Source organism: Coffea eugenioides, chromosome 1, assembly GCF_003713205.1.
Source record: "Coffea eugenioides isolate CCC68of chromosome 1, Ceug_1.0, whole genome shotgun sequence".
Classification (NCBI taxonomy): Eukaryota; Viridiplantae; Streptophyta; class Magnoliopsida; order Gentianales; family Rubiaceae; genus Coffea; species Coffea eugenioides.
This window is the reverse complement of record NC_040035.1, coordinates 53,115,815-53,237,238: the sequence shown is the minus strand read 5'-3', so window position 1 is coordinate 53,237,238 and position 121,424 is coordinate 53,115,815. Positions and strand designations below refer to the sequence as shown.

The window sequence follows — 121,424 nt, the reverse complement described above, 5'->3', positions numbered from 1 at the left end:
AACAGTTCAGTGGTCAAAATTTTGGATAAATAATCCAAAATATTCTCATGATATTGTGAAGTTCATTTTATTTTCTTATAAAATTCTCAAAAAAAAATTGGAACATATAAAACATCACAAATTCACTTTCAACCTTTAATTCTATTATTCTAAATCTTCCATATTTACACATGCTAAATCAGTACCATTATGTACATGAACACTATGACCATTAGTTCTAAATTCTAAAATCTCAATCTACATGAAAAAAAACAATCAGCAATATAAATTTCGAAAGTGTTTCACCAACTACATTAATATAACACAATATCACTCAAATGTTGGAATGCTAACACTAGTCTTGTCCTTCTTAAACCTTTTGCTAGTATCTTCTTCTATTTATCTCTAAATCCTCCAAACAAAACTAAAATTAATTTATAATATGTTTAAAATTGTATTTATGAAATAATTGGTTATTTCATAAGTGAACCTTGTTTTTGTTTCTTTTTAATGTCTAATTTATGAAATGCATTCATATGTGTAAGATTAGGACCGGATTGTTTAATTATATGACAAATGAGTGTATTTGGATAGTAGATTATCTAGGATAACTTTTTGAAAAAAAATATCGTGACATCTTTTTGATATGATGCATGTGAGATAAAGAAGTGATTAAAAAATATATTAATGATGCAAGCAAATAAATTTTGACAGATAATATACTATCAAAAAAAATGTTAAGCTTATTATGGTCATTTTATTAGGCTAAGGGAGGTAAGTGTGATATTGAAAACTTTAAGAATATTGTGTGAAATGATTAAAAATGTCCAGGGAGGTTTCTGAAATTACCTCAAAGTTATAATAACAAACTTTTGATTGGATGTTTGGATTGTGTATCGAAACTCTTTTTCATGAATATATTTCTCAATCATCTTTTTGCCTCACACAGTATCAAATTATTACGATATATTTTTCTACAAAAACTCTTAAAAATAACAATTCAAATAAAAACTCTAAAAAATAATAATCCAAAACTCTTATAATAATAATCCAAACAGGTCAGCATAACCTTAAATTGGAAATCCTAAGATATCCGCGAAATCGTAAATTCCTCGTGTTATTTTTCTACCCTAACAACCAAAGCCCAAACTTGATGGCAACGCAGATTGCAGAGTTTCGATAAATGGGCTGCTGTCAAAATTGCCGAGCCAATCAAACTAGAGTTAAGAATCCAATAAAACATCTTTAGAGTGGTTTCTTGAGTGAAAAAAACATATGCGGAAGTATCTGAAGGTGACGTGAAGGTGGTGGTGACATTCACGATCAGTTTTGTAGAATTTTGCAGAGGCAACTTCGTTCTTTTTTTGGTTTTCATATTTCTTCATTTTCCCTTCATATTGGATATCTATTTATCAAGCCACGCACACATCCTTTTTTTTTTTTTTCAAACCACCAAATGCCGCACCATTATCCATTGTAATCCACTCGAAAAAAAAAAGCCCAAAACCAATTTAGATAGTTCGGATGTGTACAAAACCTAGAACAACAGGGGAGAGGAGTTGAGTGGCGCTGGTGCCGGATCCAGAGAAGTCGTCGAAGGTGGGGTTTGACTTTGAGGAACTTGCCGCAGCATCCCAAGGGAGTCGCTCATGGCTTCTTGCATTTGGAGCTGGTAGGCGACGCCGTGGTCCGACTCAACGGTTTCCGCCGCCGCGAGTTCACGGCATTGATCGGTGACGGCGAGTAGTGTTGTGCGATCGTCATCAACTTCCGTAGTTGTTTTGGCGCCAAGATTGAACTCTGTGACGTCAGGTAACCGCCGGATTGTTTGGTAAAATAATTGCTACACAAAAGTTCGCCTTTAATTGAGCCAGGGACTGAATAAAAGTTCGCCTTTTACTTCAGCTTTTCACAGATTTACATCTTTTTTTTTTCTACCCCTTTTGGTTGGTAGTAACTGCTTTACTTCCACTCTTTACGTCTTTATTATTAGGCATGTCATTCTGGTCGGAAAATTATTGGTTTAAATAGGGTCTAATTTTATAAAACTCGAATCCAAACTCAAGCCATTACCATGGGAGCTGCTGAAGAAAACTTTTTCCTCCATGCAATAGAATCGATCGTGAGCCCTCCTGCTAATTATGGACAAAATCTAGGCTAGTGAAATACCACAGGAGGTCGACCAAAAAAAACCCGCAACATCAAAAGAGGCATTTGTGTGTGTTCCTAAAAAGATCGAACTCTTTACTCTACTATATATTGATCTGTGCCATAGATAATGATCCCTTGACATGTACAAGCTAGCAAATATCGGAAGTCCAGTAATAAGTTGTACATCGGCCATAAACAGTCTTCTAAACGCAGGTCTACCGCGCCTAAGTTAATATATAATCCGGTCCTCATCCCAGAGTGGACAATTACAAGTGGCTTTGTTTTCCTTCCACTCCGATCCACATGTATAACAAAACTGATGTCCGCATCTACACAGACGACACAGAGAAAAGATCAGATTAAACAAGTGGGAACCAGCATCATCTTAGTGTCAACATCTTAGTGTCAAAAAAAGATTAGCAAGAAACATCAGGAGGCTTGGAATAAGTACTTACCTCGTTCTTGGTTTCACAGAAGCAAGGAAATCAAGGACAATTACTCAACTGTGGCCTTTGAGTTGGAAAGCAGAAATTGGTGAAAAAGGGGAGCAGAATATCTCAGTCTAAGGTTAAAAATTGGCAGGATGTAAGGTTTTATGTGTAGACCACAAGAGATAAAAAGATAGATGTGGAAATATGACTGAGCACTATCATTAGATGAGAAACTAAATATTAACAGCCAATGACACGGTCTCTCCAATCTAAAACTGCCTCTGTGATTCTCCATCTTATTAAAGTACGTTGAGTCAATCATTTTGCCATAAGCAACAATCTGCTGGAATAGACTTCGACTGAGATTGACTAAGTCATATGGCACCTGTAGTTAGTATGAATTGTTATTATATCTGATCTGGCCTGCTGTCTGTTATACTCTACTTGGCCGTGGGGGATGTCTATGTAATGCAATGACAACAGAGAAGCAGGTCGGTGGCCAGTTATAGCTTAGAAACAAAATCTCTTATCATTTCAATTTGAGTTATTTCCGACACATAAACTATTACCTCGAGAGCAACATTAGAGGCAATTACTAAGAAGTATACAAACAGACAAAAGTACCTGCAAATTATGTGGTAGCAACCTACATCAAGTTCAATCATATGGCTGCACTTGATGCACTGTTGCCATGAGTTCCTCTTGGCAAGTGAACTTAGCATTTCATCCTCTATACACGAGTAAGGGTGCAGCTCTTTGTAGTCAGAACAGGTCATCTCATTATGCCAAGGCACCTTGCAATTGATGCAAAAAGGGCCATGACACTTGAAGCATATCCTATATCCGTTTTCAGTATTTTTGTTTCTGCTTTTAGAATAATTCAGAACCTCTGTTTTTGACATCAGATTTGAGCACCGTGGGTAGGGACAATAAATTCTATCCAGAACTGGAATCTTAGCTTCCTTCACCCGTTGATTCAAGACCTCAACTAATTCAGGGCTTAATACATTTATGCACTTATCAATCTTAATGTCGGAATGACAACCATCTTGAGGACATTTAGGCAAAGTTCCCTCACGCAACTTCACCTCGATATGCCTTTTCGCACAAGAGGAACAGCATCTATGAGTGCAATTATGAACTGAAAGCATGTTGACCACATCAGTATCCTCCATACAAATTTCACAAGTTTCTTTCGAAATTTCTTCTGGACAACTGACTTGGGGAGATTTAGCTTTCCTTGCAAGGTTATCCGCTCGCCTACCAAACTCAGCATCATCTTTCCTGACAAGAGAGGGGCTGCATTCTTCAAATTGTGCTCGTAGGGATTTCACCCTTCCGATTGTTGGTATCATCCGTAACTCCTCTGCAGTCTCCATATTCAACCCCTCTTCAGCGTTCTCATCATCTATCAACTGCAGATGGGGAAAAATTTGTCAGTTTTTACTTAAATTACTTGCTTACCATCTAGTGGAGCGAAATGTTAAAACTCATGCAAATCTGGCATGAGAAGGAAATCGATTTAACCAAAGAAATAGAGCAAAAGATTTAAGATAAGGACTGGAGACTTTCCACAAATACCAACTCAAAAAGTATTTTTTCCCCCCCTCTATTCTCCTTGAATGGGTTCCACAGCAGTGACCACTCAAATTCTACTGCAACAAGGTTTCATAAATTGCCTTTCACCCGTACAAAGATTCTTCTGCGTCGCAAAACTCTTCAATGTATATGAAGACGAGTAATGCTCTACATGTTTTATATAACACCACACCTCTTATATGACACCCCACTTGGTATAAGCGTTCTACTCCATCAAGAACTTCAATAACAGCCAATACCCTTCGATTGGATTACCAATTCTCATTTCAATTTGATCTGTAAAGTTCTAAACATTGCAGGACTTACCCCTAGTAATAATTCTCGAGACATTTGGCTCAACAAGAATTGCAATAATATCCCCCCACCCCAACTCGACTGGCCTGGCCTCCTTATATTCGGTAACAACATTATTGTACGCGTACAAGATACAAACCCCTTCAATACGAGAAATTATTAGCATCCTATGTATTTCAAGGAAAAGGTACAGGGCTCCCAAATTTTTGTGGGATTGTCTGAAAATTCGGGGCTAATGTACACTAATATGAAACTAAAAATTTGTTTGCTATGATTAAACTAAGAAAACCTAAAGCTTTCAACTTTATAACCTCCAAAATTGTCGGATTACATACAAACAAAAAGAAAAAGTAAAACAAAATTGTCAACCTGCAATTTTTACTGGAAAAAAATGACTCACATAATTGTAAAGCTTGCGACTCTTGCAGAAAAACCTCAGCCTCCTAATCCCAAGTTGTTTAGCACTAGTTAATCCTTCAATCAAAGCCTCAAGTCTCGCTTCTAACCGACACGTGTCTCCTCTGCTCTTCATGGCCTTGCTCGACTCGAAGATCACATGTTTCATCGAATCACAGATTACAACTCCAATTCCAATTCCCACCCCACCCATTTCCGAGTCATTAGCCTTCTCTTCCCTCACCAAACCCTTGAAATACACTGAATAAATCTCATTTTCATCAACCGAGGAAGACGACGATGACGAGGAGGAGCAGCCCTCGACATAAGCGTAGTCGACGTTATTTAGGACTTCAGCGTTCTCCATGTAACGGAATTTGGCGCCAGTACAATGATTTTGCGTTTTTTTTTTCCTTTGGTTTCTTGTTTTGTCCTCCCTAACTTGCACTGCTGTTTCTGAGACCTGATGAAGGAAGAGCTTGCCGGTTGGCGAAGAAATATGGCACAGAAGGGGCGTGGAGTGAATCTTAGTACAATGAATGATCTTCAATAAAGGTATCAGAAAAACGAAAAAAAAAGGAGAACTTTGATAAAGTAGGTGCTTTTTAGGCTTAAACGTATTGAAAAATATGTGAAGAAAGTTGCCTTGACTTCCTCAACACGTTATCTTATTAATCTACTCAAACCCAAAAAAAAAAAAAACCTCAGGATTATATTTTTTGTTTGTGTAGATTACATGCTACGCCATGTGTCATGCATTAATGGCCTATTATGGCTTAGGTTAAGCTTTTTCCAAGAACGATTACTTCAAAGTGATTCTGAAATTGCTGCTTGAAAATATTATACATTTTCAAGAAGCAACTGTTTAGCAGAAAATGATGTACTGAAAAAAAAGAAGATGAGAAGTATTTCCAAGACAGGTATCATTCCTCGGTGTAGAGGCAGGGGTATTTTGTTGTACAGCCTAATTTCTTGGTCATTCCCAGCGCTTCAACGATATAGTTTTGGAGAAGACCCTACAGCTTTTAGTAAATGAATTTTATCAAAATGGAACGTCGTGACCAGCAATTAGAAGGTGATAAAACAAGACCATTATGAAACGACAATAAACCAAACAAAATTCAACCATATGTACAATAATTTTGTCATTTCCTGCGACCATGCACCTAGATGGCTAGGTCACGATACATTCCTACAGATGTTCCTCCTCCCCTCACCCCAAAAAAAAGGATCACAATTGATTGTGATGCTACTCACAAACTCATTAAATGAACTCAAAGAGTACGTGGATGGGTGCGGGTGACGGTGATAGTAGCTGATTGTTCAGTAATAATCATCTGAATCGGATTCATAATAATCCTCATCTTCAGAATCTTCATCAAACTCTTCATCTGAATCATAAATGATATGAACATTATCCCAAAGTGGACAAGAGCATGTTGCTTTCTTCTCCTTCCACTCAGCTCCACAAGTGTAACAGAATTCATACCCACACCTGAAGAAAACCATGTATGTCAATCATACTGCTGAAATCAGGTTAAGAAAATTTACACCACATACAAGAACACGTGCCATCGACAATTTCAGCTCAGGTTTCCACAGAAAGAATTTTAGGACAGAAGCAACACAAATTATGGACGTTACCAGTCAACTCTAATGCTTGACATGGTAGAACCGTTCCAATAATCAGGCGGACCACAAAGTATCCACCGGTCTTGTTTCATGATCATCCTCAGATATCCACAATAATTAACTTACTCAACATGATTATGACTATAATAATGAAACCAAGTCTTCGAGTGTAACAACATATGACTAAGTTAGAAAATTTAAGTAACTATATCGCTACTGCTAAACACCCAAAGAAGTATAATCCTTTTTGTTTAAGTGTATATTCAATATTTTGTTTATCACTTGGTCATCAGCTAAGTGGAGCTGGAAGATAAATTAGTACCTGCAAGTCATGTGGTAGCAACCCGCAGCAAGTTCAATCATGTGGTTGCATTTTACACACTGACGCCACATATTTCTTTGTGCCAGAGTCTTTAACTTGAGGTCTTCTCCAGGAGGATTAGGATATCTCTTCTTGTAAGCAAAGCAAGTCATGTTATTATGCCAAGGAACTTTACAGTCGATACAGAAAAGGCCATTACATTTTATACATTTTCTGGATCCAGATCTTCCTACATCAATGGCAGAACTTCTAGAATATTCTGAAACCTCGCCTTTCGACATCAAAGCTGAGCATTTTGGATAAGGGCAATACACTTTCTCCGTAACAGGAATTGAAGCTTCCTTCTTGCGTTGCTTCATAATCTCAACTAGCTTAGGGGTCAAAAATTTGCTGCAACTATCAACTTTTAGTTCACAATCACAGCCTTCATGAGGACATTTAGGTACCATCCCGTGAAGCATCTTGACCTCCACATGCTGTTTCATGCAAGAGTAGCAAAATCGATGCATACAACCATCAACAGAGAAAATTTCGTCAATACTCATTTCCTCAAAACATATGATACACGTCTCATATAAACTCCCCTCAGCACTAGTGTCTGTAGACCTATTAACCTGAGAAACTATTGCTTCTCTTGCAAGCTTAAACGCAAACTTTACATCATTTCGAGCCACTAAAGATGGGATGCAGTAAGTAAATTTTTCTCGGAGCTGAGTCACTTGATCAACTAATGCCTCAATTTTCCGCTGCTTTGGATTCCATCGACCAGTAACCTGCATCCCAAAGAAAGTATCAGAACTGCCAATCTTGAGTTGTCTATCAAGCTGATTGCTGGTTGAACACAATAGAAACCAGCTAGGAAAATAATAAGAACCTAATAATTTTTCTACAATTTGGCTTCACAAAGCTCCAACACTTGCATAAACATTTGATCAAAATAAAGCACGAAGATAACCTCAAGAGTTAGGTCAAAATAAGCATTTTGCAGAGTCACCTAAAAACACGATGGTACAGATATGGCATGCCCATATTGCTTCGCTAACACAAACTTCCATGGTCAGGCCAACCATATTCAAACCTCAAAATACCAATGCATGCCTGCTCATTCTCACAAGCTAATAACCTCCAGCAAAAGTTTCTGGAGCTAAACGTTTTTTGTCCTTAAGTTTAAATTTCCCTTCTTCCTGCAAGTAATATAGCCACACCCAGATGACTCAAAAACATTTGACCATCTAACCTACTTCAATATCCACTATCAGCCATCACTCCCCTTCCTGCTATTGTCCTGTTTCCCACACGAGACCAGGACCATCAAATAACTCATATGCCTTACCTGCAAATCACCTTGCTCTCGCCCTCCCGTCCTTTCATCGCCACTAGACAAATTTATGCTCATGGCTTAAAGAAGAAAAGACACAGCTTTTCTCTATTGGGTTGAAAATAGTTGGTGTGGATAACAAATTCGTATCTAACCGAACTGAGCCTTAGTTACAGAGCAATTAGAAATCATCCAAATGAGGTACTGATCATGCACTACTAAAAAATGTGGCTATGCAACTATCAAAATCAAATACACATTCAAAACACAAATAAAAAAGATGCACAAATACGAACTAAGAACTTACAAATTGATATATCGGAAAATAGTCGCAATAAAAGACAATCCTTGGCAATTCCAACGTCAGTGCAGCATTCAGTCCTTCAATCAACGCCATAAACTCAGCAATCCGCCGATTGATTCCATTCGCACACAACGGTTTTCTCACTTCAAACAACAATTCGTCTCTCGAATCACAAATTGCCACTCCAATCCCACTGAAAACCCCACTCTTATAGCGACCAACATTATCCTTCACCTTAACCGTAACTTCACTCTCCACCAAACCCTTAAAGTAAACCCTTAAAATCTCGCTTCCCACACTCTTCGAACTTCCTTCTCCAAAAGGTCGCTCGAAATTACCCCCAATTTCCTCCCACTCATCCTCCGGCATGTTATCAATCTCCTCGGCCAATTTCTGATCGTGAATCCGACGGTGGAGATCGTCTCTTATTTTCTTAAACTCAGCTTCGGAGAGTAACCGGTCTTTTATTTCTTGCTCGAATTTTAAGAGCTCGACCGATTGGAGGTCAGGGACATTATCTTTTGAACCGTCCGGTTTAGCCAAATCTCGCGCGGGAGATCGTGGCGACGCGGCTGAGGTGGAGGGCACGAAGGAGGTGGAGGGCACGAAGGAGATGGAGGCGTTGATTGCTTCCTGGAGTTGGAGACGGAAGGCGAGGTCCATGTCGGATTCTAGGTCTTTCGCCGCCGCGATTTCGCGGCGTTGCTCGGTGGCCATAGCTCGGAGGTTGTCATCGGGACTGTCCAGGTTTATTCGTGACGACATCGTTCGCGCGGTGGGAAAAAATCGGATTGTTGGGTTGTCTTATTTAATGGGATTTCTGAAGGTTGACGTGGGCTTCAATCGACTTTGACCGAAGTGTAATGGTGGGCTCCTCAAAAACTGAAAGATGTTTGACATATATCAAAGTGTATAAAAGAAATTTGATTTTTCTCGCATAAAATAGAAAATTTAAATTGAAAAATTTTGGGATGAATTACTCCAAAATATTAATTGAAAGTTGGTTCATATATAAGCTTGCAAGTTTATTCATGCACAAGTTACTTGGTTTACTTCAACATCGTGCTAGTTGATAAAAAATAATGCCAAAATAATCCAAATCCTAATTGCAAAGGAAAATCGTTTAAAACATTCTTTATATTTTATAAAATGACTTTTTTCGTCCCTCATATTTAAAAATATAATTTCATATTTCTTACAAATTCACATCAGTCAAATTTGGTTTATACCTAGGTTTGCGATTAATTTTTTGTCGGAATCTACCATGTGCCTTCCATGTGATCACGTTTTAGGAGTAAAATTGTCAAATCAAATTTTGCATAATCTAATCCATAGTCCCTCATATTTCACAAAATGAATTGTGTCGTCCCTCATATTTCATAAAATGAATTTTTCATCCGTCATTGATCATGTATACGAATAATTCTTTATTTTTAAACCGATTTATATATATCTATTTGATTTCACTTGAACAGTACGAATATCATGTAATATATCTCTATTTGATTTCAACTAAACAGGCTAATTGTAGTTTACATATGCTATTTAATAGATATATACATGGGTTTAAAACTAACAATTTTGTTTTAAACCCGTGTATATATCTATTTGATTTCACTATATGAATTTATTCAATATTTGTGGCCTTTTCTCATTTGATAATAATTTATTTATTAAGTTGTATAATAAAACCATCTAATTAAATGGATCATAACTTGAATTCTATAGTCATGCTAACAAATTCGTAGTTTTTATTTGAAATTTCTATTCGACACCTTTAAGACCAACAGTTGAATTACTTGTATTTTAATTGTTTTAAAATTTGAAAGTACCAGTCATTTATTTCTTTTTTGTCATTCTTTTCCTTTGTTTATTTTTTCTGTCCAAATTTAATTTGATATAAACACTTGATAATGTTTATGATTAAATGTCTTATTTGCTTTCAATTTTTGAGTAAAAGGAAATAAACATGAGTGAGAAACTAATTTTTTTTAAATTCACGTATATATCTGTTTGATTTTACCTGAACAGTACTTTTAGGTGAAATTAAATAGAAATATATTATTAAACAGTATGAATAGCATATAATATATTTTTATATTTAATTTCACCTAAAAGTACTGTTCAGGTGAAATCAAACAGATATATACATGGATTTTTTTTTAAAAAAAAGCTATTTGTACACATGATCAATGAGGGATGAAAAAAATCATTTTATAAAAAATGAGGGACTAAAAAAATTCATTTTGTGAAATATAAAGGACTATGAATCATATTATGTAAAATTTGATTTGATAATTTTACCCTTTAAAAATAATCAAGTGCATGAGATATGGTGGATTCTGGCAAAAAACTAATTGAAAACCTAGGTAGGGATTAAATTTAACTGATGTGAATTTGTGAGGAACATAAAATTATAATTTTAAAAGTAAAAGATGAAAAAAATTATTTTATAAAATATGAGAGACGTTTTAAACGATTTTCCCTTAGACACGAGAGATTTTTCAATCTTTAGAAATCAATAATTGAGACTGGCCCGTTAACTTTTATACCTTAGGCTCCGTTTGATAATACTGAATCTGAATTCTGAATACTGAAATAATTAATTTGCTGAATTTTAAGCATTGAAAAGAGATATATGAATGTTTGAATCTTAATGCTGAATCTATTTATACTGTTTGATAAATATTCATAATTTAATGCTTAATAAACTAGATTGTACAATTTTACCCTTCTATCTTTTAATCCAAAAAGGAAATAAAACCTATGATTTAATTAACTTAAAATTGTTAGGTATGAAAATGACAATGATTGTGAAGAGCAATGCATACAATGACAATGTTTCTTTATGTGGGAAAAGGGTATGGTTTCATCGTTTTGAGAATGGGAAAACGAGCTTTTAATACTCTAAAAGCACGTTCAATTACATTTCTCAATCTTGCATGTGCTTGGTTAAAATGTTTTTCTTTTAATTTTGGACGAGAAGCATTTTGAAAATCAGACAACCAATATCTAATATTTTGATATGGTGTCATAAAGCCACGTGTGTGTGGATAAGCTGCATCACATAAATAATATTTATCTGTACAAAAAAAAAATCAAAATATAAATGTTTGTGGATGAAAATTACTGCAAAAAAATACTATTGTTAAAAAAAAATTTTGAATAGAGAATATCAGGTTGTTTTTTTTAATTAGATAAGGATTTTGAATAGGAAATATTAGGTTGTTTAATTAGATAAGGATTTTGAATGTAATTAACAAACAGGGATATATTTGGTAGGTAAGATAAAGTAGTTGAAATAAATCTCTTGGTTCTTATCAAATTAAGCATTCAGCTACGATTCTTGTGCTGAAAAAAATACAAACAAATTCAGCACCACTTAATAAGTTCAACAGGTGAATTTTTATTTATCAAACACCCACAACATCTGAATGTTTGAATGAATTCAGTTTCAGCACTTTTTTATGTTATCAAGCAGGCACTTAGTGTTGTTGGCTGGTCACAGGTACAATAGAAATGTCCGGCAAATCAACGGTAGCCTAGCCACAAATAATGTAAAAACGATTGGGTTGGACAGGACAAATCTAATGTAACATGGATCGAATAAAAGCTAAAAGATAAATGGCCCACAAACCTTGTTCCTTTCCCAAAAATTTATAGCCCAAGTCTTTTTTGTTTTTTTGGGACGATATTCTTTGCCTAAGTTAATCGCCCAAGATAAGAAAAGGATTTCATGTCACTTGGTCCTAGTCTTGTTGAGAATTGTTTAGAGTGACTTCCAGTTTAAAAAAAAAAAAATTTGTTTGGAGTGCAAGCTTGGAAATCATGGACCAAGTAACAAACAACCGAGATTGAGATCCTTGAAAGTGTTGCTTAATGTCTCTAAAACTGGTAGCCCACAAAGCGTGGAGATTTGCATAGTTGTAGATGAGAAAAGGTCAAGATAGGTACTATGAGATTTTAAGTCAAAGCCCAACATCTGCTCGCTTGAAAGCAAGAGTGAGATCCTAAAATTGATGGGCTTAAAAATAAAAGATAATGTGCATCTGTCCACAGGCCCAAAAGATTATAAAAAGCTCTCTTTGGTGGGCTTGCGAGGTACTAACGTGCCATTTTTTTAAAAAAAAAAAATTCCACAAAATTTGAACCTAAAACCCCCTATTTTGCTGCGCGACAAAACCTCCCTGAGCTAACGCGCCTTTAGGTGCATATCATTGCAATTCTGACTCAGAAAATAGAAGTTCCTCCCACCCCCCAACCCCCCTTCCCTCAAAGAAAACTGCAAAGTCCAAACTGTACAAAGACGAAAGGGAAAGGGGAGGAATTCAAAAGGAAAATATTTTTGATATAGAAATAAAGTGCCAAAGAATGAAACAGCTTGAATGGACTGACTCTGCCAGAATACTACTGTTTAGTTCATCTTTTTCTCCATTGTGAGCAACGTGATTAGCCCCTTTGTGGTCACAGAGTAACATGATATTTGTTTCCATCACTTTCCAACAATTCAATTTTGGAGAAACTCTTCGGATACCTACAACAAAAACAGCTTACGTCTTAATTAAGCAACACTCAGAAACTCTTCTTTTTTTTAGGAAATTTTTTTTCTCTAGATGGTCTGCTCGGTATAAAAAAAATGTGTCCGAGTTCTATGTATTAGCGTAGACCATGGATCAACTGACAACCATAATAAAACTGATCGATCAGTCTGGAGCTTGCATTCCTCAAAGACAATTCTAGATTGAAATTATGAGTATGGGGCAAACGTTATTATGGACAAAGAAATTAATTGCATTAATCTTTAATATAGGTGCTTCCAGATGTGGTAGGCTGCTGCAAAGGGAAAGAATGGAATGAACTTGGTGGTAAATAATCAAAGTGGAGAAAGAAATTCTTTGAAAGAGATTGAAGAGATTGCTGGACAGGGAATCAGCTGAAATCCAAAAAAATACACATCAAATTTGTTTTTTTGGAAAAAAGGAGAACTACGAGACCAAATACAAGCCAACTTTCTGAACGTTCAATTCACATGGAGATCAGGGTTTGAATAATATAAAAGAAAAGAAATATTAACTGCTATTCAGAAGACAAAGTAACGTGCGTCCTGTGTCTCATATTCCACTAAAGAAAGATCCCTGCAACATCGACTCTATATCCTTTTCCAATTGAGCACAACACAAGGGTTCCTCTTCTAATTAAGCAAAAAAAAGATCTCCCCACGGAAAGAAAAAAAGCAATATTTGATAATTACCAGAGATGATGGAATTGGTTTTTATGGTAGATAACAGACGCACCCCAGATCCAACGTCTAAGAAAACAAAAAAGTTAAGTGGGAAACACAAGACTCAAAATCATACTACAGATGATCTTCTTGTTCTGAACCGTTTGGTGGCTGCCCTTCCATGTACATTTTACACCTTCTTGATTGCAATTTCTGCCCTATGCAAAAACAAATGAGAGACACTTCACCGCGTATTTCATTGATGATCAGCGGATCCGTATCTATAGTCACACAAAAAGATCATGCAACGCGTTTATGCAATCAATCACTTCTCTGCAGCAACTTTTGAGATTGCCCTTAAAAAATGGAGGCCTCATATCCCTGAACTCGTGCACAACCAAGATCGCGTCGAAGTTTAGCTGCTTTAATTAATCTTCCCAAGCTAGACACTAAAAACGGTATTTCTCATCCTGCTGGCTGTTGCCAAAACTTTTAGTCTAATGATCACTGGCCATACATACAGAGTCGAGATTTTCATGGACACGCAGTTCAACAATCTCGTTATTTTTATATACGGTTCGGTTGATGGATGCCTATTGGGGATTGAGGTGTTAGCGTACGTATTTTAGAAAAAATGCAAAGGGTGCATTAGTTATGACTCTGTGTGTGTTAACAGCATAGGTTAGATGTGATTTATGTATGTAAACAGATGCTCATATCTCATTAAAAATTGACACCCGTAAAGCATTATTTGTTTCGCAACATTTTGTTACCCTAAGTAGATTAAACTTTGATTTATTTTTTTTAGTGTCCGTCCAATGAGCACCCCTTAATATATACATATTTCAAGTGTTAGACTTTTAGAAAGGTAAGATTAATTAGAAAAAGCGTATAAATGCAAGATACAGTAATAATTATAAATATGTGTCTATAGATGATAAATCAGGTGAAATTTATGTGTATTATTAACGTAAGTATATGATAGAAAAACTCTTTTTTTTTTTCTAATTTTTGGTTACGACAAAATGTGACGGAAAAAAAATATGATACGGGAAAGGGAAAGAAAGAAAGGAATGTCGGCTTCATTCCGCAATGTGGGGTGCAATGAGAATAGAGTTACGCAGGAAGGAGCAGATGATCAAAGACTACTGCGCAACAACATGCAGCGATCGTCGATCATATTCATACGCACAGAAGAATTATATAAATCCAAAAGGTGTTTCCACCGTCTATATATGTTGCAATCAAAAGGACGAGGAGAAATGGTGACTAGAGCATGGAAGATCAAAAAGATTAGATTTGGACCCACAATTTATTGTCAATTAGGAAACTTTCTTGAGAATTAAGCATTATGAATAGAAAACAAAAATGCCTTCATTCCCAGCACTTCAATTATTGTGCGTTATTTGTTCGGGGAGAGTTCCCATTCAGATTTTTTCTTCTTTGCGTTTTCCTTTTTTTTGTTTTTGTCAATTTATCTTTTCGGTTGCGCACGAGTTGCACAAAGTACAAAAGGGCAAGCGATAAATCATAAAATAAACTATGGGATCCATTAGTGTCTCTTATGGTAAAGCATCTTTCTTTCCACATCTGAATAGGACCCAAAATTGGGAAAATAATGACCATAAAGAAAAATTAATGCTACTATATACACAAACTAGAATTCCACGCGTGCAACAAATCATAAGCGTTGGACCAGATGATGGGTATTGTAACCAAGTCGATATTCAACAACGCTGGGGGAAAATTGCAGATTGGATGGTCTACAAATAAGAATTAAAGAACCCTAAAGGAAATGGTTACAAATATATGATTTTTTTTATTAATGAAAAGTAGAAAATGCTAACGTGCATAAAAAAGTCCCAATCCCCAATTCTTCGATTTCCCTGATCTAATTTCCCCAAATCTCTAATTAAATCCATTAATTATTAAACTTCAATCCAGCACTAGCAATGCATAGATTATGATGTTACAATTGCAAAAATAAAGAAGCCCTCATTTATAAAGTTTATGAAGTAAAATCTCTAATTAGAGATTTGGAAAAATTGAGAGACAGATATCTAAATTAAGAATTGGATATTGGGGCTTGTGAAGCTTTTTATTTACTCCATATTCCCTTTGGTTTTAAGGGTGCACATGTGGTGCATGTGACCAGCCCCTTTAGGGTTCTTCAATTTTCCACTAGAATTCACATATTGGCTGTATTTTATGCATGCATGAGATTAAATTGACAAGTGGTGACACACACACACACATATATATATATATGAGATCAAATTGGCCACGACTCCAAGAATAAATAAATGACTAAAAACAGTTGTTTTTAACGTTGGACATGTTGCTGTACAGATGATCGACGTCCCCAAAAGACTTTCTCTAGTTTTTTTTTAAAAAAAAAATCCTACATTAACTTTATTTTGTAGACATGAGGGACTAAACCGATAAGCAATGGCATATAAATGATCGACTTGTTCGGAATCCCAAAGATAATAGACTAAAATGTCTGTTTTTAAATCTCCAAAGCATCAAGACGTACATTAGATTAAATACCAAAAGAGCAATTATTTCCAAGAATCTCCGGGTAAATTTATAGTACGTAGGTAGGATAATACGAAGTGGGCATTGGCGTTGAACTAAGGCCTAGTGAGTCACATGTTGTGCATCAAGCAGGCTTTGAAAATCTTATGCCACTCCTGCGTATATGTTTGATAAGTGTACTAATCCAAGACAATGACGACACCCAAGACCAACCTGCTTACGTGCATTAGATCTGAAACTCTGCCAAATTGGTACTTGCAAGCTATCGTTCGTTCGTTCGTTCATGCTAATGCTGATTGCGAACAAGACTTCCTCTCTACCTACAGGGACAGCAACAGCAAAGTCTTCACTAATACTAGCTCGTTTGTGGATGTGAATCACATGCAGATGAAAATATTGATTGGAAATAGAAAGAATGACCACCGACAACTAAACAAACTTGTTTTTAGCGTCTTCTTGTTGGAAGAATAACAGACTAGTGATCGATCTTCTTCAGAAGATGTCAAAATGTTCGTATTGGCATGCAGAACAAGTTGACACTAAGAAGATTGCTAAAGTTTGAATGATACAGGGCGTTGGAAAACTAGCTAAGAATATTAATTAAGACCCTTATCTGGTTTGTTGGAATTTGGAGAGAAAATTAGATAAGGGAGAGATCCTCATAGATGATAAGGTAAAATCATCTTTTACGTACGTGATTTACGTTTACTATCGAAGAAATAGATTATTATGCCAAAAAAATAAAAAAAAAAGAATGCAAGCAAGAAAATTTTGAATCTAAATTAATAATAATAATTTGGTGGACCAAACTTTTTAGAAAAATATGCTCGTGTTTTCATGGATTTGCTAGCGTGCGTTGAACGTAGCCGCATAGCATACGCCCATGTATGATTTCTAGAAGTAATGAACGTATAATATAGGATGGATGGATGGTTTTGAAATATTTGCCCCCCATAAATCAATCAACAGAAGTAGGTGATCTAGACATCCCATCCACAAGAAACAATCTTCTAATACGACATAGAATTCAGTTAAAGAGTCCAACCAAGAAATGGCGCAAACCAGACATGTCATGTACGTACCAGAAACTAATCTATTCTTCGGGGTCCATTTTGATCATATAATCACAAGAAAAATTTTCCCTCGATCACCCTTTTTTTCTTGTATGACCGATTCATACAAGAAAGAGAGGCTTCGTTTCTGTCTATCATTTCGATTTTCAAATCAGAAACAATGCCGAACGTGGACTGGACGACTCGGGCAGCCGTAAAGGTACTAAGAATTTTGGAGTACCTTCAGCTAAAATCATGAATCTCCATACACATTTGACTTTCACTTGCTCAAAATTACCGGATAGTGTCCAAAGAAACTATTCAACAATGCATTTATCTTATGGTACTTTTAATGGATTTATCATATATACTAGGTGAAGTTTCACATTCCCCAAAAAGAATTTTTTTTTTCTCTTTTCTGATAGTACATCCATGCACAATCAAGTGCTAGTATTTTTTTTGGGGGGGGGGGGGAAATCAAGATATGCTCGTGTAGAAAAAATTAATAATAGTGAGGCGGACAATGTTGATGGATAATCTGTATAATTATCCTATAATGACTTATGGTGATGGGGCAGATCCTGATCAATTTGGTTGTGACCCGAGCAGAAATCACCCAATTTTTTTTGTTATAAAAAGAAAATTTATATCCAAGGATCATCTAGGAATTTTAACACCATGCAAAACTAATGCCTAGTTTGGGCGTTTTGGGAGAGAAAAAGAAGGATGCGATTTTACTTTGCTTGGAAGTGAAGAGAAGTAGAAGGAAAGGATTTTATTTTACATTAGTATCCTTGAATTTAGAACTCAAAATTGGTGTATATTAAAAAAGTTGCTAAAATCCCTTTCTTTTTCGGCACTTTTCGCCCATAATTGAACAGAAGATTTATTATTATTATTATTATTTTTTGACTTGTGAAGGGACGTCAGATCCCTCCCTTTCCTGATTCCTCCCCTTTATTTTGTCACTAACAAAACTCCCAAATGAAACAATGCACCCACTTTCCTTCTAACTCTTTCGTTTTCTCTCCAAATAAGCTCTCCCAAACTGTTGGATTTTTTTTTTTTAAAAAAAAAAGGAAAAAAAAGCGATTGGACCTTCATTACGGTTGACTTGGCATCCATATGTGCACCCACGATTGGCTCTTCCAACTAAACAGCTACCATACAAGTCAAAAGACAAATGTTTTGCTCCGTCTCGCAGTGTAGAAAATAAATCGCATGTTGGGTGAGACTTAGGATGGTACGGCCCACACAAGATGGAAATGGGCAAATACTACTACTCTTTTTTTGTTGGGGACCTCATCGAATCAATTGCCGACAAGTATTCCTACTACTTGAGAGATATATATTTACGTGGGGATCACATGACGTTTTCCCCGTCTGTAATTTGGGAAGATTAACATAATTTTGTTGGCTGGTAATTACGCGTTTTGAGAGGAAACATGAGCAATAATTATTCTCAGAAAAAGCCCTCAGCAGAGGCACGTGCCGTCTCGATTGCAGCAAGTTTTTTGGAGTAGCACAGCACTACTGTTGTTGTTGTTGTTACCTTGGACATGCTTCTGTCTTGTCTCTCTCTCTTCTTAATCACATTTGTTGTCTAACAACATAATGCTTCCGAAATCTCATCTGATTGACCCAGCAGAAAAGTTGGGGACGTATTCTTTTCTTGAGAAACAATTATCATCAGGGCAATTTGGCTTTACCCTATGAATTATAAAGCCAAAGTCATAAAAGAATAATAATAATAAAAGCTCTACTACGTGGGAATAACGATTCGGCTAAATAACTGAATTAAAGATCAGAGTAATCGCATTGTCTTTAAAGAACTCGCTGACATCAGCATGATGTCATAATTATTTCGGGGAGATTCTACCGTGTCCAATTGGTAAACTCACGTTAATATTCGTTGTTACATTACGAAACACAAGCTTATGAGCCTTAGAATCGAGGGAATAGTTCACTAGAAGGGCTATAGAATTTATAGTTCACTAAAAGGGATTTAGTTTAATTAATTCACCAAAAGTCATTACTGGAGCCTGTAAGATTGACCAATTGGTAACAATCTCCCCATTCTTTGGCTCAGAAGTCAGCGCGTACTTGGTCAATTAGAACAATAAATAAATGTTAGTTCAAAGAAACACAAATAATTGTGTGCAGTGCAGTTGATAATAACCAAAAAAAAAAAAGAAAAGGAAAAAAGTTACAGTACGACGGACCATGAGAAGTTCTATTTGCAATTTAATTAATGCTTTTGTATAATACTGCTTGATCTCCCATGTAAAACGATGCAACAAGAAGTCCATAACGCACATGACGCATCATTGTCTCGTAGAATTCCTCCCTTGGAAAAATTCAAGAGAAGGTGACATAGAAGAAAACGTCTATCTAATACAACGTCGGCTGTCGGAAAATCTATCAATTACCACCATCAGCTCTTCTGTTAAGATAAAGCTTACCGCGTTAATTAACGACAAAGACTCCATCGGAAATTCTTGGAAGCGCATGCAGACACATAGTTTAAGCTGCTGATCAATAGCAGCAAGTAGTCAAAGCCTTGTTTGAAAGGGAATATATACGGAGTTGATTGATGCCATGATGGTAGTGTAAATATTAGGTGACCATAAAGTAGTTGGATTGGAATGGAATGGACATTATTAATTAATGGGAAAACGACATATCTCTATAATATCCCATGGTGATCACCACACATCTTAGTATTATTATGTAACATGCATTCATGACGATTATTATAACATGCATCATGACGACGACCATGGCTGAAGAAGACCCGTCAACTAAATTTGCTCAATTCGTCATAATCAATACAACCTAACTAATCAAATCGGCTTTTAGCCTTTGATTTTAGTTCATACGAGCTATAGCTAGTATATAGGTATATCTTACATGTCTCTCTTTTTTTTTTTTTTTTTTTGTTTTCTGCTGCAATTGAGATACAGCATAGTTTTATTGGTACAATTTGAATGTCTCACGCTCCTCGTCGCCGGTAATGGCATAATTAACCTAGAGAGTTAGGAAAATTGATTAAAAATCAAATCGGGAATCCTTCGGTTGGAACTTGGAATTAAAAGCCATCAAGTCCAGAGAGCCGGATGATCCCACGGGTGGCTTTCATCCAAGAGATTGAGATTAGCCTGGAAAGCTGCGAGTTGGCTGCTAGAATTGATGAAGTTGTTGTCAAAGCTCTGTTGCTGAGGTGACGAAGCCTGCGGAGATTGTGCCATTTCCATGCAAATGAGAGCCATGAGGTTGGCTTGTTGGCATTGCATGTTGACCAGCTCAGCCTGTGTCTTGGCCAATTGTGCTTGGAGATCGCTCACTTGCTTCTGCAGCTGGCAAATGGCCCCCGCACTTCCATATACAGGATCTCTCAGCCTGGCGTTTGCTTCATAAACCATGCTGCTCACTGCATCGGCCCTCTGGGACTCCGGCAGCTCCTGAAAATTGTTAATTATATAGACTTGATCAATCAATATTCATGATTGGTGCTCGCTCTTCATTAATCAATTATGCACAGAACTAATGAATTGAGAAAGGTCATGAGGCAGGTTGGTTTTCCTTGTCGTCAAACACTTTGAAAGTGCTTCAAAAGTACAAACTCGTTACGCGAGTTTCTTCTTCCAGTTCCAGCTGAAAAGAGATTTTCTTTTTCTCACTGAGCTGTACAGCCGTAAACCATCACCTCCCGAACAGTTGAATGTCCAGTGGCTGATGTTCAAAAAAAATGTTCTTTTTGCACCAATGTGAGAAAGAAAAAGAGAAAAAGTTGTGGGGTGCAGGGCCAGGGTTAGTTGTGGAAACCGACGGGCAAGTCAAAAGTGGGAGTTGGGACTTTTAATTAAAAGTCCACTATGTGAACTACCCTTCATGTAGTATTTCAATTTACAGTTTGAAAAAAACAGCTCAACGCCATGCATCTAATTAGGCATTCCCTACCATGATGACGCTAATACGTGCAAATGTCTGCCTTGCGTACACACTATTCTAGATACAGGAACTACTTCTGGATGTAGTAGTGTCCCTAATTTCAACAACGGACCGAGATTAATGTTGTCGGTCCATTCTGGTTCTTGAACCTTTAACATAAGACCTCAAACATATCTAGAAAGATGATTTTCCAAGATTAATGTAGTGTCCCTAATTTCAACAACGGACCGAGATTAATGTTGTCGGTCCATTCTGGTTCTTGAACCTTTAACATAAGACCTCAAACATATCTAGAAAGATGATTTTCCAAGCACAATTAACGTAGAAATTGACCAAATATCGGGACCATGCTTATTCAGTGCCGGATGACCCTTAATTACCTACCTGTAAAAACTTGATTATGTTGCTGGCTCCGAAGACACGGTGAGCGGTGGTGAACTTGATGGGATCGTTGGGAGGAAAATATGGTGCCAGGACACACTTCTCGGCACACCTCCGCCGGAGGATCTTGCATGCAGCGCAGGGGCTGACCACCACGGCCGGAGGAGGAGGCGTGGGAGGAGAGGAGGGAGAAGAAGGAGAAACGGAGCGAGAAGATTTTGAAGTAATAGTTGTAGCGGTTGTTGTGTCACTATACCCCATTTTTTTCCGACGGTGCGGAGCAGCAGTATCAGTGTGTGAGGTGTGTGTTTGTAAGAAGGAAGAGAGTGAGGAAGTGGGAAGGGATTCGGGGGTGCCTTCAGCAAGTTGGATGACATGGAAATATTTATAGAGCTGGTTAGGCCCGACCCGAGAAAGGGGGAGCGGGGCCATGATGTAATACCTTGAATATCTGATGTCAAGTGGTTAAAAAAATTTGGGGAAATCATGCGGGATACGGCTGTTGCCCGTTTTCGCCTAGTCAGCTATGTTTGGCGTACTTTTTTGGCTTCGTTACGTGGGAACTTTGAACCCTTTATCCAAGTCGAAAACCTGGCTGGGTTCAGGAGATTTAGACGGAACATGTAGCCTTCTTAACATTAATTAACAAACGATCGCAAATTATATTGGAGTGGAAATGTTTTGATAAATTGTCCAACCCTGTCATCTACGCAAAAGAGGAAATTATGGGATGCAACTCTAATATTGTTTTTACAAATGCATGTGCATAAGAACATGATTGATTGATTATGGTACAGCATAAGAGTGGATAAGGAATTACAAAACACTCATTTACAAATGCATAATCACAAAACACTTTAACCCATTTATAAGAAAACAAAGAATTTTATAAAAGAAAATTCCTAATCAGCAATAAACCAGTTTACTCCTTTTCTACTCTATGGTATTCACCAATTTGCTAGTATTTATTTCCTCTTCCGATCCTCCTTGGACCGATTGCAAGCTGTAAGGCCTGGTGCAACCCAATGAGTACAAACAATTTCACAACGATGCACAAAGATATATCAAATTTAAGCACAATAAAGAAAACTTAATTAAAGAGAAAAGATGAGAAATGCAAACCAAATATCAATCCAATAGCCTCTTCAATAGATGGCGATGCTAACCAAGACGTACAAGTGAAGGCTCACTCCTTCCTCACCCCAAACACACTTTGGTTGAGCCAAGGAGTTTTACAACTATTCTAGTTAACCCTCAACAACCTACACTTGAAAGATCACTCACCCAAATAAGAACTATTTTATACAAATGAGGCAACCTTCACCAAGGTTTTACCACTCCAAGTGATAGGTTCACCTTCACCAAGGTTTTACTCCTCCTAGAGAGTAACCTTCACTTCAGCAACCTCACAACCCAACTTTTCCAACCCCTTATACAACCAACAAAGAATCTTTCTATTCAAAAATCTCACTTGTAAGCTTGTATTTTGTGTTGGCAAAAGTCTTCTGTCTTCTTGTGCTTTGGGGTGTTTATAGAAGGTGAGAAATGGCTTCAAAAGGCTCTCTAACGGTCAAATATTAAATGCTGTCAAAACTAGCCGTTGGCCTGTCGGACGTCCGAACCACCTGTCGGACGTCCGAACCCTGCGTCCAAACCACCTGTCGGAACGTCGACTCTGCGTCCGAACGTCGTCAGAGAGTCATCAAATCTTTGCGAAATTTCTCGGACGTCCGATGCGATCGATGTGCGTCCGATGCGTGCGTCCGATCCTTCCGGACGTCCGATGCTTCCTCACGAGCGTCCGACAGAGTTTCCTTCTTGATGTTCTTCATCCTTTCGGACGTCCGATAGCTTCCTTTCGGACGTCCCACATGAGTGCCTGTTTTTGCTTCTTCTTTTGTGCCACAAGAATCTGTTCTAACAAATTGCTCACATAAAAAATTAGCCCAAATCTACATTTTGTTTGTTAATCATCAAACCAAGGATTGATCGACCAAGGTCAACAATCTCCCCCTTTTTGATGATGACAAACAAAATGAAGATTTCTTTGATCAAATAAGTTCAAATAAAACTCCCCCTTAAAAAATGCCAACATACAAAGAAATTTCAATAAATCCTACTCCCCCTTTTGACATCAATCAAAAAGCAAACTCCCCCTTTATTTTCCAAATCAAGACCATATAGAATGACAAAACTTTCATGATACCAATTGTAATTTTTTTATAGGGTTCTTGGGAGTTAGTACCACATGATCTAGCAATCCACATGGATTTCATACCTTTTCTCATATTTTTCTTTACATAGCAATCATTTTGCATATGTCCAAATTGGCAACAAAAGTGACACATGATAGAAGTATTTTGCACATAGGTGGATTTAATGCAACTAATTTTCTTACTTCTTATCATAGCAAACTTATTTGTACCTTGAAAAGATTTGCTTTCTTTTGTTTGAGAAAACGTTTGTTTTTCATTTTGGAGAAACTCGTTCAAGTCATTAATTCTTTTCTTTAACACATTTTGTTCCTCCAACATTTTTTCATAAAACTTTGTTTTCTCTTCCAACTTCCTTTTCAAATTATTTTTGCAATCAAAAACACTTTTTTGATTTTTTAAATCATCATTTTCCATTCTCAAACATTTGTTTTCTTGAAAAAGTTTGGAGTTTTCTTCCAACAAATCATTTATTTTTGTTTTCAAATCTTTATTTTTAGCATAAGATTTTCTCAAACTTTTATGCATTTTAATCATAAGAATTTTCACATCATCATCTTCATTATCTTCATCACAAGAAGAGTGATAAGAACTTACCTCATCTTCTCCAACGGCCATTAGTGCCATTTGGGCCAATTCTTCTTTTTCTCTTTTTGAATTGCATTCATCCCATGTAATTTTGCAATCTCCTCTTGAACATCTCTTGTTGAAGATCTTCTTGAAACTTTTGATGTGAGGAGTTATATCATTGTCCACTTCCATGATTTCATTACCCATGAAGGATGGGTTATCCCCCACTTGAGATGCTTTAAAAGCTATGCCTCTCTTATACATTCTTGCATTTTCTTCCTCTTGCACTTTGAATTTCAGCTTTAATTCATAAGAGGTTAGGGTATCCACAAGAGATTCAATGGATATAGAATTTAAATCCTTTGCCTCTTCTATAGCATTTATTTTGTTTTCCCATTCTTTTGGCAAGGCATTCAAAATCTTTCTATTTTTCTCACCCAAAGAATATTCTTTTCCAAGCAATTTAAGATCTTCAATAATGTCACAAAATCTACTACACATCTTATCAACATTTTCAAGAGGATGCATTTTGAAAAATTCATATTGAGAAACAAGCAAAGATTTCTTTTGTTCTTTAATATCTTGGTTACCTTCATGAAATACACACAATTTATCCCAAATATCTTTAGCTGATTTACAACCTTTAATCCTACTAGATTCATTTACATCTAATGCATTGTACAATATACACATGGCCTTGGCATTCAAAGAAAGGTATCTCTTGTCTTTTTCATTCAATTCTTGTCTAGTCTTTAATCTACTCAAATTGGCGGTAGAGTCAACTATTCTAGCTTCATAAGGACCATCTTCTACCACATACCATAATTCAATATAAACGGATTGTAAGAAAATCATCATTCTTTGTTTCCACATGCTAAAATGAGAACCATTAAACATAGGTGGTCTATCAATAGATTGTCCTTCTAAAAAAGAAACTTTTATGGTTGCCATGATCTTTACTCAAAGCGGTTAAGCTTGATCAAAAGAGACCAAGCTCTGATACCAATTGTAAGGCCTGGTGCAACCCAATGAGTACAAACAATTTCACAACGATGCACAAAGATATATCAAATTTAAGCACAATAAAGAAAACTTAATTAAAGAGAAAAGATGAGAAATGCAAACCAAATATCAATCCAATAGCCTCTTCAATAGATGGCGATGCTAACCAAGACGTACAAGTGAAGGCTCACTCCTTCCTCACCCCAAACACACTTTGGTTGAGCCAAGGAGTTTTACAACTATTCTAGTTAACCCTCAACAACCTACACTTGAAAGATCACTCACCCAAATAAGAACTATTTTATACAAATGAGGCAACCTTCACCAAGGTTTTACCACTCCAAGTGATAGGTTCACCTTCACCAAGGTTTTACTCCACCTAGAGAGTAACCTTCACTTGAGCAACCTCACAACCCAACTTTCCCAACCCCTTATACAACCAACAAAGAATCTTTCTACTCAAAAATCTCACTTGTAAGCTTGTATTTTGTGTTGGCAAAAGTCTCTTGTCTTCTTGTGCTTTGGGGTATTTATAGAAGGTGAGAAATGGCTTCAAAAGGCTCTCTAACGGTCAAATATTAAATGCTGTCAAAACTAGCCGTTGGCCTGTCGGACGTCCGAACCACCTGTCGGACGTCCGAACCCTGCGTCCAAACCACCTGTCGGACGTCCGAACTCTGCGTCCGAACGTCGTCAGAGAGTCATCAAATCTTTGCGAAATTTCTCGGACGTCCGATGCGATCGATGTGCGTCCGATGCGTGCGTCCGATCCTTCCGGACGTCCGATGCTTCCTCACGAGCGTCCGACAGAGTTTCCTTCTTGATGTTCTTCATCCTTTCGGACGTCCGATAGCTTCCTTTCGGACGTCCCACATGAGTGCCCTGTTTTTGCTTCTTCTTTTGTGCCACAAGAATCTGTTCTAACAAATTGCTCACATAAAAACATTAGCCCAAATCTACATTTTAGTTTGTTAATCATCAAAACCAAGGATTGATCGACCAAGGTCAACACAAGCCTAACTAATTTTCCAACAAAATTTCCCCTTCGTCACTGTCAAAATATCTTCCCCTTTCTTTCTTCTCATGAAAAAATGTGTAGAGATTGGTAAATAATCAATTTTTCTATGCCAAAAAGATAAAACTCATGTCAAGCACTTAAACCATATTAATTTGATATAGACAGCATGAATTACACAAATAAATTGTTTTGCCGAAAACCCAAATGTGAAATTACTTTTTTCAATTTGCTTCTAATGTCATGGTAATCTTTCTTTTCCTCTTTTTTATTTTCTTTCTTGAGCACAAGCAACATATAACATAATTGCCAACATTTTCTAAGATTATATATGGGTGTGGGATACATGGGTAGATCATAATAGGGGTTTTAATGAGTTAGATTGGGTTTAAAATGACAAATATGATTTTGATTATTTTGAGTATCAGAATAGATTGCTGATGGCACCGCAGAAAAGGGAGGATGATACAAGGGCAACTTGGCATGAAAGAATGTTGCTCAATAATCTTTCCTCCTTGCCTTGGGGACGAAGAGCATTGGTGTTCCAAGTATTGGTGAACTATTGAAGAGATGAAAGAAACTTTATTAAAATTTGAAAGAGGCCATTATAGGATATTCAAATGAAAAATTGGCCTATTGAGTCTACTTTATTACATAAACCATCAACAAAAGGGAGGTGACTGTAATTTTTCTAACCTTAGAGGGGCTGTCTGCTATTGTCAGAAATTTCAAGGGAGGTTTTTGAAATTATCCCTAATTTTTTGTCACTTGCTAAATTATACGATTAGCATTGGAATTAACATACATGTGTTTATTTATGGTCCAACACACTCTGAATCAAAGGGATTAAGCCCTTGTTTGTCTCAGTAACTACACCCTTCTCGCGCTGAATTGTACCTTGAGCTATCATGATTCTCGAGTAGCTAGGGAGATCAATAGCGTTACTATTCCTAATTATTCTTCATTATCACCATCACTAACTCACTGTGTTTTCCTTATTATTGTGCCATCTTCTCATTATGATTGCTGTTTCGCAACTGAAACATTCTATTATATGGGGAGCCGGAGCATGCAACTCTGTAGATGAGGAAATGGGAATATCTTCAGTCAGCATTTTATCCAAGTATGGAACAAACACACAGGGGAAGGTTTACCATTTTGTACAAAATGTTTGTCATGGACCCTAATTTTCTAATTAGAGTGGGAACGTTCTGCACACCACCATAGTTTATCATTATCAGTTAGTAGTCTTCAAAATCTTAACACGTTTTTTTTTTTCCCTTCACCAGTGATTCGGTGCTAGCAAACATATTTTAAGAGGAATGATGGAGAATGGAAATCATGTATCACAATGCATTATTCATTCAGTGGCTTTATCACATTGGGAGAGGCAAAAATTCAATGGTATGATCTGGAGGCTAGCTTTCGTACGTTTGTTTCCTAATTTTTCAATGCCCTCAACTCAATCCTACAGGAAAATTAAAATTAAACAATAATTTTCGCTGGTCAAGCCTTTGTATCCGAAAATAGAACATACAAAAAATGAAGAACAGAAAGGAATAGGGTCTATGGAGCCAACCGTAAATGGAAAAGAGGTCGAGATTTCAACACTGTAAAACCAAATTTCTGACGCGTACTTGGACGGCAGGTGCATGATAAATTGGAAAATATACCGACTTCCAATTCGACCCCTAGACCTAAAGAAAAGTCTCCTATATACCCAATCAAATTTGTCGAGACTCAGATTCTAGAAATTTTAATTAAACCTCCAATTTCCGATGATGACAAAAGAATTAGCTCCAGATTCCCTGGACACGAGTAAGATTGTCTTAGTCAGTCAGTCCAAGGAGCAACAAAAATTGAAAGTCAAGATGACTATTCATCAGTATTGATGTTAATGTTACTTACTTACTTAAACAGAAGTCCTGCTCCTGCACAGAAATATCATCCACGGCCTACTTCTTCTCGCCCTACAAACTCATCTAAATTAACGACCACTGCTTCAATAGCAGCAGTGTAGAAGCAGGACTTCACAAGTAGTTCGGTGTAGGGAAAGGCATGAAAGGGGACACATGTGCAAATGAGAAAATGTGAAAAAGGGGCACAATTTTTTTTCTTTTTTTTGGTCATCTATTGGGGTGGCTTTAAATCTTGATTTAGTTTAAAGGTCATCTCATGGGATGCCACCACCGCCGAGACAGGAGCACTCTTCCTAATCCCCTAACCACCATTTCACTACGTGTCTATTATTGGATAATGACAAGAGTAGACAAAAGTTGATCGTGGGGCAACGGTTGGTTGTAATGGTCAGCCCGTTTAGCACATGACAGTACAAAACGTAAATTTCTCTTCGACTTAAACTGGTCTTCAACTTTACAACGAATAAATTCATGATTAATACTAACCCTTTTTCTTTTTTCTTAGTTTACTTAACGAGTGCCCATTGAACAAAGAGAACTCATTACGTGGGTTAATTTTTTTTATCCAAAAATGCAGTTAATTTTGAAAAAATGCTTAAATATAAGGGATGCAATAGTTATAATTATTTATATTCATGTAATAAGTTGAGTGCAGTCTAAGTATCTTAAGTAAATACTTGTTGAAAAAATCTCTTTTTTTTTAATACGAATATCAGTTGGAATCTTCTGTGCTACTATTCGGTGCTGAATTCAGTGCTAGTCTCACTTATCACATGAGAGCAAATAAACTGCACATGACAAGTTAAATAAATAGGACACTCGACATAAATATAAAAGTAGCACTGAGAATCCCATGTGTGGGAATACGGTGGAATGACTGAAGACGGAGTATATCTAATTGACATCACAATAAACCTACACAAAGGGTAGGAAGTGGGAACAACAACACAGGATTAATGACCATTTGCTGCTAGATTATGATCCCCCCCCCCCCCCTATCTTAAAAGAAGAAAAAAAAAGCCCTGAAAGCCTTGCTTCTCCCAATGGTACTTTTTTCTTCCTCTGGTTTAATACCCCATGTATACTACTTAAGTTGAATAATTGCATTTCAGAAAAGAGTTGTCCCATCCCAAGTTCATCGATTACTACTATAGCACAAAGTAATATTGGGGACTAATACTACCCTTATCTTGCTTTTGACTGTTGGTGAAAGTGAAGGTACATACTTTGTTGGACTAGAGTTTTATCTTTATTGTTGATATATGCTGTTTTGCATCTCTAGTGATATAGTAGCTAAAGTTAAGGTCGCTGTTTCCATCTACTCTTCATAAGCGAAATTTTTTTTGTATTTTGATTGTAACAAAAATTTGCGTTTGCATGACTTCACTTGGAATGATAGATATTGAAATCTAATCTCTTGAGTTGAAAATAAGTACAATACGGAACTAACCTCATCCAACCGGCATGAATTTCTGGCTCTTGGACTAGGGAGAAAGGAGAAAATGAGAGGGATGGCAGCCAAGAGGGAAAATGGGTGCTGCTTGTCTAATCGATGCTTGAAAACCATGCTCAGCATACGCGTACTCAAGAGCTGTATTAGTCTTTCAGTAGCATTATCCTAAGATTTCTAATAGTCGTATACGTCCAAAGAGATCCCACCAATTTCCCACTTTTTTTTTTTTACAGTGACTATGACAAATAAATAGTTGCATAAAGTTTTTTCCACCGCATAGAAAAATGTAGTAAAAGGTTAGTATTAAACTCATCGGTGGAAGTTGTTAGACACTTTGGACCTGTTGCATTCCGTCTCCCACCGCTGAAAAGTTATCACCTCTCTCCCTTGCAACTATTCTTTTGCGTGTGGACCTCAGAGTGCAAAAAAAGCAAAGAAGAAAAAAGGGCAAATCCGCATTAAGTCTTAGATTTTTACTTGATTAGTTGTACGTGCTTTGCTTTAGTATGTATACTTAAAATTCCAGCGTAGACTAACCGCAGATTACAAACGGATGCAGCCTCGAAACCCAAAAGCGTGTGGCCCGTTCATCAAATGAGGAGGAAAGATGGCAAAGAAAGAAAGAAAGAGATGCACTTTTCCATCATACATGTCTGGCTTCCAGGTCTTTTGGGCAAGTTAAATTGATTTCTTGCACGAATGACTCCCACCAAGTCATACTAGTAAATTGATCCTTGAAGGACCCGACTGGGGAGGAGAATGTGGTTGTCATTTCCAATTAATTATTACTGAATATTGATAGCTATGCACAATCTTATTATTTTTTTTTAGCAACTGAAAGAGAAAAAATTAATGTGAAAGATAAGAACCATAAACAAACGAGTAAATCTTATATACACTGACAATTTATACGCTATCATGGTTGAATGCACGACATATGTATAAAATTTGAATTTCAATTTCAAATTCGAATCATATGTCACACATCCAACGGTGAAAGTGTCAGTCAATGTATACAAGATTAATTCTAAACAAATTGGTCTCTTATAATCTACAGAACATTCATGCTTGGCGGTTTATAAGCAAATGTGCAGGAGCTGACGTTTCTAAGGATCGGCATTCGATCTCTTACCACTGGAAAACAAATCCTCATGCGCTGTAGGATACACTACCCAGGAGTATGACATGACCAAATCATTTTCAAATTAAATAGAGGTAGGAGAAGAAAGGAACGGGATTATTAATTAAGCAAGCAAAGCATGTCACAGGATGGCTACAATTAGTGGTTGGTCAATTTGATAATTTGACTTCTCAACATGAACTTTTAGAATTCACATTGTCCTGTTGCAATCAATTTGAGTACACATCCACGGCCATGGTTATCAATTCCCATCCCTGCATTTATTATGCATGCTGTACCTCAATCTGATCTGCCAGCTTCTGGGCTCGATCATCCTTATCATCTACACATTCTTCATTTATGCATCTCTCTCTCTACACAGGAGAATCATAAAGAATGGTAAGCCAGCATGCAACTTTTGATCGGTCTTCTTGACCATATTAAGTGCTTCTACCAGACTTGATCGTAGGCCTAACGAACAATCTTCGCATGCAATAGAAGAATCTGCATTTCGTGCACGACAAAGACCAAGACCAAACATCCTTGACCAACCATAACCTATGATCATTTAGCCTAAGTTGTATACCTAATTAATGTAGATGCCCATTAAGTTGGCTGCCAGGCTGACTGACTGAAAGAAAAATAAAATAAGACGAAAACTCTGGGCGCGTTTGATTGATGGCTATGCTGGGCAGGAATAGGTGTATCAAAGTTAATGATGCCTATACCTGTCGTTTATTAGACTACTGTAGGAATTTTTTTTTGATGGGAATGAAAGTTTTAGATTTTGCCATCTGCCGTTTCCTACTTATCCTTCGGGTTTCAAATTGATTAGCTTTTTATTAGAATGAAATCCATTCCACTTCTGGACCAAACATGCAAGGAAAAACGATCAAAACCTATATTTACAGTGGTGTTTATGATTTTGATTCCGATTCCGATTCCAATTCTACAATACAAAACAAATGGTTCCTCAGATACTGTACGCATAACGTGCTTAATTAGTTTCTTGCTGAACACATAGGCTTTTTTCTTTTCTTTTTTTTTTTCTGGTGCTTCTTGAAGACTTGGCTGATGATATAGTTGTCAAGTTTCTAGAGCTTCTAATTACCATGGAATATCAGACCCTAATTCCAATTCTGTGCTGCTAGCCGAGAAACAGGCCCACACGGGTTTCAGTTTGAGAGAAGTGAATTAAGGAGTCATTACTCAAGGGAATTTGGCATGGAGACCGCCAGAAAAAGACAGTCTTAACAGCTAAGTGTAGTGTAAATTGCAGACTGATCCCAAAAATCCGAAGTCCAAATTTTTTATATGTATCTTGCCGTTCCTTACTTATATTTACCGTTACTATCTAGACTTCTGGCAAGAAAAGGCCATTCAAAATCCTTTGACACGGTGTTATTTATTTGAGTCATTAAAGTGGAGCTTGATTAGTTAGTATCAACTGAAATGGGGCCATTTATTTCTTGATTCCAAACTATCTTAGATTCTTTCTTTTTCTTTCCTTTTTTTTTTTTTTTTGGGGGTGGAACTATCTTAAATTCTTAAGTAAAAGGGAAAAGGTAATGAAGTAAGATTGACAATGTTGGTCATTTTTTGTATGACGACCGCGCAATGCTCTGGCCCAGCTTATACAACATCCTTCATGGCCTACTCTTTTAAGTTTTTAGTTATCATCCTCAATTATCTCGAGAAGCTTCGGGTTGTACTAGATTCTGTTGACTACTTAATATTTTATTTTTGGGAAAAATAGAAAAATTCCATTGGTTCAGATTGAGAACATATCTGACTACATACTTGTCCTATTTCATTTTCGTCACTCACAAATTACTTTAATGTGTCACTTTTAAATATTTTTTTAACATTTCGAGGGTCTTCACAGTTCTTAAAATATCTATTCGTGCTTATTTATCTTTTTAAAGTAAGCTATAAACATATGCAATTTTTTTTCCAAATAAAAAAAAAAGAAAAGAAGAGAGACATGAATACTTCAGAATATCTATTACAATGAAAAACAACAAAAAATTCAACTTACTTTAGTCAAATAGAAACAACGCCCACAAAAGCATGCCATTTACCAAAAAATCAAAATGCCCATAAAAGCACTATAGAAACACAAGCATTCATATAATAGCTGCTTTTGGTATTTCAGGTGCTAGTATTGCTGCTGCTTGAAATGGAACGGGAGAAATTGATCAAGATTGTGTTCACATCTTCCTTTTGGTTGCAGAGTCTATTGCACAAAATTGTGTCTCTATTCTATTCATCGTATGATGGATTTGTTATGCCAATGTTTGTTTACGTTTACATTAACCTGAAGGGATAAACAGACCAACGTGTCTATACTCTATAGTAAAGGAAAGCTTGAGTACCATAGAAACACACAGCTTTCCACTGATGGTTACCCTGAGTTTTGGCACCACTACAAATACGCAAGAATTCTAGATAGTTTTGTCTGGAAAAATTTCATCTTATGTGTTTTTCATTCTGTGGGAGAAAACCCACAAACATATAGCTCATAAAATGTTGTTCTGCTTCACGGACCCCAAAAAATATATATATATATATATTTGGCAATTTTTGATTGGGTGGCGCTTTTTCCGAATGTGGTAGGATTTGAAATTTGTCGTTGAGTGGATCTATGTAGAAGTAAATGCCACCGTACAAGTACATTTGATTCGACGAATTTGGATTAAAAACAATAGTGAAGAAAATTACTTGCCTCAAAAAGCTTTTTTGAAAATTATGTTGCAACTTTATGCAGTTGAAAGGGGAAAGCCATATAGATTGAGTGACAAGAGAGGAGGAATATAAGTAAGAGGTTTCGGATTCAAAACCCTTCACTTACGCTGCTGCAAGAGGAGGGAAAGATAAGAAAAAAAATAAAAAAAGGCTATGTGCAGTTGATGGTGTCTGTCGGAATCTTGAAACATACTAGTAAATTAACAAACGGGGCTTGTATACCCGGTCAGTCACGGCCAAGAACTTTCAACCCATCCGAGACCGAGTTAAAACTAATTGCAAAAGCAATTTATTCTTGAGCGTGCATAAGAAATCCAGCTACCATTCTCACCACATTCTATATACATTCTACCTTAGTCCCGATTGGTTATTAAAATTTACTACCAGTATGAAACAATGAATTTGGAAATACTAGTAGTTAATTTAATGGGAAGACATTATTGTCAATCGGTTTGAAACAAGGCATCATCGAGTCACTATCTTCCTCCATCTTCTAAGACTAACTCAGTCTTTACTTTTAAGTCTCTCGAAAGTCTAGATACGCTAGTTGAGTTAGGTTCGGCTTGACCTGCATTACACAGAACAACAGCTTCAGCCCATGTTTGTTTAAAAGTCATCTCTCTTGCAACAAGAATCCGTCTTAGTTTTTCTCAGAAAAGATAATCATCACAGGGACTGCTAACACCACTGACGAATCGACTTCTGAGTCACAGGAAAGACATTCTTAATCTGCACCTGCAAATTATGATTTTCACGTGTAATAATCAATTAAGACGACCAAGGACCTGGAAACCAGAAGGAAAGAGACATGAGGGTATGATGTCGAAGATGATTTTTTTCCAGCAGAGTCACTGGTTTCTTCACACTTGGAAATCGACCTAAATTAGGTGACTGTATCCGCAAATACTGGAGCATGAAGATGATACGTCACGGCAAACGGTAGAGAGATAGAGAGAGAGAGAGAGAGGATCACTCCTTCCATCAAGAAGACAAGAAATTCTACTAAATCGGCATTAGTCACTGGTTAACCTTTCAAGCAACAGTATAGAAGACAAAAGAGTCAAGAGCTAGTGGTCTATATCAAGGCTTGGAAGTCTTTATTTCTATTACTTAAAAAATTTTACAGTAGACTTGACTGGATTTGGAAGTTTGACATGCCAATATATTGATATGTGTCAAGTTTACTGCAGGAATAGAAGGATCTACTCGTCGCAGTAACTGTTGCAGGAATACAAGGATTATGATTAAGAATTTGAAAGCCCATTCATTCCCGCAAGTAGATTAACAGAATCTACCCGTTTCAAACCATCTTTGCAGTTAAAAGACTCCAAAAATAAATAAATTTGTAAAAAGGTCCCAAGCAACATGATACATGCAAACAAAGAGGCACCAGCAAGTGCTGCCAATTAATTCATTGAACATCTACTGCAACCAACAATAAGCACGAATTGGAACTATGTCATATTGATACTGCTGCTAATTAGAGTCACCAACAAAAACAGAATATGAAACCTATTTCAGTGAAGTCATAATAAGCATATAAAGGACATCCATGCAAATGAATAGGATAACATGAAGACAAAATTGGCATTAATCAGGATCAATGGAATCAGGTCATGTACCCCAAATACCAACATAAACAGCTCCACTTTTGCATTTTGGCTTCTGCTCGTCTAAGCATTGCTGAGTTGGAAGAGCCAGCTTCAATGGCGTTTGACCTCCAAACTGCACAATTATCCCATCAGGCCCCTCCAAATCTATTACGTTGAGAACATCTTCAACTAACTGTCAGTGGTTCAAAATAGGGACGATCACTCTTTATCATAATCTATAGATACTGTTTCAGGATTGGAATTCATCATGATTGTTTCATAGCCTGCATCCTGAAATTGATCAACAAAATACCATTAATATGTGTACACATAAGAACAAAAGGTAACTTGAAGATTAGTACTTGCAGGTAGAATTAATACTAAAACAAATTAACAAAAAGCAATAAAAACTCAGAATTCTAAGATTATGATTGTCTTCTGCTCTGTAATCTTTTCACTTCTTATTTTACTGGGGATGCATAAGCTCTATGCTTTCTTCTCCATTGGTAGATTAGTACTTCTTAAGGTGATTAAGATGGGCGGCAAAAAATATGAGCTTCTTTTTTGTCCATTTACAGCTATGATGCTAGTACAATAGATTTGGAGGGTAAATGATATATGACTGCAGTAGTTATCAAATTCAATCCCTTGATCAATCTGATTTGGTCCACCACCTAAAATCAGAACCTTTTTTCTTTGGGTAGGAGCTGATTCACAATCAAAGTCATAAGATGAGTACATGTAAGGAGTATGAGCCTCAAATTCGGCAGCACATGTATCAACTCGCTTATGTGCTGGTTTAACACCCAATGATAACCGCTTTAACCAAACTTCTTTCTCTGTGATTTTTGTAGCAAAAGCTATCTCTTTATCAGTGAAACCTCTCTTTTTCACTTCATAGAGGTCATCTTTAGTCAAGTCAGACAATTTCTGAGACAGAAGGTATTGTTCCACATCTATAAGCTCCTTCAGCTGGGTCAAGAACCACTTGTCAATGTAACTCAGCTCACGGATGTCATTCACCTTCATTCCCCTCTTCATTGCCACACAAATGGTGTGGATGCAGTCCGGACTAGGGACTCTAAGGCTGTACCTCAAGCAATCCCAATCCCAATCCAATTCCTTGATTTGTGCACAACCCCAACCCCACCCAGAGTAGCCACACTCAAGTGAGCAAACAACCTTCTAAAAGGATTCTTGGAACGTCTGACCAACAGCCATTGATCCACCAACAGACTTCATTTGGGTTGTCAGAATAGGCTCTGAGCCTGGGAACTTCTCAATTGCAAAACAGCGTATCTGCATGTTCAACACCATTTTCCAGGAAAAAGAAAAATGTCTAATCCATAACAAGACATGAAAAAAGTCTAAGACAGTAATCTGGTTATAACTAGACCAAAGAGCATGCCAACCTGCAGATGGTGAAAATAGTAAAGGCAACATGCAGAATGCTATCTTGATTCAGAGAAAATGCCAAGGATTAAGTCCCAGGTTGACAGTTATAAAATTTATAATATAGGAGGTATTAATAGGCTGCTAGACATTCTAACCATATAAGAGTAAACTTTTAATGAATTGGCATACTCAAGGTAAATGCTGACTGCAATATGCTTCTGATACCTGGGCCCTTATCCATCTCCTTTTTCTAAGTCATACTAATTCTTTTCCTTTTGTTGGTAGGATTGAGGAAGTGGAGGAAGACATGACACTCTAAAGTGGAGGAAGACATGACACTCTTAAAGTGGAGGAATAGATGGCTTGTTTCCTGATGGTATCTGCTGCAGCAACACAGAACACTTCAAAGGGAGGATAATGGTAGATCAAAATTTTCAAAAAAAAAAAAACACTCATAAAGCCCTTGAATTTCATAGCCTGCATAAAGTAATTCAGAGAGGCTTTCAGATGCACCCTCTAGATCACAACTAAAGGTGACTATTAGCTAGCTAGGATTAATAGATGTAGATAGCTATATATAGAAATATATGAAGAATAGAGGAATATCAATGGAAACTTAACTTGCAAATCCACGTCAGTTAAATCTAATTTCAGCAACATAATTTTTCATGCAAAACATTTGCCACAGCTATGGCCTTGTGAAAATTGTGACATGATTCTCTGCCTGATAACCAGAGAAGTAAAGCAGAGATTCATATCCCACCTCAATTTAGAATGCCTAATTTTCTTCCTTTTGCAGGGCATTAAAGACAGATACAAAGGCTCATGGACAGTGGTTTTGTTTTCTAGGGCAAAGTTGTAAAGGAAAAAATAGAATGAGGTTGAAAGATACTAGTTTGCAAACACTTGGTTTTGGCCAAGGAATTTTGCTTTGAATCTTCTCCAGAACACAACATGCAACATTGTATATGTAGATAAAGCAATTTTGATCCAATGAAAAGAAACAAGAAAAGATCTCACACCTGTTTAAACATGTAACAATGTATGTGTAGGTAAAGCAATTTTGATCCAGTGAAAAGAAACAAGAAAAGATCTCACAGCCATTCAGTTAATGAAGTTCACACAATCTTCTTAAAGGAGCAGCTAGTATTAAAATATCCAAGACTATAAGAAGGGATACCAAAAAACAAAGAGCACCAAGTGGTAAACTAAAATATGATTTGCATAGTATTTAAATAATAAGAGAAGAAAAAGGCAGGATTTTAATATATCAAAGCATGGCCACAGTGATATTTATCTCACAACCAGCAACACTTGGAATATTCCTAGTAAAATTGTAGAGACAGGTCATAATCTTTAGCATTAAACAACTTAAGTTATCACGCTCAAGTACCTTTCTCTCATCTATTTGGATCATCAAGAAGATCAAAACTGTCTAATATGATGAACTCGAAAGGATTAAGGATGACTGCCTTCTAAAGCACCAATCGTTATGTATCGAGGTTACTGTGCTAACTAAGAAATTTATGAAATGAGACCTCATATTCCCGTCAAGAAAACAATGCTCATCAATAAGTTCACCAAAAAGCTTGTAAAAACAAAAGGCATGGCAATAGGAAGAGTTGTAATATCAACTATTAGTTCATGGTCACTTGATCTCATGACACTGCAAATAAATTTGAGGAAGAAATAAAAATATTCAAAGAAAAATATAACCAAACTGCTTATGACCGATAAATTTGAATCCTTAGTAAGTCACCAAAAGTTCTGAATCAAATTTCAAAGAATCTTACAAGACAACAGCAACAATGCACTTCAAGAAGTGTAAAAGCAGAGTCAAAATTTTGGATAATGGGATGAAAACTTACCTTGGTAACCACATAATCTATATAAGGTTCAAAACTTGCGGGTATTTTCTTAGTGACGTCATTAGGAATCTGATCCAAGGAGTAACCAACTGATAGTTTAGCAGCAATATTCGCTATGGGAAAACCAGCAGCTTTGGAAGCTAAAGCTAAAGACCTTGAGACTCAAGGATTCATCTCAATCACCATTACCTCTCCATCTACAGAATTGATCGCAAACTGAACATTTGAACCACCACATTCAACCCCAATTTCCCTGATAATAGCAATAGTGTAATCCCTAAGCCGCTGATACTCTTTGTCTGTCAAAGTCTGTGCAGGAGCTACAGTGATAGCGTCCCGGTATGGACCCCCATTGGGTCAATATTCTCAATCGAACAGATAATAACCACACTGTCTGCCAAGTCTCTTATAACCTCAACCTCATATTCTTTCCATCCCAAAAGAGATTTCTCCACCAAAACCTGAGAATTCATGCTAGCTGCAAGCCCTGACTTACATATTGCCTCAAATTCCTCCCTATTATAAGAAATACCACCTCCAGTTCCTCCTAATGTAAAAGCTAGCCAAATGATCAATGGAAACTCCCCAATAGAATTTGCTATCTCAAAACACTCCTCCAGAGTAGTTCCAATCCCGGAAGGAGGAGTCCTTAGCCCAATATTTTTGATAGATTTTTTGAATAAATCTCAAATTCTCAATCCTCGGCCTTCTTGATTGCTTCAAGCTTCGCCCCAATCAACTCAATGCCATATTTGTCGAGCACCCCACTATCAGCCAATGCCACAGCAAGGTAAAGAGCTGTCTGGCCTCCCATAGTTGGCAATAAAGCATCAGGCCTCTCCTTCTCCAGCACTCGCTCAACCAGCTTCGGTGTCATAGGTTGAATATAAGTCCTATCAGCCATCTTTTGGATCAGTCATTATAGTGGCAGGATTCGAATTGATGAGGATCACCTCATAACCCTCTTCCCTAAGCGTCTTACAAGACGGACTCCCCGAATAATCGAACTCAGAAGCTTGCCCAATCACAATAGCCCTGCACCTAAAATCAAAATCTTCTTGATATTCATCCTCTTTCCAACTTTTTGGAAACCAAAAGCCCCACCATTTGTCGAACCATTGCTGTCACAAACGGCATCCTTCTCACATCGAATTGAGTTCACCTTCACTTTCTGGTTAAATCTCGCAGAATGCAGGAACAACGGACGGCATTGAAAGTTCAAATGTGATATCACACTCCTCTTGGTAGGTGGCTTGGTGGGATTGAAGTATAACATAAAAAGATTGGATTTTGATAAATAATTTTTAGTGGGGTTGAAACACTATATGGCTGTGATGATGATGAAATGAGCGTGGATGAAACATTTTCACAACGATTGATACAATAGGCCATCTCCCACTATCCCTCCTCCAATCCCTCTTAATTATTATTCTCCTTCAAATTTTAGATAAGCTGCGCAACCAGAAAACACAAAGCAACAATAATATGTATATAAATCACTTGAAAATAAAATTCATGTTAAACAAAAGGAAAATGGGCTAAAAGGCTTAAGGAGCAGAACAGATACGAGGCAATTACCAAAATAGAAAGACAACTAGCTCTGCCTTATGCATTTTCTTTTTTCTACTTTCCGAATCAAAATATAATATAATCCCTAGTTTTTGGGAGGGGAAGGTGGGGAAGGGGCTTTTCAGGGACTGCGGCATTAGGGTTTAAAAGAAGCCACAGGCCAGCCGGAGACGACGATTATCCAAGTGAAGCGAGTAAGATATGTGAGTTGTCAAACTGCCGTTTGCCAAAAAAATAAAACTAATAACTGATGCTAAAAAAAAAGGTGGGATTAAGTCAATTTCTTGAGTGGATAAAAACTGTCAAACTTGAAATATACGATAAAAATATACAATAAAAAGGTGTACTGTTGTAGTTTTTTTTTTTCTGAACACAATAAAATCTATTCTAAATTCACTTTTACAAAACCTCTGAATTTTTAAAATACAAGTTTTGCTCAAGTAAAATTTTAAATCTCTTTCGCGGGGTTGTTGATTGTGAACTGTTGTAGTCATGCTATGAAGCATCAACACCTCGACCGCGAAGTTAAGTTGGAGTCGCCGTCAAAGGTTGGCGCTTGGCTTGACCGATACCCATTCTGCGCCAAATACTTTGGACAGTAGCTATTAGGGTTTGGAATTACGGTAACTTATTATTATTGAAAGTAAAAGTATTAAGTATTTGAATATTTTGAAGTATATTGTTTGAAAATATAGATTAATAACTACTTATTGTATTAAATAATATGTAACTTAAAAATTTTTAAATATATTTATCTCTTTATTTAGTTTATAATATAGGATAAAATAATTAAATTTAATGATTTATTTTAAAATCACAAAAACTATTCTAAAAGCACTAAATTTGAGTTTTTACTAAAAATGCTTTTAACACCAAAAAAACTCCACTCTTAATTTTATGAAATGATATTTACCAAATGCCTTATCGTGATTCCACTCAAAATTATGAGGCGTCATGTAGATATTTTCCACCGTAGTAAATACTCACAAAACGAATTGGCCAAGGTTTAACTATCTAATGCATAACAATTTAGTCAATTTTGTAGTTTTTTCTTTTTCTTTTTCTTTGGACAGTAGTCTAATTTCACCAAGTAAAACAAAGACAAATGGGATTGGAGGAAAAAAAAAAAAAACGAAGACAAATGAGCTTTGAGAACCACAGACACCACTGAACTTGAATTTGACATTTTCCCCCTACAATTCCTTCAATTAGCCTCTCAACTATCAAATTAATCTTCAAAATCCATCCCTTTTGAAGGTACATCTCCAATGCATACTGCCTTGTGTGAAAAAAGAAGTTTGTAAACTGCAACAATCTTGCATGTTTTTTTTAAAAAAAAATGCTCCAAATTGTGCTACCTTTCACTGCTGGGAAACAATAAGACGCCGTTTGGCAACTGTCATTTGCTGCTTGGTGCAATGTGCTGCTCAAAATTTGGCCCTTTGCTCCAAGTATTAAAACTAGAGGTACTTGAGCTGTGCAAAGCACAGCTTGAACCCCCTAGAAATTTAGTCAAACACATAACATCAAATTATTTTGGCACATGATGAATCAATAGAAATATAGGAGAAAATTGGGCCTCAAAACAATTAAAATTAACAAATGTTATTTGAACTCTCATTTTTGTTAATCACATTTTCACTATTATTTTTATCATATAGTTTTTATTTATAGTAGGAATACAATTAATAAAATATGGAGTATAAATAAAATTTCCCTCAAAATTTGTTGTGAAGAGAAATTCCATCTATGAAGTTAATACCCCTATTTATTGTGATTTGAATAAAGATTTTTGAACTATTATTATGATAATACCCAAAAAAGAGAGAAAATCAATACACTACAAGTGCATTGATGTATTAATTAGCAGCATAGTCTTAGTTGTAACTAAATCAAAAGCAGTCATAATGCTTCCAGTATTTTAATAATGAGAAAAAGTTTAGAAAGCCACTAAGACATGTCACAATCTTCAACATCAATATAACTTACTCTAAAGTTTCACATTTTTCTTTCTTTATTTATTTAAATCCCGTTTAAAGGTGACAACATTATCCTGCAGCTCCAAAATATAAATAGCAAGGTTAGATAAAAAATATGAATTGCTGCGTTTCCAGATCTACATATACAAATTAGAATTGAACCATTTTTTTTATTGCAAAAACATCTTCCTAATCAAAATTGAATTTTCTAACAATTCTTAATTGTGACTTCTACCACCAACTACAATTTTTATATGCCAACCCAATTGATACTACAGAACCTGAATAATTAAAAAACAAACAAAAATTAACGTTAGTTTAAATATATACAAAATCTTATAGAGCACGGAGGTAGAAGAATGCCTAACTAGATTTATCTTGGTAGAAGCATCACATGATATATCTTTTCTCTTTAAAAAAACACACAAAATTGTAGATAATTACAAAATGTAACCAAAAAACAAAGAAAAAGAAAAAAATGTGAAGTAAGAAATCAAATCGTGGGAGGAGAAAAGAAAAGAAAGAATTATTGTTTTATTCTTCATAGAAAATGATCATTGGTATAAAATGAATTCTAAAATCTTTTTACATATTTTAATATTTCACCTTTTATCCATGAAAAATACCAAATAATAGCATCATCCTATAAATTTAACAAACAAATTCCAGTTGACTATAACATTATGATCGAAGAATAGAGCAAATATGAGAGATTAGACATGAAGAAAAAAAGGAAGAAAAGAAAATGTAAAATGGGATCAAAAAAAAAATAAAAACTTCTCTTTGTTAAGTAACTAATCATCTCGACGAAAAAAAAAGAACATGGCAACAATTTTAGTTAGGTTAGTTTTAAAAAATAAAAAATAACAGCACTTGCCGCAAGAAGAAGAAGAAGCGACACAGTTGATTTTCTGAAGGAGAAAAAATATTTTAATCATTTTGGCCCAATTGAATCAAAAAAGGGAAGGAAAAGTTCAGTTAAAATGACCAAGAATTCACTTGTCAAAAATATGTGCAATACATGTGTCAAAAAGATGGGGTGCTATAGTAACTTGGCTTTTTTCTTATATAATAGGTAGACAAGACAAGAAAAGAAAACGAAATTGTGCATGCTAGAGCCTACAAGAGATTTCTAGATTACATAGTTTGGGTTTTTTTTTCAAATACTGTTACGATCTGTCTATGGTATGTGATCAAGATGATGCATTATTGATAATTGGTAACCACTCTGAAATGGTGTATTCCTTTGCGTAGCAGGGGGAGAAGACACTGAGATACTACCGTTTCTTTCCGGGGGCTTCTAAGAAAAGTGTAGTGGTAACTACTAACAAGTAAGGATTATCACGTTATTTACCAATATTTTAGGGTACTATCCCCTCAATTTATTTTTAATTTAATGGCCAATTATCACGTTATTTACCAATATTTTATGTTACTGCACTCTTTTTTTTTTTTTTTTTTTTTTGAGAACTTCATGTCGCATTACAAGAGAGAAGAAAGTTGGACAAAGGATCTCACAATGGGCTTAACTAATTTCTACACTATTTAAGGGTTCATTTGGGCTTGTGACAGTGTATTGAAAAGCACTTTACCTAATAGAATTGACACTTATTAAGTGTTCAAGTACTTTTAACAATATTGTTTGGATATATAATTTAATAATCACTTATTTGTATTGGATAATGCATACTTTTAAATTTTTTAAAAATATTTATCTCTTTAAAAACACTAAAATTTAGCTTTTGTTCAAAGTGCTTTTAACACCAAAAATTTGAGAGAGGGATGAATTGAATGGTACAGGAAGAATGAATGTCAGTGACTCGTCTTGGATTCAAAACCTCCCACTTACACTATAAAAAGAAATAAAAACTTCACTCTTAATTTTATCATATAATATTCACCAAATACCTCAAAAGTTATTTTTTACCAAATGGAAAAAATTCACTTTTTGTCCTTAAATTTTGAATTAGGGACACATTTTATCCTCAAACTTTTAAACGCATCACATTTAGTACATGAATTAATTATTTTGCACCACATTTAGTCAAAAAAGGATAAAATATTCAATTTGGACAAAGAAGCCTGACGTGGCTATTGATTTTGACTGAGAAATTGTTTTTACTTAACGGTCATGTGCCAAACATGTGACTTTCTCCATCCAAATTAAGCAATTTATCGTTTTTTGACTAAATATAGCAAAAAATAATTAATTCATGTACTAATGTGGTGCGTCTAAAAGTTTTGGGATGAAATGTGTCCCTGACTCAAAATTTAGGGACAAAAAGTAGATTTTTCCCATTACCAAAAGCATTGCAACTCTAAATGAGGCATAAGTTGGGTGTTGAATACTGGGTACTAAGAACTTAGATCTTATTTGATAATGCAATTCAACACTTTAAATTTAATGGATTCAGATATTAATATGTTCAAATGTATTTGATAATAAAATTTAGAACATCTTAATTAATTAAGTGATTCTGAATTATTTAAGCAAAATTTACTCTAAATTGTTCAGTTATCACTTAATGCAAAATACACACAAATGTTAAAATTTTAGTACTTAACAATTTGGTACTTTAACAGATTCATATATCATATTTCAGATTTCAATTTTCAGTTTTATTACATGTACCATTAGTATTATTGCACTTACTCTAATAGGGTTAATTCTACTTTGCACCCTTTAACTCTACTAAAATTGATACTTTGGTCCTTCAATTGTAAAATGAGATACTTTAGTCCCTAAGTTATAAATTTTATCCCATTTAATTAAGATCATCGAGGAAATGGAATAGATTTTAGACTTATGTAGATATACTTTAGGGACTAAAATAGAAATAATTTTATATTTTAAGAACTAAAGCAGTGGATAGGGTATTATTTGAAATATTATTTGGAATAATTACTGTAGTACTTTTTGTGATGTGATGTATGTGAGATAAAAAGGTAATTGATAAGATAAAAAGTTGTATTGGAAATTGTAATGGTGATGTCAGCAAATATATTTGGCCAAATAGTCTACTGTCCAAACAAACCCATTATTTAGGGATTAAAGTGGAACAAACTCTATAGTTTAAAGACTAAAGTATCCCAATTTTAAGTTTAAGGACCAAAGTAGAGATTGGGTACAAAATTGTGTTGCATCAAAAGCAACTAGTATATGTATCATGCTATAATCGTAAGTTTTAAGTTTTTATTTTTATCATTAGGACGTGTTAACACAAAAAGTCATACGGAGAAAGATATTTAAGTTTATGAACCAACAAACACGACGAGCCGAAGAAACAAAATTTGAGGAAAATTAACCATTGCTTAGAATATGGTTAATTTTAGAAGTTTGTGGGGAAAATTGTGTAATACATAATAATGCCTGTTGCAAAAAGTGCTATCGTTTCATAGTTTTATTTGAAAAAGGGGACGGCTCCATAGTTTAAGTGAAGAGCCCGGTGAGAGTATTGAAAGTCGCGGAGCAAAAGAGTGGCTTGTATTTGTTGTTCTTGAGACTTGATTTAATTAAATTATTGAGTTTTGTTTGGGTGTTTATCTCTTTCCCTATTTTTTAAACCATGTTAATATATATTTCCATTATAGTTTTTCTTTTGCCAACAGGATGAAAGCTCAATTTATCATTACAGTTAGGATTGAAAAATGAATCGAGCCATTTGATACTCGAATCAAACTGTTCGATAGTCAAGTTATACTCGACTGAGTAAGAACTTGTTCGAATTTAGTTCATCAATTAGTTAAATCAAAATTAAACGGGATTTAGCTAGTCGACTAGTCAAGTTAACATTGAACGATATTTTATGTTTGATGACATTCAAATTTAATAAAAAATTCGTTCAAACTTGATTCGATAAATAAACAAACTAAATTTAAATAAAATTTTAAGTTTATTAAAATAATTAAATAAATTTGGACACTAATATGTTCAGATTAATTAGCATCGTTTGCATCCTAGTTACTGTCTGATTCCCCGCTTTACTTTCTTGTTTCTGTTTTTTGACTTTTTCTTTTCCATTTTCCCATACGGAAAGCTGGAGAAAGGAAAAAAGGAGTAAAGGACAAAATGACACGGACACTGGATTGAAGCCATTTGGTGCGATTGGTTTCCTTCCCGCTGCCTCAGAATCTTCCAAGAAGATGTGTTGTCCCGCTGACATACAATTGACGAATATTAAACGGTCTATCAAATTGGGCCGGCTGTCCAATTTCACACGAACCAGACAGTTAATTGACGGAAACTTATGCCGTCGTCATCGGCCCAGTCAGAGCTCAAGAGGCGTGCGGTGGACTTTGACTTTTTTGTTTCAATCAACGCGTCTTTTACTTCCATTTCAACAAAACTCGTATCATTACTCCCAACATTTAACCCCTCCGCAACTGGAAAGCGCTTTATGGAACTAACGATTTGTTTAATACTTTCCAACGCATAATCTGACGAGCTCCTCTCGTAACGTCAGTTAATCAATAACGTCTACTAACGCAATTCCTTAATAGTCTCTTTGTCTTCTTCAAAAACTTAATCCGCCAAAAAAAAAAGAGAAAACGTTGTTATTAACTTCCTTCTCTTCCACATTTTCTTCTCCATTTGAACAAACACAAGTTACAACAACGTTGGAGATTTGTTGTAGGTTCTCTTGTTGCTCTTGTTGTTGCTGCAAAGGTTAAGGCCTTCGAAAAAATGGTTCTGATGAAAGAGTTGTATCCTTTTTTTCCCTCATGAGAGCCATTCAAATAGAGTTCGGTTTATTTGAGAATTTTGTCGACAGGGCTTGCGAAATTTTTACATCATCTTTCTTGCTTTACTTTCCCTATTGGGTGCCGGGTATACTTTCCCTTTTGCGTTACTTTCCCTTTCGGCTGTTGATTTTTTTTTTTTTTGTTTTGCTAGTTCATTTCCTTTTTTGTTAGATTGGAATTTGGGCTTTTGGAAATAGTTTTACTCTTATCGATATTCATTAAAGTTCTTTAAGTTTTATATTTATGGTATCCTTATAAAATCGGTTATCACATATTTATATCCCATCTGCAGTTTTTTTTTTTTTTTGGGCTAAGAAAATGTGCATGGATAAATCTTTGTTAATAAGCTTAAATATATGAAAAGGGCCTGATGCCTCCGATTTTCCCAAACCATACTGTTTCTGTTCGTTTTGCCCGTTTTTGCGCATATTCCTTGACCAGAGATTTTGTTGACTGGGGGCTTCTTTGAAGTCGAGTTGTCATGCCTTTGACATTGGAAGAGGTAAGCTTATCATGGATGAGCTTCTGAAACTTTTTGACAAGTCTGGTAATTCTTGAAAATTAGCACTAATTGCTTTGTTTTGATGGGCTTAATAAATTGCAGTATCAGATAGCTCAGATGTACATGGTCATGAAAATGCAGCAGGAGAACACCGCGGGAACTGAAGGGGTGGAGGTTTTGGAAAATAGGCCTTTTGAAGATGATGAATTTGGAAAGGGTCAATACACATTGAAGTTGTATAGGCTACAGAGGTAACTTGGTGCAGAATAATGGTCTTTAATTTGAACATACTTGTTACATTTGATTTGTACAAGAAAGAAGATGCACTATACTGCTAGGTGATTTCTTTTCATGGAATGTCTTATCAGAGGGAATCAACCACATAAGTGGTTCGAACATCATACATTTTCTGCTTTGGTCCAATTGATGAGTACTTGATAAGATTTCTTCTACATCGCTGCTAATCGGTAAATGTTGCGTTGGCTAGTTCATCTTCAGAAGCATTAGGTTTTAGGCCTCCATATTCATCTGCAACTCTTTCTCGAGTCTTGTTTAGATACTATATTCATTCATGGTTGATGCTAGTGCTCTGTGAGGCATTGCTAACTTTTTCATTGAAATGGCACTCTTGCTTTTCGTAGAATAGGCGTTCTACTTTGTATCGTTACTTTCTACATCAAATTCCATCTAGTAAGATGTGTGGTTATGTCAGCATCTATTTCTAGAATGTAATCTTTCCTGTACTGCTGCATTCACTTCTGTTTGCAGCAAAGCTCCTTTATGGTTGACAACCTTTGCACCAGCTGATGCCCTTGTGATGCAAGAGGAAGCTTGGAATTCTTACCCCAGATGCAAATCAGGTTAAATTATAAAAAACTTTCCTTGCATTTGTTACTGCAGTACTTAGTCACAATTGTTGATTCTTTTCAATTATGGGATTAATTGTTTTTTCTAAACTTACTTTGATGTTTCCACTGTTTGCCATCTGAAATTTGGCATCGTGTTGCACAGTCATTCAGGTAACTAGACTTTAACCTTGGAACAAGTTTTATTCTGTCCGTGTCCTTGTGGAATGTTTAATATTGAACTACTCTTTGATATGTTATTTTGCAGTGCCCATATTTTACAAAGTTCCGTCTAACTATTGAAACTATTCACAAGGCTGATAACGGACAATCTGAAAATGTAAGGTCTAAGTTTCTTTTAACTTCTTTTTTTCACCTTGATCAGGTCATTTGACCAGTGGATAACATAACCCATACATGATCTGCGTGAAGAAAAATTCAAACTGTATTCTTGTTAATATTAACTTGACAACTTACATTTTGCCTGCGAACTCCTGTACATGTGCTTCCCAAAGTTCATTAATGGTATTTTGACAATATAGGTGCATGGTTTAAGCAAAAATGAACTAGCAGCCAGAGAGGTAGAAGTACTTGACATTGCTTCAACAGCTAGTGATTATTGGAGTTACATTATTGGAAGGAACAATATTGATTTCTCTACATTCCAATCAGCAAGGACAGGCCGGGGTCCACTTCTAGAGGGTTGGCAGGTTGTTTTATCTACTTCTTTATTTGTATGCATTGATACATAATTCAGTCAAAAGTATATTCATTAGCATATTTTAGGATAAACGTATCAACAAACTTATTTTTTAGGTTCAACCTCTTCGACTGAGAAACATGGCCTAGTTCTTATCAAACAGGATTGGAGAGCTTAGTAATATGAAGTGGCTTAAGACGAAATGTGCTTGCACTCAAGTATTTTGTGTGTGGATACATAAAAACGCTTTTGAGGGACTAAATGGCATAGCTCGTCTGCATGGACCCTTTTTTGATCCTTAAGCCGAGTAATAATATCTATTTATCTTATGAACTGACCTTCTTTTTTATGATGCCAGAATAGCTGTGATCCAGTTATGACAGCATACAAATTGGTGACAATTGACGCTCCATATTGGGGCTTTGGTAGCAGACTCGAGCAAGCTTTGATGGTGGTATACATTTCAACTCTAGACAATCTCAAGTCATTGAAATTCAAATTGGTTGTATACTGGATCCTTAGGATTCTATTGATAATGATTATTAAAATTTACCCCTTACGCCAGTGCTAGGACCTCAGGTTAGATGGCATTGTCACTTTTATTCAAAGAGTAAAAGCTACTAAATGATATTCACATGATGGACCTTTTATAAACTTGAATTAGTTGTGTTAGCAACTTTTGTGAAAACATTCTATTACTTAACTGAAGAAACCAAATAGCACCAGAAGATACAGCCCTAAAACAAAGAGGGCTTGCCTGCCATATCCAAATACAATCTAAGAGCCTGCATTGAGGGTATAATGTTGAATTTTATAGATAAGATTCCTGATGCTCAAATCTATCCAAACCCTAAACTGCACACCTGTTATATAACTGAACAGTGAAAAATTAGTTTATTATTCATATACTGATACAAACCACTCATAGTTTGGAAGAATTTACTGTTCTTATACTAGCGCAGTTTTGTGGCAACATGTTCTCATTTTGTCCTGATTGCCTTGATGGTTTAAGAACTTTCCATCCTTCTGAATTTTAGTATTCTTTTGATTGTTTTCCTTCATACTTCAAATTGTCCTTCTTTCTGAGTTGGGTTTTGATTTGGTTGTGCCTTTTATATGAGGTTGGAGCAATGATTGCTAAATGAGGAAACACTGTAACATATTGGATTTTACAGCAGCAGGAAAAAAAAAATTGCTAGTTAAAAAGGGGAAAGCTTCCAACCATTAGCAAATGTTGATTTACTCTGCACTACCATAGTTGCCTTGTATCCTTTACTTCTTTCCCTCCCATAAATTTATTCTTTCCTTCGGCAATCATTCAGTATTTCAGTTGAGGTGATCCAAAGTGCCGTCTTGGACTCTCTCTTTTGCTGACCTTTGTCCACCCCTGATGCAGTATGAGATCCCATCAGTCGCTAGGGAATTAAGGATTTACAGTACCAAATGCACCAACCTCTTTTTGTTGTTTGATGACAATGCTACTTGTGTTGGTCTCTGTTGTGCATTAGATTGCAGTATATACTTGGCTTTACAGGATTTCATCTCTACAGGGTGAAAGGGCACTTTTCCTTGAAAGTCATCGGAATTCTTTTGCTTGGATTGATGAATGGTTTGGACTGACAGTGGAGGTGATGCGTGAGCTAGAGCAACAAAGTGACACCTCACTTAACGAGGTAAGGAAATACAGGACCCAGATTTTGGTAGGAAATTTACTCTCGATTGATATACCTTAGGTTAGATTATTATAGCACAATTATTTCTGCTGTAATGGTCATGACATTATTGTTTTTCCAAATCAGAAATTTGGTCGGCAGTGTTTGGTCGAAAGCTAGGAGAGTAACACAATGAAGTGTCCTCTCTTGATATGATCGAGGTGCTACGCCCTAATTTCGCCAGTTGAGCACCATGCTAAATCCGTGGTAAATAGAAGATGGAAAGGATGATGCATCGGATGGTGCAGAAAATTGGAAGATGGCAGTCGTCGCGTTTTAAGTTGAGGAATCCATGATGGGTCCCAGTTTTTCCTCGAATTTATGATGGGATTCTATTGAACTTTTTTTTCTTTTTTTGGTAGAAGCATGTACATTTGAAACTTGTATAAAGAACTGTAATCTGATTACGGTTAAAAATTGATGTAGAAGGTGGAGATTGGTGCAAAAGCATTAATAAGAAAAATGTTCTTTATTTTAATATGGTGGAATATTTTTTTCACCTGCATCTGCATGGCGTTGCGAGCGGACTATTGAATTTAGTTGGATAATTACTCATAACTTGTATCATTGATACATTTTTTAGGGTCCGTTTGTTTCAGGTGAAAATATTTTCCGGGAAAATATTTTCCTAATTTCCCGTGTTTGGTTGCACAAAAGTTACTGAAAACATTTTCCTATGTAAAATATTTTCACTCATCTTATGGAAAACAACTTCCCTTCCAAACTTACTGAAGTTGTTTTCCGAAATGCATGCATCCCGCTGTAGTATGTTCCAAACTTACTGAAAACATCTTGTAGTATGTTCTTTTTTTTTTTAGTGTAAATAGGAGGACTCGAACCCAAGACCTCTTCCTTACACTCCCTCCCCCGTACCACCCAACCAACCCAACCCTCCCCCTAGTATATTCAAAATAAAAAAAAAACCTCATCCTGCTCATCCTATGCTAGTAATTAATTATGTATAATAGGGACATTCTTTTCTAGAGAAACTTTCAGCAGTGAGAGTGCAAGATATATGTCACAATAAGCATTGCATGTGATTGATATTTGACACTAAATGGCCAGCAATTTGTTTATTGCTTAAGGAGATATTTTTTATTCATATATACATTTCTCCAAGATTTTTTAAAGTTAAACAATGAGATAAATTTTCTTATTTTGCATGGGAAGAAGTATGTAGTTATAATGTGTATAAAGTAAAAATAGAGATAAAAGTGAAAATATTTCAAAAGTTAAACAAACACCAAAAAAATGAAGTAAGAAAATATTTTCAATAAGCTAACCAAACACCTGAAAATGATGAAAGGGAAATGATTTTCATGGAAAATTACGTCCACGGAAAATATTTTCCCAAGGAAAACATTTTACTTCCAACCAAACAGACCCTTAATCACGTCTTCATTTCATATGTATCCCATAAAAGATGTATTATCCCGAAGTGTGTGTGGTTTGGAACGTCAATAGAGTCAGCTAGCCCATTCTCAAACTGGTCAGCCCTCTTATATTTGGGCCGAAACCTCACATGCTCGGCTGATTTCGCCTGTAAAAGGCTGAGCCGGTTGAATTACGGATAAGGTTAGACCATTAAGCATGAGCCTCAACGAGACCCCAGCCCATGTTTTAATCGGCAGCGAAACAAAAAGAAAATTAAATTTGAAGAAATCAAGGATTTTGTAGGAGATTTTGCAGTGTCTTTTGAGCATCTTTACTTCGAGTGAATATCAGCGTTAGGTGTTTAAGTTTAAAGTGTTTTGGGCTCTAAGATTACAGTAACTTTAAAGTATTTTGAATTGAAGAAACGAATATTAATTTGTTTCTATATAAAGAAACACCCAAAAAAAAAAAGAAAAAGAAAAAGAAAAAGCGGGCCACCACTCTGGTTTGAACTCACTTCACATTTGGCCTTCCATGACTCCTGATGAATGCTATTATATAATTTATGGATTTTTTGCCCAATTTTCTTGTCATTATTTTAATGTACCCAATGCTTCTGTAACACGTAGGTCCTTCTAGGTAGTAGTATTTGCGAAGAGAAGCTGGGTAACGACGAGTCGTCGTGGATGTAAATTAGCATGGTGTGGATTTCGTCGCGTACCGGCATACATCATCCATCTCTGGTGCATTCCGAGTATGCCATGATTGTTTTGTCTGATGACAGTGGTACGTAGATGTAGAGAGGACTCCTAGGTTTGCTTGGCAGAGATTTGGATCAGTAGTTGTGTTTTTTCTAGGTTTGCTTGGCAGAGATTTGGATCAGTAGTTGTGTTTTTTGCAGTATCTGACGACAATCTGCTGAGCTAGCTCACGTGTCTTTGGTTTCTAGTTGAAGATTCATTTCTGCAAATTGCCAGTCTCTCTTGTTCTCGTTCTCTAGAAAACATTGAAACTGGAGGCTGGGGACAGGTTGGCCCAAGTGTTAACGTAGGACAGAAAAAAAATGCATGGAAAATTTGGAAGAGGAATCAAATCATGTTGCGTCATACAAGTAAAATTGAAGCTTCAAGGCTCTTCATGCTGTCACATACACGTCCAAATGCTTCTTTGGTTCTAAAGCTTAAATCCTGTTAGCCATGCTTTAATTTTATCAGACGCATCCTAAGATAACCATGTATTATTGATTGTGTAATTCTATAATTCAATACATTTCCAGCATCTGTTTCGATGAATTTGTGCCGTCACCATAATATTCAAGCCTCTCTCATCAATTCAATCGCCAACTTAGCAGTTGTCAATGTAATTCATTTTACACCTTCATTTATTTATTTGTTTTAGGTAGAAAATTCAGATTCCTCCTCCAAAGCAAAAAAACAAAAAAAAAAATCCCCAATAATTAATACTCCGAGCGCTTGGGGAGACGATGACCTTTGTTATGATCTGCATATCCCAAAAAAACCGGCTCACCTTCCCCTCAGGATGCGTCGGTGGTGCCCTCGCAGAAAACGAAGCAATTTAACAGGGCAAACACCCGACCCGAAGCACTCTTGCCCATTTTACTTTCTTATATAAGTTGCCTCGAGTAAGATGCATTAAAGATTCTCCTCTCTTTTCTTATTTGTTTATAGTTTGGAGACCACAGAAGAAATCTGGTGATGGCTCGTGGTCTTAGTGCTTAAATTTCATATCAGCATATTATAGGCAGTCAACTATTCATCCCTGAGGAAGCTAATCATTCAACCCTCTCAACCAGCGACCCAAACTTATAATAATACTAGTACTGTTCTTCCAATCTTCAGAGACAAATTCTGAGAACACGACTTTGAGAAGAACAATAAAATATACACGCATCTACAGTCAACCTTACCATCCAATATCATATTTAGTACAAATCTTTTCACCTAAATAGGGATTGTGAACGAGCAAACTCAGAAGATAGACACCAAATTTGCTTTGCATTGAGCTTGTCTCAAAAATGTATCCTGGTGGGCTGTACCTTCTCCATTCGGGTTTCACCATAAGGTTCATCGTTGTCCATCCGCTTGTCGTGCCTAAATGCTGCACAGGCCACCACATAAACAATTACCAGGATGATCAAGATAACAATGTTGATCACAGAGACCCTCCTCCAACTCTTCTTTAAGCTTCCCAGAACACCAGCTTTACACGAATCACAATTGTAGCACAGTGTCTCTTGATCATTGTTCCACCTTCCGCAATCGAGATCAGTTCCGACCATGCCTGATCCCATAATCCAAACCGTCTCATTCTGATAGACATAGCCACATCCTGTGGGAGGTTTGCAACATCCAGACTGCAGCCACCAGAAAATCAAATTAGCTCATGGTGACAAAACTAAAGGAAGATAAGCCTTTAGATGATAACAAAGGCATCAAATTACTGGAATATTATTTTGCGCTTAAGAGGAAAAATCCATGGAAAACGAATTCTTGAGCGAATCACTTGCAAGTAGTGTTACTTCTAACACCTTCCTAACCTTCAATCTCAGCAAGTAGATTCATCATTTTGCTTGATATGATGATTGGGTGGCTGCACCTACCACATAAAAACATACATCCAGACACACTGCAAGATATTTTATTGTAAATTCGTGTGTCCTAAATGACCGTGGACTGTGGAGAACTATATCATGTCTACAATCACCAACTAATAAACTTAAATGCAGACGCAGCAGACAAAGAGCGACCCTATTTATTATGAGAAAAATAGAGAAATAGACAATTACGGCTCCAACACTTGGAGCTTTCCGGGTAGGTCAGGGTCCAATTCCAATACCAATCGATTCCAACTCATAATGGTGACCCACATTAAGGTATCAAGTGTCCCATACCCAAATCCAACTCATAATGGTGATCCACAAAATTCTGCCAAATCCCCTCCCTGTTGTTACTGTGTTACCCAAAAACAAATACATTAATAAAAAGTGGAAAATAAGTTGCACATGGTAAAGATGCCTAATCTTGTAAACAACCCAAGCCTTTTGGAGCATGGCATATGATCTTAACCCCATAGCCAAAAAAAAAAAAGTATGCAGACATATATGGTCTTAGATAGTCCTTAAACAGATGGTCATGATAGATCCTCTGAACTACGAAAAGTGATTAAAGCATCGAATCTATCTTGATGCTCCTCCTCCCAAATCTTCCAGTGATTTAGTGAAGTCATTGACTAGCATTTATGTCCCATGTTGTTTGGGAGGTTGATATATTATGATGTGAATTTTGTCATGCATGATAGCTCCTTATACATCAGCCAATCGTACATTTTCATTTGCAGGGTACGAAAGATGGCATATAAGTTTGTAACCACCACTATCCCCTCCCCCTCCCCCACCCCCCCAAAAACAAAAACACAAAAAGAGGCAGCACAATTAGAAAGGAAGAAACAAGAATGAGAAAAGTAGAAAGATCAAAGATGGGCAAAATTCAAGCTACAATATTCTCGTGTTAGTGATATTTCACTTTCAGACTTTCAGTATATTCTTACGTAACCTCATAGATGAAGCAAACAAAAGAAGAACTCGTATAAGGATATTCTACAGATGTAAAAGAAAGAAAATGGACCACGTGAAAAAGCAAAACCCAAAGGTTCCCAACTTCCCATATCGTACTCGTGACTACAAAAAGCAAAACCCAGAGGTTCCCAACATCCCATATCGTACTCATGAGTCATACGACCAGAAAAAGCACAGTAGTATTCTTTCCGGGTATCATTGGTGTCCAATAGTAATATTCCCCTTTAATAGAACAAAAAGATAAAGCAGTAAAGAAAACATCCAATTCCTAAGGCTTTGAAAGGCTGATGATGAAACGTTTCCCCATTAAACGACAAGGTAGAGGTTGGTTAAAACTTAAAAAAGTGTCGTCCTTAGATAAGGATCTCAAAAGAGGACTTGTCACTTAAAATCCCTTTATGGTCTATACATACCCACCAGAGAATGTCCCTTAACAGTTACTACTACTTTTTAACCACAGAGGAAAAAGAAAGTGTACCCACTTAGCTAAAAATTGAGTCTGATGAATCTGGGGGCTTAAAGGGCCATCATCAGGGAAAAAATAAAAAAAATAATAATAGAAGAAAGGACAAGAAAGGGCTTAAAGGAAGGTAGAAAAACTAGTGTGTAAACTAAAAATGCAACCACAGGAAGGAATCAGGTCGGTGACAAAGAAATGTGTTTTATTAATATCACTTTGGCTTTTCTACGGCGAGGGGTGTGGTCTCCCCCCGGTGTGAAAGCAAAGGGGCACCTCTTCCAAGTGAAACTCCAGGTGCTCAGATCTATATCACTCAGCCACATCACCTGATCAAATCTCAAACAAGCTTGAGAGACATAAGATTCTTGACTATGAAAATCGAATTAGTTTTTCTTCTTTACTCGAATCCTTCAGACACGAAAAGGTTTTTTTTTAAAAAAAAATTCTGGGAAAGATCAGTTGAATATCATCATTCACCACCATCCTTTCACTAACAGGAACTATCAAACAAATGAACCCACCCACAGAATAAAAAAGACAGGCAAAAAAACGTAATCTTCGGTCGTTACCTCAATAGGACTGAGCTTCCTCATGGAAAACATATCAGCACTTTCAGGAATTCCACCAAAATCCTTTCTCAGCTTGCCACAAACATGAGAATCCCTGATGCAAGAACTGATCTTTGGCCAATAACTCTGACTTGTGACCCTTTCCTCCAGCCATCCAGAGTAGTCCTGCAAGTAATACTCTTGATAAACTTTATTCGAAACAGGCCTGCCTGTCCCTTTATCAGTCACAGCATAAGCAAATATCACAAAGCCAATAAGGGTTGCTATGATTACAAACATAGCCCACAAGTAAAGGTACATGAGGAAAGTGTTCCCGTAGCAAGAACCAGCAATACCAGCCAAAGAAACAACCATGATAGCTATGCCTATTATGATCAAAGGCCACTGAAGAAACTTCAAGCAGTCTGTGTTGTTGGCTCTGCTGCTCAGCCATATTCCACCTCCTAGTATTGGTATAGAGGCTAGGAAAGTCAAGAAGTTTAGTAGACCTATCAGTTGGCTGCTAGTTCTCATCTTAATCTGCTAGCTGTTGAAGTATGTTTATCCTTCAAGAATCAAGACTTGTCCTTTTTTGTAGCTTTACTCAGCTCGAGTGTGTTTCTTTCTGGAGCCTTTTTTAGTTTCTGGGATTTTGTGTTTTGGAATTCAAGAACTGGGATGAACTGGGAATTCTTGGAAGGGGGAGACGATGGTAGTAGTATTATTTATTATTATCATATAAAGGGAACATGAACAGTGGGGTACTGGCAGGGAGTGTTATTGTGTGAGTAAAGAGGAGAGAGAAACTCTGCCTCGGATTATGGACAAAGTGTGCTGGGTGAATTGGCAAAGACACCCTTATATTATTTTACTACCAATATTTTGGAGACCGTGGAGGATGTTTTGGGTCCTGACTTGATTTTCTTGCTATACCATTTTGTAGTAGTAAATTTGTTGCTACCAATTTTGTAAATCTATCCAAGAAGATGGTCATTTTCTGGACTCGTAAATTTCCTCGGTGAATGATTGAAGCTGCTGATTTTAAAGAAAGACTTGGCTGTTAAGCAGTCAGCTCATCCGTGATGGTGTGGCGGTCACGAATTGGACTCTCTTTCATGCTACTATTCATAAGAGATTTTTTTTTGGGGGGGTAATAGCTGGGGAGCCCCTATACTTTCGTGATTGTCTACTTTTAACCCCTCATCTAAATTTTGGCCTGTTTGAAATTTGCTATGTTTTCCATGAACACATTTCTCAATTACCTTTTACCTCACATATATCAAATCGCTATAATAATTTATTTACAAAAAAATTCGAAAAAATGCAATCCAAACAAGGCTATTTTTGATTGGCTCTTGAACAATTAAAACTACACATTTTAATGATTTTTGATGATTTTAAACATAAATTTGGTAGAATTTAAAGGGCATTTTTGTTCATTCATAATTGAACCTCTAAGACCAGCATCAGAAACCCTCAAAAGAGGTAACCCTTCAATATTTTTCACACCATTAGATTGAAGGGTTAACTCTCTTGAGGGTTTCCAGAGGTTCACTTATAAATAGACAAAAATACCCTTTAAATTCAGCCAAATTTATGTCTAGAGTCACCATAAGTCTTTAAAGTGTGTATTTTTAATTGTTCAAGAGCCAATCAAAAATAAAATTTAGATGAGAGGTCAAAAGTAGACAATGATAATAGTTCGGGGCTCTCCAGATTTTTTGCCTATTTTTTTTTTTAATTATTACTACGCCTGTACGAGCCAGGTTGAAATTTGGGATCTGAATCATCACGTACTATAAATCATTCCAAATACTAAATGGTTTGCATTTGTAAACTTTTTCCCTTTTTCTTTGGTTTGTTGATAGGGATAATATCAGAAACCTCCCCTGAGATTTCTTGAAATATCACTAAACTCCCTCCACATTTTGGAAATCTCTCCTACCACCCCTCAAGTGATGGTGGGGTCAGAAGTCACTATGAAAATTCATCAGTTGCCAATAATACCCTTGTTTATGCTGTGGTCTTATTCAGCTTATAAAAGGAGAAAAAATGACAATATCACTAAGCATGCAACTGTATAAGGAGCGGGAAACCATTGCCGCCTAGAAGTTGAGTTCCGTACGTGTATCATGGCGCCATTTTGCTCTGATAAGACATCTAAGTGCCCGGGAAATGCCAAGGAATGAAATACTACTTATTTGTTATTTGTAGCTTGGAGAACCAATTGAAGCTATGTTTCTGGAAATCTCTTGCTGGATATTGCAGAGGAGGAGAAATATGGCACTTGAATGAATTGCATGCGTTCGGTTGGACCGAAAGTGTGATTGTCAAAACTAAGCTGCAAAACAGGTAAAAATCTTCCATTGCTGGTTGATATGATCAACATGTAATTGGACAAAATGCAGGTGTCATTAAGCTTTCTGTTTGATTTGCCTATAATATCTCTGTTTTCCTTATATTTTTCTGTTTTGTTAGACTTGATGACTGAGTTTATAATCCAACCAGACCCTTTGTATGCTCTTGTTTTATTAAGTATTATTGATGTTGGATGTTATAAAAAATGTGTGATTTGATGATGTATGCTTGACCTTTATAAAGTTGATGAACAAAAAAGTTGATGAATATTGAGTTTTTTGAAGCTGTAATACATAAGAAGAGCTTAGCTTTGTAGATTAAAGTTGCAATACATATGACAAGCTCTAAGTGTAGTGTATACAGTTGGTTAGTAGACAAAAGTGAAAATTTAAATGAAAAGCTGGTGAGGGTGATGATGTTCATGAAAGCTGCAATGAAGGTTCTGTTTTGCAACCTGAGTTTGACTTTGAATAAGCATGCATGTGTTATAGCCCTCTGAGTATGTGATCCATATAGCAACTGATTGAGACTTTTCTTGGGAACACACTGATATGTAGGATGAGAAGAATTATTGCACATGATATTGTAGTTCATTACATGGGAAACACTGTCAGAATTCCAAATGTCGATCCAAAGAACTACCAATATATTGACCTTCTCGGTGATGTTACTGATAAGGCAATGAATGATTTGCCTGGAAATTTGAACATGCTTGTGCATATGAAATGTGCGATTCCTAGAACAACAAGCTTTATGGACATCAGTAGTGACAAATCAGTATCTGATATGTTCAAACTTCATGAGCAAGATCTTGTTATAAACTTGTACTTGCTGCACCTGGATATTATTCCTACTACAGAGGAGAATATGGTAGACAATAGGAATAACCAACTTCAGGATGCACAGAAAGACAAAGGAATCGAAAAAGCTCCTATTCTTGTAGTTGACAGTGAGGGTGATGATGAGATTTATGCTTCTAGTTCTGATGACTCTTGGAAAGATGACATGGATAGTGACTTAGAAGATGTCATAGCTGAAGATAGGGCCTTAATTTCTTCCAGTGACAAGGAGGAAAATGACTTGTCTGATTATGAGGAGATTGAGGATGCACAAGTTGGGCCTGATTCAGAATCTGACCAAGAATCAGATCCTTTGAGAGCAATCATGCTGTCAAAAATGTGGACTTACAATCCAAGAGAGGACATTGAGTTTGAGAAAGGAATGCTATTTACTAATGTGGATGCATTTAGAGCAGTGTTAAAAGACTATGCTATTCAAAAAGGATTTCCATTGGTGAGGTTGAAAAATGAAAAAAGCAGATGCACTGCTAAGTGTGGAGCTGAGGGTTGTAATTGGAGGATTCATGCATCCCCAGTTGCTGATACAACCACATTCATGGTTAAGACATATACACCTGAGCATACGTGTGTGATGGATAGGAAAAACTCAGAAGCAACATCAGATTGGATTGCAAAAAAATTAATTTCTGTTATGAGAGATCACCCAGAGATGACAAGCAAGGGAGTAAAGGCTGAAATGCAGAAGCATGGAGTCTTGCCAAGTAGAATGCAAATTTACAGGGCAAAAAAGAAAGCCTTGGAACAAATAGAAGGCTCACACAGTGAAGCCTATGGAAGGTTACCAAAATATGCTGAACTTTTGAGGATTAATAACCCGGGAAGCATCATGAAAATTCACTACGATAGGCCAAACCTTCTTATGGAGCCTAAATTTCTGAGATTGTTCATAAGTTTCAAGGCACAAAGAGATGGTTTCCTAGCAGGTTGCAGGCCATTTATTGGATTTGATGGCTTCCATTTGAAAGGTGCATTTGGGGGCATTCTGTTGACTGCTGTTGCTCTTGATGGGAACAACAGTTTGTTTCCATTAGCTTTTGCTGTTGTTGAGTGTGAAAACAAAGAAGCTTGGAGTTGGTTTTTTTACTATTTTCAGGATTTCTTTGGACCTTTTCCAAACAATATTCCACTCACCTTCATGAGTGATAGGCAGAAGGTATGTTTCCTGGTTCTATGTTTTATGTATAAGATTTCTTCCATTGTTGTTTTGCATGGCTGTCAAGTAACAGAACAGGAATTTGTTTTTGTCCATTCTCTGTTTAGGGACTAAACCTTGCATACGAGGAACAAGTGCCACAAGCTGCTGCACGATATTGTGATTGGCACATCTATAGCAACTTCAAAGTGAAATTTCCAGGATTGCTTCTAAGAAGATTTTTTTGGCAAGCAGCTAAAAGCTATGATCTTATAGGACACAATGAGGCTATGGAAAAAATAAAGAATATTAACATAGATGCTTGGAGATACTTAGCAAACATTCCTAAGTGTAATTGGGCAAGGCATGCATTTTCTGTTGAAATTAAGTGTGATCATGTCACCAACAATTTCACAGAATCTTTTAATGCATGGGTTGGTGAACTGAGAGGAAAGAATATACTTGCTCTGGCTGATGGACTGAGGCAAAAATTCATGAAGAAACTACATAAGCGGTATCAAAAAGGCTGCACATGGACATCTAGACTTACTCCACATGTTACTGGTAAGCTGAAGGATATTGCATCTGAATCAAGAAAGTGTTCATTGACAATGGCAAGTGAGAACACATTTGAAGTAGCAGATGTGGATAAGTCCTATATAGTCAAGCTGCATGAGAGGACATGTGAATGCGGGGCTTTCCAGTTGACTGGCATTCCTTGCAAACATGCTGCACTAGGAGCTATTTACAGAAGGGAGAAACTGGAAAGTTATTGTGATGCAGCTTTTTCAAGAGATCAGTATTTGAAAACATATGCATTCATGATCAACCCAATTCCACATATGAATAGGTGGCCTCCTATGGAAGATGTGACACCAGCAGTAGTTTTGCCACCACCACTTAGAAGAAGAGCTGGTAGACCAAGAAGAAATAGAAGAAGAGCACCTGATGAAGGAGCTCATGCATCTCAACACAAGAGATCAATCAGTTTTAGGTGCTCTAAGTGTGGTGCATTTGGACATAATAGGAGAACTTGTCAAGGAGCTCCTGTTGCTGAAAAAAGAGGCAGCAGTACCTCTGCAAATCAGGTAGCAGAACGAAGAGGAAGACCAGGAAGAGGCATTGCCAATACTGGATTAGCAGGATCTGTTATATGGGTAATTGTAGCAGTTGTATATTTACAGTATCTTTATGTGTATTTGGGATTGCAAATGAGCTTAGCTTTTTGTCATGATTTGTCAGGAACATGCACAAGGAAATGTGCCAGTGATTGTGTCAAGTCAAGGCAGTAATGGAAGCACTCAAAATCAAACTACTGGAGCTAATGTTCAACTTACTCATTCTGCTAGCACTAGTACTAATACCAGAAAGGTAATGCTAATCAGAAATTAGTTTCATTACCTATTGCTAACTATTTTAACTGTCAAGGCCATTAGTTTAATAGAATTTGTTGCATGGCTTCAGAGAGGAGGGCCAAATGCATGGGTTGGAACTACTGTTGCTAACAATAATAAGAGAGCCAGACGAAATGCAGCTCTTAATCCACATCAAACTCCAGCAGTCACTGCATCTGCAACAGCTCCAACAGTCACTGCCTCTTCAATATCCACTTCTGCAACTACCACTGGAACTCACAATGACAATAGCAGCATCAGTATGTGGTTTTAATTAGTACTAGTAATATGAGTTTTGCTTTGGGAGACTGATCTGGTACAGTTATATATGTAGCAATCCTCATCATCTAGAATGATGTTTTTAGATGATGTTTTCAATTCTTGTGGATTGCTATATACTTTTGCTAAGTATTATTTGTACCGTATGCCAAGTACTTATATGCATTCCCAGTCCCAGTGAACAAAATCTTAGACATATGTTTTGGTGCAATATGGTGGAATTTCAATTTACTCTTGCCAAATATGCTCTGCTGCTATCCACAGATCTTGGAACATGATGACTTATTCCATTGTGTATGGAATTTGCTAACTCCAACGTGTATGCTGTGCTTTTTTTTTAACTCTATGTCTCGGATTCCTTACCATTATGTATGAAGCCTTATTGTTATAATTGGAATGAACTTAGCAGTAAAGTATTGTTGTACTTAAGGAACTTCACCTGTGTGCTTAGAGCATTTTCTGTCAAGTATGACTTTTGGTATAACAGTAATGCAACAAATCTTGGGGGACATACGTATGAAGTAAAATACAGCTTCAACTCATTTTTGCATAGCTTAACATCATGTTCGACTTACACATACCTTCTGATTTTTTCATGTGTGACCAGTAAGGCTCCAAACAGCTTGGAACACATCTACTATTACAAGAACAAGAAAGTGTGATTGCTTTAACTATTTGAATGAAAAGATAAATTGCTAAGAGTAGTAGATTGATGATAAACAAGATGGTGATAATTGCATTCTGTCGAGGCATCAAGTTAGATTCCTGATTTGCTGTCCTTAATGGAAGCACTGCACGATCAGCTTCATTTCTTTGGCTCTGCACTTCTTCACCTTCATTTCTTTGGCTATGCAACTCTTCACCTTCATTTCCTTCATACCGCTGGAAGTAGTTGCACTTTGAACAACTAAAATATAGCTTATCCGGATTTCTTTCACTCTCTGAAATTCGTAATGTAGCCTTACGGTTGCATTTACAATACCGGTTCTTCATGCTTAATGATGAAGGTGATTTATATGAGTGCCCTTCAAAGGATGAACTAGCCATTGCTTTGCCCAATTACCTCTCCATCTACCTTACTTCACCAGCGGTTCCTTCACCTTTTAATACCAGTAGAAGCACTCAAAGTAGCCGTTGCATGTCCAACGGTCATGCAACAGTGCTGCCAGGAAAATATTCTCCAATTCATATTTTTCACCTATTGCAACTTTCTTATGTCACTGTATCAGTCAAACTAAGGGTATGAAGGGAACTAAAATACTCTCCCTCCTCCAAAATGCTTAATCTATTGTTACTTTTGCTTAGAGGGGCTGACATTGTTAAGAAAATGTCAATTCAATGGGTGGTAGGAGAGATTTCCAAAATGTGGAGGGAGCTTAGTGATATTTCAAGAAACCTCAGGGGAGGTTTCTGATATTATCCCTTGTTGATATGAATACTAACATGACTATTATTAATTGATTATCTTGGAAAGAACGAAATAATTTCGTAAAACATGTGTACTTGACTTGTACCGCACTTATAAATCTTTGACTGACTAATTTAAGCAATCCCTCAAAATTACTTATAAAAACATATTTGTCCAAAATTTGGTGAATTTCATGAGTTTTTTTTAACTTCAAGTTTTTTTTTTTTTTGGTCAGTTTTTTGGTTTTTGCTAAAAGATTTTCAGTTTTTTCAGAGAGAGAGAGAGAGATAGTGATGTGCTATCATTATTGTTTAGATTCAGCACGTAGCAATTTGCAGCAGCCTTTTTCTTCTTCCTGCTGCTTATTGTGCAATTAGCGTGTACGGCTTTCCATTAAACACATGGCGACATTAGATTTAGGTTCAAGTCTTTATTATTATACGATGGCAGTTTTCAAACGAGTAATTGATTTCGAGTAAAGACACTGCTTAAAATCCGACAGAACTGTAATGGAGTTTGCTAGCTGGATGCAATAAAAAAATACCGTACACAGTAATTTTTTGTTTTATTCTGTTGTTTACAAATAAGAAAAGCACAACCCTGCTTGGATTGATAATTTTAGAATATTTTATTAACATATTTTTTTAATACTTTTTACTTTCCTTATAAAAACTTCTAAAGGTGACAATTCAAGCAGGACCACGAGTAGATGGCTATTTTTGCGGAGAATTCGGCAATAATCACCAAATCAAAGTCAACCAAAGTCTTTGTCCTGAAGGAAAAGGAGCAGTATTAGTAAAAAGTTGAGAAACTTCCTTCGAGTGGACGGTGATCTTGATTCGTGGTCCCCTTGGGTGTGAAACTGTACATGTCAATTCTTTGGCTCTACAGTTGCAAAAATATATATATATATATATTTTTTAAGTAAGTTCGAGTAAGACCCTGTTCGGATGTACGTTAAGAGATCAAATTTTCTTTTCTACATTTTAAAAATTCAGGCTTTTCTCGAATGTCGTCAGCGGGTGCGTAGACACCCATCTGAATCGGTGATGGTTCAGTCTCCTCTAAATTCTTCTTAGATCTCTTTAGGTAAGTCTCTTCTCTTCACGACCCCAACGAAATTCAAATGGATAATCTTGTGTATAAAAGTTTCCTGTAATTATCAACTGCTGAACCAGCATGTGTTGACACTACTGATGCAAGTCTTTTTATACTCGTGGCCTTGCATGGTCGATGAGTATATTGTGAATTGTTAATCCTAAAGACCAGGTTATCTCTTCCTCACACGAGAAGCAATGGCCAACTGGTGGTAATTTATCTCTTTAAGCAATAATCCCCCGTCCCAACCGGTCGCAGGACAAGCACCCGCTCTCGTTGCCATCCTCAACAAGAAGAAGCACATCACGTGCCTAACTGATGGTAATTTATCTCTTCAAGCAATGATTTTTTTTCTGAAGTAGATGGCAGTTGTCGATTGCTGGTCAAAATCATATAATAAATAAAAAGGGGATGCAGGAATGGATTCGTGGCCTCTTCCCATACGCATCTGTGTCATGAATATCTTTTGTCAATCGCCAGACGTATATATATTGCATCTGTTCAGTTTGTACGAGGAGTGAGATCAAATCGAACTACTTTGCACTCTCAATCTTTGTCTTGCCTCGTATCATTTTCAATGCTTTGAATTAGCACTTTATTACTCTGCCAGTTTGACATTTTGTTTTCTAAATTTGACAAATTCTGGATAGAAATTATTCATCTACCACGCAGCATCTAAGCTCTTCCCCCCCCCCCCCCCCCCTTTTTTTTGTATGGATGGAACATCTAAGCTACTTATAATGCACTGAAAGATTTGCTAATTAACAGATGTACTGAAACCCATTGTAGAGGTAAAGAGTGTTTGCATCATCCGTCAATAGATGGAAAAAACATGAGATTACATGACTAGTGCCCCAGGCACAATTACATGACTACATTTTCGGTTCCGTCATCTTTAACTTAAGGTCCACTATACTAGTTTCTGTTGCTCTCGTTATATTGGCAATAAAAAGATCTTGTTATCCATTAATCTCGGATTATTTATAAACAGTGATGGACAAATCAGAAACAACTTGAAGTACAATCCTATCAAAATTTTGGTATTTGGAGATGACAAGTACAACCTAATTTTGGATTGCCATTTTTCTCTAAAATTTTTTTATGTTTTTCATGAATATAATTTTCAATCAACTTTTTACCTCGCATATGTTAATGTAACCTAGAAAAACAAAGCGTGTACAAACATAAAGGGAATAAAATGTAATTAGTAATTTAGTATCATCTAATGCGACAACTTTAGGTCCAAATAGTAGGGAATTCCTTAGCAATTAAAGAATGAGAATTTAAACTATTCATTATCTTTACCACCCCATATTTGGTGTGTCTACAAGTAAAAGTTCATTTTACTAAAGATCCTCTTCTCTATCAGTGTTGTCTATGCATGTTCGAAATGAAATACACAATTTTACTTATGGTAAAATTCTATTTTTTCCGAAAGCTAATATTGATAGAGTGCCTATATGAAGTAGGTGCTTTAAAATGTAGTTTTGACTGATCTCGCAACTAGTGATCAAAGGAAAAGAGGGGTTAACGGGAAGGGTAGAGGATAGGAGGAGGGAGAAGGAGGAGCGAGGAGAAAGAGGAAGGGGGAAGAGGAGGAAGGATGAGGGAAGAGGAAGGGGAAAAGGATGGTGGCGATGCAAAAGAGAGGAGAGAAGGGGGTGGCAGTAGTGAGTGGTGGTGTGTGATGTTGACGGATGGGAGAAAAAAAAGGTGGTAGATTTATTTTATTTAATTATTTATATTTTTATTAGGTACATTTAAGATTGTGTGTATTTATAGTATTTTTTAGGTCTTTTAGAATTAATTTTACATGTATTGTCAATGTATATGTTATCACCATTAGATATATGACATATGTAAAAAATTTGAATTTGAAAGTCAAAATTTGCTCATGCGTCATCTGTTCAACCTGATAATTTATATAAAATTTACTCTTTTAAATTTATATTATTATAGACTCAAAAAATAAAAACTTGTATAAATTTATATTATTATAGACTCATAAAATAAAAATTTGCAATTATTATGATTGGATAGATGACACATAAGTAAAATTTTAATTTTAAATTTTAATTTTATACATGTGTTATATATATCCGAGACCACAGATAGTGGATATAACATTATTATATCTTTAAAAACTCCTGATCCAAGCGGAGCCAGACTGCCAGGGTGACGTTAGCCTGTCGCTCGTCTTTAGCCAATCAAAGTACATTATACCGTTATTGTCACCCAAGCACACCAAAAATTACGGAAAGGAGCTATCGTGGGCCCACAATACTGTCATGAAACTCGTAATAAAGACTAGAACTGGAAAAGTTACCGGCTTTTGGAGTTACTGTAGGAGTTAGGTTTATTTGCCAAAAATTCTTACTTTCGTAAGAAAATGTCAGAAAGGAAATGTTGGTTTTCATTTCCTGTCAGTTACTTTGGGCTTCAAATGGGCTTTCATTCTGCATACAATCCCCTGCAGTACCATTCACCTACAGCTCGATGCACTCTTGGTCTCTTCCTCCTTTGTCCTTACCTTGAGCATCTGTCTGAAATTTTGTTGTATCTTACAGTAGTTATATTAGTATAAATATTTAATGTTTGTAAAAACATTCGAATATTTAATATTTAGTTATATTAGTAAAAATATTTTTAAATATTAATATATTTAATATTTAGTTATATTAGTAAAAATATTTAAAAATACTCCCTTCTATCACCCCTCACTCCCGATAATGTCTGCCACCGCCTTGGCCATCAATACCTTACTTAATGTTTTATTTTTAGTTTTTCCTAAAACTTACACGTATTTTTTATCGTTACTGTTGGTGATTATTTATTAAAACTTGGTCGTTCTAAAACACATGTACGACACGATTGCTAAACATATAGTTTGTAAGGACATTAATCAAATAATTGTGAGAGTTTAGTTTGAATTTTAAAGCATCATTTTTTCCCACTCCCTTTATAATATTTGAAATCTCTTTTTTGACTAAACAAGAAAGGCAAAAAAAAAAAAAACACTCTTCCTCCCTACCCTTGTAAACGATCCCTACCTTCCTCAAACTAGCCACCACACCAAACAATGAGGTTTTTTCTGGAGATACTTAACAGATTTAGCATACAAATGGTTGTTAGGTCAATCGTTTGTGCTGATCTTTGTCCAATTTCACAAAATGTAATTCACTTTTTTCATGATATAACATACTTTTAATAGAAAGTAACTACAGAACAATTTTTTATGAGCACATGGTGTGTGAAAACGATATACATGTAGTGATATGAACATTACATTTTCTTTTTGGCCAATCTTGGCCATTAACTGCTCAAGAATAGTCATCAAAATGACCGTCCCTGACGCGCTTTTGATACTTAGCATTAGATGTTATGTTATATTTTGCACATGAGATTTGTTTTGTTTGGGCCCTTATTTGCTACTATTTCTCGGCTCTTTCTTCTAACGTTTCTTGCCCCTATCTACCCAATTGCATACAACTCGAAAAGTTGGGCTCGTGGACAAATGTGTAATGTGGATCAAATAGTATATGGCAGTCGTTTCATCTATATACTAACACATGGGTCCTTGATGGGATTTTAGAAATGTTGGCCCACAAGGGATGGCAGCTTGGCAGTTGGCACCACCTTCAAATTCATCCATTTTCAATTTCTTGATGTAATTGGAAAGATTCGGGCACGAAGGAGGCAACGAAATCCTAAACTGTGCTGATTTTCAATTTGTTTTCGATTTTGCTACTGCTTGAAAAAGTGGAAAGATTTTGGTGGTTCAAAAATTTGAATTGAGCTCTTTAACCATTCCGCCGAAACTGTCACTCCAGCAGAGTTTCCTGTATCCCATAAAAAGAAAATAAAAGAGCAGCGGGTTCCGCACAGGAATGGTATTGTCTTGCATTTAATACGGGACCATGCTTAAAATGGTCCACAGGCTTGTTATAACTTGCAGAATCAGTAGTCTATTTATTATGGCTTTTTTCCCCCCCTCTACAATAGGCTATGTACGTGATAATTGTTTGCAAAATCTCCCAGCACGTATGCATCATCCGTTTGAACAATTGAACCTCCAAAGTCCAGCGCCAAAAATCTTTCGGTCCTGTGTCTGTATGTTGAAGGGTCATATCACGCAACCAAAATTATGAACCCAAGAATCTTGCAGAGCGGATCCCACTTGTGGACCGAAAAACACAACAAATCTTCAACTTATTTAATTCCAGACAAATCATGAACTTAGTGGTTGGTTAAACAAATCAAAGGAAAGTACCCTAGTTGTAGATCAAGAAATCAGAGACGCCGCCTGCTGTCTCCCTATTAGCCTTCTTCTTAGTTCTTTCTGGGAATAAAAGTATTTAGTGGCATCAGAAGATCGCCATCAACTCAACGGCTAAACGCTCTCATAAAACGACAAATGCTCCATCCTCTGTTTGTAATTGTCTGTCTTCGCATTTTGTATGGCCCCCCCACCTGCTTCCTGACCTCAGCCCCCTCTCGAGTCTCCTGTCTTGCCCTTTTCACTGCTTGCTTGTAGGCGTTTGTCTCTTATCTTTTTGCTCTATCTACGCAGAGGCATTAGCTGTACTGTTGGACGAACATGTAACCCGACTTTAAAGAAGCTACGTAAGTTGTGATAAAATCTTTAGGCCAAATTTTGGGTAGGTCGGGTTTTTAAAAATTTAGCGATCCAAATTGTGCTACGTCACTTTAACTTGGTGAGATAGTGTGGTACGATTTAAGTTATTTATTATTATTTTTTTTGTCAATACAGTGGGGTATCCGAGATTCACCCCGACTAATTCCCACTGCATCCCGAGACCCCGCCCCCCAAGAGCCTCGAAGCGGTAGTGAGCAAGATTCGACCACACGACCCAAGCCCCAACTGGGATTGTCCCGAAGCCAGCCGATCTATGCCCAGGGGGTTGGTACGATTTAAATTATTGGATATTTAAAAATCGAATCTATCCAAGTATAAATTAAAATCTTAAGCAAAAGACAAAACTTTGTTCATTTTTAATTTTAAGATTTTGCGCTCAGATGAAATTAAAAATCCTGCTAAGACGTAGTAGTTTAAGCATTAAAAATTTTTGAAGAAAATAAATAAATAAGTACAATAGAAGGCATATAGTGAGCTGGTGTGATTTGAATAGGTCAAAAGTCAACTTTTGAATGTCTTAATTATGGAATTAACACATCATATCCTGGTCTTTCTTTGGCAAACTGCTAGCATTAAACGGAGGAGACGCTCATTTGGTCCACCAACATTGAGCATATTTACTGGTCTATCCACTTGCATGTCAATCAATTACTACCAAGTGAAGCAGGTTTTTACCTCGAAAATTGAGCCGAATGAAACGACAGCCTCTTTACTAGTCTTTTGCAAACTGCAACGCAGACGCAACGTCTCTTCCTCCTCCTCCTCCTCTTTTTTTCTTCTTACGCAACGTCTTTTGCTTTCACTTGGTCTGAATTCTGAAATGCTCGTAAGGTTTCAGTTTACATTAATATTCTCTTGTTACAAAGCTCCGAATTAACTCTCATAAATCCCAGCCAGCCTTTCCTGGGATTTCCTTGGTAAGTAACAATGCACATTATATGTCTCTTTTGTTACTTTTCTAATTTTATCTTCTCGAGATTACCAAACCTCGCAAAAAATCTTTTTCTTTTTCCTTTTCCTTTTCCTTTTCCTCTTGGAAAATGCTAAAGAAATTTGCTTTCAAGCTCTCCGAGAGAACCTCAAATGGTGGGCTTTAATTAGCTTTTCTTTTTCCTGTTTTTGTTAGTCTTTGCATCTTAATAATAGTAGTCGTACTAGCAATACCAATTTTTGATGTACAAAACAGACGTGATGATGATATATTTTTTGTGGAGCTCTTTTTGGAACTTAGCCTCAAGAAATGATGGTGCTGTCTACTTTTCTCTGTTGAAGACAGTGAGGCTTAGCTTTGTTGTTCAATCCTGATATACACTGGTGCCGTGTTAACAGCCATTATGCCTTCTTTCTTAGAGGGTCCTTTTCCATATGGAAAATCGAATCTTTAAAAGCCTGTTAGACCCTTTTCAGTTTTCACCGATCTTTTTCTCCTTTAACCTTTCCAGGTTTATTCTCTTTCTTTCTATCTGTCTTTTTCTGCCTGTGTTATTCCTCGAGCTCCTCTTCTTCTATTTCTTGCAGCAATGCCTCCTCTTCTTTCCACTGTATGTTGCAGCAATGTTTTGAGTGAATCTTGATCCCAGGGTAATCTTTTTCCTCTGTTTCCTCTGAAACAGTTAAAAAGGGGTGGCTAATGTTGTTGTTTTCTGTCTCTCTGCCACATTAGAGTTTAGACCTTCCATTGAAAAATTTTGTACGTTTATTTTCATTATTTTACTTGTACTGTATTGACTATATAGAAGTGCCATTGATTCCGGCGGAGATGGGGGCTTGAATAGACAAAAGTCTCCTTAAATGCGTACCTAATTTACCCAGTGGCCCACTTTGTTATCTTTGTCTAGCAGCTGTTTCGACAATAGTAAGTAGTAGTGCTACTTATAATCAGACTAATCCATCAGGTGGTTAAAAAATTGAGTAGCTGGTCCTGCCTTCCTTTTTTTTTTTTCTTCCATAGCTGTGCTTTCCTCGTGATGGTAATAATAATGCTCATCAATCATGCTTGAATCCTATCAATGGTTGGTGCGTATAGAGCGGGCAATCCTTAAATGCACTATTTTCTTTTCTTTTACCCAAAACAGTAAATTTAGGACTGGCATATTTACTCGTTTCCTTTTTTCTGTCTTTGATGGGTTCTCATGGGACTCTGGATGTCGGTGAATGAGTGGGAAATTTATTACTGTACTTTGCTTCATCAAAACATTAAATTCTTCTTGTGCATTTATTCACATTGGATTCTCCCCGTTTCACTCGCTCTCTCTTTTGTTTTTCTGTCCCTTAGCTTGTGATATTTCTGTACTCTTGCAGGTGTTGTGGGTCAGGGAGCATTAAATTGGTAAAGCGACTTAAATCACCATTTCATTATCTGGATAGAAGGTAGTTAAGATATGCAGACCCCAAAAGCAAGGTAAATTTAATCCCCTTCTATTCATTTTGGCCCCCTCCCTTAAACTAACTGCTATCTCAAACTGTTTCTGCAATGTGATCAAGTTGTTTTCCATCTCAGGATGAACTTTAGGATGCTGAACGTAAAGTAGTCTGCGTTTAAAGTGAATTTCTTCTGTCGAGTGATTTCGAACTCAGCTTGTTCTGCTGATTCTCTGCTTTTACTCTAATTGTTTTCTGCTAGTTTTTGTTTTGTTTTTTAACCAGTAAGCTTCCTTTCTGGTTGTATGACATGCCGAAAATCTATTAGGGTATGTATGCTGGGAGTTTCAGGGGATATTTAGCCCTTGAATGATAGTTGCATTAACAAGTTATGGTGTTTTTGCTTGCTGAGTCTCGTTGTCAAACAAATAGTTGCCGGTTGAGCTCTGCCAGTTGATTTTGATTGGTAATTTGTCCTGTTTCTGTATCTGGCTTGCTGCAAATTTAGCAGAGACCTTAAACGCCATTAATCTTGTGGGCGCCAAACAACCTCTTCAAACCGTATGGTCATTTGATTTTATTCTCTTACTCTGAAATAATGGGACTCAATTTTCAATTATGTAATCATGTACTAAGTAGTGAAAGGAATTTGCATTATCTCTTCTATTTACTATTCTACTTTGAAGTTAGCTGCACCAACAAAAATGAGACACTGATTTTGGTTCTTTCCAACTCATCTTGCAGTCTTTTTGGTGCACTGCACATGCAACTATCCAATGAGCTTTTGCTATTTCCCTTGGATTAACTGTATTTGAGCATTAGTGCTGCAATTCTCTATCAGACATTTACATTCCGTACCTAAAATTGCATTTGTCACTACCATTGTTCAGCTCCTGTTTTCAAATTCTCATCAAATCACGAAACTTCAGGGTGCAGATAATGAATGTTGTGGACAATTCACCTCTAGATACAGAAAATCTATATATTTACTAAGATGCCAACTAGAACTTTCTTTTTTGCTGCAATTTGCTTCTCATCTTATAACTCACCTACCATGTTTTCTCATTTAATTATTTTTGAAAAGTTTCTAGTCATATGCCATTGAGAATATCATTAGTTTTGGACTTGCCAGTTGAAGGAACTGCTGTGGAAGATGTCCAATTGCATCTATTTACTACCTCATCTGAAAGCTAAAAGCAGTTACAGATGAGAATTCTTTAAGAACTCGTACACTCTTAACAACCTGGAAGAATATCATGTTACTATAAAGACTTCATCTCCTATTTTGCTCTGTTCTGCAAAAGAATAGGTTTCATGCATATAAAGATACCTGATTTGGTAAATCTGATAGTTATTAATCTCACTATTGTTATCTGGCTACCATTCAGGAACGCTACAGGTGAAACACCTCAAAAGATCTCCCCTCGTGTTGTTTCCTCTGAAGTGGCTTCAAAGCCATCTCCTCGTTCTGTTTCTTCAGATGTGCCCCTAAAGCTCTCTCCTCGAGTTGTTCGCCAACTTAAGACAGCTAGCCTGGATTCTGATTCTGCTACATCTTCTTGCCGAGCAAGTAGGACACCAAAAGATAGAAGCTGTAAAGTAGCTGAGAGAAAATCACCCCGAAGCCCAGTGCCTGAGGTGAAGTCATATTCTTAGATTAAGAGAGCCGGAGATTTGCCTGGTTTTATGTTTTTGATAATGATTTTCTTACAACTATAGAAATATGCCTTTTTGAAAATCAGCAAATGCTTTCCATTTCTGTGGTCGCTATGAATTTCCCGTACTTAAGCCTTCGGTTTTGCATGATGGTCTCCATGCATAGCATTTATGAAGTATAGTTTACAGGATTACTCTTCTCAGTCCACTTAAGGGGATCCTTCACTTCCTAGCCTTATGTCCTCATTGTTGTGTTGGGAAAGCATAAGGCAACCTTTCTAGTGCTCGTTTAGCAGTTGTCTAAATGCCATGAAATTCTACCTGATCAAACTGAGATTATGAGAAAAACGTCTCTAAGATTTGAACTGGAAAGTCAATAGTTCTTCAGAGCAAGTTGGAAACTTCTCTCTTGTGATATCATTAACATCTGCATTAGCTTCAACTGGCAAGTCTGTTGTATTCCTGGATGAAGTCAAATATTAATTGACCTTGCACAAATAAGAATGCATGGGCAATGCAAAAAATGGAAAATCATGCACTATACTTTTGATATGCTCCTCTTTTCATTCATTTTCCTATGCTCTCTTGGCTGTTTACAAACTATATGAAGCTTGTACATGAAAACATACATTTGTTACATGGACTGTATCCCATCAATTTTTAGGCACATTACCTTTTGTTGATTGATGTTCTCAAACTTTCAATGTTTTTCAATGCAAGTTGCAGAAGAAGCATCCAAGTAGGGTTGCTGAGCTGGAATTTCAGATTTCTCAACTTCAGAATGACCTAAAGAGAGTGAAGGATCAGCTAATTTCCTCGGAAGCATGGAAGAAGCAAGCTGAGCAAGATGCTGAAGAATCAAAGAAGCAGCTCTTAGAAATGTCTTTAAAGCTCGAAAAGTCACGGGAACAAGTTTTAAAGAAGTCTGGTTCTGAGGAAGCACTTTTAATTCAGCCCCAGAAGATCACTGAAGATCAGGATTCGCTATTGCAGTCTCAGCTTGAGGCTATAAAGAAGCAGCACTCACTTGACTCAGCTGCATTGGCATCTGCCGTGAATGAGATTAAGGAACTCAAGATCCAGCTAGAATCTGTAGCTGAATCTGAGGCTGCCCGGACGAAGCACGCAGAACTGTCACAAATTGAGCTTAATAGCTTGAAGCAAAACCTGACAGAAACTCTTGCTGTCATGGAAGACATGAAAAATGAGCTAAAAGACTGCAAAGAATCAGAAGCTCAGGCTCGAGTACTTGTAGGTGAGACACTGATGCAATTGGAAACAGCGAAAAGGACCGTTGAGTGCCTCAGGTCTGACGGTGTTAAAGCTGTTGAGGCATTTGATTCAATAGCTTCAGAATTGGAGCAGTCAAGGGCTCGTGTAAACTTGTTGGAGGGGATTGTCAGTGAACTGAAAGCTGACACCAAAATTGTAGATGGTTATGGTTCCCAAACTGCAGGTGATCAGGAAATCACATTTGGGACTGAAGAAAAAGCAAACCTTGGGAACTCAAATGAAGCAGAACTAAATTCTCTTAAATCTGAAGTGGAACAACTAAAGTCTGCTCTAGAAGCATCTGAGATCCGATACAGTGAAGAGCAAAGTCGAAATGCTGCAGAGATCAAAAGTGCTTATAAATTGGTTGAACAAATTAAATCTTCCTCCATTGACAAAGAGGCTGAACTTGAAGCGGAGCTCCAGAAAACAATAGCTGAAGTTGAAGAGTTGAAGGCAGATCTTATGGATAAAGAAACTGAATTGCAGGGTATTTGTCAGGAGAATGAGGATCTGAATCTGAGGCTAGAGAACTTCCTGTCTAGCCGCACTAGTTATGAACTTGAAAAGGAGATCCAGAAAGCAATGGAAAGTATTGAACACTTGAAGGCAAATTTGATGGATAAAGAGACAGAACTGCAAAACATTGTCGAAGAAAACGAAATGTTGAAGACAGAGATCAAGAAAAAGGAAATTAACAAGGGGAAAGTGAATGATGAAATTGTTGACGAACTTGAATCTGCAAGAGCTGCAGAGCGTGAGGCTCTGATGAAGCTGGGGTATATGACGGAGGAAGTCGACAAGAGTAACAGGAAGGTAGCACGAGTGTCTGAACAGCTGGAGGCAGCTCAAACTGCGAATTCAGAGATGGAAGCTGAGTTGAGAAGGTTCAAAGTGCAGTCTGACCAGTGGAGGAAGGCTGCAGAAGCAGCTGCTGCCATGCTTTCATCAGGAAACAACGGGAAGTTCATGGACCGAACAGGATCGATGGACAGTAAGTATAGTCCGAGGTCGGGGAGGATTTCTTCACCTTATTCTGATGATGGGGATGATGATTTGCTGAAGAGGAAAAGTCCAAACATGCTCAAGAAAATTGGTGTCCTGTGGAGGAAGCCTCAGAAATAGCAGCATTGCGGGGCGTTTCTTGTTAACAAGTACTAGGAATTGAAGCAGTAGCATCTTTTGTAGTCTTGTTTGAACTAATGTACGACCTAAATTAGATGAAAAATCGATTTCTTGACTCCATGGAATTCCTGGTCTGTCAGTCGTCTATCTCCTTTATATCAATTCTTGGTTTTGCGAAACCACAGCTAACATTGAAGCCCTCGCACAGATGAGGTTCAGAACAATACTGTAGACGATGGAAAGTGGCAAGTTCAGAGCCATAATGTAGGCAGTGGAAAGTGGCTACTAATGTGACCCAGTAATTAATTGCTCCATGCAGTAAACCTGAGCAAGATATTGGTTTATCAAATTATTTTTGTTCACTATCCCATAAACTGTAATCAGAGTATCTGGAAGTTCTTGGAATAAGGTCGTACATAACTTGATCATTATTTTGACCATTTACGAGTTAAAAGAACAATTTTTTCCCGTCAATTTCCTCATAAAATTATATATATTAAAAAAAAAAACCTTTCTCCCTTGCATCAGTTGCATGCAGAAAAAGGAAACAGAGAAATAAAGAAAAAAAAACTGATGCTACTGAAGCTTGGGCCTAGATGTCCAGCCCAAAAACGTAAGATATGGGCCTATGAAAGAGAAAAGCTAACTTAAAATTACGCAAAAGGTTTAGTCTGTCTTATAGGTGTCCGCCAAGTACTAGGGTTTTGCTCAGTATCTGGTAAGCATAGCGTAGCAGAGCAGCAGCTGCATCTCTCTTCGTCTCAAACAAATCCGCTAGCCGTTGTCGCCGTTGCCGCCGCCGCCGTTGCCGCCGCCGCCGTTGCAGCTGCATCACCTTTCTCCATGGGGTACAGTCTCTATTTCTCTCTACTGTTATGCATTTATTTGCCGGATTTTTTCCCGTTTTCTGCAATGAGCTTGTGCTGCATGCTTGGATGCATTGCTTACCATTATTTCCATTTATTTGGAATTTTGGAACGATCTTTTTTACGAGTCATTCTCGTGTTTGAAGAGTAAAAAGTTTGTACTTGCTCATGAAAAATGAGATGCCTAGAAGATTGAAGACTAAGCTTTTTAGTACTTTTATATAGTGGAACACAAATTATAAGTAGGTTAGTGATGAAGTTTTTGGGTTGGAGGGATTGTGGGAGAGCAAGGGAAGATGGGTGTTGGTTTGAAATGACTTTGTGGGTAATTCCATGTCCATCTTGGCAAAGCAGATGAGCCCTTTCCGAAAGGAAAAAGAGGCGGTGAGCTGTTTTGAATGCTAATGGACTAATATCGAATGTTCACTGTATTAACTGTTCTCAGCTTCTCTCAACTTGTGGAGCTGCAGATCAGTGGAGATGAAACATTTTACATAGATGTTGTGTACGCAGCTCTTTAATCTTAAATCCTTACGAAGAGGAGTTGCTATAATGATGTCTGGAAGAGCTATTGCTGAATGACATCTAAAGCTGAGAGGATGGTCCGTCTGCTGGGCTTGTACAATTATGTGTTGGAGAGTGTTATGTCCTTTGTTCTGGATACTTTTTTGTTCTTTTAAGGTTTGACTGGCATTTGGAGGGCTTCTTCTGTATCCGGTTGAATAAATATAATGTGGAAACCTCTGTGTCAGTACTCCAAAACCCTAATGGGGATGAAACTACTATGGATCAGGAGATGATAAAAGTTAACATTGATCATGTTGACGTTGCGTAGCCAATCTTTGAATTTGTGCATTTGTTAATGGATGAAATATCTGTTGATAATGCAGGATTGTAAAATTGTAAGTGACCCCTCTGCCCCTTAGGGGTAAAGGGTAAAATCTGCATTTTAATGGAGGTAATGTGTCTATTCTTTGCTTGGATTGGGAAGATCAAATTAGAGATTAATATGGTCGGTATCTATATTTGTAGTATCTAATTTCAGGAGTTTGCTGTTGCACGTGTATCAGTTCTGGTTTCCCAATTTGCTAATTTGTTTTCTAGCATTATTTAGTCTGTTCTACTGAGCTTCAGTGGTTGTGAATTCCCTTTCAAGACCATGTGGACAGAAAATCTGGGATTTCATTTAAATGATCATGTCGAGAGAGTAAATTAGAGGGGAAAGGGAGAATTATCTACCTTATAAAATTTGTCTTTGATTTGTTATTATTAACTAATTGTCATCTTTTTCTAGTGTTACTCAGGACAATGGGCTTTCAGTCCATGGATGAATCACCTCTGTTTTTTGTTCCATTTGGTATTCAAGTCATTTTGTTCTGTTGTCTTTTTACAGGAAGACACGTGGAATGGGAGCTGGCCGCAAGCTGAAGACCCACAGAAGAAACCAAAGGTGGGCTGATAAATCTTACAAGAAGTCCCATCTTGGTAATGAGTGGAAAAAGCCATTTGCTGGATCATCACATGCCAAAGGAATTGTTCTGGAAAAAATGTAAGACCGAGTTTTTGAATTTCATTCCCTCTATTCTTCTCCACTAGAGGCCTGTTAAGTAAAATGTAATCTTGCTTAAGACCTTAGCTAATGTATAACATTATGACTTTTACAGTGGAATTGAGGCTAAGCAGCCAAACTCTGCCATTAGGAAATGTGCTCGTGTCCAGCTTATCAAAAATGGAAAGAAGATTGCTGCCTTTGTGCCTAATGATGGTTGTTTGAACTATATTGAGGAGAATGTAAGCGAACAAGTTCCTTAATTTGATGAATTTGTACTTTGATCTTTTAAAATTTTCTATCTTGACTTGGAATTATGTCCCTTTGGCTGTAGGATGAGGTGCTGATTGCTGGATTTGGTCGTAAGGGGCATGCTGTTGGAGATATTCCTGGTGTCAGGTTTAAAGTTGTAAAGGTTTCTGGTGTTTCTCTTATAGCTCTGTTCAAAGAGAAGAAGGAGAAGCCAAGGTCATAAGGGACACTGGATGAATTTTGTCACGAGAATTTACTTCCTGGCTCTCAATCGCTCTTCTTTGTAATTCGCTATCCTTATGCCCACCCCCTACCTTCTTTAGAGCTGAGTTTTGTTTTTTCATTTCTGACATACACTTATCTTGAACTGTTTTATGAAGCAAAATGATGTTATAATCCAAGTCTGCTTGTGCTCTGACTTCCATTAAGTAGTACCTGATTTTGTCAAGGATCGGTTTTTTGGCTTCCAAATATATGTAGGGCCATTAGCCACTGTTTCTTCACCCATGGCATCTTTAAGTCTTTTAGCTTATCCCAATGCTGAATATTTGGGATGTCCAATAAATGTTTTTTGGATTGCATTGATGCACGATGTCCAAAATCTGGTGTTTAACACTATTACAGAGAAGGAAGTCGTTGCCTGGTTTCTGCTAAGAAAGATGCGGGTGTAGCTTGATGTTTCTGGAGAGGACTTTGTCAAGGTTTTGCCATTGTCAATATTCTTGTGTGCTAGTGAAGGGGAGGCAGAATATGTGCTTCTGTAGCTGGAAGCCTGGAGTGATATCTAGCTTCATGGAGGTTGGTCTAGTTTTGGACTTTGAAACTGTCGGTTTCGTCAAAAGGCATTGCATGGGTTCGGAAGAGCCTGCGTTTTGGGCAACTTGCTGGGTTTTGGGCAACTTCTGCGGCCAAACGGCTGAAGCCTGAAGAACCGTGGTGGTTCTTACTCAAGTAGTATGTACTGTTAGATGACGAGGGAACTCCGCTGCAAAATTGTTACTATAGCTTTAATTTCTTGGTAAAATTGAGTGATGTCTTAATCCAATTACGAAGTAGGATGTAGTCGAGGGTGATACTATTACTCACTGGAGTTTGAGGCACACATGAATGTGTGCGTACAACTAATAAAAAGAAGCTTGGGCTAAATTTTTTTGAGTATATTTGAAGTCATTTTCAAGAGAATTACTTTTATGTTGTAATAGTAAATATGTAGAAAATTCCCTAAAGTAACATATATAAATAAATAATTAATTATTTAGTAATAATTCATAACCATAATTGGTGGTTGCTAAGAAAAATTAAGATTTACTAAAAATAACAATAATAAATACATATAAGTTGGAAGAAGGATATACTGGGAGTTGAAAGTAAAGTCATTAAAAGTAGTTTAGGAAGAACATGAATCCTACATTGGAAGCTGGAAGTATAGTCATTTAAAGTAGTTTAGTAAGAACATAAAGTTTACACCAACCCTCCCTTTCCCTTCATATATGGTATAGATATAGATATGGATTCGTTAACAAGAAAATTCGAGATTAAAATTCAGAGTTATTGCCAATGAATTATTGTGAGGAATAATTATGTAGCCCCTCATAACTTAAGTTTGGAAGACGTAAAAAAAAGAAAAAAGAAAAAAAAGAATGGTATACACCAAGCACCAAAGGTAGGTAGCTTCACACAGAAATTTTACATTTGGAAAGCGGTAGGCTCTACATGCTAAAATTATCTTATGATTGATGACAAATTGACAATCTGTTTTAAGAAATTGTCAAATAAAGTAGTATAATCGAATTATGTAATATGATGTCCTTCCTTTCGGAGGCTTCTTAAAATGAAGATTCGGTCCCTAAGAATCTACGTAGAGTCTTTGGTGAGGTCTCTTCCCCCTTACAAGGGTTGAAATTTCCCTTTGAAGAATATATATATTTTTTTTTAAAAAAAAGGAGGGTCACTACTTATCCTCGATTTTTTATGTCTAATCCATCTTCAATTTTGTCTCTCTCCCTCTCTAGTCTCTGCCCATGTCGCATGCACTCACACTCACGCACCAACCCCATCTAAACTTGTAGTATGCTTAGTTATCATATTGCATACCCGCTCGTTAGATTGCAGGAAGCGCAGGCAAAGAACAAATGAAGGACAACATTCATACATATGTCAGCAAGATCAACAGTAACTGCGTGCGTTCGTGGCTGGTGGTGGTGGTGGGGCTGAAGTTCCTCTGGCAAGTGCGTGAACTGTGTGAAGTTGCCAGAAGATAACAGCCTTCTGTGCTGCCTATGTCACTGCTTTGAGATCCTCAAATAATGCTGCTGAAGCTGATACACATAGCCATATATTACCATTATTATATATGAATAATTCATTCACGCTCAAATCTCATGCTGGATTTGGTCAGGCAAAGATGGGGAAATCTATCCCGAAATTGCTGCTCATGCTTCACTGAAATTCCAATGCTTAGGAAGAAGAGATGTACAACTATCCACCTCATTGTCAATTAATTATTCTAGCACAATATTTTTCTCCATTATTTTAATCATCGGATCTACCTAAAAACAAGAAACAATCATGGAAGAATCTCTGGAGAGCAAGGCACCCAATTTAATATTCCTCTAACAATCACCTCCACCTTGCTAAAGCTAAAAGCAGCAGTCGTCGCAGTTCAGATAGACTTCAGAAGTTTCAGAGACTATGAAGCATCCATGTCATTTCTTTCTGTCAGTCACTTTCTTTAAATAAGCAAACAAATCCCACAACCCACTGCAGGTTCTACTTAAAAACAATTTACTTTACTACTATCATTTCTCCACTCGTTTGTTGAAAAAAAAAAAAAACTACTATCATTTCTCCACTAAATAAAAGAAACAAAGCTGAAATACACTACCGTGCTAAAAACCAAAAAAAAAAAAAAAAAGAATTAAGACATTGATTCTGGTGAATCAAGTCTTTTAACACAAACTCATGAAATTAATTTAAGGTTTTTTGTCTGATATTCGAACAAAACTCTATCTATTTGTTTTTTTTGTTTTCCTTCCCCTTTCTTGCCATATCGATTTCCTAACGATCTCTACATGAGAGGGCTGTTCAGAAGTCCATGCCAAGAAGAACCAAATCCGTTGTTCCAGCTTTGCCTGCCTGAATCAAGATCCGATCCCATGTTTCCCTCGCCACCAATCTGCCAGGGGAATCCCCAAAGCACCCTATTTTCACCATTTCTTGCATTGCAGATTTCTTGCTTCACTGTTGTAACTGTTGTTGCAGTTGTGGTTGCTCCACCAATGTCCTCATATGGCACCATTGACATTTCTTCACTACCATTGAGGCCAAGGCCACCCCCATTTTCAACATGCCCCATGTTTCCATTACTCATCCCATAGTACAAATTGTGAAAGCCATTCGGATTTTCAAGAAAACCTCCTCTAAATGCATCAAAAAAGCCCCCTGCAGCTGAACCACTACTGTTAACATGATGGTGATGACCATTATGGTTTCCAAGAACTTCACAATGGGGATTGTTAGGGTTTCCCAGCATAGGAAGTTCATGGTCATGATCAAATCCCAGATGGCCATTTGTTTGCTTTTGGAGCCTAGCAATGGCAAGGCTGATATCAGAGTCGTACGGCAAATTTGTTAGGGACGAAAGTGGGTTGGTGTTAGTTGCAACAACTGCTTGATCTTGGCCCCTTTTTGAAGATGATGATGAGGATGATGATCTCTTGTTCTTTCTGCAACCTCCACCCACTGGAACGTTTCTCAAGGTTCCACCTTTAGTCCAATACCTCCTGCATGACTTGCAAAAGTACCTTGGCTGAGTGAGGCTGTAGTTGTTGTAATAACAAAATTTGGTGTTGGTGGAGTCACATCTAGGGCATTTCAGGGCTTGTTCAGGTGGCCTTGGCTTCTTGTCTTGCTGTGCTTTTGTGCATACTAGCATGCTTTCTAGAGTCTGGGAAGACATGTCCTGAAAATTATTGAGTAGGGCATTAATTAGATAGCAAAAACGAAACCAAAAGTGCTAGATAGAATCATATATTAAGAACCAAAAGAATTGAGATTGTAGAATCTCAAGATTATAATTACTACTCTGTGGATTATTACTTTATGGATGCCAACTACACCAATTCTCCACTCCTGCATTCAGTTGTACTTCACCACAGTGAAGTGCAAAAAAAGGTTATGAAACTTCTATATCACTTGGATTGTGTATAAAGACTAGATTCCAGTATGCTATCTAATTATGTTGCAAAACCAAGTTTGGGACCTTCAAGGTTTATGATGCAATCAGCATGGAATATTGCTTTGATATGAGGAACATAGTACTATGCTAGCAGTAAGCAGTACTACAAGGAAATCTGGTCTGAAAACCGAAAAGGATCAGGTTGAGAGCGGCTAAGCTGATATATCTTGACTAGTCCCAATGGGAACAAGACAGGAAGCTAAGATCAATTGGAGGCCAGATTTTGATGGCAAGAAATGAACTACAACAAATCAGTACAACACAAATATCTCTTTAACTGAAATTTAAACCTGTAAAATGATTTTAGCTGAGCCAGATCAAGTGAGAAACAAAACGGCTTATTCCCATGAAAAGCTTGATAGGATACACAAAAACTAAATCTTTAATCCAGAATACTAAACAACGACACGGGCTACAACTTGTAGAAGAAAGATTAAAATCATTTCCATCATTCCTTTGTTTCTTTTAGTACTTTTTCTCCCTTTTCTAGAAACCCAAAACCAACGAATAAAAAACTTGGAGGAACAAAAAAAGGGGGTAAAAAGCAAGGTAGCTAAAATGGATATGATAATCTTCCAAGTTCCTACCTGGTGATGATGCTGTGCACCTGAAGGATCCATCCATGCACCAACTAAAGCTTTTCCCAAATAGAAGTAAGAAACAATTGGTAAGGTTGTTTTTTTGATAAAAAGAGAAGATGGGCTGGCTAGGAAATCAGCAGTAAGGCAGAAGAGAGGTCATGCAAAGCAAAATCAAGAAGACCAGAGAAGGGGCAGCTCCACCAAGAAGCCTCTGTCCATTGCATATATATAGAGAGAGAGAGAGAGAGAGAGGAGTGGGGATTATGAGTAATGGGATGGTGGCACTGCTGAAGGCTACCTAGGTGGAATTGTTTGCATCCAGTGCGTGTTGTGTGTGTGTGAGAGAGAGAGTAATGATTACTGGTCTGTACGGGGATGTGTGTAAGCACGCAGAGAAAGAGAAAGAGAAAGCAAAGAGCGAGAAAATTTCGAGGGATAAAATCTTAACTACAAATAACTTGTCCACTTCTCTCTTCCCTTCTCTTCAGTTGTTCTCTACAACGGATTCAATTTTGGCCAGTTCTGGCTCGGGGCCCCACTAGCGTGGGATTGTAACTATTATTGGGTCCCATCTGCAGCTGCCTAGGTATTTTGGTCCCTCTCGTTTTTTTTTTTTTCAAATTTTTATTTTATTGTTTGCGCCGATCAAAGACCTGTCATGGGAATTCTTCACTTGGCGTTGGCGCCATCCAAAACCGAAACAAAAGTTACAAAACACGCTCGTTTTTTCTTGGGATTTTAATTAATTTAATTTATTCGCGCTATGATGTGCTAATCTACTGATGGTGTGACCATTATTAACCATCATAACACTTAAGAGTCTTTTCTGCTACCAAATTCGAGATTCTCAATTCTGTACTCTTCTAGTTCTATATGCTTTAGTATAGAGTACTTGAAATTATGTAAACACAATGAAGAAGATCATTCTATTTTATGTGCTAAGGACATTACGTGAAAGGTGCTGCTAGTTTTCCCTACACATAAATGTCTAAAATTTTACATAAAAGAGTAACTGAAACAGTAGGTGACGATAATGAAATAGTATTATGCGAGCCACTTTTTTTTGACAGGATTCGTTCTTCTTTATCGGTGTAAATTCTTTTTAACATTGACGGGTGTAACAAAATAAATTTACACTGATCGTATAGAAATGATTTTGTGTTTGGATTGCATTTTTCATGATTTTTCATGGAAAAATTACTGTAGCGATTTGATGTATGTGAGGGAAAAAGGTAATAGGGAAATGTGATTACGGAAAACAACGTAATTTTTCGACGGAAAATCACAATCCAAACAAGGGATTGAAGGAAGACGTGATTTCAATGCCACGTACTTATTTGTAAAACTACAATCAATCAACTTACAGCTAAAATTCCAAATGTAACATCAACGATCCAGTAGCTTAGCTGAAGGGCAAGGGATAATTAATAAAGGGTCAACCTCGATCCGCTCCATATGTGGACTTAGGCACTCCAACACTACATACTAGTACGCATTATTCTTTAATCAGCAGTTGTTGGCAAAAAGCAACAAAAGTAAATTATTCCTAAACAGTGGCATTAGCAAAGAATAAGACGAAAAAAAATCTTGGCGGTTGTGTACCTGTGCTTCTACCTGTATCTAGGGATGTAAACGAGTTAAATCGAGTTAAATTTTGATCTAATCGAGTCGAGTTTTAACTTAATTTTGTAAAGCTCGAGATGGAGCTCGATATTAAAAAAAAAAAAAATAACTTTTTTAACAAATAATAAAATAATAAAAATATATATATAATTTTACTATTAAAATAAAAAATAAAATATATATATAATCGAGTTTGCTCGCGAACTAGCGAGTTGAGTATCTTTGAACTCGAATTCAAATTCGAGTTGAATTTGGATTCGAGCTGCTTACGAATAACAGTGAGATTCGTTTGCAACCCTACATGTACCCATGAATGAAAGGAAAGGATGGTGTTGATCGTTAGGGGTGGTAAGGATAGACACTAAAGAGTGAAGACTTGAAGGTTGCGGTGATAGAGACTAATGATGATCATGGAACAAGCGAGGAGGGGACACCCTGTGGACACAGAATTTTGCACTTTATTTTCATGCTTCACTGTATCCACTACCCAGCTCACTACTGCATTTTGCTACCACCATTTCTTTTCTGCCATTGGTCCTCACTCACTCCTCTCTCTAACATAACATACAATCTGACTAGTCTTAATCGCTGTTCGTTCAAACCCTCCATTCCATTTCTCATTTACACTTTGCATATATAAGCTCTACGTATGCAATTTGTAGTTTTGTTGCCCCCCTGTCTCCAACTTTTTTTCTCTTCTTCTTGGCCTAAATAAATAATTGAAGGCCATGATCAAATTAATTAATACTCTATCTCTCAGCATTACAAGTCTCTAATGAATAACCAAAGCACATTGTACTTGTCAACCAAGCCAGTCAAGCATTTAAAGTTCAGGTTGTGTTTAACGTGTAACATTTGTAAATTGCGAATCACCGGTGCAGGTTATGTGACGATCACCCGCACACCTCACCCTATCTATATAGTTTTGTCCTACCTTCCAAGGCTTCTTGTTGCCTACAAAGGAAAAAATGGTTACATTCTTACCTTGAAATGATTTTATTGTCAACAAAATAAGAAAATGAAAAATACTCAAAACAATCATCTTTGCCTTTTGCCAAAAAAAAAAAAAACAATAATAATAACAAATAGATGAATGATTAATAGAGAATCTATACTAATTATGATAAAATCCGTTCCTATATTTACCACCTTAAAATGTAGATAACAAATACTGAGTCCGTTCAAATTTGTAATTATTTGAATATTTTATTTTATTTGTATCATAAAGACAGTTTTTTTAATTACATGCATCACATTGCAAACATTTCTTTATTTTTGAATCTCTTTGGAAGGGACAAAACAAAGATCTTGCTGTTTGTTCAACAACTTTTGATCTTTCGTAAACCCATCAGTAGGATTCAAATCCATATGAAGTTTTGACCATCTATCAAAAAAAAAAAAGAAAAGAAGAATGAACGGATCTCGTGGGATTTTCAAGAAATTCTTCCATCTCTTTCGATGAATAGCAGGTGATCGATCATCTGCTTCTCACGTTCCGTGAATAGCCGGGACATCGGCAAATAGCCAGAAAGGCATTTCGAGAGTCGGTCCGGTCCCTATAATAATTATTTTAAAAGATTTTCCAAATAATCTTCTATTAGAAAAAAAAAAAAATGGTTGTGCATGGTCCAATTGTTAAGTGCTAAACAAGATGAACATGCTCTGAATCAGGAAGAGGAATTACACGGACCACTGGATGTGTAGTGTGGTGTAGGGGGTCACAGATCATGATATGTGTTACTCATTAGAACAGAACAGTACTTGGTGTCTCCATCATTGTACTCTGGTCACTTTCTCTCTCCAATTCATCCATTATTTGGAGACAAAGGTTGCTCTTGATGAATGACACGTCCGTGGAGATGTTGAGGGCACAAGAAATAGCTAATTTGAGATCCAAGAAAAGAATACTCCAAGCTCCCATCCCAGACAATGAGATAATTAAAGATAACCCCTCCAATCTCCATCCATCTATTTTGAAATCTGCCGCCAGGTCCAGCAAGCACGACATGTACACAATCTTTCTCTCCAAGCTAGCTAGGTAGGTAGTGATGTATATTGGAACATCTTCTGGATTATACGATGGCTCCATTTCAACCCAAGCAACAAACCGATGAGGAAACACATACATTAAAATGGAATGGCTAGAGGAATTGGGCACTAAAAAAGAAGAAGAAAAACAACTACGTATATGCATGGTTCTTTGCGCCTCATTTAACTACGGCTTGTGTAAAGGATTTTTAGACTGCTCGTAATCATGCGTCGCGCTTCCTGACGATCAATTTTCTGGATCTCCAATTTGCCCTTAATTATTTGATGCTTAAGACTAATCCGGACGCTGGATCGGTGATGAAACATGCATATATGATTGCACGGACAATTTCTTATCCATGAAGATAACAAATTAACGACACATGCAATCCACTAAAACCATGATCATCCAATCAAGAAAAGATAGACAATTTAGTTGTACATTGGATAATACTTGAGTCTTTGACGAACTTTCCTCTTTTCCTTTCCAATATTTACCATTTTAGGAACCAAGATTCTTGGAGTGGTGGGAAAATCAATGTTAGGCAGCAAATATTCTAACCTGTCATAATCTGCAGGGGGCACATATCATAAACGAACAATGATTGAATCCACCGAGATTATATCCGGATCCTATGACACTGAAACTGCCTTTTGATTTTATTTTTTTTTTGGCCTCCTTCGTTTTTTCAACAAATCAGAAACCTAATCATAGTCCTATCACCTATGGAAGAATAAAAGTGTAACGTTAAATCAACTTAAGAACTTAGCACCTAGCATATATATATATATATATAGGTTTACTACTAACTGATACGTACGTCACAAGAAGACAAGACCCTATGCTATTGCTAGGACGACAGCACGAATCAAAAGAAATACTACTCCACAACAAAAGGGCAATTTGAGTTTTGGACTTCAACTCCAAATAATTAAACATAGGATTAGGAGTCAGGACATGTTAATTGTCAATAACTTATCTTGTCTTACTTGCATGTAATTCTTCAAGAGCTTACTTAAAAAGAAAAAAAAAAAAGGAGTTATATTCTCTTTTTTTTTAATGTTTTCTCCCCTAATTCAACAAGGCTTGAGGACATAATTTAAAGGGTTGGTGTAGTTTTTTTTTTTTTTAAAAAAAAAAAAAAAAAAAATTTGATGTGGCAAAAAACGCACTTTTGGTTTCAAGTATGGGTGGACCCATGTGTGTTAACCTGCGGGTCCCGTTGTATCATGGGAATTTTGGGTTGACTGGTCAAAGCTAATCAGTCAAACGAACGCAACTGATGCAAAGTGAAAGAGAAATAGGAAACCGTGCCAGAAACACACAATCACATAGTGGTAGTTTTGATAGTAGCGACTGTGAAGAAAAGAATCTGCACTGTGCACTGCCCCCACTTCACTTCTGCTTGTACAGAATCTACGGCTCAGAAGAACACAATCCCCACAAAGTAGTGTAAACATCGGTTTTAGTTTACCAATGTAAAAACGGTGATGAACCTTCTAGGATTTTTTTCTATTCAAAGCGTGCCTCACGCTTTCCTGTTTTCAAGTTTCCAAAAGATTGAATTGTCCAAATGTTGGGACATCAAAACCCTTGTGGTTCCATCTCCAGAATTGGTGTGGCTGGCTGCTCAAACAAAGCAAAGGCGTTTGTTTGTTTGGATGGTGAAATATTTTTATTGAATCATAAACACACCCTTTAAATTAATATAAGGTTTAATAATTCATCAAAAAATGAAAAAAAATACCCTCGTGAGGTAATACAACATTAATTGTGTACATTTTGGAAAACAAGATTGATACAAAAATTGGTGGGCTAGCTAGCTAGCTACAGGAATTGCTAAGATAATCCCAAAAAATATTTTTTTTTTAAGAAAAAACCAAAACAAGTGATGGCTAAATCCAATTGAGCAGAGACATCTGTTGGGAATATATCGATCGTATATCCTACTTACAGGTTAGACCTCTTGACGAGATGTAATATATCCTACAGAAGACGTGTGTGTGTGTATAGGAATAACACTGGGCAATTTCCTTAGTTAGTGACATGTTAGGTAGAACCTCGAATCTACTAAGGAATCTTGACTCTTTGAGAGAATTGAAATGGAATGGTTCCTTGAGTGGACAACTGGGGAATCAGAATTCCATGATGGGGCCAATATATACATATATATATATATATTCCAGAATGGGGCCAAAATTTGGTAGTCTTAAAATGAAATTTTTGTGGACAAGCTTGAAGGGAAACGTTGATCTTTTTTGTGAAAGAGATAGTAGTACTAGTATGTATTTTTTGAAATGTTGAGAGGATGCTGTCTTCCCCTTTCCCTTCTTGGAAATGCCAATACTAGCTAGTACGTAGTCCTATGATACTTCTTCAGGCCAACATCAAAATCTGCATGCATAGGTTCTGAAATTCGGTTCAAATGGATGCATTAGTGAACCAACGAGGAGGGCTATTTTTCACAAGCAATGGTAAAATGATGGCCAAATGCATGCCAGGAAACAAATAATGCATCTTGCTTGCCCTAAAGAAGAAGTCTGAGCCCTCCTCGGGACGCAGAAAAGTCAGATATTTCCATCTTGATGCTAAAGGTTTCTTTCGCAATATATATAGTTGCACAAGGATAAATTAAAGGGAATCTGATAAATTTCCTGGCTAATTGCTAATTGCTTCGGCATCAAGAATTCTCATCCTTACCGTGCGTTGCAACTAGCAAGTGTGGCTAGCTCGGATAATTAATCAGTGGTTTTAGATTAATTGGCCTATGAGAGGCGACGAACTTGGAACTGCTTTTTTGCAGGGACGATAACATGCAGTTGTGAAGTTTGCTTAATTTATTATGGATCTGAACAAAGGGTTTTCTTTGTTGGTTTGCCCGAAATAAAAAAACAACAAAAACATAATTACATGCATGCCGAATATAAGCAAGGAAGCAAAAATACACAAAAAAAAAAAAAAAGGCAAACTGGATGGTTTTCACATGCCAGAACTGTTTATTTGCTTCACTACTGTATCGCACCATTCTACAGACAAGGTTTATCCTCAAAGAATCAAAAGCGACTGAGACAGTTAAGACTCGAATTGAAGGACCAATTAAGCACAGATCGAGACAGTGTTGCTTTTTGACCTCTGAGCAACTACTACTTAATTATGCCAAAATCTTGTCACCCTGTCAATTATGCTTAACTTCATTGTAAAACAAGCTATCCCTCTAATTAGGAAGAGAAAAAAAAACAAAGGAGAGAGAGAGAGAGAGAGAGGTTGGTTGTTGGCGCATGCCTTGACATGTCTCGACCAAAATCAACTTATTTAAAATGACTGATTAATGTGAAAGGAATACTTAACAGATATGGTATTCAAAGTGAATGGATTATATTAATTACCAAAATAAAAAGTAAACAAAGAAAGTAAAATTTGTTGTTTGAAAACTCGCTTCACCCATGCCTTGACACGTCCATATATAACAGTCGAGACATCAAGGCCACAATGGACTATTATTTCTTGGTTAAGCAAATTGTTTAACATACTCTCAAGGCACAAGAAAGATCTTATTAACCTTTCACAAAATTCTAGATAAGTACTCTCTGTGAGCCTTGATTCTTAATCAGCATGCATGCTTTACATAAACTTAAGCAGGCTAGAAAAAATATTATTTGTTTTGTTTTCTTCGTAGTTTAATGTACTTGATTGATTTCCTGTTCATTGACAATATGATCGAAGGAATACACAGAGGATACCAAAATCTAAGATCATGCCACTGCCAAGTTCTAAGAAGAAACTATAGAGTTGACCTCAAAAAAAAAAAATATGGAAGCCAAGGTTTTTACTTTCGCTAACCGTAAAAAGCATGAATTTTCGTGATGGAACTCTTTCTATTTTAGGGTGCAATAGTTTTCCTCGCCAAAACTTTCACATTCCAATCGTGCATAAACTCAATAGTCACACTACTTGTGTAAATGGTTGTCAAGATATATGTATACTTATCACCCTTAAAATGCATGTCATTTAGGGTCCGTTTGTTTCGGGTGAAAATGTTTTCCAGGAAAATATTTTCCTAATTTCCCGTGTTTGGTTGCACAAAAGCTACTGAAAACATTTTCCTATGTAAAATATTTTCACTCATCTTATGGAAAACAACTTCCCTTCCAAACTTACTGAAATTGTTTTCCGAAATGCATGCATCCCGCCTGTAGTATGTTCCAAACTTACTGAAAACATCTTGTAGTATGTTCTTTTTTTTTTTTTTAGTGTAAACAGGAGGATTCGAACCCAAGACCTCTTCCTTACACTCCCTCTCCCGTACCACCCAACCCAACCCAACCCTCCCCCTAGTATATTAAAAAAAAAAAAAAACCCTCATCCTGCTCATCCTATGCTAGTAATTAATTATGTATAATAGGAACATTCTTTTCTAGAGAAACTTTCAGCAGTGAGAGTGCAAGATATATGTCACAATAAGCATTGCGTATGATTGATTTTTGACACTAAATGGCCAGTAATTTGTTTATTGCTTAAGGAGATATTTTTTATTCATATATACATTTCTCCAAGATTTTTTAAAGTTAAACAATTAGATAAATTTTCTTATTTTGCATGGGAAGAAGTATGTAGTTATAATGTGTAAAAAGTAAAGATAGAGATAAAAGTGAAAATATTTCAAAAGTTAAACAAACACCAGAAAAATGAAGTAAGAAAATATTTTCAATAAGCTAACCAAACACCTGAAAATGATGAAAGGGAAATGATTTTCATGGAAAATTACTTCCACGGAAAATATTTTCCCAAGGAAAACATTTTACTTCCAACCAAACAGACCCTTAATCCGAATTTGAAGTTGACCCTTATTTTTTACTTATGTGGCGCGCATTCAAGAATGTAAATGTATACACTGTCAGCCTGTACAAGATTAATCATTTAAGAAAACCTTAAACGGTACTATATATTTTCAATTTCAAAATTCATCAAATTTTACATTTTTGTATACTGGCAAGAACCATTTATAACTGAAAACTGTTTAAAAAGAAACGAGTTTGGAAAAAATATCTTCTGTATTTCACTCTAGTTATGATGATATATAGCTTTTTAGACAAAAAACAAAATGATAACTAATCTATTCTATCTCTATCGTTGACAACTAATCTTTTTTTTAATCATTTTTATATCTCTAATTGATACAAAATTTAAAATTTAAAATTCAAAATTAGATACCTATAACTCACTCGAACAAAAGCAAATCTATTTTCATCTATTTCCTGCACGTATTGTTCTCCTTTTTCTTTTAATTTCCAAGCCAAGCCACCAAATGACCAAAAGTGCATGAGTTTTTAATTAATTACCAATAAGAAAGTCGAAAGCTGGCGAAGGAGAAGGCGAATGGGTAGCCGCCTGGGCAAGTAGATAGAGAAGACGAGGCGGGAGTGGGACACGGCCCAGTGGCTGGTCGGTGCGTGGTGGGGCCATTGTTTCTATTTCCAAATTTTGGAATGGACACGTGGCATGTGAAATGCGGCCAGCTGACGAATATTTGAAGTTTTCGAGGAGAGGGGAACACCATCAAATGGATCCTCATCATCCTGGTCTTAGTGGTGGGTCCACCCTCAATTTTCAGTTCTCTACCTTCTGAAGTAAAGGATAATCTCACTTGTCACTTGTATAATGCAGCACTCCCATTTCCTAACCCCATACGAAGAGAATAAACAAAATTGACCATTAGCACTCCCATTTCGAGTTTTTTTTTTTTTAAATAAAAACTCAAAAAAAATGTGCACTTCAAACGAGTAAAACATGATGCCGTCTTATTAATACATTTAAAATAAAAAAGCAGTAGTGTGTTTTAATTAGTCACGTGAGAGAGAATGAAATAAGAGGGAGGTCACGTGATACATACAATCTCTCGAATCTGGTGCCAAATTGCCAATGGCATCAGCCAGCGAAAGAAGCATCCCAAGTTCGATGGATGGACTGTTGTTCACTCAAGCGGCGAGATTTTCATGCGAGGTTAAGATATATTTAATGAATCTATCCTTCGACGTATGAAGTCCGTTACGATCTAAACACCAGTAATGAAATCCCAAGTTGATTAGGCGACGTGCGATTGCTACTGTAAGCACGCATTTCGTTTTGAACGAAGACAACAAAAAAAATCGAACCAAGAAATGTAACTGAACTCTTTAAAGTTGTTGGGGGAGAGTGAGATAAAACAAGCCCATTTGGATTGCTAAAAAATTTAGAAGTTTTTCCAACCAAAAAAAAAAAAGTATCGTAGCGATTTAATATATGTGAGGTAAAAAAAAATAAAAAAAATAAAAAATTTCTACGGAAAACTACAATCGAAGAATGAAAATAAGTTTCTCATTACATTTTTTCTTTTTTGCTATCAAGAAAAAATTGAGAGAGATTATAGCAAGCTAGTAGTTGGCATTGAAACTTTGTGTATAACTACTAACCATTTTCCTTCAAAATCACTAAGTAAACTATTTACTAGGCATAAAATGCAAGGAAAAAAAAAAAGTGTGTCGGTATTCCTGCCAACCAAACATACATGAAGAAAAAGAAATTAATTTTCATTCACCTTCTCACACTTTCTCCCGTGCACGATTACAATATTATTATTAAGATTGAGAGTAACATAACTAACTGTCTTGCAAGACAAAGTATCTTTGGATCGTACTTTTGGAGAGCAAAGATAAGTAGAACATATGAGTAATATTCTATGGAATAAAATATCTGTGAGTTTTCTAAACTAAACAAATTTGTGCTAAAACGCTGTGATCCTTCCCAAAAAAAATAAAAAAAAAACGCTGTCTTAGAGCTTGTCATTGTCGTTTAGGAATATGAACAAAATATCGTAACAAACTATTACATATAGTCACGAAGATAGAGAAGTATGATAACGTGGTTTATTGCAGTATCTCATACGTTATAACGCGTTTGTCTTAGTAGTCACGAAGATTCTGTTAAAAACATTTTCGCATGTGACCAAACTACTCGGACTCAGCCGTGAATGAGTTGCTAATTTGTTTTTACTTCCAGCGCTGTGCATACGTACTCTTTTTTTTTTTTCGCCGTCTATCGTAACAATAAGTATGCAGATCAGACTATATCAAAGAAAGGCTCTGACACGTCATTTGAATTTTTTTTACTATGGGTGGAGTTCAAATTCCTAACCCACCACTCAGAAAGGAATTTAGTAAACATTTTTTTTTTTGGTGATCACCGAGTCAAAACATGATGATTGGCGTACGTACATGTGCATACTCAACTCAACTACTAATATTAATCGCCATGAGTCATTGAAAAGACGTGAAAACAAAGAAATTGTGGCGCAGAACGGAGTTGGTAATGGTATCCAATTTGTCCGCATTAAGGTTTGCTGCTATTCCTGGCTCCCGTTCTTGAAGTCTTCCGACTTTTGTCAGGTCTGGCGACTTCGGCCATATTGTCTAGAAGAGCGGTCATCTGACTGCACATACATACATGCGCCTCAGATTAGGGATGGCTCTTTCGGATCAAACAATTCAATTGCAACTGCAGGACATCTTCTTCTATGTGCAGCCTCGATCGTCACGTGACCTGAACTTCGTCCAACTAATCAGTTTCCAGATAATGAAATGGAGTAATAATAATAATAATATTGATACTGATGATGATGTACGAGCCCGACAAAATTCCGTCTCTTTCACTCCTTAACGACATCTTCTCCTAAATGCTAAGGTGCAACAAGTAAAAGGTTTTGATGTGTTGTGATGATGTTTTGAGCTAAAATTCTAGAAGCGGCGAACGAGAAAATGATATTTAATCTGCTGGGAAACTACAAAAAAAAAAAAACAATTTATCTCGATTAGAACTAGGCAATTTTTGTTGAAGACGTATTGATCTAATGATTAAGATTGAGATTCTAAAACTTAGTAATCTTGGGTTCTAATTCCACTTTTTCCCTCTCCTCGCTTCTTAAACCGCATCCGTCCCTAGAATATGTTAGTTCATCGCTTAACATGACAAAGTTTTATTTTGTTGAAACCAATGCATTTGCCTGGAAAACCTTACCAAACATTAAAAAAAGGGCCCATTTTTATCAAGTTCAGTCATCATGTCAGCCCAACAAATAATAATACACACCCAAGACAACGAGACAGGTTTTCTAGTTGATGTGGAGCAGGACAGTGGTCAGACAGAAAAGTATTCTAATTTCAGAGTCTTGGACGATAGCCCAATCAAGATCCAGCCCCAAAGAGGGAATCAGGCGAGGCAGTTTTGTAGTCCGCCAGTCCAAATGATATAGTTCTTGAATAAATTTTGATTGGGGGGAGCATATTTAATCAGAAATCAGAATTTAATCAACAAACCGTGTTAAAGTATTTGTACTTGCTGTGAATTTTATTATTAAAACCAATATTGTATTTTTGGCTTCCTGTAATTATGTGCTCCTATATATTTCTCACGATTGATTGTGTTAGTATGTTTCATACTTAAAAATTTTACTCTAAATAATTATTCAGTAGAGATCAGTAGTATATGTTGCAGTACATAAAAAATATATCTACTCTTGTCGAAAAAAAGAGGAAAAAATACATAAATAAATTACAGCATCAATTGGCAGTCTTCCCATCGATTCATTCTTTTTCATTTAAAATTCTTTTACGTAACTATATATTGACCAAGAAGATTTTTCTTTGCCTAATATTTAGTATTCCTCCGTTCCATTTATTCGGTCTTATTTGAGGAATCCAACTTTTTAAGAATAATGATTTGATTGTGACGTTTGTACTTCTCTTTTTTAATTTTACTCTCATAAATTTAAATTTTAAATTTAAATAATAATATGTATATAATTAGAAAAGAAAAATTATATTATAAAGAAAGACTACAAAATTATTTAACTTTCTAATCAAAATAAATATTTTGGAACATTCTAAAATGAGAATGAAAAGTGGACACTTGCTTTACAAGCGTTCAACAACTCCAAAGCCAAAAGAATTCGAAACGATGTCAGTCTGTTGGGCCACCAACTTAGAATCTTGGGAGTGAGCGTGACTGTTCTGATTGACAACCGAGCGAACTTCGGAGAATTGAACAGTACCTCAAAACCAACTTCCTGTCGGCCAACTTCTATCTCTCTCTCTCTCTCTCTCCCGTTTTTTTTTTCAAAATCTTTTCTGTTTTGTTCTTTATCTGAAAAACAAAAAACCATTGGGTCTTTGTAGGTCTCTCCTAAGAATTTTGTTTGTCAATTGGTGCTGGTGCACAATTTCCAACAAATTTAGTAATGAAATTTTCTTGTCATTAAAAAAAAAAAAGAGAAAACAAAACACAAATATGGAGTACTACAAACTACAAAGTAGTAGTTGTAGTACTTATGTTTGTAATGATGTGTTAAATTTAAAAAAATAAAAATTCGATTGAGACTTGAGAGTTTACTCAATCAGTTTTTTTTTTAACTTCAAATTTGATAAATTGCTTTTGGAATGCGAGATGTCCCTTCATACCCGAAAAAAAAATTTTGATTTTACTTTTGAAATGTGTATTATAATATATTTTTTGAATAAAATGCACGAGTCTTATAGATTTCGAGATATGCTAGCGTTTCGAGATATGAGTCTTGTAGTCTTGATTATGATCAAAATTTTCATGCTAGGGCTTGAAAGAAGCTCGATTCAAGTCTTGTAGACTCCGAGATATGCAATCTATGGCAAATTACTATAACTTTACAATAGTAAATAAATAAATAAGAGATGGGTAAGTGGACTTTTCCGTCGTGCTCTGCCTTACTCCTAAAAATATTTCATCAATGCTGAAAGAAGCAAATGGTGGTCTGTCCCACCAATGGATAACCCTTCCCTCATACAAAAAAAAAAAGGTAACATTAATTACAAAAAAGGGGATAAATTGTGGGGTGTTAGTTGACAGAAATGCCCTTCACACCAATACCTGGTGCAATTAACCGGACAATTACAAAAGGAAAATCGTTCAAAACAATCCTCATATTTTGTAAATTAATTTTTTTTATCCCTTACTTTTAAAAGTGTAATTTTACATCATTTACAAATTTATATTGGTCAATTTTGGTTCCTATCTAGATTTTCGACTAGTTTTTTGCCGAAATGTATCACGTGTCTTGCACATGATTTATTTTGGAGGGGTAAAATTGTCAAACATATTTCACATAATTTGATTCATTGTCCCTCACATTTCACAAAATGAAATTTTTCGCCCCCCACATTTCACAAAATAAATTTGTCATCCCTCAAACTTTGCAAAATGAAAATTTTCATCCCTAATTGATCACGTGTGTGATAATCTTTTCTTATTTTTAAAAACTTATATATATATATATATATATGTCTATTTGATTTCACCTGAACAGTATAGATAGCATGTAATATATGTGTATTTGATTTCATCTAGATGAAATCAAATACACATATATTACATGCTATTCATATTGTTTAAGTGAAATCAAATATATATATATATATATGAGTTTAAAATAAAAAGAAATTATTCGCATACATGATTAATGAGAGATGAAAAAATTCATTTATGAAATGTCAAGGACGAAAAAATTCATTTTTTGAAATGTGAGAGACGCAAAAATTCATTTTGAAAAATATTAGGAACGAAAAAAATTAAATTATGTGAAATTTGATTTGATAAATTTGCCCCTAAAAAATGATCAAGTGCAAGGCACGTGGTGGATTCCGATCAAAAACTAGTCAAAAATCCAAGTAGGGATCAAATTTGACCAATGTGAATTTATAAGCGATGTAAAATTACATTTTAAAAAATGAGGGACAAAAAAGTTTATTTTGTAAAATATGAGGGACGTTTTGAACGATTTTTCATAAAAAAAAAAAAGAAGAAATAGCCACACCCTTTGACCCTAAACAGTAAAAAAGTTACCAACCAAAAAATCAATCTCGTTGCACGTCACTTTTTTCCAAGCCCCCAGCTCCCGCTCTTCTCCGTTTCATTTTACAGCTCAACAATGGCGGCCACCGCCGGACAATCCCCGGTGAGCTCTTCGTTTGTCCAAAAACTAAACCCTAGAACCTCGTATTGCTATCAAGCTTCATATTCCACCATTAATCTCCCAAGACGGCTGCGTAGGATCCACAGCCAAGCGTGCAATAACATCAGCAGCAGCAGCGATCAAGTCCCCGATAGCGTCAATAAGCAAGCAAAAGCAATTGAATTGCAGAAACTGATTGATGACGATTCCAGAGACTCCTCCATTTCACTTCCAAGTACTAATAATTAATCTTTTCTAATTTTCCTCATCTTTTTTTTTTTTGTTTTTTGGAGGTGTAGTTTATTTTATGAATTTTGTGAATCTTTAGGGCCTTTAACTTCAGCGAGTCTATCGAATTTGGCTACGGAAGGTTCTCGTCTTCGTGTTGCTTATCAGGTTCTTTAATTCGGATCTTCATCTACGGATGTGTAGATATGTGATTGTAGAGTTTATTTTGTTTATATATATATATATATATATATATATAATTTGTGGTTTTAATATATTACTTATAGGGTGTCCGAGGTGCATACAGTGAGTCAGCAGCAGAGAAGGCGTACCCGAACTGTGAAGCAGTTCCATGTGAACAATTTGACACTGCTTTTGAAGTAAGTTCCTGGGCTTTTTACTTGCTAAAGAAAGTTAGTATGCTGTTTTCTCACTTGACAGTATGATTCGTCGTGATATTCTCTTTTTAGTATATATAGTGCATGGTGTTAATACTTGCAACTTGGCATTCTTCCTGTATTTCTTAGCTTGTAATGAAGAAAGCTTGATTTGTTGGCATAATTATCTAGAGCTTGGTATTATATGAATAATTAACCAGATAAGATGAAAATCAGGTAAGACCGGTGTTGAAGAGGGCTAATGAGCTCAAAAATCTCTGAAAGTAAGAAATGTTTTCTTGTTAGGAATTTGCTTTTTGAGGACTTTTACGAGGTATTTTAGAACAATGTGGAGTAGGTCTTTTGCCATGGCGCTGAAAACTGTACTGTTTGCGTCAGAACCTCATATTTTGGTAGCTTAATGATGCGATCTTACTCATCTTGCCAGATATTGTCCTTTTACAGGCTGTTGAAAGGTGGCTTGTTGATAGAGCAGTTTTACCTATTGAGAATTCTTTAGGAGGGAGTATTCACAGGAATTATGATCTGTTACTTCGACACCGGTTGCATATTGTTGGAGAAGTCAAGCTTGCAATCAGACATTGCTTGTTGGCTAACCCTGATGCTAACCTTGAAGAACTTAAGAGGGTTCTGAGCCATCCACAGGTATGTTTTTTCGCCTGCTAATATGATTTTTCAAACACTTTAGTCACTATATTCATTTTAGCCTTGCTAATGCTTCAGGCTCTTGCACAATGTGAGAACACATTAACAAAGTTGGGCCTTGTTCGAGAAGCTGTTGATGATACTGCTGGTGCAGCAAAGGTATCTGTTCAGTAGATTGGCTGTTCTTCTATGTTGGCTTAAAGTCATGTTACCAGTGAAATGCTCTATGTCTTCAATAAGATGACTGTTCCAGTTACTTTCTTCTTGAAAGTGCTTGAATTTAATTCTGGAGAAAGTCTGCTGATAACAATGCAGAAATTTTTGCAAATGATCATTGGCTTCAGATTGTCTTAGATTAACACAACTGAAAGTTTATCTTGTGCATTCTTAAGTTTTAGACACTGTAATCAAGTTTTATTGATGTTGTTTGGTTGATTTAATTGCTCCTTTTCTTTACATCTCCAATCCCCAGTTTATTGCTTTCCACAAACTCAAAGATGCAGGGGCAGTTGCTAGTGAGACCGCTGCTAGGATCTATGGCTTGAATATTCTTGCCCGGGATATACAGGTTGATAACAGAGAAATAAAGTTCTCTGAGTGACTCTTTATAAGACCAGATTAACGTTTATGGGTTGATTCATTGATGCATCTTGCCTTCCAGGATGATTCCGATAACATCACTCGATTCTTAATGTTAGCTAGGGAGCCTATCATTCCTGGCATTGATAAACCGTTTAAGGTTAGCAATATTGCACACCTACTATCGATTGAAAGAAAAAATGTGATAACTTAATTAAGTTAATTTTGCATCTGAAAAGTGTCAGCTTTCACCCCTTTGATTGGTTCATATTTCTTCATTGTTAGACAAGTATAGTCTTCTCACTTGAGGAAGGCCCTGGGGAGCTTTTCAAGGCCCTTGCTGTTTTTGCTATGAGGAATATCAACCTTACTAAGGTGAGTTCCAGTTCTGTTTCAATTTTGATTGGGCTATTGGGCATGGCTCTGGACTTTATCTATTTGTGGTGTTAGTGATGTTTCCTCCTCAACCCAGATTGAAAGCCGACCTTTACCAAAGCAGGCATTGCGAGCATTTGTTGACAGTGTTAAGTATGTCCAATAAGTTTCCTACTGAGTTTTTTTAAGTGCAATTTTGCATCAATAAAGCTGATTATGAGTAAATAGCGGCTTCCAATCTGCGCCTGTCCCATTCTTTCAAGAGCACTTATCTTCATATACCGGGTTGTGTTCTGATGCAGAAACTTCCCCTACCTTTTTTATGTTGATTTTGAAGCATCCATGGCTGATCAAAATGCCCAATATGCTCTTGGTCATTTAGAGGTTCAGCTTGCTTCAAACTTGATGCTCTGTGTTTTCAGTCTGATAAGAACATTGAAGTGAAATTTTCTTGAATGTTATGTACTCTTAAGGAGATCTCATATGGAAATTGGATGCCCTTACAGGAGTTTGCTACGTTCTTGAGAGTGCTGGGTAGTTATCCTGCAGACACTGGCACTCCATGAGTGACCTTACCGCCTGGTATTCTTCGAATATTTAAAGTATATCATTAATTAGATTAATGCACTGATGTCATTTGCTGAACGACATGTGAATATGGCTCCATTAATGTGACTGAAAGCAGATATATTTTCGCCGTATCTACTTCTTTGGTTGTGTCTATGTTAAGAAAGCTTAGATGTCTGTCATCATGTAAACTTAAGAGTCAGTACATGATATCATCAAATCAGCAGTGTCAATTTGGATTAGAGGTGATGATCTGGGACAATTTGGCTAAAAGTCAATTGATTAATTAAAAGATTTAGCAAGGGTTGTAAAATTATCTTTGCTGCTTAAAGGAGGATAGCTTTGCTAGGGACTTCTAATGAAAGGGTATTAGCCTAGTTGTGGTGGGCTCTTGAGCATGATCAGGTCTGGTAAATGTGATAATAGGCTAAAGCTTTTCTATCAGTTCGAGTATTTGCACTTGTGGTTATGCTGAGCAAAATGCAAGCTTCATATTATGACAATGTCATGGGGGAGGAATATTTAAGAGAAAGCCAAGATAATTTGAATATCATCATTTGGTTCCTTTTGAAGATGAGATATAAAGATTCCATAATTTCAAAGAAGATGAATGAAAAGACTCTTTTGGATGGGTACCTGTCTTGGGCTCTGAATCCTCTGATTGACTGACTGACCGATTTTCGAGAACTTGAAATTTGGTTAAGCATTACTTGTGATTCTGCAATATCTTTGTCACGATGGAAAGCCTTTTACTTTTCCTGCTTATATTTTGGATGCGCTTGTGAGTACGTGTCCTTGGGCACTGTGTGTTCTGACATTCGGTTAATCCTTCCATTTCCTCTGGAAGTTCTTCTTTAGTTTTGTTTGGGCTTTCGAAAGAGTTCAGTCCCTTTCCGTGCACAGATGTTGTCATGATGGCTTTTTTCAGTAAAAGGCTCCTCTTATTCTTTGTACTTCTTATCATTTTGTTTTCAATCTTTAAGGCCTCATTGAACTCTCTTTTAGGTGATACGACAGACAGGAGTGATTCTTGAACTTGCGCATGGATACATCTACAAAATCTGTATCTGGTGCAGCAGTCCATGTAGTCATCCTCCGGAGGTTAATGCGCTGGATGCTAAATTTGGCAATTCTTTCTCTTCTTGTCAGAAAGATGAATTCACCTCAAATTTCTTTTCTTTTCTTTTCTTTTTTATTTCTTTAAAAAATTGGCAATTCTTTATTTGTAATCTCTTTGTTAGACAGGTATTCACCTTATATTGTTTCCTTTCTTGGTAGGCCTATTTTTCCTCTTTGTTTTCGGCTTTTATTGATCCAAATATGAAAAGAAAGAAGATTAGCCTATTTGGCATTTTATCTGTCCTTTGTTTTCCAAGTATGCAATTTGCACTTCTTATCGACGCGATTCTTACATTTACAGCAACTTTGACCATAAAAAAGTACCTTTGACATTGCGCTATAAGGCAATCAAAAGAGAGAAACAAAGCAAGACCAAACGCGGGGCTGGAAGATTTTTCATGATTTAATAATAGGAGCCAAGAATACACTTAAGATTGATTCAAGTTTACCAGTTAATTGACTTTCATGTATCAAAAAGGCTTTCATGTATCAAAAAGGCTAACCTAATTTTTTTTCCAAGGAAACAGAGCGGAAGGTTTTGCTGGAAATACGTTTAATAGAAAATTTACAGTGAGCTCTAAATTCATCGGCTGTGCAAAAGTGCTTAATAGCCTACTATGATTTGTACAATTTTAAACTTGGTTTGGTGGGGTGCGCCTGGCCAAGGCAGCAGTGTAACGCCAAGGCGACGCGCGAGAGGCCCGATAGCAAGCTACCGTGATGGCCCCTCCCCCTTAAAAAATTGAGTTAATATCGTGTGGGCCGATGGCCCACGTATCAGATATTAAACTGATAAGAACAGATACTACACTTGATCTTAGCCAAAAGGCCGAGAAAGGTATGCTTTACTTCGTATTGGATTAGCGCATTTATACTGCTGGTACCCTCCTCGTCCTCCTTACCGAGCCGATGTGGGACTTGTTGGCGATAGCACATGACTGACTGGGAAATTTGTCCTGTCAACATAGCAAAATACAGAATGGAAGCAAAAGAAAGGCCAAGGAATCCAATCGTGAAAGATTCAGAAGGATTTGTTGTTCAAAAGGTACGCATCGATAAAACACGAACAATTTATTGTTATAATTACGGGATAAATGGGACTTTTGCCCAAAAGCCTTCAACCCTGAGAACTACCATCGAGATTTTGTTCCAACCAAGCATGTCGAGTTCATGTTACACATAAAACTGAATCCTATAGTGCATAGATCCAAACACCAAATCAAATTTGCAATAGGCGTCTGACTTGAAATCTGAAGTCAGTGGAACAAGAGGAAGAAAATGTATGCGAAAGTAAAAATTGCACTAAGCCAGACACAAAAAAAAAAATCTTTTTTGGGGGTAAAAACTAAGGCAGAAAAAGTTATAATCGGTGTGCAAGCCCGATCGTACGTCTTAATAGCACCTTTACCACTTCACCGTTGGACTCTTTGTTAGTCCCAGAATCTCGCTACTCGTGTAGACACAGCAGATGGAGTGATCCTTCCAAAATCTGAGAACTAAAATTTCTTCGCCTCGTTTGCTGCAGCAGTTTTTTACCAGCAGCATACAGCTTCTTTTGCACATAAAACTCCATACTGCATGGACCCAAAGTGTCGCAGCTAATTTTGCTATAGGTAACCCGACTAGATTGCTGAAGCGGTGGAGGTAGAGGAAGAATTAAGTAGATCAACAACAACTAAAAAAATAAAGTCTGCTTAGCCAGAACTATTGCTAAATTAAAATCCATTATTGAACATTTAATGAGGCATATCAGATCCAAAAAACGGCTCGTAACAAGCATAACATGACAGACTAGAAGTATCGAACAAGTAAAAACAATTGAATCACATAAGCTACTGCTGTTTCTGCATTAATACAAAGAGCTTGGATCTCTAGAACACATGACCGCTGGCCATTACCCGGACTTGATCCAGGAGAAAAGTTTACATCAAAATCCGCACGCGTTGTGTATTAGCATACAAGCAAAATATCACATCTTTAATAGCCAATTCAAGAAAGGCAGACATTAATGCTTCACCATTAGACCTCTGATTAGTTCCAGAATCTCACTACGTAGCTCAGATATGGCAGATGGAGTGATATGCTCCAAATCTGAGAACCACCACCTCTTTTTATCCTTTGGTGTTGTATTTTCGTACCAGTTGCATATTGCTCTTGCAAAGGCTATAACATACAAGCCACAGTCATGACCATTAACTTGCTTTGGAGTATTAGAACACTCCATGTACGTAACGCCATCAGAGATATAAGGAAAAATAGCCCTATAGAGCCGTCTGGCATGGGAACTGTTCATGCAACTCGAGCTGCTGTCGTGATGGATGAAAACCTTAGCACTTCTCCTGAAAGCAAGTAGGCTCCAATGGTTCCCACCCTCAGCAAAACTTACGTCAATATTATCATTGATAGGAAACAGTACAAGTTCCCTATTGGGAAGATTAAGTGGCTTTAGGAATTCCTCAAGGCTTGCAGTATCAGGGCACTCTTTAATCCAAAAGGCAATTGAAGGAGGCACGAATAGGATGTCCTCGGCAGCATGACGTGAACTGAGGTAACTAAGATAGAACTCAATGATGCGATCATTAAGGAAATGTGGACCACTGAGAATGTCCAAATCAGCTTGTCTAAGTACGACATCATTGTAGCTGAGAACCTTTTCATCTGCCATGCCCTTTGCCAGGTCAAAATGCAGACTTCTACACCTGCTTAAATGCAATCAGATATCACCAGAAGTGGACTTTAACAAATAAGATGGAAAAGTAGAATTTGTGAATTTTTTAAAAGCAGTACACTGTAAATAGTTTAGTATTCAAGGTCCAAAATGTGCAGTCTCGCATCATTGAATCATTTTCCGTAACAATGAAGAGTAAAGTTATTACTCATCACATAATTTATTCAATTATGATAAATCATGCAAAATTAAGGAGAAAGTTGCCAGAACCCTTTGCAAATATGTTGATGACAACCTGAACTCATGAAACAGCAGGAGAAACTAAAAGTACGGACACAAACATGTATAATTAAACTTCAGTTCCAAAATGAAAATATGATATCCGTGCTTGTCACCAGTATGAAAGTGGCTCTACAATCCATCAAAAAGGCATTGCACAAGTTATGAAATTGTTCGCACATACCCATAATAGGTAGTTGCTGATGGATGAGTTAACATTAATGGACTAGCAAATTATTGCCGTTATCGATTACAAAAGTCCACAAAACTTGATGATCTTCATATACTCTGCCACAATATGTATGCAGCTTATTGTTAGCATGTGCTCCACATATCTGAAAAGCATGAACTTAATTTTTCGTATGCTCTTTTTAGCCTTTCAAATTTTTTCTTAACAGAATTAATCATACATGTGAACATTCTCCTGTATGTTCTTATTCCCTACTTTTGGTGTCTATTTACCAAAAATTTCATCCAACTCCAATCAAACCTGTGGAACCACTTACAATTCCATTCATGCTTAAGGTAAATTAATCATGTGATCAAACTATTAATCTCCTGGTCATCACTAGCTTTAGTTAACTCAACTTTGCTTAGCACTTAAGTTCAACATTCAGAAGAACTACATGGTTAGGTCATCCCCATCAAAATTGGATTCTAAATTGTCCAATAAAGGGAAATGCTACTGTATCCGTTAAATGAACCAAAGCAATTTCTGGCTCTGGTTCACCATTAGAACACTCAATAGTGTATTGCACTTTGTAGGCCTCTGGATAACTAAACTAAGTTAAACAGCTACTCTTTATCATGTGATATTGATCGAGCACAACTCAACAAAAATATCTATTTTCCCCAACTCTATCTGAGCTCATAAAACAAACAAAACTGCAACTGCCATCAGGGCCATGTCCTGGTAGGTAAAAGAAACGTAGTCATTTCAACAATTGATGTTCAATTTCCAGAAACACTTCCAGAGCAATAACAAGACAAAACTCAGGTGAGTATGATACCCCTCAGAACAAAAAAATACAAAAAAAAAAAAAAAAAAAAAGATCCAGGAGTCACCAGATTAACTATAACCAAAAATTTCAGAAATTCCAAGAAACAAAATCAACCTCAAATCAATATATGAAAGGATGAATTAGTAGGTTCAGAGTGACAGACGCTCTTGCAAAATTATATATTGAAGCTACTACGAAATTGTTAAGAGGACTATACTTAGCTCACCACATACTGATTTTCCAATGATCGAAATACCATATTATTAAATATGTTTTCCAGCGTATAAGAAAGTGTGGAAACAGGACTGCTATTTTCCACATTAGGTATTATGACTAAGTTAAAAAGCTATCGCTAATCAAGGTTATGATGAATCATCCATCAGTAAGCAGGACTAATAAGTATCTTAATCCAATTTCTTATTAGCTGCAACATAATTAACTATCAATGGATGGCTAAATTAATTTTAACTCGAATAACAAATAATCTAGACAATAAAACAACTAAAAATCTCCAGTCTTAAAGATAAACGTATAACTTTAATAATCAAGTAGAGCTCCCAAGAACTAAGTGCAGGACTTAATTCCATCACCACATCTAAAGATGCAAATGATATTTCGAATTTTTAGGCCTAATACATATATAGACCCCAAAAAAAAAAATCATTCCAATTATGCACATTAGCACTCTCTATGGAATAATTTATCACAAATTGTTAGCAATATAGAAAGGAAATATATTACCTTAAGTAGAGGGAGAAGCTGGGTGATACAATCGGCCGCAAGAGGTGGTTATCAACGGTGGATGGCGGTTGCGAGCTTCCTTCCCGGACTACAGGTTGGATGAGTATTTAAGGACGGATATCAATTGTCAAGTGACAGAAAAGAATTGTTAAGTGATTTGAGTTTATATATTAGTCCAAATTCTCTGTCTGTTTAATTATGGGAATCCACAGTTAGTTCTTAGCGTATCAAAATTCTGTGTCTATTTGGGTTAATTACGCTTGGTTGCTTCGTTGAACTTGTCATTAGACTAAATACTTCAACTCCCAACCTTGATTTAGGGCATAGTAACCGCGCTTTGGAATGCGAAACACCTTTTGTTTCTGTGTTTTTTTTTTTTTTTTTATTTGTGATGGAAATGAAGCTCAAACGCACTGCTTGTTTTGAGGGAATGAGGGGAAAGGAAAGGAAATGGACAGGCCCAAGGTTTTTGATGTTTAGATTGGTTTTTGGTAAGAGAAATGAAAGGATTAGGAGAAAAAGGAATGAATAAGATTTAGTTTGTCCAAAAGTAGCGGAAACGAAGGGAAATGACAATATTAAGATTAATAAAAATTTTAAAATTTCCTAAAATGTATATTATGTGTTTATAAATTGAACTTTTAAATTATGAAAAAAAACGTAACTAACGTAACTCGAAGTAACTAGGAATTTCGATGGGATGAATCCTAGTGATAGAATAATTAAGTCATAATTCGTTGGTTGGTTGTATCATTAATTATTTCTTTTTTTCTTTAACTATTTTTTTTTTTTTACTCATTCCATACTAGAAATAATTTGAGGAAATTCTTTGATAACACGAATTTCTATTTCTCAAACGATAATCATTTCATAAAAGTTCATTGATGTCTTCTTTTTATAAAGCAAATTGAGACCCTATTTAATAACCCAATTCTATACTTAAACTTAGTAGATTCAGATTTTAATATGTTTAAACGTGTTTGATAATCAAAAATTAAACATCTAAATTAATTAGGTGACACTAAATTTTCTAGGCAAAACCTACTCCCATAAATAAGTAATAAGCTATCTACTGATCACTCAATATGATATGCACTCAAATGTATTTAATTTAATATTTAACAACTTAATAATTTAATAGATTCACACTTCAAATTTCACATTTCAAGTTTCAATTTTCAAACTTCGATTTTATTAAACATACCTTGACTTCGATTTTTGAATAACCCTCATCACTTTTGTTTCAATTGTAACATAAGATTTCCCCCTTTACATGGAAAAAGACCCGTATTAATAATTATGATTTTTCGTATGAAATATTTCTCAATATAGTTTCCTTTCCTTTCATGTTGTAATCCAAACAACATGGATGGATTTCTATTTTCTCTACTCTCATTTCTTTTCTTTTTTACTAGAATTCTCTCATTTCCTTTCCTTCAATCCAAAACGGTGCTTTACTCCATAATAGTAGTCATTGCCTATCTTCTATTATATATGGATATCTTAAATTTTTTGTTATGATGGATTGTGACAAATAAAAGACATACAAATTCATGTAGAATTGCTATATGTAAAAAATAATAAATGTCCAAAAAATTAATTAATTTCATTATTTGCAAATACAAATTTTAGAAAAGAAAACTAATGGATAGAGAAATTTTTTATTTGTTCAAAAATAAAAAGAAAATAAACATCAACATAATAGAGGGGTAGTTTCATCTTTAGAGAGTTAAGTGACAAAAATAAAGTTTAATGGATAAACTGCAATTTATATATGCCTCAAGGAGAGTTATTTTTTTATTAACTCAAAAATTAAAGCCCTAAAGTCACTAGCTAGATAAGCTATTTTATATTTGTCTGACTAGCACGATAATTGTAACATAAGATTTCCCCCTTTACATGGAAAAAGGCCCGTATCAATAATTATGATTTTACGTATGAAATATTTCTCAATGTAGTTTCCTTTCCTTTCATTTTGTAATCCAAACAACATGGATGGATTTCTATTTTCTCTACTCTCATTTCTTCTCTTTTTTACTAGAATTCTCTCATTTCCTTTCCTTCAATCCAAACGGCCTCCATAATAGTAGTCATAGCCTATCTTCTATTAGATATGGACATCTTAAATTTTTGGTTATGATGAATTGTGACAAATAAAAGAGATACAAATTAATGTAGAATTGCTATACGTAAAAAATAATAAATGTCCAAAAAATTAATTAATTTCATTATTTGCAAATACAAATTTTAGAAAAAGAAAACTAATGGATAGAGAAATAATTTATTTGTTCAAAAATAAAAAGAAAATAAACATCAACATAATAGAGGGGTAGTTTCATTTTTATAGAGTTAAGTGACAAAAATAAAGTTTAATGGATAAACTGCAAATTTATCTATGCCTCAAGGAGAGTTATTTTTTTATTAACTAAAAAATTAAAGCCCTAAAGTCACTAGCTATGTAAGCTATTTTATATTTGTCTGACTAGCACGATAATTGGAAAAGATACAATAATTTTACCTACACATTTACCCACATCATAAAATTTAGACAAGTACTCCTCGGTAATCCACAAAATCTATCCAAACTAATCCTTTTTGGTCACCTAATTTGTGTTACACGTTGAATGCTGAGGGTACGTTTAGTGTTGTAGTAGTTTATTGAAAAATATTTCATCTAATAAGGTTTTTAATAAAAGTACTTATTAAGTGTTCAAGTACGATTAAGTATATTATTTGGATATATAGTTTATTGTATTGGATAGTGCGTAATTTTAAAATTTTTAAATGTATTTATCTTTTTATTTAGTTCATAATATAAGATAAATGATTAAATTTAATATTTTATTTATTAAAATACAAAAACTGTTCTAAAAGTGCCAAATCTTAAGTATTGCCAAAATTACTTTTAACACCAAAAATTTTATTCCAAATTTTATGAAATAATGTTCATTAAATACTTCAAAACTATATATATATTTTTTGGCCAAAAGTATCACAGCCCCAAATGCGGCTAACATAGGTCTTGATTAAAAAAAAAATAAAAAATTATCCAAAGCAAGTTGTAACATACAACCAAAACTAGAAGACAATCCCGCAGTGAAATGGATATTTACTCAATGGAAGAATCGAGCAGGTTAGGTTGACCTTTTAACAGTTCAACACTGAATTTATCCCAAAAAAGAATTCAACACTAATGGCCAAATTCCTAATGGCCACTAATAGTTCTTGCCCACGCGATTTCTCTGTCATTGGAGAAATCCAAATAGCTCTTTTGACATTTCTAAAAAAGTAACTTAACAAAGGCGCAGAAAACAACAACCTAATTTGATGTGTCACTAGAAGTAGAAGTGGCATCAGCGGCAAGCGGATACCTTTTCTTGGTGTAAAGTGGATGGTCCTTTCATCTCAAATCTTATAAAATTCAAATCTTCCAATATGGCAATGTTCACAATTATAAGATGCTTTGGAAACCAGAAATAGATGGTAAAAAACATCGCCATAGCTGAGCTTGAGGGGGGGTTAGGGTGATAATTTATAAATATACGAATTATGTTGAAGTTCAAATTTTAAATAAATTGAATTCCGAGAACTTTACATCTGTTTGGATTTTGGAAGATTTTTGCCAAAAAATGTACTATAACAATGTAATATATATATATATATACATGCGTGTGTGCACCGGTGAGGTCAAAAAAATTATTTGAAGAAAATATTATTGTAAATTTTTTTTTGCTAAAATGCTCACAATCTAGACGGGACCTAATTGCATGCACCGTTTGAGGTAGAATTTATTTACCGGGGAACCTGGTGTAGAGTGTTGGCAAAGAAACAATTACTCCATTAATTGATCCCTTTAAAATAATTAATTGCACTTACCAGCTTACTTGCGTTTTACTAATGCTGGTTAGTCGCAAAATCCTAGGGCACATTGAACACATGATTGTAGGTCCCAGGCGGATATGAGGCTTCCTATACAAATTTCCAATATTTTCTCCCGGGTCTCCTTTTCAATTTTTTTCACCATCCACCGAGTAACTCTTTTATGGATTCACATTTTACACCCCTATATGTGGCCAATGCTCAATTCTTAGCATCTTTCCAAAAAATAAAAATAAAAAATAAAAAATAAAAAATAAAAAGAAAAGAAAAGAAAGAAATGCTTAATTCTTATATGAACAGATTATTAGGATTATTTGCATAATAAAAGTCGAACTAGACTAGTCACACAGTTCACATTATATTATCTATATATAGATTAGGCCTCTTTTAGTCGATTTAATCTGATGCATAAGATTTGTCATATATTTTAGACATTAAAATCAATAAGTGTTAGTCCCACACTCAATATTTGTGCAATGTAACATTTTTAATTATTCGTTAAAATGGAAAATTAACTGCGAATATCAAGTTTACATTATTATTTTCTACAAAAATTAAATTTACATTTAAAGATAAGATAAAGTATTTTATGTTTAATGTTTTGTTTTTCCTCTAACTATATACTAACAATTATAGTTAATAACTCAAACTAAGAAAAAAATTTTAAAAATTTAAAAAGGTGAGACCCTATATAGCAAGTTAGAAATGTGTTCACAAGCGTGGGGTATCATTGAATGTAGGGCAAACTAAAAAAAAAAAAGAAAGAGAAAAGTGCCTTTATTATTATTTTTTTTCCTTTTGGTCATGCCACTTTTGCACAAGGCAAAAATTAACGAAGGTCAATGATTCAATTTTAATCTAAAGTTTTATATATTTTTTCACCCACTAGCATATGAAAATTCTCTTGCAATATAAGCCTACTTTTTTTTGGCACCAGGGATGAAAAGGATGCGAAATTCCCGATTCGAAAGTCAGTTGCTGATGGCAGCATCACGAACAAAATAATACCGCCCCACTCCCAGAAAACCTTCACTCTCATTGACGACGGAAAAATTCAGTTATTGAGTGGGGTTTACTTTTATTACATAACTGATCGGAATTCAGATCTGAGGAAGGGATTCCGAGATCAAGCGTCATAGCAAAATTTATACAGTAAATCAATTTGATTTGAAGTACCATTGCTATTAAGATTGAGGGGGAAGGGGTTGTTTGGTTGATGGAAAATGGAGTACTTGGACAACTTGCCGCCTATGGATCTGATGCGGTCCGAGAAGATGACCTTTGTTCAGCTCATCATCCCCGTTGAGTCCGCTCACCGCGCCATCTCTTACCTCGGCCAACTCGGCCTTCTTCAGTTCCGCGACGTACGGATCTCTCCCTCTCTTTTTTTGCCCTCTAGATTTACATAAAAGCTATCTGTGATATTGTGTGGAGTTTTTTTTTTTTTTTTTTAAATTTTATTCCTGATTAATTTTACCATTTCTGGAAGGATGATGCTGTTTAGACTTTTGTTTTTGTTGCTATTGAAGCCGAGTATGTAGAAACTGCATTGATTCAGTTCAAGTGAGGCTAGTTTAGAACTTAGTGGATTGAAGACACTTGCAAGGTGTAGGGTAACTTGTCAAATCTATAGGGATATGATGGATTTTCTGCATGTATGCTGAACTTTGGTTCATTTTCACCAGGGAAGGTTGTAAACTAGTTGTCCATACCAATACGTACAGTGGCTATCTGGATCATATGAATGACTATTCTGTAGCAATTGGTAACTTTTAGTTTCTGGTCCTAGATTTGCATTACTAGATAACCAAAACTATAAAATTATTTAGAAGCATCCTTGGAAATATAAGATGCATAGACTCTTAAAAATTAATGCACATCTTACATTGGAAAATGTAGATGAAGAGACAAAGGAACCATGCATAATTTATTACTCGATGAATCTTTCTTATGTATGATTAAAAAAAAGGAATGGATTGCTATCCACAAATAGAAGAAATTACTATAACAGAAAAATCTTGCTTAAGAGGAGTTGCATGCATTAAGAGCACCTATTTTCTGTGATAACCATTTTTCTATGATCTAATGTCACAGTGAGAATTTGGCATTTTTTTCAATTTAATCCTAGCGCCTAGAGAATCTTATTCTGTGTAATGTTTAGTTTGTCATGACTAGTGGACCATATGATGGCATGTTCAGGAATTGTGGAAACTCTGCCTAGACGGAACTATTTTACATCCTTAGACATGCAAGAAGTACTTAAAGATGGATCCTGTGAGATGATGTGGATTTGGTTATTCTACTTTAGATGTATGTTAACTAGTTTCTTTAGGACTCAATCACGTGTTTTACAATTTATAAGCAAATCAAACTACATGGTTGGATCAAATCTATTTTATCCTATCCAGAAGCCTGGAAAATGTTTACTTTCCTTGGTTAGATTGATAATTGATAATATTTTCTAGCTCTAGTCTCTCTCAGGATTTATGAGAGTGGAAAAAGCACTATGATCATAATTTGTGACACCTTTTATCTCTTAACTTTTTTTTTTCTAAAACTTGATTTAAAATTGTTTGCATCATCTCACAAACAATTTTATTACTCTATAATGAGTCATGATGTGGCAATTTCCAGATTCTTAAGTCATTTTGGTCAGTCTTCCTTATTGTGATACTGAGCTTGATTTAAAATAACTTTCTCTGCTTGCTAGTATTCGTCATGCTCATAAGCTTTTCCATGTGACTTTTGACTTTTGTATTGGCAGTTAAATGATGAAAAGAGCCCTTTTCAACGAACATTTGTTAATCAGGTAAACATTACAGGAATTGCCTTACATGTTCATCGCCCTACAGAATATGTTTTGACTACCATCATGTTCCTTTGCACATGTATGTTTCTAGAGAAGCCATATCGTCAGTGCTTCTGTCTTATGCATATTAGCAATGTGGTGTTGTCACCTGAAAGGAACGAAAAAACTTTACATTATCATGATCCTTTGCCTTTACTAGCAGTCATTTCTTCGTGGTCTGTGACTCCTTGTTTCTTTAAAAATGGCCTGCGGAGAATTCAATAGTAGATGCATAGAAGTTGCCTTACAAAATATGTGGACCAACTAATTCTACCATGGAGGGTGAGATTAATTTGTGGTGAATTGTGTAACATGATTGGTGATATGTCCACTCTAGTGTCATTGACAGATTTGCTGGCCTACTTGTGTGTCGGGCTTGATTTCTCAGGCTTCCGGCTATAATATGTCCTAGCCTTGTTGCTTTTCTTCACAAGGTATCTTTAACAGGTGAAAAGATGTGCGGAGATGTCAAGAAAGCTGCGATTTTTCAAAGATCAGATTCATAAAGCTGGCCTGCTGCCATCTCCACATCCTGCTTCACAACCAGATATTGAATTAGAAGAATTGGAGGTTCCATTTTGTCGTAGTTACCCCAGTCAACTTACAGATACTTAGTTTATTTATTTTATTTTATTTTATTTTTTTGCTTAACACTTGGCTTTTCTAATATATTCATGTCAGTGCTACTGTTGTTTTACTTTTTCTAGATGCAACTCGCAGAGCATGAACATGAGCTAATTGAAATGAATAGCAACACTGAGAAATTGCAGCAAACTTATAATGAGTTGCTAGAGTTCAAAATGGTGTTGCAAAAGGTATACTGATTTTTTTATTTGCAGATAGTTCAACTTTGGCTATCATATGCTGGCTAACATGTGTGTTACATTGTACTCGTGTTAAATAATTTTGCCCATCAGTGCTATTCAAACTGTAGTTTGCTTGAAAAAAGTTATAGATGAAAGTTTTATATCAAGATAATCTGGTTATTTATTCTCTGCAAAACTAAAATAGTAGGCCTCATGACACTTACCTATGCATGGGGTAAGGTTCTTATGTGGGCGTGACCCTTGCAATATCATTATATTTTCTGAAATGTATTGAGAGTCTAGTTGACCTGGATTATGATAATCTTTCTTTCCTTATTACAACTATACTATTAAGTTCCATGTGGAATTATTCTAGTTGTAGAAGTACATGTATTTAATTTCTTGATTTTTCTTCATTCTGATGTAATACAAATTTGGTCCATTGGGAGCAATAATCTGATGTTTCTATTGTTTAATGGTGCAATTTAGGCCAGTGACTTTCTTGTCTCAAGTAGGAGTAACTCAACTGTGCAAGAAAGAGAAATGGTTGAGAATGTTTATTCGAATGATGATTATGCTGACACAGCTTCACTGCTTGAGCAGGTGACTGATTTTAACTGCTTTCAAATACTATCCTATAGGAAAACCCATGTTGACAGTTATGTTGATTAGTTTTCTATTTGGATTTGTCAGGAGATGCAACCTGGTCCCTCAGTTCAATCTGGCGTGCGATTTGTTAGTGGTATTATTTGTAAATCCAAAGTTCTCACATTTGAGAGGATGCTATTTCGGGCTACGAGGGGCAATATGTTTTTCAATCAGGCTGCTGCGGATGATCAAATTTTGGATCCTTCGTCAAATGAAATGGTCAAGCCTTATTTCCTTTGTATCCTTTGAACTTTGTGTCGTCTAATTAACTAGAGGTGGGAAATAGGAAGGAAAAGTACCAACTGAATGCAGTAGCTATTGTAGTAAAAAAAATTTTCTCTGTTTCCTACATGGCATTGATTGTGGTTTTTGGTTTGAAGATCTATGCCTTTCTTTCTGTCTTCTTCCATTCGTACTTGGTGCGATCACTACTAACAGTTGCAATTGAATGAGTTTTTAATTTGTTTTTGCTTCCTTGCTTTTGCAGGTTGAGAAAACAGTATTTGTAGTGTTCTTCTCAGGCGAGCAAGCAAGAACAAAAATATTAAAAATATGTGAAGCATTTGGGGCCAATTGCTACCCTGTCCCAGAAGATGTAACAAAAAGGATGCAGATAACACGAGAAGTATGTCTTGAAATTGATCATTTATGTATTCTCTGACTTGTAATGAGAATGAATTAGATATTGTCACTTAAGTTGACTTTTGTCTAGCTTATGTGAGTTTTACCTTTTACATAACTAGGAAACTATGGCAATTGTTTTTCTTTTCTGATGCGCAAGGCATACTTCTCGTCTTCGTATGCATTATCCTGATTTTTTACCAAAATTTTCTTAAAATATATCTAAAATGAAAAACAGCTGTTATTTAGTTTGTAAGGTTGGTGCAAGGTGGACTATTATTGATGTAGGCTTAAATATGTAAGTGACCATTTCCCCAAGAAGTGAGCAGTTCTTTAGAATAAACGGTTTATGTTCTGGCTTTGATTTCATTCTTCTTTGCTACAATGGCTTTACCATCCAGTATATGGATTAGTTGCAGTCCTTGTGTAAGTTACAGCAATAGCAATCGCATGATTGCCTACTGTTTTGCAGGTTTCATCTCGTCTATCTGAATTAGAAACCACCTTGGATGCTGGAACACGTCATCGGGACAAGGCTTTGACCTCAATTGGTTTCCAGCTTGTGAAATGGATGAATATGGTAAATTTGTTATATCAATTACTGCTACACTTTTGGAGCTTGGTTGTTCACGATTGGTTCAGTGATGCTATTTTTACACGATTGCTGAGTTAAGGTTTTCTAATATTTCTTCTCTAGGTTGGAAGGGAAAAAGCTGTGTATGACACTTTAAATATGTTGAATTTTGATGTTACGAAGAAGTGTCTGGTTGGTGAAGGATGGTGCCCAATATTTGCAAAGACAAAGGTGCTTTGCTATAATTTCTACTTGTTCTTGCCATTGTAAGAATTTGTCACTTGCTACGATATTTCTCATATTAATTCTATGAGGGAACCTTTTCTTTTTGGTTGGGGTAATAGATACAAGAGGCTTTGCAACGAGCAACATTTGACAGCAATTCACAAGTTGGCATTATATTTCATGTGATGGATGCTGTGGAATCACCTCCAACATATTTCAGAACCAATCGTTTCACAAGTGCATTTCAAGAAATTGTTGATGCATACGGGTAAGATGCAATACAGATGTAATTATTGAGCTTTAATTCCTTCCCCCATCCCACCTGTTCTTTGTCTATGCAGATTGTGACAAGGATTAGAGGATTTCTGCATCCAAAGCTCTTCCCTCTCCCTCTTTTTCTGTCTTTATTTTTTGTCTGGTTGGGTCATATATGTATATAAACCAGCACATGCACACAGAGCACTGGTGGGAGAAGTTTTGTCTGGTTGGTATATAATATATGAATACATACAAAGCTGATAGAGTGCTAACAAGTAATCTGTTTTGGACAGTGTTGCTAACTATCAGGAGGCAAATCCTGCTGTTTATACTGTTGTTACATTTCCTTTTCTTTTTGCTGTGATGTTTGGTGATTGGGGTCATGGAATATGTTTGCTGTTGGGAGCATTAGTTCTCATAGCCCGTGAAAGAAAGCTAGGTACTCAGGTATCTTATCTCTTCTTGATCTTTTTCTGTTCATGATAGATCATTAGCTGTTAACTAAGCCAAATTCTTGTTTGCTTTATATTTTGAGAACTTTGACTACTCATATACCCTGATTAAATCAGTTTTCTTATTCTAGAGATGCTATAGAGGGTGGTTACTAGAAGAAGCTGTTTTTATCGGCTGTTGCACTGTTAAAGAAGAAATAAAATTTGAAGGAAAAATTGCAAACAGAAGCTAATTCTGTTCTGATCATAAGTGTTAGTAAACAATGCTGAACTTGTTGAAAAAGCAGCAGAAACTTCTTGTTAGATTGAGAGTTAAATGCGTTTTAATTTTCTTGATCATGATCAGTGGCTGAACTTTCCTGAAATCTAATGTTGCATTTGTAATCTTATATACATTATTATTTACATGCAACTTTTATGTTCTCATCATAGTTTTTGTTTCCCATCAGAAACTTGGTAGCTTTATGGAGATGCTGTTTGGTGGTCGCTATGTCCTCCTGTTGATGTCAATATTTTCTATTTACTGTGGGTTGATCTACAATGAATTTTTTTCTGTTCCTTTTCACATTTTTGGGGAGTCTGCCTACAAATGCCGAGATTCTTCCTGCAGGTAGATGTGCTTGCTGTAGTCTTAAGTTGATGAAAAGTAATTTCTTTGTTCCAGCTTGGTGATCCATAAGATTTCTACATATGTTCAACATGCAGAAATCCATAGATCAACAAGTTGGAACAAACAAATTACTTTTCAGCATGTTGTATGTTTTTGATTAATTTTCCTTTGTATTGACATTATTTATCTGCCTTGGCAGTGATGCCCGTTCAATAGGTTTAATAAAATCTCGGGATCCTTATCCATTTGGAGTGGATCCAAGCTGGAGAGGAAGTCGCACAGAACTGCCTTTCTTAAACTCTCTTAAGATGAAGTTGTCAATTTTGTTGGGTGTGGTCCAGATGAATCTAGGAATTATATTAAGTTACTTCAATGCACGCTTTTTTGGAAATTCACTTGATATCAAGTATGTAATCTTTCCACATCGTTTCTATTATTTGTTCTGCACTGTTTAATAACAGGTAAAAGAGCTTATTTCGTGCTTTTAGGTACCAGTTTGTGCCACAAATGATCTTGCTTAATTCCCTCTTTGGGTAAAAGAGCTTATTTTGTGTTTTTAGGTACCAGTTTGTGCCACAGATGATCTTCCTTAATTGCCTCTTTGGGTATCTGTCTCTTCTGATTGTTATCAAATGGTGCTCTGGTTCTCAAGCCGACCTCTATCATGTAATGATTTACATGTTCTTGAGTCCTTTTGAGGATCTTGGTGAGAACAAGTTGTTCTGGGGCCAGGGTGTACTTCAGGCACAATCTCTAATTTTCTCTATAGTTGATTATTTTATTATTAAATACCACTGTTTTCCATCTTTGTTAATCAAATTTTAATTTTGCAGGTCATATTATTGCTTTGTGCTGTAGTTGCTGTTCCTTGGATGCTGTTTCCCAAGCCTTTTATTTTGAAAAGACTTCACACTGAGGTACTATGTCTGCTTAACCTTTGTGAGAGAAGAGAGAGTAGAGGTCCTTGCATTTAAGTTTCTGTGGCCATGTTGAAATTTTTGTTTCTGGTATTCTCCTTCCACATGCTCATTCTCTGAAAACCAAGTAAAAGGGCTTCACATTTCCATGCAAAGATTAGATGGTCTATAATGTTCCTTAATTATTTGTTATTAAATGGTCTAAAATAACACTTAGATATTTGTTTCAGATTGTATCTCAGGTCTGTTCTGGCAAGAGGCTCTCTCTCTCTCTCTCTCTCTCTCTCTCTCTCTATCTCGTAGTCTTAATATGTATTCTTGCTTTGCATTCTTAGAGATTAGATGCAAAGATTAGATGGTCTATAATGTTCCTTAATTATTTGTTATTAAATGGTCTAAAATAATACTTAGATATTTGTTTCAGATTGTATCTCAGATCTGTTGTGTCAAGAGGCTCTCTCTCTCTCTCTCTATCTCGTAGTCTTAATATGTATTCTTGTTTTGCATTCTTAGAGATTTCAAGGTCGCACATATGGGTTACTTGGAACCTCTGATATGAAAATTGATGATGAACCTGACTCCGCGAGGCAACACCAAGAAGATTTTAATTTTAGTGAGGAATTCGTGCATCAGATGATACACTCTATTGAGTTTGTACTTGGTGCAGTTTCGAATACGGCATCATACCTTAGGCTATGGGCCCTGAGGTATATTTGCTTTTCGATTGATATATTGAGATATCTATACTGTGCTCATTTTAAGATTTTCATTTGCTGGTACTGTTAACAGTTTGGCTCACTCCGAGTTGTCAACTGTTTTCTATGAGAAAGTTCTGCTTCTTGCCTGGGGGTAAGTTTTTACAACCAATTTAATGAGACTTATTTCTTTAGATGTCTACTGAACAAAGTTACTGCTTTATTTAAATTTTCTTTGTATAGATCAGAGGTTGAAATGAACTTTTAGTTACATGTCTACCTGTTGATATATATATATATTTTTGTTGACTTGCACTTAAGAGTTTAATCTCCTTTCTGTCATCTGCAGGATATAAATCTTCTATGTGATTGACATATATCCAACCTGTTTGATTTCTTGAATCATGCATGTTGCAGGTATGAAAATATCATCATACGATTGGTGGGACTAGCAGTTTTTGCTTTTGCTACAGCATTTATATTGCTCATGATGGAGACCCTTAGTGCTTTCCTTCACGCTTTGCGTCTCCACTGGGTAGAATTCCAGAACAAGTTTTATCATGGTGACGGGTATAAGTTCAGGCCGTTCTCCTTTGCCTCGTTAACTGACGATGACGACTAGGATGTCAATTTTGCACCAATATTTGTTGAATGATTTCGGAAAGAAGCAATGCAAGGAAGAGTTGTGCCTTAAATCTTACTTTACAAGCGTGGATTAATTGGGATGGCTAGAACTACGCACTTCTTTGCTCTAACATGATGCTGCTTGGATTAACCGAAAATTGTAAAATCTTGGTTCAGAACCTTTAGGCATAATTGGTGTAAAGGAGTCAGCTCAAGGTGCTAGTAAGGCTGTTGGGCTAAAGATTTTGTAATTTTGTCTTCGTAGATTCTTTGCTCTTCTCTAGATGTTCCAGATATAGAGAGAGGTGTTAGAAATACCAAAGCTCGGATCCTGTACACTGAATATCCATGGTGATAATTCCTTGTGGAGGCAAAGATCCAGAATCTCCTTATACAATTACACACAAACATAGAGAGAGAGAGATTGTACCTGGTGCCGTGGATTTTTGCAGGCCACCCTCTTTGATTCTTTTTGTAATGATGTGGCATATTCTTACGGCACTTGAAAAAGATGCTCGTACTATAGAAAGTTGGATTGCACGTTCTTAATGTTAGATAGATATCCGTCACTCATGCTTTGTACCAATACTATCTTTGAATGGATCCGTACTCAACGTCATGTCAAGGATATGCAGAGTTTTAGAATTGTAAGACCACACATATATTATGAACGTCGGAAAATAATACAAGGCTAATTTTATCGGTCGAGAAAAAAGTTGGATTCTTAACAAACTCGATCATCCTCACAATTAATTTGTTCTCCTTTCTTATGGTTGAACAATTAGTGAAAGCCACTTGGGGTTGGCTCGAATGGTTTCGAGGTAATCTCTTTAGGTCCTGAGGTTTCGTATTTGAGTCATCTCTCTTACTGTTTTATGTATTCTTGGAGGGTGGGGCGCACAAACGCAAGAAGATTAGTCGGCAAAGTTGGGATATTTTTTATATTGACAAAAAAAAAAAAACAATAAGTGAAAGCTCTTTCTGTTTCTATTTACACAAAAGAAGAAACACATTTGTCCTAGTTTTTTATTGTTATTATTTTTCTAGATGAGGGTCCTAGTTGAAATTCTCCTTTTCTTTCTCTTCATTTTTATTTAAATTCTACTCATTCTCTGTTGAAAAAAAAAAATACATATACACGAATATAGATTCGTGACTTGTGATGATAATCATGGGTTGGCTCAGTAGTTACCCTTCCATTCGATCTATGATTTGAATCCTGTTGGATTTAGCAATTGAAGGTGGGAAAGATTGCGGGGAGGGATGGAAGATTAAAAAAAAAACAAAAAAAAAACTTGTGACGGGCGCTATGAAGTCCACGACGTCGTACTATCTGCCAGCCCATCCCCATGGTTCCAGTTACATCATGAAAGCTCCTCTGATTTCCCCTGTTTCCTTCCTTTATTCTTTCTCTCCATCCCAATCCTCATC

At 36.2% G+C, this 121,424-nt stretch overlaps 11 protein-coding genes, 1 non-coding gene and 2 pseudogenes across 25 annotated transcripts; 5 read left to right on the top strand and 9 right to left on the bottom strand.

The window, feature by feature from the left end:
• Positions 1-2,055: 2,055 nt before the first annotated feature.
• LOC113776183 (E3 ubiquitin-protein ligase ARIH1-like) lies at positions 2,056-5,343 on the bottom strand. Its single transcript, XM_027321655.1, has 3 exons — positions 4,855-5,343; positions 3,186-3,976; positions 2,056-2,459 (listed from the first exon to the last, which is right to left on the bottom strand). Exons 1-3 carry the CDS (start codon positions 5,215-5,217, stop codon positions 2,360-2,362), a joined length of 1,254 nt encoding a protein of 417 aa, XP_027177456.1. The 5' UTR covers positions 5,218-5,343; the 3' UTR covers positions 2,056-2,359.
• Positions 5,344-5,918: 575 nt separating this feature from the next.
• Positions 5,919-9,209, bottom strand: LOC113773647. The gene is made up of 3 exons (XM_027318532.1): positions 8,430-9,209; positions 6,805-7,577; positions 5,919-6,345 (listed from the first exon to the last, which is right to left on the bottom strand). Exons 1-3 carry the CDS (start codon positions 9,189-9,191, stop codon positions 6,174-6,176), a joined length of 1,707 nt encoding a protein of 568 aa, XP_027174333.1. The 5' UTR covers positions 9,192-9,209; the 3' UTR covers positions 5,919-6,173.
• A 10,812-nt stretch (positions 9,210-20,021) lies between these two features.
• On the bottom strand, positions 20,022-21,914 carry LOC113779668 (LOB domain-containing protein 1-like). Its single transcript, XM_027325348.1, has 2 exons — positions 21,573-21,914; positions 20,022-20,698 (listed from the first exon to the last, which is right to left on the bottom strand). Exons 1-2 carry the CDS (start codon positions 21,828-21,830, stop codon positions 20,336-20,338), a joined length of 621 nt encoding a protein of 206 aa, XP_027181149.1. The 5' UTR covers positions 21,831-21,914; the 3' UTR covers positions 20,022-20,335.
• A 13,492-nt stretch (positions 21,915-35,406) lies between these two features.
• LOC113754829 lies at positions 35,407-40,199 on the bottom strand (annotated as a pseudogene).
• Positions 35,485-37,149, bottom strand: LOC113754955 (annotated as a pseudogene).
• Positions 40,200-46,461: 6,262 nt separating the features above from the next.
• LOC113762775 (phosphatidylinositol transfer protein 2-like) lies at positions 46,462-50,989 on the top strand. The gene is made up of 10 exons (XM_027306405.1): positions 46,462-46,713; positions 47,224-47,254; positions 47,357-47,505; positions 48,023-48,114; positions 48,266-48,273; positions 48,368-48,439; positions 48,642-48,809; positions 49,158-49,253; positions 50,350-50,472; positions 50,599-50,989. Exons 1-10 carry the CDS (start codon positions 46,694-46,696, stop codon positions 50,629-50,631), a joined length of 792 nt encoding a protein of 263 aa, XP_027162206.1. The 5' UTR covers positions 46,462-46,693; the 3' UTR covers positions 50,632-50,989.
• A 2,651-nt stretch (positions 50,990-53,640) lies between these two features.
• On the bottom strand, positions 53,641-57,310 carry LOC113759269 (tetraspanin-3-like). The gene is made up of 2 exons (XM_027301838.1): positions 56,510-57,310; positions 53,641-54,259 (listed from the first exon to the last, which is right to left on the bottom strand). Exons 1-2 carry the CDS (start codon positions 57,020-57,022, stop codon positions 53,915-53,917), a joined length of 858 nt encoding a protein of 285 aa, XP_027157639.1. The 5' UTR covers positions 57,023-57,310; the 3' UTR covers positions 53,641-53,914.
• A 13,044-nt stretch (positions 57,311-70,354) lies between these two features.
• Positions 70,355-76,213, top strand: LOC113762575 (interactor of constitutive active ROPs 3). 9 transcript variants are annotated; one of them, XM_027306102.1, is made up of 4 exons: positions 70,355-70,591; positions 71,976-72,075; positions 73,424-73,673; positions 74,412-76,213. In XM_027306102.1, exons 2-4 carry the CDS (start codon positions 72,056-72,058, stop codon positions 76,086-76,088), a joined length of 1,947 nt encoding a protein of 648 aa, XP_027161903.1. In that variant the 5' UTR covers positions 70,355-70,591; positions 71,976-72,055; the 3' UTR covers positions 76,089-76,213. The 9 variants fall into 9 exon arrangements, with proteins under 9 accessions (XP_027161903.1, XP_027161952.1, XP_027161944.1 ...); XM_027306151.1 differs by having other exon boundaries at positions 70,356-70,591; positions 74,418-76,213; XM_027306143.1 differs by lacking the exon at positions 70,355-70,591 and adding an exon at positions 70,746-70,760.
• Positions 76,214-76,766: 553 nt separating this feature from the next.
• LOC113780350 (40S ribosomal protein S23-like) lies at positions 76,767-79,258 on the top strand. The gene is made up of 4 exons (XM_027326160.1): positions 76,767-76,936; positions 78,348-78,503; positions 78,619-78,745; positions 78,838-79,258. The coding sequence occupies exons 1-4, from the start codon at positions 76,932-76,934 to the stop codon at positions 78,976-78,978; spliced, it is 429 nt and encodes a 142-aa protein (XP_027181961.1). The 5' UTR covers positions 76,767-76,931; the 3' UTR covers positions 78,979-79,258.
• Positions 79,259-81,454: 2,196 nt separating this feature from the next.
• LOC113751050 (dof zinc finger protein DOF2.1-like) lies at positions 81,455-83,839 on the bottom strand. Its single transcript, XM_027294902.1, has 2 exons — positions 83,580-83,839; positions 81,455-82,716 (listed from the first exon to the last, which is right to left on the bottom strand). The coding sequence occupies exons 1-2, from the start codon at positions 83,610-83,612 to the stop codon at positions 81,823-81,825; spliced, it is 927 nt and encodes a 308-aa protein (XP_027150703.1). The 5' UTR covers positions 83,613-83,839; the 3' UTR covers positions 81,455-81,822.
• Positions 83,840-98,177: 14,338 nt separating this feature from the next.
• LOC113778040 (arogenate dehydratase/prephenate dehydratase 2, chloroplastic-like) lies at positions 98,178-102,322 on the top strand. 5 transcript variants are annotated; one of them, XM_027323301.1, is made up of 12 exons: positions 98,178-98,471; positions 98,565-98,632; positions 98,752-98,844; positions 99,307-99,507; positions 99,586-99,666; positions 99,980-100,075; positions 100,169-100,246; positions 100,372-100,461; positions 100,559-100,614; positions 100,764-100,845; positions 100,968-101,043; positions 102,046-102,322. In XM_027323301.1, exons 1-11 carry the CDS (start codon positions 98,213-98,215, stop codon positions 101,025-101,027), a joined length of 1,164 nt encoding a protein of 387 aa, XP_027179102.1. In that variant the 5' UTR covers positions 98,178-98,212; the 3' UTR covers positions 101,028-101,043; positions 102,046-102,322. The 5 variants fall into 5 exon arrangements, 3 of the variants coding, with proteins under 3 accessions (XP_027179102.1, XP_027179094.1, XP_027179118.1); XM_027323293.1 differs by having other exon boundaries at positions 102,034-102,322; XR_003469232.1 differs by lacking the exon at positions 100,764-100,845.
• A 471-nt stretch (positions 102,323-102,793) lies between these two features.
• LOC113753017 lies at positions 102,794-102,989 on the bottom strand. The gene has a single exon (XR_003464952.1). It is a non-coding gene; the product is annotated as a U2 spliceosomal RNA (small nuclear RNA).
• Positions 102,990-103,854: 865 nt separating this feature from the next.
• LOC113764187 (NEDD8-specific protease 1) lies at positions 103,855-107,229 on the bottom strand. 2 transcript variants are annotated; one of them, XM_027308286.1, is made up of 2 exons: positions 106,837-107,229; positions 103,855-104,849 (listed from the first exon to the last, which is right to left on the bottom strand). In XM_027308286.1, exon 2 carries the CDS (start codon positions 104,810-104,812, stop codon positions 104,153-104,155), a length of 660 nt encoding a protein of 219 aa, XP_027164087.1. In that variant the 5' UTR covers positions 104,813-104,849; positions 106,837-107,229; the 3' UTR covers positions 103,855-104,152. The 2 variants fall into 2 exon arrangements, with proteins under 2 accessions (XP_027164087.1, XP_027164079.1); XM_027308278.1 differs by having other exon boundaries at positions 103,855-104,846; positions 106,837-107,227.
• Positions 107,230-111,642: 4,413 nt separating this feature from the next.
• Positions 111,643-120,579, top strand: LOC113764180 (V-type proton ATPase subunit a1). The gene is made up of 18 exons (XM_027308265.1): positions 111,643-112,079; positions 113,480-113,524; positions 114,011-114,133; positions 114,271-114,378; positions 114,859-114,972; positions 115,063-115,236; positions 115,505-115,642; positions 116,111-116,218; positions 116,336-116,443; positions 116,557-116,705; positions 116,989-117,142; positions 117,597-117,757; positions 117,957-118,163; positions 118,318-118,501; positions 118,591-118,674; positions 119,188-119,381; positions 119,464-119,523; positions 119,787-120,579. The coding sequence occupies exons 1-18, from the start codon at positions 111,939-111,941 to the stop codon at positions 119,989-119,991; spliced, it is 2,457 nt and encodes an 818-aa protein (XP_027164066.1). The 5' UTR covers positions 111,643-111,938; the 3' UTR covers positions 119,992-120,579.
• Positions 120,580-121,424: the final 845 nt, after the last annotated feature.

Excerpts from the sequence above, each read along its gene's own strand:
- LOC113780350 (XM_027326160.1), top strand. Across the intron at positions 78,504-78,618 it reads GGAATTGTTCTGGAAAAAAT|TGGAATTGAGGCTAAGCAGC; the intron begins GTAAGACCGAGT and ends TGACTTTTACAG. Across the intron at positions 78,746-78,837 it reads TGAACTATATTGAGGAGAAT|GATGAGGTGCTGATTGCTGG; the intron begins GTAAGCGAACAA and ends CTTTGGCTGTAG.
- LOC113776183 (XM_027321655.1), bottom strand. The coding sequence starts at position 5,217 with ATGGAGAACGCTGAAGTCCTAAATAACGTCGACTACGCTTATGTCGAG. Across the intron at positions 3,977-4,854 it reads GTCGCAAGCTTTACAATTAT|TTGATAGATGATGAGAACGC; the intron begins GTGAGTCATTTT and ends CCCCATCTGCAG. Across the intron at positions 2,460-3,185 it reads TGCTACCACATAATTTGCAG|ATGCGGACATCAGTTTTGTT; the intron begins GTACTTTTGTCT and ends TCGTCTGTGTAG.
- LOC113762575 (XM_027306085.1), top strand. The coding sequence starts at position 73,350 with ATGCATATAAAGATACCTGATTTGGTAAATCTGATAGTTATTAATCTC. Across the intron at positions 73,674-74,411 it reads CCCGAAGCCCAGTGCCTGAG|TTGCAGAAGAAGCATCCAAG; the intron begins GTGAAGTCATAT and ends TTTCAATGCAAG.
- LOC113764187 (XM_027308286.1), bottom strand. The coding sequence starts at position 104,812 with ATGGCAGATGAAAAGGTTCTCAGCTACAATGATGTCGTACTTAGACAA.
- LOC113751050 (XM_027294902.1), bottom strand. The coding sequence starts at position 83,612 with ATGGATCCTTCAGGTGCACAGCATCATCACCAG. Across the intron at positions 82,717-83,579 it reads GTGCACAGCATCATCACCAG|GACATGTCTTCCCAGACTCT; the intron begins GTAGGAACTTGG and ends AATAATTTTCAG.
- LOC113779668 (XM_027325348.1), bottom strand. The coding sequence starts at position 21,830 with ATGGGGTATAGTGACACAACAACCGCTACAACTATTACTTCAAAATCT. Across the intron at positions 20,699-21,572 it reads ACATAATCAAGTTTTTACAG|GAGCTGCCGGAGTCCCAGAG; the intron begins GTAGGTAATTAA and ends AACAATTTTCAG.
- LOC113773647 (XM_027318532.1), bottom strand. The coding sequence starts at position 9,191 with ATGTCGTCACGAATAAACCTGGACAGTCCCGATGACAACCTCCGAGCT. Across the intron at positions 7,578-8,429 it reads ATTTTCCGATATATCAATTT|GTTACTGGTCGATGGAATCC; the intron begins GTAAGTTCTTAG and ends TTTGGGATGCAG. Across the intron at positions 6,346-6,804 it reads TGCTACCACATGACTTGCAG|GTGTGGGTATGAATTCTGTT; the intron begins GTACTAATTTAT and ends GGTTTTCTTCAG.
- LOC113759269 (XM_027301838.1), bottom strand. The coding sequence starts at position 57,022 with ATGAGAACTAGCAGCCAACTGATAGGTCTACTAAACTTCTTGACTTTC. Across the intron at positions 54,260-56,509 it reads GGAAGCTCAGTCCTATTGAG|TCTGGATGTTGCAAACCTCC; the intron begins GTAACGACCGAA and ends TGGTGGCTGCAG.
- LOC113778040 (XM_027323301.1), top strand. The coding sequence starts at position 98,213 with ATGGCGGCCACCGCCGGACAATCCCCGGTGAGCTCTTCGTTTGTCCAA. Across the intron at positions 99,508-99,585 it reads GGGTTCTGAGCCATCCACAG|GCTCTTGCACAATGTGAGAA; the intron begins GTATGTTTTTTC and ends CTAATGCTTCAG. Across the intron at positions 100,462-100,558 it reads GGAATATCAACCTTACTAAG|ATTGAAAGCCGACCTTTACC; the intron begins GTGAGTTCCAGT and ends TCCTCAACCCAG.
- LOC113762775 (XM_027306405.1), top strand. The coding sequence starts at position 46,694 with ATGGTTCTGATGAAAGAGTT. Across the intron at positions 48,440-48,641 it reads ATAACGGACAATCTGAAAAT|GTGCATGGTTTAAGCAAAAA; the intron begins GTAAGGTCTAAG and ends TTGACAATATAG. Across the intron at positions 48,810-49,157 it reads CACTTCTAGAGGGTTGGCAG|AATAGCTGTGATCCAGTTAT; the intron begins GTTGTTTTATCT and ends TTATGATGCCAG.
- LOC113764180 (XM_027308265.1), top strand. The coding sequence starts at position 111,939 with ATGGAGTACTTGGACAACTTGCCGCCTATGGATCTGATGCGGTCCGAG. Across the intron at positions 113,525-114,010 it reads AACGAACATTTGTTAATCAG|GTGAAAAGATGTGCGGAGAT; the intron begins GTAAACATTACA and ends TATCTTTAACAG. Across the intron at positions 114,134-114,270 it reads TTGAATTAGAAGAATTGGAG|ATGCAACTCGCAGAGCATGA; the intron begins GTTCCATTTTGT and ends TACTTTTTCTAG.